This window comes from Platichthys flesus, chromosome 24 (assembly GCF_949316205.1).
Source record: "Platichthys flesus chromosome 24, fPlaFle2.1, whole genome shotgun sequence".
Lineage (NCBI taxonomy): Eukaryota > Metazoa > Chordata > Actinopteri > Pleuronectiformes > Pleuronectidae > Platichthys > Platichthys flesus.
Window position 1 is genome coordinate 5,003,270 of NC_084968.1, and position 115,586 is coordinate 5,118,855.

General features: G+C 40.3%; 4 protein-coding genes, 2 long non-coding RNA genes and 2 pseudogenes across 10 annotated transcripts; 2 read left to right on the forward strand and 6 right to left on the reverse strand.

The window, feature by feature from the left end:
* Positions 1-1,681: 1,681 nt before the first annotated feature.
* On the reverse strand, positions 1,682-12,504 carry LOC133950275 (up-regulator of cell proliferation-like). Its single transcript, XM_062384527.1, has 3 exons — positions 12,481-12,504; positions 12,242-12,371; positions 1,682-6,576 (listed from the first exon to the last, which is right to left on the reverse strand). The coding sequence occupies exons 1-3, from the start codon at positions 12,502-12,504 to the stop codon at positions 1,892-1,894; spliced, it is 4,839 nt and encodes a 1,612-aa protein (XP_062240511.1). The 3' UTR covers positions 1,682-1,891.
* A 4,574-nt stretch (positions 12,505-17,078) lies between these two features.
* LOC133950276 (up-regulator of cell proliferation-like) lies at positions 17,079-32,907 on the reverse strand (annotated as a pseudogene).
* Positions 32,908-41,961: 9,054 nt separating this feature from the next.
* On the forward strand, positions 41,962-43,247 carry LOC133950132 (uncharacterized). Of its 2 annotated transcripts, none has more exons than XR_009920230.1 (3): positions 41,962-42,063; positions 42,885-43,004; positions 43,160-43,247. It is a non-coding gene; the product is annotated as an uncharacterized LOC133950132 (long non-coding RNA). The 2 variants fall into 2 exon arrangements; XR_009920229.1 differs by having other exon boundaries at positions 43,171-43,247.
* Positions 43,248-55,456: 12,209 nt separating this feature from the next.
* LOC133950277 (up-regulator of cell proliferation-like) lies at positions 55,457-64,000 on the reverse strand. Its single transcript, XM_062384528.1, has 4 exons — positions 63,977-64,000; positions 63,795-63,867; positions 63,615-63,704; positions 55,457-60,774 (listed from the first exon to the last, which is right to left on the reverse strand). Exons 1-4 carry the CDS (start codon positions 63,998-64,000, stop codon positions 56,090-56,092), a joined length of 4,872 nt encoding a protein of 1,623 aa, XP_062240512.1. The 3' UTR covers positions 55,457-56,089.
* Positions 64,001-70,614: 6,614 nt separating this feature from the next.
* On the reverse strand, positions 70,615-80,576 carry LOC133949770 (up-regulator of cell proliferation-like). 2 transcript variants are annotated; one of them, XM_062383751.1, is made up of 4 exons: positions 80,466-80,576; positions 78,659-78,734; positions 78,404-78,574; positions 70,615-76,973 (listed from the first exon to the last, which is right to left on the reverse strand). In XM_062383751.1, exons 3-4 carry the CDS (start codon positions 78,480-78,482, stop codon positions 72,274-72,276), a joined length of 4,779 nt encoding a protein of 1,592 aa, XP_062239735.1. In that variant the 5' UTR covers positions 78,483-78,574; positions 78,659-78,734; positions 80,466-80,576; the 3' UTR covers positions 70,615-72,273. The 2 variants fall into 2 exon arrangements, with proteins under 2 accessions (XP_062239735.1, XP_062239734.1); XM_062383750.1 differs by lacking the exon at positions 80,466-80,576 and having other exon boundaries at positions 78,659-78,804.
* A 4,800-nt stretch (positions 80,577-85,376) lies between these two features.
* Positions 85,377-96,191, reverse strand: LOC133949771 (interferon-induced very large GTPase 1-like). The gene is made up of 5 exons (XM_062383752.1): positions 96,089-96,191; positions 94,227-94,307; positions 94,043-94,115; positions 93,788-93,958; positions 85,377-91,708 (listed from the first exon to the last, which is right to left on the reverse strand). The coding sequence occupies exons 2-5, from the start codon at positions 94,248-94,250 to the stop codon at positions 87,006-87,008; spliced, it is 4,971 nt and encodes a 1,656-aa protein (XP_062239736.1). The 5' UTR covers positions 94,251-94,307; positions 96,089-96,191; the 3' UTR covers positions 85,377-87,005.
* Positions 96,192-96,858: 667 nt separating this feature from the next.
* LOC133949778 (uncharacterized) lies at positions 96,859-102,153 on the forward strand. Of its 3 annotated transcripts, XR_009920186.1 has the most exons (5): positions 96,859-97,090; positions 98,192-98,409; positions 100,172-100,289; positions 100,563-100,654; positions 101,792-102,153. It is a non-coding gene; the product is annotated as an uncharacterized LOC133949778 (long non-coding RNA). The 3 variants fall into 3 exon arrangements; XR_009920184.1 differs by having other exon boundaries at positions 98,192-100,289; XR_009920185.1 differs by lacking the exon at positions 96,859-97,090 and adding an exon at positions 97,112-97,939 and having other exon boundaries at positions 98,192-100,289.
* Positions 102,154-103,731: 1,578 nt separating this feature from the next.
* On the reverse strand, positions 103,732-113,712 carry LOC133950180 (up-regulator of cell proliferation-like; annotated as a pseudogene).
* Between the last annotated feature and the right edge of the window lie 1,874 nt (positions 113,713-115,586).

Consider the following 115,586-nt stretch of genomic DNA (forward strand, 5'->3'; position numbering starts at 1 on the left):
CATTGTATTTCAGGTTCAAAGTAATGAAACTAATCTAACAAACAACAGATTGAATTCATGTTGATGTGGTATATTACTTGTTCAACAGATAACTTTTTGTCGCTCAGTAGTTTTCAATCGTGGAGACAACATGTTTGTCCTCATTTCTGTCTTATTTCCTGTCTCACCACGCCTCACTTTAACTTTCACCTCTGAGATGAAGCCTGGGCCGCTCCTTTTGTTTTTCGGTGGTACATTTATTGTTTATTATTTATTATTATCTAAGTATTTTCCGTTATGGTTTTTATTTTAGGCTCACTACAGAGTTAACATAACTTAGATATGAGGATTATATCCCATTTTGTGCAAAGAGAGCATTATAAATCCTAAGATATCTTACACATTGCTACTATAAATTGATCTCGTCATAACCTGCAGAAATCCTGAAGTAGATAAAAGATTATGTTGCTCAGCTCATTTACCGGGGAAAACCAGCTGCTTTTTTTCATACAAAAGTACATAGATGTTATCACTGCACAATACAATAAGATTACCAGATTCAATAACTATTTAATGGAGTGTTCATAGGAAAATGCATTTGAACTATGCAGACTCTAATATTGAGTTGTGAAATTATTTGGCTTGATGGTTTTCTGATTTAATGTAACTCATTAAATGTTCATCTTTTGTAACTGGACTTTTCCTACCAAGCTTATGACACACCTTGCTGTTGGCTGGGTGAGAAACAATAACCTCCTTTAAAGCACACTGTCAACATAAAGCAAATGAAAATCACAAAGAGCTGTAACAGTCATTAAAGTCAGTGTTGAGGGTGTGTGGTGTTAGAATAGGATGGTTAAGGGTAGAAATTAGAGAAAGAAAAGGGGCTTGAGAGAGAGAGGGAGAGAAGGGCTCTCATTTCTCAGATATTTCTTCATGTATTACACAATCTCAAATAATTCTGCTTCATGTGATGATATTTTAAAAAGAGCCACCCTGTAGATCGCCAGCAAAATCAGAACTGATTTGCTGAAAAACTACTGACTCTATCAGACTTGTTAGTAAATTTAGAAAGTTTACCTGATGTCACCTTTCCATTACTGTGAATAAAAACCCATGAGAATAAATGTCGATTTAGCACAGTAGCAAACCCCCACAAAGCCTATGACTGTAGATATGAAAAAGTAATTAAAAAAAAGAAAAGTTAAAGGTGATAGTATTCCTGTTGTGGTCTGAATGCTGTGATTGTGCTTTGGGGAACATTGAAGAATACATGCTGAGCACTGCCATTGTTTCTTTATGGAATCTGTTTAATTGAGTAATTCATCCGTACATGTTGACAAAACCACAAATGGAGTGAATGATCTTTTAATTCCTCTCAAAGTGTAAATAGTTACCACAAGATAAAACTCAAAACAAAGAAGCCCTTCATTCTGAGGGAGAAAATTAAAAGGCTGCGCTTAATTTAAAGAGAAAAAAAACATTGACATATACACTTAATATTTTTCTACATTAGAAATGTAAATATTTCACATTAGATACGTCACACGAACAGGAACAGATTTTATATTTATTTTTTTATTCTGTTTGATAAGGATGATACCACATACAGACATGGTCATGTTTTAACAAAAAAATAGAATTTTAAATTACATTTGATGAAAGAAAATTATGTTATGTAAAAAAAATCCTATAGTTTGGTATGTTTCTTAACATGTGCTCCTAGAATGTACACAGACTATCAGACTGTATTTCAGTGAACTCATCAACACAGAGTAAAAGCAGATTAATTTGTTAAAAACATAAAAACAGATAAAGGTGAAAACAAATGGATCAAATTACCCATGACAGGATAATGACTCAGTGTAATGAGGAGGATGTGCACTTCTCTCATCAGACAGCTTGTTGTCTCTCAGCTGATGTTAAATGACCCTTTGAGACTCTGTTCTGCCTGCAGACGTGTGATATTCCTCCAGGCTGTAGGAATATCAGCAGGCTTTGCACCATGTTCTTTTGCAAACTCCTCATTGAACTTTGCCATTACATATTTCCAGTAGTCTGATGCCTGATAGCTTCCATCTGGAGGAATTTTCCAATCTGGGTAGATGTCTGTGTACTTTTTGTAAGAGATCCGTTTACCTTTAGTAGCACCACAGCGAAATAGGTTGTAACTCACCACAGATGACGAGCATATGTCGGTGACTAGTTTTTTAGTTTTTTCCCCGCGGTATCCATTCAGACCTTGTGGCCTATGCAAAGGCGCCGTATGCTCAGCATGTTTACCACCTCCGGACACACAGGCCACTCCACAGAAGGGACACTGTTTACCACATCCAATCACTTGTGTGAAAAGCTCATTCTGCGGCTTGACATCAAGATGTTTAAGTATACTTTCGATGTCTCCTTTTTTAAACTCTTGCTTTAGAGCTTCTTCCATTTTATTCACAAACTCTGTGAACCAGTGAGCAAACTGTTCCTGGTCTGCTTTGTTCAGGATCATGAAAGCACCAAGTTTATCCTGGGAAATGACCAGTGTATCACCAAGTTCCTGACAGAAGTTGTTAATGAATGTTTTCAAGTCAGCACTTGTTTTCTTTGTGGTCTTGAGGATTGCAGCCTTTATGCTGCTGATACTTGAGTCAAGATGCTGATCCACTAGCTCAGACATCTTAGAATCTTTTGATAAGTGTTTCACTGTTTGGTCGAGTATCCACTTCTTTACATAAACCTCATATGAGCCAATGTACCTTACGTACTCACTAACGCTGTGCTTTGAGAGCAAATCCAGTAAAATCTCATACTGGGAGTAGACTCTTGCATTGAACTGTGATTGTTTCCTCATTTCATGAATGATATCAGGACCCAGTTTACTGTAGACAAAGTTTTCCACTGCAGGCTTCAAACATTGTTTGGTGAATTCTTCTGCCTTCTTCTGGCTCTGGTCTCGTTGATTGAACACATCTTTGAAACTATCACAAAACATTCCTTTGTTTTTGTTCAGACATAAGTGAGGGTCATTCTCCTTTAGGAAATCTTCGTGCATTTTCTGGAAGTGTCTGGCTGCAATGCCACAGATGTGTTGTTTTAGAGAAACTTCAAACTCAATGTCTACAGTTACATCCTCATGCTTTTGCAGCCTCTCATCAACTATGCGAAGGATCTCCTGGATGTAAGCATCAGAGTAGTTTTTTGTTTTTTTTGCATCTGCTTCAGGTTCTCCTGCTTTAACTTTTTCCTTCACATACTGATCGCATTCGTCTATGATGTTGTCAGCTATCTTCTGTAGCCTGATTGTGGGATCTTGAATGGGTAGCCAATCGCTCACCTCCTCTTGAAATTTTTTGGAAAAGCCTTTGGCTTTGTATCTGAAAGGCGTTATTCCACAATTTTGCAGTTCTGTTTTACTCAGCAATTCACATGCATGACTCCCTTTGGGTGAGAGATTTGTTCTTAAGTAGTGGGAGACACTGGTAAAGACATTTGTTGGCACTTGTTTGGGAAAAGACAGTTTCTTTACTGTTTCTTTCCACATCTTAACAAATTCTTGGTTCAGTTCTTCATCTCCCATCTGCATGTTTTTCTTTCGACATTCATCGATCAGTGCACACACTGCTCTTTCAATTTCTTTTGTGTGATTTTCTTTGATTTTTTGAACTTCTGTCTGTCCCTGTTTCATTTCAGCCGCTGCTGTGAGTTGACGATACACAGAGTTCTGCATCTCTCGTCGAAGAATCTTTGCACTGTTTGCAAATTCCTCTTTGTATCTTTCTACGAGATGGACAAGGCCGTCTTTTTGCTCGAAATAGTTTTTAAGTTTTTTAAGAAGTTCTTCCTCCAATTTCGTCAGCTTTGTGGAGACTTCATTTTTCAAACTCAATATGAGTTCAGTCATGTCAACTATTTCAGATTTGGAAGCAGGTGTTCCAAGATTTGAGATGGTTGTTTCGGCATATGTTATCCACTTGTATATGGATTCTTTGAAGTCCCATTCCCACTTGTTGAATTCTGTGCATAGCTTCATGCATGCTTCAGCCACTAGACTGTTTCTGAAGCTGAAGATGAAGTTTTCATGCTTCACTGCTCTCCACAGGCTTGACATCCACTCTTTAAACTTCAAGATGTCATTAGCAGAGGACTCACAGTTTCCTAGAATCTGTGTGATGTTTTTCTTGAACTGATATACTGCTTCACTGTACCCTGCATTGACTGGTGCCATTGGCGGGTTTCCATTCCAGAGTCCAGGAATGTACCAGCTTCCAGTTTCTGGATTGTACTCCATGACATCAGTGAAGCACTTGTTCTTTTCTTTCTTCTCCATTTTGGCTGCCGCCTGTGTCATCTCGTTTAACTGATCCAAGAGAAGTTTCCTCTCTCTTTGGATGTTCTCATTGGCTGAAACATCTGACACATTCTGGTGAACAAACTGACATTTAGGCTTTTTGCCCACCTCTTTCATCCTGAGAAACGCATGCACAACTATTTGTAGGATGTCCTTCATTTGTGTGGAATTCTCCATTGCAATATTGATAATGGTGATGTCACTCAGCCCCACAACAAGTGTTGCAAGCTCATTGTCGTGCTCATAGCTATCATCCAGTTGTGCAAGCTCTGCTGACCTTAAGCCCTCAGTGTCAATGATGACCATGAAGTCACAGTCAAGGTCTTTTTTGACATCTTCATTGATTCTGATGAGTAACATGAAAGCACCTCGAGTGCATCGGCCAGTGCTGACTGCAAACTGCACTCCAAACATGGTGTTAAGAAGAGTGGACTTTCCTGTGCTCTGAACTCCAAGAACCGTGACGACCAGTATCTTGTTGTTTGGAGACACCAGTTCATTGAGCTGGGAGAGAACATCACCCACCCATGTGAGAGGTATGTTGGATGCATCTCCATCTACAAGCTCCAGGGGAAATCCATCAAGCAACAATCGTGCACAGATTTTTGGCAGATTCTGTCGTTTTTTACATGACAGATCTTGTTCTGGAAGGGAAACTGAAGCTTCATAAATCTGACCCATTTCACGGAAGAAGTGTTCAATTCCCAGTGAGCTGTTGGAAAGCTCTTTATCAATGTCCTTGATGGCCTCTTTGTTGTCAGCATCTTTGCATTTTTCTTTGTACTGCTTCCTGAGGACAGACAGTTTTTCTCGAGACAGGTTATCAAGGTTAATTCGCATCCATTTCAGGAAATAACGTCTCTGTATGCCTGGGCTTGATATTGCAGTGATGAAGCACATCATTGCATATGATATGTTTTTAGAGCTCCGTTTCTTCCAGAGATTTTCTTTCTCTTTCTGAAGCTCTGCTTTGTACATTTCTATGTCTTCAGATCCAAGACTTTTCAGTCGAAGTTCTTCCTTCTCTAAAATTGTCAATTCCTTCCATATTTCTCCATGCAAGGGAAGCTGAGTGGCTTTGTAGTCAAGGATGGTTTTAATTTTTGATGTTATGGCATCTGCATTTTCCTTGGCAGTCTGACACTCTGAACAGTCTTCATCAACCAAGATTCCCAATTCATGGGCAATGTCAGCCATCTTCTCAATGCACATCTTGTTCTTTGTGTTCTCAATAATATTGTTAACTTTCTTCCTCAAACCTTGGACAAAGTCTGCATAATTGTTCTGCTTGGTCTTTGTAATGATGTTTGCTGTTAATCCCAACTTTGTTGCTACTGTTTTGAGAGCATCCATACTAAAGCACTTGCTTTGTTGGTTACCGACCAAAAACATCTGTGCCTTTTGGTGGAGGTTGGTTAGCAGCTTGCACTCAGGGTCCAAATTGTCAAAGAACACAAACATTGCTGCAGATGTCTGACACAAGAAAGAAAACTGAGTTTCAAATGAGGCAATGTCCCCACGAAGGTTAGCTACAGCTAATGGCTCACTGAAAATATCAATGTTTTTTTTGCCAGAGGGAAGGTACCAAGTTATTTCAGTCAGTCCATTGGATATATTTCTTTGGGAGTCACCACAGTTCATATCATGATGAATAAAAAAATCATTGCTCAAAAGCTCATTGAGAATCTTTGACTTGGACATGGAACATTCCCCCAGTCTCACAAAAGATATCATTGGAATTTCAGAGAGAACAATTCTTTCTTCAGTAAAACCCTTGGATTGAACAAGTGACTGAGGTCTGTAGGTTTTAACAATGTCTCTCATGGCCCAAAGCATGAGTTTGCACTGATCTGTGTCACAATCTGGAAGCAGGAGAGGCAAAGAAAACTGACACATGGACATTTTGAGGGCCATTTCCTGTTGCACAAACCCATCAGAACACAGGAAGAGAGCAGTGATTACGTCAAGGGGGTTTACCTTGTCACCTGAGTCTCTAATGTCGCTTAGATTACTGAAGTCAAATTCAGTCGTTTCGGTTGCTCCGTCTTTGGATGATTCACATTCTGATTGTAAATTTCTCGCTGTCACATTAACCATCATCAGTTTCTTTAAGAAATACCATGGAAGATCTGGGTGGCACTTGGCAGGTTCATCAGTGATGGCCTTCAGGTCGATCTGGAGTATTTCGCTCAGTTCTAGCTTCTTTGTGTAGTGCTTCTTCAAGCCCAGATCCTCCAACAAGGTCTGCAGTTGTGTCTCTGTGGGCATGAACACAATGATTATTAATCAGGTATATTACATCTGCCAAGATTAAAGGTCTAGCTTAGCATGTTAAAGAATGGTAAATGGTTTTGTATTTATATAAAGTCATCAAGACTTTTCTAGTCCGCTTTAGGATACTCTAGTCTTGATGACCACTCAAATCGATTTACAGTACAGCTCTTACATTCACACACACATTCATACAGTGCATCTATTCGCAGCACTTTGTTATTCTATGGGGTGCAATTCAGGGTTCAGCATCTTGCCAAAGGACACTTCGGCATGCAGATGGGTCAGACTGGGGATCAAACTGCCGACCTTTAGGTTGGAGGACGACCACTCTACCCCTCAGCCACAGCCTCCCAAAGAGAGAGTCAAAACCTCCCCCTGATGCCGTATACCTGCAATTTAATGGGTTCCTCCCTGATCCCTGTCCAATTCTTCCACGAAGTCTCCTGGTTAAATATCCACTAGTGTTTGTCAATTGGTGCTAAGTAACAGACAAACAAACTAGATGTCTTTCAAAATAGAGCTCAAACTCCCACTAAGGCCCAATGATTCCCTTAAATTTCAAGCTAAAATTAATTTCACACACTTAAAGACATCAGTTCTCTTATTCTGTCGGATCTTTTCTATCAAGATACGTTTATTATTTCCTGGGAAAACAGCATCCTTCCAATAGTTTCAGTTTTGTCGTAATTTATGCAGTATTTTTGTGTAATCCAGCAAACTAATAAAGAAACAAACAACGAAGATGATGAAAACACACCATTCATGGCGAAGATAAATAGGTTAAACCATATAATATAAACATACAAACATATATTTAGGCCATATGCCTAGATGCTGTTTGATCATAATCATATTAGTGTCCCCTGTAGCCAGGTCTCTTTTTTTTCACTGTGCGTTTATGTGAATAAGATTCTAAAATGCTCAAATCTGCAATCGCTGGTGACATTCATTATTAAATCTGACCTCTAATTTCACACTCTCTAACTTGACTACTCATAAATAGCAGCTGAATTATGCAGTTGGTCTTTTTTTGAGAAGGTAACGACTTTGACATTGTAGCAGTGGACAGTAAAATTAATTTCTCCAACCGCAGACTAGAGTAATTCAGTCATATTTGACTCTCTAATAAAACTGTCTGAATAATTCTCATCTCATCTCATTTTCGTCCGCTTATCCATGGTCGGGTCGCGGGGGGAGCAGCTCAAGCAGGGGGCCCCAGACTTCCCTTTCCCGGGCCACATTGACCAACTCTGACGGGGGGATCCCGAGGCGTTCCCAGGCCAGTGTTGAGATATAATCTCTCCACCTAGTGCTGGGTCTTCCCCGAGGTCTCCTCCCCACTGGACGTGCCTGAAACACCTCCCAAGGAAGGCGCCCAATAGGCATCCTTACCAGATGCCCGAACCACCTCAGCTGACTCCTTTCTAAGTAAAGGAGCAGCGGCTCTAATCCGAGTTCCTCACGGATGGCTGAGCTTCTCACCCTATCCCTAAGGGAGACGCCAGCCACCCTTCATCTCGGCCGCTTGTACCCGCAATCTCGTCCTTTCGGTCACATCCAGCCCTCATGACCATAGGTGAGGATAGGAACGAAGATCGACCGGTAGATCGAGAGCTTTGCCTTGCGGCTCAGCTCTCTTTTCGTTACAACGGTGTGGTAAAGCGAACGCAATACCGCCCCCGCTGCTCCGATTCTCCGGCCAATCTCACGCTCCATAGTACCCTCACTCGCGAACAAGACCCCAAGGTACTTGAACTCCTTCACTTGGGCTAAGGACTCATTTCCTACCCGGAGTAAGCAATCCATCGGTTTCCTGCTAAGAGTCATGGCCTCAGATTTAGCGGTGCTGATCCTCATCCCAGCCGCTTCACACTCGGCCGCCAGCCGATCCAGTGAGTGCTGAAGGTCACAGGCCGATGATCCAATGAGGACCACGTCATCTGCAAAAAGCAGTGACGAGATCCTCAGACCACCGAACTGCAACCCCTCCCCACCACGACTACGCCTCGATATCCTGTCCATGTATATCACAAACAGGATTGGTGACAAGGCGCAGCCCTGGCGGAGACCAGCATCCACTGAGAACGAAACTGACTGGCTGCCGAGGACGCGAACACAGCTCTCGCTTTGGGAGTACAGGGATTGGATGGCCCTGAGGATAGACCCCCTTACCCCATACTCCCGCAGCACCTCCCACAGTTTCTCCCGGGGGACCCGGTTATACGCCTTCTCCAGATCCAAAAAACACATGTAGACCGGATGGGCATACTCCCAGGCCCCCTCCAGGATCCTTGCGAGAGTGAAGAGCTGGTCCGTAGTTCCACGTCCGGGGCGAAAATCGCATTGTTCCTCTTCAATCTGAGGTTCGACGATCGATCGGCCGAACCCTCCTTTCCAGCACCTTGGAGTAGACTTTACCAGGGAGGCTGAGAAGTGTGATGCCCCGGTAATTGGCACATGCTCTCTGGTCCCCCTTTTTGAACAGGGGAACCACCACCCCGGTTTGCCACTCCTTTGGCACTGTACCCGACTCCCACGCGATGTTGAATAGGCGTGTCAACCATGACAGCCCCTCAACACCCAGAGCCTTTAGCATTTCTGGCTGGATCTCATCAATCCCTGGGGTCTTGCCACTGCGGAGATGTTTGACCACCTCAGTGACCTCCACCAGGGAAATTGACAATGAAACACCATCAACCTCGAGCTCTTCCTCCAACATAGAGGGCGTGTTATTCGGATTCAGGAGTTCCTCAAAGTGTTCCTTCCAACGTCCGACAACCTCCTCAGTTGAGGTCAACAGAGTCCCATCCTTACTGTACACAGCTTGGATGGTTCCCCGTTTCCCCCTCCTGAGATGCCGGATAGTCTTCCAGAAACACTTTGGTGCCGACCGAAAGTCCTTCTCCATGGCCTCTCCGAACTTCTCCCACACCCGCTGCTTAGCCTCCGACACGGCAGCAGCTGCAGCCCTTCGGGCCTGTCGGTACCCTGCAACGAGTCAGGAGTCCTCCAGGATATCATATCCCGGAAGGCCTCCTTCTTCAATCGGATGGCTTCCCTGACCACCGGTGTCCACCACGGTGTCCGAGGGTTACCGCCCCTTGAGGAGCCTAAGACCCTGAGGCCACAGCTAGCCGCCGCAGCTTCAGCAATGGAGGCTTTGAACACCGCCCACTCCGGCTCAATGCCCCCAACCTCCACAGGAATGCCAGAAAAACTCCGCCGGAGGTGTGAGTTGAAGATACCTAGGACGGGGGCCTCCTCCAGACGTTCCAAGTTCACCCGCACTACTCGTTTGGGCTTACCAGGTCTATCCGGAAATTTCCCCCATTCCCTGATCCAACTCACAACCAAATAGTGGTCGGTTGACAGTTCCGCCCCTCTCTTTACCCGAGTGTCCAAAACATGCGGCCTCAGATCAGATGACACGATCACAAAATAGATCATTGATCTTCGGCCTAGGGTACTCTGGTACCAGGTACACTTATGAGCACCCTTATGTTCGAACACGGTGTTTGTTATGGATAATCCATGACTAGCACAGAAGTCCAATAACAAACGACCGCTCGGGTTCAGATCAGGGAGGCCGTTCCTCCCCACCACGCCTCTCCAGGTGTCTCCATCGTTGTGGGCATTGAAGTCACCCAGCAGAACTACGGAGTCCCCTACTAGAGCCCCATACAGGACTCCATTCAGGGTCTCCAAGAAGGCCGAGTACTCTGAGCTGCTGTTTGGTGCATACGCACAAACAACAGTCAGAGTTTTCCCCCCTACAACCCTTAGGCGCAGGGAGGCGACCCTCTCGTCCAGCGGGGTAAACTCCAACACTGCGGCGCTCAGCCGGGGATTTATGAGTATCCCCACACCCGCCCGCAACTCACGCCCTTGGCAACTCCGGAGAAGAATAGAGTCCAACCCTTATCCAGGAGTACGGTACCACAGCTGAGACTGTGCGTGGAGGTAAGCCCCACCAGATCTAACTGATAGCGCTCCCCCTCCCTCACAAGCTCCGCTTCCTTTCCCCACAGCGAGGTGACGTTCCACGTCCCCAGAGCCAGCTTCTGCCGCCTGGGTCTGGTCCGTCGAGACCCCTGACCTTTGCTGCCACCCATGTGGCTGCGCACCCGACCCCAACGGGTCTTCCCACAGGTGGTGGGCCCATGAGATGAAGAGAGGGGGGGTGCCACGTAGTTTGTTCGTGCTATGCCCGACCGGGCTCTGTGGCAAACCCGGCAACCAGGCGCTCGCCTTCGAGCCCTCCGTCTGGGCCTAGCTCCAGACGGGGGCCCCGGGCTTCCTCCGGGCCGGGTCACATCTCCTCTTTTTCCGATAGTCATTGAGGCTTTTTGAACCATTCTTAGTCTGGCCCCTCACCTGAGACCACTCTGCCATGAGAGACCCTACCAGGAGCACAAGGCTCCAGACAACACAACCCTCAGGTTCACAGGGACACGCAAACCTCTCCACCACGGTAAGGTGACGGTTCCAGGAGAGTCTGAATAATTAACATTTCAAAACTAGAATGTCACTTCGTAGAGTGCATTTGCTTGAAAAGGCCCAACAGTCTCCTTGAAACACTGAAGCCAATTGAAATCCTCCTCGCATAAAGGAGCAGATACTGGTCCTGCTGCTGGGTTGATGCCGTTGTACAGCCCTGTCCAACTCTCCTCGAGCAATATACTCATAAATGGAATACAAAAATATCTCCTGATGAAAAGGCCTTGCCTTACACGTATAAAAGACACCAACAAGGTGTTAAGAGAGCTTTCAGTGATAAGAGCCAACGCAGGTGTTGATGTGATGTAAAGAAAAACTATAGATCTCCACAGCAGAATTTATGTTGCATCCTGCCTCTGCCTGCTGCACCACCCTTCAGCTGAAGGCTCCGGAGATTTCTGTGATGTTGTTAACGTGTCAAAGCAGAGGATCTCCTGCTACCTTGTTCACGCATTAAAGGCAAACTCCGGAGGAAGTGTGGACCCAAGTCTTCAGAAGTCCTCAATAGTTCATGTCTATTTTTACTTATCTGGCAGGGCATCGTATTACTAACTCGGCGATCAGAAACATGCGAAAATACCAATGACCTGAGTTGTTGATGGACTCTCTGGCCACTGGATGGCGATAATATGCAACTAATGATTGCAAAAAGTGTTTTTGTGAGAAGTTGACTTTCATTGACCTTTGGTGCATTCATGTTAACATAAAGTTTCAGTGTGTAAGCTTTAGTGACATCTAGTGGTGAAGTTCCATGCTGTAGCTGAAAACCCCTCACCTCACTTTCCAAACATAAAAGAGAACCTGTGGTAGCTTCCGTTGTTTTAAAAACTCTAAAACAGTGTTTAGTTTGTCCAGTCTGGGGTACTGTAAAAACATGGTAGCCTCCGTAGAGAGGAGCCGCTCCTGATGTAAATATAAAGGATTTAAATATAAATGGCCAATTGGTGAAGCATCTCATTGAATGAATTCCTTGTTTTGAGATTAAATTCTTCACAATTGGTATTGCAACTACTATTTCCTTTCACTTACGTCTATTGGCAGATGTTCCAAGTGTGTCACTGCAGGGATCTGAAACAGTCCTTGTGCCTGAACAGAGAGGTGCTTCTTCTTCTGGTGGAGAAACATCTGTCATAAGAGAAGAGAAAGAAATACCTCTCAGTACCTCCAGATCACACCATGTTCTTCTGTTCACTGGACTGTCACACTTACAGTTAGACTGTGTTGTTGAGGGATCCTTCTCCTCACTGTGAGGCTCAGTGAACGTATCGTTGGCGTCAATGTACTTGATAATTGAAAAAAACAAAAAGCAGTTGAAAGTGTAATTAATCGACCAATAATCCTGTTCACCTTTGCTAAAGGGGAAATTGTAACTATAAAAAGAAACTCTTTACCTCTTCCTCCCCTGAGCTATCCATTCTGGGTCCAGTGTCAGTCGTGTCTCACTCGGTCCAGATTATTAAATCTGCTTCTCTCTTAAAGTAATCAGAAACAAGTTGCATGTTTAGTTAAAGGCCAAGTAAAGTCAAAGAGCAAAACTCTGAGCAGAGTGCTTTATGGGTAGAAGCCCTGAAACATGATGGATAAATTAATCCAGTTTATCACAATACAACAAATTATCAAACTATTATCACAGTAAATGTATTTTACATTGTATTTAAATTATTGAATTGATTGAAGTAGTGATGTATAACAGACCTGATTCTGCTATAGTTGGTTGGAGGTGAAGTTAATTTCATTGAAAAGGTTAATCCTTAAAATCTATTACAATCATCATATTTTGGAAGCCAATCATGGTTTGAATGTCAAATCTACAACAGTAAAATAATAGCGTCAGCTGTCCTGCACATGAAGTTGAGTAAAGAGTCCAGCTTTTACTGTCAAATATGAGGAACTTAACGGAAGTCATTATTCTTTGGTTCTTTTTTCTACCTTGAATGTACTTATTTCTCTGTTTATTTATTATTATTATCTAACCATCAGGATACAAAATAAAACAAATATATCACAACAACAGCAAAACAAAACACCAACAACAGCTACACATTAAAAACATGCAGAAACAGGAAGACGACAAAAACATTTATCAAAATAATACCATATCACAAAGCTTTGAATCTCCAAGGGAAATCTGGGACTTAAGTTTGAGGGCAGTTTGTTGCTGTCAACTCCATTTCAAGTGGAACCAGTTCTGCCAACATGGGTGTATACATAAGGGACATGCAGTTAATCCAGTTCCACAAGTTAATAGATCACATAATGTAGACAACAGATTTATACTGAGAGAAAAAGATGTGAGTTAGTTTGGAAGCTTCAACATTAGAGCTTCAGATATGAATAACATGATACATCTATCTGGGACAAGTACGATATTTGTTGTCCATGCACAGGAGTTGGTGCTTGAGTTTTGAGAGTGAAGCATGGGAATTCAGAATGTCTCCATAGTCAAAGGCTTAATAAAGGTTGACTGTACTGAAGTTTGACCGTTCGTAAGAGACACACTTTAATCGGTGGTGTAATATTGTAGGACGATAATAATATCCACTTAACCTGTTTAACAGATACACATTTCCTGCTTGAAGACTCACTTTACAACATGCCAAGTTTGTATCGGCAGTATCAGGACACAATACTTGTCACTTGTTCAAATAATAAAGGTTGTTCTCTGACAAAATACCTGATAAAACATTATAGGAATTCACCTTTGTCGAGATCTGCCACAGTTTTTCATTCAGGATTCGTAGTTGTCCTGTTGATGTAGATATAACATCACACCTCGCTGCATATGCCAATACAGACCTGTGCTAGCACACCCTCCTTTTATTTGTTGATCAAAACACTTTCACTTTAGGTTTTATCATGTGATTTCCCTGAATAAGACAAAGAGAAGTTTCCAGGAAATTAAAAATTTGGCTTAGACTGTTCCCTGTGTTGCAGAATTAATTTGTGAGGAAATCAATGTAGACGAAGCAGGAATCAAACAATGTTATACACAAATATTCACTATGAAATGTAAAAAATACTCGTTACAATACTACACTAAAACTGAGTTTACAGCTCAACACTTGAAGTCATGACGTCTATAAATATATTTGAAAAGGCTAACTCCCAAAGTCATAAGAACTTTTTCACTGACGCACACATTTGTCCAAGATGTAAGATAAAAAAGGATTCAATTTACTTGAACTCAAACTGCAGGATTTCCACAGCATCTTAAAAAGTCTAAAATCTTTAGAATTTTAGGCCTAATGAGTCTTAAATATGTCTAGAATACATTTAGGAGGGTCTAAATTATAATAATGCTCATTTAACACTACTTCCATTGAACTTTAAATTATTTTTTTGAAGAAATGTTTTAGCGGCCTGCTTATTTTGTAAAAAGGAATCTGTAATTTATCTACAAAACAATGCCAGAGTGGAGCTGATAACTACTGTGATGGAAATCTGAAAAAACAGAGGCTGGACACCAAATTTGTCTTTGTGTATTTTAATAAGGGTTTTCTGCAGAAAGGATCAACACAGAGAGTTACAGGGATCTCAGAGTGTTGATGGAGAACAGTCAAATGCAAGGATCTTATATAGGAGAACTAAGGCTGATTGTCTGACCCAGTTCAGACTGGTTCTGTAGGGGCAGTTTGAGACACGAATTAAGACACAGGAATAAATGATTTGCATACGTGTCCTTTGAAGATAAAGCATTCTATTTCCCACTGTGATTTCGACCTCTTCAGGCAGTGTAATAGTTAGAGCAGCAACAACATTCACACCTGTTGAGTGCCATTATAACAGGTGAGGCTCATGCATTATTGTTTATGTACAGTGGAAACTTTCCTTCATTCAAACTCATGCTGTCCCATATTATTAGATCAGTGGTTTTCAGAAATGTTCCGCCCCAGGCACACATAAGGTCAAACCAGAATAGCGAGGCACACCTGTAATCTGAGTCATGCGAAACCCATGTTATATCCTAACATGAACTTCATGTGAAGGAACTATAGTGACACGGCACTAAGTCTGATACAGTATGAAGAAAATGTAGGGCAGTCGCTTGCTGTCACTCCCTCTGCCATCTCTCTCTCTATCTTATCCACTGTCTTTGTAGCTGTAGTCGCCATGTTGACGGCTTCCTCTTGCTCTACTTCCGTATTTACATAGGCTTGTCTCTCTCCCTCTCTCTCTCTCTCTTTCTCATTCTTTCTCTCTTTCTCATTCTTTCTCTCTCTCTCGCTCTCTCTTTCTCTCTCTCTCTCTTTCTCTCTCTCTCTCTCTCTGTCTCCCTGTCTCTCTGTCTCGGCTGACAGAGACAGAATAAACAAGGAAGTGATAAAGGTGCTCAAGAAGAGTTGAGGCTTTTTGTGCAGTTTGGTTCACAAAAGGTTTCTATCAGAGTCACAAAGGCCTTTTCATAGCTGCCTAAATATGTATATATATATATATATATAAATAAATGCAATGTCCTCTTTGGCTTATGTGGTTTATCATTAATGACACAAAGACCAGAGAGGATTGTTTCTAGCGTAGTTTTGTAAAAGTTATTGTGTTTTTTCGCTTTTAGATTGAGAGTTTATTTTAGATTTTCACCAAACGACGGAAATGGTAAAAGGCAATCATTTAGGTGATTGCAAAATTGCAAATGAAAACCTGTTTGAATCGTTGAAATGAATGAAAACAAAGATAAGATACTTGTTCCAGCTTCAGGTACTATATGAGGTCAAACTGATGGTGCTGTGGTTATGACTGGTTGTACTGGTTCTACGATACCGCCATCCACTGGACAAACTAACTTCTACTCTCTCACTGTGTCAAATGCATTGATCATAGATTTTATTTTCTTTGTTGTTGTTATAACCAAAGATATTTTTGTGGTGTTGCCTGAAGCCAAAATATATGAGAGGTGTCTTCCCTCCAAGGAAGAAACATATTTAGTCTAGAGTTTTATTTAAACGTGGGATTTTTTTAAACCTGATTTATTTACTAGCAAACACCGGGTTAAATGTATGGTAAAAAAAGGTATTGTCCTCCAAATTTGGCATAAAATCCAATCATTTCAATATCCTCTTTTGTTACCTGACACAGCAGGGATAACAGTAGAAACCAGTTTAATACCTTACCCAATTTATTAATTTGATTCGTAATATAACTTAAAGGACAAGTGATTAACCAAACCACACAAAATCCCATTAATGTGTCCTTTAAAAGCCCAACCCCAGTACAGTTAATTTGCATTATATATTTTTTTCAGTTTTTATTTTGAGCCATTTACAACGTTACAAAAGTTTCACCCTCAACTGTGGCTTTGTGACAATGAAGATGACAACAATGTTTTTGTTTTATTGAGAAGTTGCTCTGATGCAATGAGCCCAGTGAAGCTAGATAGAGCTGATCTTCTCGGCTCTGCTCAGGTCTGATGACGTCTGAAATCTATCTGTTGGAATATAAATCAAAATTCCACACCTTTCATTTAAAAAAAATTGAATGTTAAAAGAATAATCTGTCAGCATAATCTAACAATTGTTTCATATCAACTGACAGAAAGGGATTCTTGTTTGTGTCTTAATGAAATGCTGTAGTATCAATCAATCGATCAAATTGTATTTGTATAGCCCATACTCACAAATGCCAATTCGTCTCATAGGGCTTTAACATGGTCTGACATCCTCTGTCCCTAACCCCCAGCAAGAGTAGGGAAAAACTACTAAAAACCTTTAACAGGGTAAAAATACATAGACACCTCAGAGAGAGCCACAAGTGAGGGATCCCTCTCCCAGGACGGACAGAAGTGCAATAGATGTCAAGTGTAGGAAAACATCATCAAGATAAAGGTTTTAGTAGCATTGAAGAGGGTAAACGTTTTGAAGGATAACTTCAATACTATATGTCAAGCAGTCCTGCTGCAATCATAGTCTATGGTCAGCGGCCAGCAAGATCATAATCCATCGGATGCCATTATGGTCCACAGTCATTGTCCACTGCCGCTAGTTAGGATCCATCATCAGCTGCCACCTTGGTCGTGGTGCACCTCCATTATCTGATTATTACGATCAGCCCACGCGATATAGAATCCGCCATACTGGATCCACCATTGGGACCTCTGATACGCGATCCACAAATCACATCCTATGATGATGTGGCCACAGTTGCGGCCCTGGATTTGCAGGAGATAAGGCAAAGGGACTCCGGGGGAAGGGGTCAAAGTACTGACCTTTATTATTTAGAGCTCAATTCATTCATGTGCTTTCTATGTGAGCCAAATCAATCAAATCAGGATCAGAAATTCAAACTTAACTTTAAACTTGATTCTGTGCTGCCTATAATTCGAATTGGTTCACCTGCAGTTGATTTAATTCCACATTTGAGCCCACAGGAAACCAATGACAGCTTCCACCCAGTATGAGAGAAGTTAGTCACCAGTGTTATTTTGTGTTTGTTTGTTTTTTATGATATTACTGCCTAACAGGGTGGTGTGGGAGAGATGTATACAGTGCCCGGCTGCTCTTGTCAAGAGCTTTTGTAAAATGGAAAAATGTGCACAATGTTCAACACAAGACAACTGCCTCATGTGTGTGACAGTCAGTTCTCTGGAACAGACGACGGGACAGCGGCGCAACGAGACATTGGGAGGAGATTGGATACAGACTCTCAGCCTTAAATATATCAGTTAATCAATATCGGAAGAAGGAAAGGAGAGGAGGAAGGAAGCAAGCAAGTGAGGAAGTTCAAAGGCATGGTCATCTTTCTACCCGCAAAGTTTGCCACATCGCTACTCAGTCTGATGGAGGATCTGTGGGATCAGATCCACGTGAACCCTTTTGTACTCGCCCCGGGGCGTTGTGAAGAAAACCTCTCCACAGCACGGCTACAACAACACGGCTGGAGGTGAAAAACCAGGTGTTCAGTTTGGTCCGATTCAATTCCTTTTTCTATTTGCTAAAGCAACACTCGAGGGCGCTATTTCGGCAGATTCACCACAGGGCTGCCCAACAGGAAACGGGAAGGAAAAAAGAAACCAAACCGGATGGCAGGACAGAGACACACAACATCTGATGGAGGATCCAAACTGTATGTTTTTAAGTGTATGAATCAAACAGACAAAGTATTTGTAAATATTAAGTTTCTTGTTTGTTTTTCTTTTTTCTTTTTGAGTGAATGAATGAAATGCTTATTTTGTGACGACAAAAGACAACAGGTGCAGTTTGCAAAAAAAAAAGAAAAGTTGGTGAGTAGAATTTGCTCACCACCAATCACTGTTCATTTAGTCACATTTTCTTTACGCTATCTTGTTCTCCCATTGCCCATCATGACGTGGGCATTCTGTAGCATCATCAGACACTGTAGCAGATTTCCCCCCCTCCCCACCCACCACATGACAGAGGGCCTGATGCTGTAGTTAGCATTAGCTGTTTTCCAATTAATATTACTATTACTAAATTTGAAACATGTTACTAAATTATGTGGTTTGCGATCATCGAAGCCTCAACTCGTCTTCCCCCCCCCCCCCCCCTCATAATTTTGCATCATTTTGTTTCTCAATGACCCACCCACTCCTGATGAATCTGTGCTGCGTGACTGCTGTGACATCCAGAGGCTAAATACTGAGGAAAGCCAGCTTTGCCTTTTGCCAGCTCTCTAATGTAATGGCGAGTGTCACGGTCAGGACTTTTAAAGAAGCGGCCAGTTAAATGTCAGCTCAGTTCACATGTAGCAATGTTTACATGTTGCCACTCAATCACTTGTGGGACAGACATGAGGGCTTTGATACCATTAGATGCCTCATATCCTCATCGAGCGACGCCATCACACCTGCCGCCCAGCGTCTCCCTTCCAAACACTGTGTTGCGATGTGTTTGTGGAGGTTGTGTTGCTCTTACACTGACACGATGTAGCAGAAAAGAGTCCCGTGTTCCAATTGGTTGAGGGACAGACGGTGATATAGTGGGTCTGCTTGTATGTATGTGGACACACGCTGGGCCTAAGTAGCTCACTGTGAGCCTGAGGCTCGCCCATTGCCGGAGCTTGTGATTCACGAAAGCACATGGTAAACAACTCACAATGACAAACACAAACACGTAAATCCTCAGCTTGCCAAGTTGCACCTGTTGTCTTGTTTTTAAATTCTTTGTTGAGTTCAGAAACCCAAGACTTGAGATGAAGAAAATGTTAAATAATGGAGTTTAAGAAAAAAAGATGATTATTAAAAAAAGTACAGTAAAACTATATAAATAAATGAGGTGATGATATTTCTGTTTACTTTAGAAGTTATTATACACTGTATGCTGTGATTCTGATCTGGGAAACATTAAAGACATTCATAGCCAGACTGCTGATTTGGTTTCTTTATTCAGTTATTGGTTATTATTTATTTTTTCACATTCATTTTAAAAATATGTATAAAATGCAACAGAATTCACACCAAAACATTATTTTTAACATTTCTGTAAGTGCAACACATAGACTCAGTTTCAAAAAGTGTTGTTCAGTTCAACACATCAACAAAATAAACATCCATTGTTTGGATTATTATTACAAATTATTTTTACATTACATTACATTTCATTTAGCTGACGCTTTTATCCAAAGCGACTTACAATAAGTGCATTCAAACCCGAGGGTACATACCAAGGACGACAAGAATCAAGAAAATACAATTTCTTCAAATAAAGCAAAACTACAAAGTGCTATAAGTAAGTGCCATTTAAGTGCTAGTAAAGTGTTAGTTTCAAAAAGTTGTTAGTGTTTTTTTTTTCTTTTTTTTTTTTTTTTTTTTTCATTCAAGGTAAAGTCAGAAGAGGTATGTTTTTAGTTTTCGGCGGAAGATGTGTAGACTTTCTGATGTCCGGATGTCAATGGGGAGCTCATTCCACCATTTAGGAGCCAGGACGGAAAACAGTCGTGTTTTTGATGATTGTTTAGCTCGCAGTGAGGGAGCAACGAGCTGATTGGCCGAAGCAGAGCGGAGTGAACGGGGTGGGGTGTAACGTTTGACCATGTCCTGGATGTAGACTGGACCGGATCCGTTCACAGCATGGTACGCAAGTACTAGTGTTTTGAACCGGATGCGAGCAGCCACTGGTAACCAGTGAAGGGAGCGGAGGAGAGGAGTAGTTAAGTATTTAAAGTTGTAAGAATTGTAGTTTTCTTTTTCCTAGAATGGGCCCTTTATATTTAATTACTTTATATTAATATCAGGAGCAGGTCCCCTTTACGGAGGCTGCCATTTTTATTATTTTACTGACGACATCAGGACCCAGAGTACAGTTTTTTTTCAGACATGTGAAAGTGTCATTCTCCTGAAGGAAATCTTACAGCATTTTCTGTCTGGTTACAACGCCCCGGATGTGCTGTTCTAGAGAAATTTCAAACACTTATGTCCTTACATCCTCATTGTTTCTCATCACTTTATGAGGGATGTCCTGGATCTAGGTAAGTTATTCTATTCTCCCTCTGTTTCCAACATCTCATTCTGTTCAGTACAACCATATGAATAACAACATACTGCAGTCACAGTGCTATTAAAGCAAGTCCCAAAAGTCTCATGACAACATTTGACATTTTGATATGTTATAAAATTTAAATTTAAATTTTAGCAGTATCAATGAATTATCACTCTTTAACTGCAACACATCCGTTTACAATGGTTTTTGAATCGCCATTTTGATGTATTCGATGTTCATATCATCACTACTAAACTAAAGTCAGTACAGTTACACAGTAGTGCTTCAAACAACATATTAGAGTTAATTAACTTGACTAAAACTAAATGGTGAATATATCAACAGACGCACCTTTACTAGTTAAACACACTCTCAGCTGGTCCTTGAACGCCTCAAAACAAAAAGAGTTTCATATAAAGTAAATAAGTGTGGAAATGGTGCATTTATCACACGTTAATCGAAACAATGCACTGCTAACCAAGCAAGCAACAACCTTTGCCATTAGCATTAACATTGATACATTGATATAAAGCTCTGAAGCACATTGGGAACAATAGACACCATTCTCATAAACTCAGCCTGTTGGTGTTTTTATTACGAGAGAAAACAGGCTAACATGCTACACTCACCACAAGCCCCCCGTCATACTCAGTCGAGACACCAACGAAAAGCAGGAAATCCCAAGCGGAAGTTGCGTCACAACGACACGTGCCTACATAGTGGATTAGTCAGGTGGACTTCTCCAATCAGAGTGCATGTTGTCTCTCAGTTCATGTTAAATAACTCTTTGAGACTCTGTTCTGCCTGCAGATGTGTGATATCTTTCCAGGTTGTAGGAATATCAGCAGGCTTTCTACCATATTCTTCTGCAAACTCCTCATTGGACGTTGCCATTACATATTTCCAGTAGTCTGATGCCTGATAGCTTCCATCTGGAGGTATTATCCAATCTGGGTAGATGTCTCTGTATTTTTTGCAAGAAATCCATTCATCTTTAATAGCATCACAGCAAAATAGGTTGTCACTCACCACTAATGACGAGCATATGTCAGTGACTAATTTATCAGTTTTATGCCAATAGCCTCCTTTCAGACCATTTGGCCTATGCAGTGGAGCCGTATGCTCAGCATGTTTACCACCTCCGGACACACAGGCCACTCCACAGAAGGGACACTGTTTACCACATCCAATCACTTGTGTGAAAAGCTCATTCTGGGGATTGACATCAAGATGTTTAAGTATACTCTGGATGTCTCTTCTTTTAAACTGTTTATTTAGAGTTTTTTCCATTTCATTCACAAACTGTGTGAACCAGTGAGCAAACTGTTCCTGGTTTGCTTTGTTCAGGATCATTAAAGCACCAAGTGTATCCTGGGAAATGACCAGTGTATCACCAAGTTCATGACAGAAATTGTTAATGAATGTTTTCAAGTCAGCACTTTTCTTTGTGGCCTTGTGGATTGCAGCCTTTATGCTGTTTATACTTGAGTCAAGATGCTGATCCACTAGCTCAAACATCTTAGAATCTTTTGATAAGTGTTTCACTGTTTGGTCGAGTATCCACTTCTTTACATATCTCTCATATGAGCCAATGTACCTTACGTACTAACTAAAGCTATGCTTTGAGAGCAAATCCAGTAAAATGTGATACTCGGAGTAGACTCTTGCATTGAACTGCGATTGTTTCCTCATTTCATGAATGATATCAGGACCCAGTCTACTGTAGACAAAGTTTTCAACTGCAGGCTTCAAACATTGTTTGGTGAATTCTTCTGCCTTCTTCTGGCTCTGGTCTTGTTGCTTGAACACATCTTTAAAGCTATCAAAAAATATTTCTTTGTTTTTGTTCAGACATAAGTAAGGGTCATTCTCCTTTAGGAAATCTTCATGCATTTTCTGAAAGTGTCTGGCTGCAATGCCACAGATGTGCTGTTTTAGAGAAACTTCAAACTCAATTTCCACGGTTACATCCTCATGCTTTTGTAGCCTCTGATCAATTATGCGAAGGATCTCCTGGATGTAAGCATCAGAGTAGTTTTTTGTTTTTTTTGCATCTGCTTCAGGTGCATCTGCTTCATGTGCCACTGCTTCAGTTGCATCTGCTTCATGTGCATCTGCTTCAGGTGCATCTGCTTCATGTTCATATGCTTCAGGTGCATCTGCTTCATGTGCATCTGCTTCATGTGCATCTGCTTCATGTTCATCTGCTTCAGGTGCATCTGCTTCATGTGCATCTGCTTCAGGTGCATCTGCTTCAGGTGCATCTGCTTCATGTTCATCTGCTTCAGGTGCATCTGCTTCAGGTGCATCTGCTTCAAGTTCATCTGCTTCATGTGCATCTGCTTCATGTGCATGTGCTTCAGGTGCATCTGCTTCAAGTTCATCTGCTTCAGGTGCATATGCTTCATGTGCATGTGCTTCAGGTGCATCTGCTTCATGTGCATTTGCTTCATGTTCATCTGCTTCAGGTGCATCTGCTTCTTGTTTATCTGCTTCAGGTGCATCTGCTTCAGGTGCATCTGCTTCATGTGCATTTGCTTCAGGTGCATCTGCTTCATGTTCATCTGCTTCAGGTGCATCTGCTTCATGTGCATCTGCTTCAGGTGCATCTGCTTCATGTGCATTTGCTTCATGTTCATCTGCTTCAGGTGCATCTGCTTCTTGTTTATCTGCTTCAGGTGCATCTGCTTCATGTGCATTTGCTTCATGTTCATCTGCTTCAGGTGCATCTGCTTCTTGTTTATCTGCTTCAGGTGCATCTGCTTCATGTGCATTTGCTTCAGGTGCATCTGCTTCATGTTCATCTGCTTCAGGTGCATCTGCTTCATGTGCATCTGCTTCATGTTCATCTGCTTCAGGTGCATCTGCTTCATGTGCATCTGCTTCATGTGCATGTGCTTCAGGTGCATCTGCTTCAAGTTCATCTGCTTCATGTGCATCTGCTTCATGTGCATGTGCTTCAGGTGCATCTGCTTCAAGTTCATCTGATTCAGGTGCATCTGATTCAGGTGCATCTACTTCATGTGCATCTGCTTCAGATGCATCTGCTTCTTGTTTATATGCTTCAGGTGCATCTGCTTCTTGTGCATCTGCTTCAGGTGCATCTGCTTCAGGTGCTTCCACTTCAGGTGTGTCTGCTTCATGTGCATCTGCTTCAGGTGCATCTGCTTCAGGTGCATCTGCTTCATGTGCATCTGCTTCAGGTGCTTCCACTTCAGGTGTGTCTGCTTCTTGTTTATCTGCTTCAGGTGCATCTGCTTCATGTTCATCTGCTTCAGGTGCATCTGCTTCTTGTGCATCTGCATCAGGTTCATCAGCTTCAGGTGCATCTGCTTCATGTGCATCTGCTTCAGGTGCATCTGCTTCAGGTGCTTCCACTTCAGGTGTGTCTGCCTCATGTGCATCTGCTTCAGGTGCATCTGCTTCATATGCCTGTGCTTCAGGTGCATCTGCTTCATGTTTATCTGCTTCAGGTGCATCTGCTTCATGTTCATGTGCTTCAGGTGCATCTGCTTCAGGTGCTTCTGCTTCAGATGCTTCTACTTCATCTGTGACCTTTTCCCTCACATACTGAAGGCATTCATCTATGATGTTGTAAGATATATTTTGTACCCTGACTGTGGGATCTTGAATGGGTAGCCATCTGCTCATTATCTTTTTAGCTCTTTTAAACATTCCTTTGGCTTTATATTTGAAAGGCGTTTCGCCACAATCTTGCAGGCGTTTTTTACTCAGCAACTCATGTGCATGTGCTTCAGGTGCATCTGCTTCATGTGCATTTGCTTCATGTTCATCTGCTTCAGGTGCATCTGCTTCTTGTTTATCTGCTTCAGGTGCATCTGCTTCAGGTGCATCTGCTTCATGTGCATTTGCTTCAGGTGCATCTGCTTCATGTTCATCTGCTTCAGGTGCATCTGCTTCATGTGCATCTGCTTCAGGTGCATCTGCTTCATGTGCATTTGCTTCATGTTCATCTGCTTCAGGTGCATCTGCTTCTTGTTTATATGCTTCAGGTGCATCTGCTTCATGTGCATTTGCTTCATGTTCATCTGCTTCAGGTGCATCTGCTTCTTGTTTATCTGCTTCAGGTGCATCTGCTTCATGTGCATTTGCTTCAGGTGCATCTGCTTCATGTTCATCTGCTTCAGGTGCATCTGCTTCATGTGCATCTGCTTCATGTTCATCTGCTTCAGGTGCATCTGCTTCATGTGCATCTGCTTCATGTGCATGTGCTTCAGGTGCATCTGCTTCAAGTTCATCTGCTTCATGTGCATCTGCTTCATGTGCATGTGCTTCAGGTGCATCTGCTTCAAGTTCATCTGATTCAGGTGCATCTGATTCAGGTGCATCTACTTCATGTGCATCTGCTTCAGATGCATCTGCTTCTTGTTTATATGCTTCAGGTGCATCTGCTTCTTGTGCATCTGCTTCAGGTGCATCTGCTTCAGGTGCTTCCACTTCAGGTGTGTCTGCTTCATGTGCATCTGCTTCAGGTGCATCTGCTTCAGGTGCATCTGCTTCATGTGCATCTGCTTCAGGTGCTTCCACTTCAGGTGTGTCTGCTTCTTGTTTATCTGCTTCAGGTGCATCTGCTTCATGTTCATCTGCTTCAGGTGCATCTGCTTCTTGTGCATCTGCATCAGGTTCATCAGCTTCAGGTGCATCTGCTTCATGTGCATCTGCTTCAGGTGCATCTGCTTCAGGTGCTTCCACTTCAGGTGTGTCTGCCTCATGTGCATCTGCTTCAGGTGCATCTGCTTCATATGCCTGTGCTTCAGGTGCATCTGCTTCATGTTTATCTGCTTCAGGTGCATCTGCTTCATGTTCATGTGCTTCAGGTGCATCTGCTTCAGGTGCTTCTGCTTCAGATGCTTCTACTTCATCTGTGACCTTTTCCCTCACATACTGAAGGCATTCATCTATGATGTTGTAAGATATATTTTGTACCCTGACTGTGGGATCTTGAATGGGTAGCCATCTGCTCATTATCTTTTTAGCTCTTTTAAACATTCCTTTGGCTTTATATTTGAAAGGCGTTTCGCCACAATCTTGCAGGCGTTTTTTACTCAGCAATTCACATGCATGACTCCCTTTGGGTGAGAGATTTATTCTTAAGTAGTGGGAGACACTGGTGAAGACATTTGTTGGCACTTGTTTGGAAAAAGACAGTTTCTTAATTGTTTCTTTCCACATCTCATAAAATTCTTGGTTCAGTTCCTCATCTCCCATCTGGACGTTTTTCTTTCGACATTCAACAATCAGTGCACCCACTGCTCTTTCAATTTCTTTTGTGTGATTTTCTTTGATTTTTTGAACTTCTGTCTGTCCCTGTTTGATTTCAGCCGCTGCTGTGAGTTGACTATACACAGAGTTCTGCATGTCTCGTCGAAGACTCCTTGCACTGTTTGCAAAGTCCTCTTTGTATCTTTCTACGAGATGGACATGTCCGTCTTTTTGCTCGAAATAGGTCTTCAGTTTTTCAAGATGTGCTTTCTCCAATTCCATCAGCTTTGTGGAGACGTCACTTTTCAAACTCAAGATGAGTTCTTTCAAGTCAACTATTTTAGATTTGGAAGCAGGTGTTCCTAAATTTGAGATTGTTGTTTCGGCATATGTTATCCACTTGTATATGGTTTCTTTGAAGTCCCATTCCCACTTGTTGAATTCTGTGCATAGCTTCATGTATGCTTCAGCCACTAAACTGTTTCTGAAGCTGAAGATGAAGTTTTCATGCTTCACTGCTCTCCACAGGCTTGACATCCACTCTTTAAACTTCAAGATGTCATTAGCAGAGGACTCACAGTTTCCTAGTATCTGTGTGATGTTTTTCTTGAACTGATATACAGCTTCACTGTACCCTTCATTGACTGGTGCCATTGGTGGGTTTCCATTCCAGAGTCCAGGAACGTACCAGTTCCCAGTTTCTGGATTGTACTCCATGACATCAGTGAAGCACTTGTTCTTTTCTTTCTTCTCCATTTTAGCTGCTGCCTGTGTCATCTCGTTTAACTGATCCAAGAGCAGATTCCTCTCTCTTAGGGTGTTCTCATTGGCTGAAACATCTGACACATTCTGGTGAACAAACTGACATTTAGGCTTTTTGCCCACCTCATTCATTCTGAGAAACGCATGCACAACTATTTGTAGGATGTCCTTCATTTGTGTGGAATTCTCCATTGCAATATTGATAATGGTGATGTCACTCACCCCCAAAGTGTTGCAAGCGCATTGTCGTGCTCATGGCTATCATCCAGTTGTGCAAGCTCTGCTGACTTTAAGCCCTCAGTGTCAATGATGACCATGAAGTCACAGTCAAGGTCTTTTTTGACATCTTCATTGATTCTGATGAGCAACATGAAAGCACCTCGAGTGCATCGGCCACTGCTGACTGCAAACTGCACTCCGAACATGGTGTTAAGAAGAGTGGTCTTTCCTGTGCTCTGAACTCCAAGAACTGTGATGACCAGTATCTTGTTGTTGGGACACACCAGTTCATTGAGCTGGGAGAGAACATCACTCACCCATGTAAGAGGTATGTTGGATGCATCTCCATCTACGAGCTCCAGGGGAAATCCATCAAGCAACAATCCTGCACAGATCTTGGGCAGATGCTGCAGGTGTTTACGTGACAGATCTTGTTCCGGAAGGGAAACTGAAGCTTCATAAATCTGACCCATTTCACGGAAGAAGTGTTCAGTTCCCAGTGAGCTGTTGGAAAGCTCTTTATCAATGTCCTTGATGGCCTCTTTGTTGTCAGCATCTTTGCATTTTTCTTTGTACTGCTTCCTGAGGCCAGACAGTTTTTCTCGAGACAGGTTATCAAGGTTCATTCGCATCCACTTCAGGAAATTACGTCTCTCTATGCCTTGACTTGATATTGCACTGATGAAGCACGTCATGGCATCTGACATGTCTTTAGAGCTCTGTTTCTTCCGAAGTTTTTCTTTCTTTTTCTGAAGCCCTGCTTTGTACATTTCTATTTCTTCAGATCCAAGATTTTTAAGTCGAAACGCTTCCTTTTCTAAAATTGTCAACTCCTTCCATATTTCGCCATGTAAGGGAAGCTGAGTGGCATTGTAGTCAAGGGTGTTTTGAATTTTTGACGTTATGGCATCTGTGTTCCTTGGCAGTCTGACACTGTGGACAGTCTTCATCAACCAAGATTCCCAATTCATGGGTAATGTCCGCCATCTTTTTAATGCACATCTTCTTCTTTGTGTTCTCAATGACATCGTTGACTTTTTTCCGCAAACCTTGGACAAAGTCTGCAAAAAATTTTTTGCTTGGTCTTTATAATGATCTTGTCTTTACTCAAGCCCACTTTTGTTGCTACTGTTTTGAGAGCATCCATACTAAAGCTTTTGCTTCGTTGGCTACCGACCAAAAACATCTGTGTCTTGTGGTGGAGGTTGGTTAGCAGCTTGCACTCAGGGTCCAAATTGTCAAAGAACACAAACACTGCTGCAGATGTGTGACACAAGAAAGAAAACTGAGTTTCAAATGAAGTAATGTCCCCACGTAGGTTAGCTACAGCTACTGGCTCACTGAAAATATCAATGTTCTTTTTGCCACATGGAAGGCACCAAGTTATTTCAGTCAGTCCATTGGATATTCTTCTTGGGGAGTCACCACACTTCATATCATGGTGAACAAAAAAGTAATTGCTCAAAAGCTCATTGAGAATCTTTGACTTGGACATGGAACATTCCCCCAGTCTAACAAAAGATATCATTGGAATTTCAGAGAGAACAATTCTTTCTTCAGTAAAACCCTTGGATTGTACAAGTGACTGAGGTCAGTAGGTTTTAACAATGTCTCTCATGGCCCAAAGCATGAGTTTGCACTGATCTGTGTCACAACCTGGAAGCAGGAGAGGCACAGAAAACTGACACATGGACATTTTGAGGGCCATTTCCTGTTGCACAAACCCATCAGAACACAGGAAGAGAGCAGTGATTACGTCAAGGGGGTTTACCTTGTCACCTGAGTCTGTAATGTCGCACAGATTATCAAAGTCAGATTCAGTTGCTTCTGTTGCGCCGTCTTTGGATGATTCACATTCTGATTGTAAATTTCTTGCTGTCACATTAACCATCATCAGTTTCTTTAAGAAATACCATGGAAGATCTGAGTGGCACTTGACAGGTTCATCAGTGATGGCCTTCAGGTCAATCTTGAGTATTTCGCTCAGTGTTAGCTTCTTTGTGTAGTGCTGCTTCAAGCCCAGATCCTCCAACAAGGTCTGCAGTTGTGTCTCTGTGGGCATGAAAACAACGATTATTAATCAGGCATACATCTGCCAAGATCAAAGGTCTTTCTCAGCATGTCAAAGAATGGTGATTAATCGATTTATATTCCTGCGATCCAACTGAATCGACCTCTTCTCAGCAAATCGGCATTCTGGACGACAAATATCGATTAAAAATCGATTGAAATTGTGCATAATTGATTTGTATCGATACTTGGAAACTGCACATTGGATTTAAGCACAAACTGTATAGATGTGTGTTTGTTTGTTTGTTTTTTAGCACTTTAGACAGGTTAAACATTACCCGATTCGGTCTGCCTGTCTGTGACGTCATCGGTAAGAAACCGGCAGCCGCGCGAAACTCAGAACAACAACAAAACACAGCATGGCGGATGGCGGAGGAGACAGCGAGCAAGAAATTAACAAGCCAACTTATCGATCCAGTGTGTGGAAACATTTTGGCTTTTGCAAACACGGAGGTGTTCTAAATAAGTCGGACGCTGTTTGTAGAATATGTAGAAGCCAAATAAAAAACCACGGAAACACGACAAATCTTTCCAGCCATCTACTAAGGCGCCATGGGATTAAACAAGACACCATATTGCAGTTCAAATGAGTCGCCTCAATGTAAGAAGAAGGCCTAAAGCCTGAAACATGCTTCTGTGACTGCGTCTGCGTCTTTTCACGCCGCTGTGGCGCAAGACTCGTTTTCATTCATGCTTCCCCAACCGTTGCGCGTCTTACAAAGCAATTCCGCGCCAGAACACTAGGCGGAGTAATGCTTTTTGTCGAAGACGACCTGAGGGACGCCTTCTTTGTGGGTGTGGCAATCGTTGTTATCTGTTTATTTACCTTCTACCAGTCGTGTTCTCCATTTCAAACACACGGTGAACCATGACAATTGATTGAGATGGAGCTGCTGGACATTGAAGAGCAACTTCTTATAATTAGTCATCAGGAAAAGCGACTGGAGAGGAGACAGAGGCGTAGGTGGTCTGTACGGCCATTAAATCAACCGAGGCCGAGGTCCTTGTACTCGGACATCGACGGGTTATAAAGGACTCATATTTTCGGACCTCTTCCGACAGGAGTTCTTCGCGGTTGTCCATTCTTCTTTTTAAAATCTTCCGTTGTTTCTGCCTGTATTATGGTGCATGAAACCGGAAATGCAGCTCCAGAAGGGATGTAGAGCAGATCAATCACAGCCTTGCGGGCTGAGTGAGCTTTCGGAGCATTTGCCGTAAATTTTAGAAAAGTTGGGCGACGCCCGTCAGCACGTAAGAAGGGATACATAAGCACGTAAGGGACCCGGAAGGGCTCTTGCATTAACGGGCCCGTGAAAATGCAGAAGCATGTCTCAGGCTTTAGATGCACTGTTTGGCGATTCCTTCACCCAAGGAGAAAGAAAATCCACAAGTGAGACAGCCAGAGCAAAGGTTATAAGGTACCGAGCAAAAGATGCATTACTTTTGACTGACAATGCCATGAAGTGGTGGAGATCACAGGAGAAAGAGCTACCACTACTTTCAACACTTGCTAAACGGTACCTCTGTATCCCAGGCACCAGTGTGCCAGCAGAGCGAGTTTTTAGTAATGCTGGAGATATAGTAAACTCACAGAGAAGTGTTCTGCGACCAGATCATGTGGATCAGCTGATATTTTTGAAAAAATAATCTGTAGAGTCATTGAAGAGTAGTTGGTTACACCTGATCTTTTGTTAAATATTAGTGTACTGCTGTTTGTTTATTAAAATCAGAGTAGTAGCAGGCTCAACCACTGCTCATTTAACCTGAAAAGAAGTTGGTTGCACTTTATTATTGTACTCTTTTTTATGTTGAAAACCTCTTACCAGTAGCAGGTAAATCCACTGTTAGTTGTTGAAAACAACAGCAGAAGTAGCAGGTGGTTGCACTTTATTGTGTAATGTTTACATTGAAAATGGTTGCACTTGATTCAAATAAAAGGTTAATACATTTGCCATTAATTTTTGTTTGCTTGTTTATAATATCCATAATTAATTTAAACCTGATTTCCTTACAAGAAACAACAGGGATCTCGGAAACTTTGCCTGCACTGTCCAGTAAAGTTAATGAATCGATTTCAAGTCACTGAATCGAATCTAATCGTCCTAAATTAACCAAAATTGGTCCTTGAATCAAATCGGCAACCATGAATCGAATCGTTGTGAAAATGAATCGTTACACCCCTGCTCAAATCGCTTTACAGTCTGGGTCAGACTGGGGATCGAACTGCCGACCTTCAGGTTGGAGGACAACCACTCTACCCCTCAGCCACAGCCTCCCAGAGAGAGAGTCAAAACCTCCCCCTGATGCCGTATACCTGCAATTTAATGGGTTCCTCCCTGATCCCTGTCCCATTCTTCCACTAAGTCTCCTAAGTAACAGACAAACAAACTAGATGTCTTTCAGTATAGAGCTCAAACTCCCACTAAGGCCCAATGATCCCCTTAAATTTCAAGCTAACATGAATTTCACACACTTAAAGATATCAGTTCTCTTATTCTGTCGGATCTTTTCAATCAAGATACGTTGATTATTTCCTGGGAAAACAGCATCCTTACAGTTTTGTGGTAATTAATGCAGTATTTTTTGTGTAATACTGTAAACTAATAAAGAAACCAACAAAGAAACACAGATGAAAACACACTATTCTTTGTGAAGATAAATAGGTTAAACCATATAATATAAACATACAAACATATATTTAGGCCATATGCCTTAGATGCTGTTTGATCATATCATATTAGTGTCCCCTGTAGCCAGGTCTCTTTTTTTTCACTGTGCGTTTATGTGTGAATAAGATTCTAAAATGCTCAAATCTACAATCGCTGGTCATATTCATTATTAAATCTGACCTCTAATTTTACACTCTCTAACTTGACTATTCATAAATAGCAGCTGAATTATGCAGTTGGTCTTTTTTTGAGAATGTAACGACTTTGTCATTGTAGTAGTGGACTGTAAAATGAATTTCTCCAACCGCAGACTAGAGTAATAAAGTCATATTTGACTCTTTAATAAAACTGAAGAATTAACGTTTGAAAACTAGAATGTCACTCCGTAGAGTGCATTTGCCTGACAAGGCCCAACAGTCTCCTTGAAACCATGAAGCCAATTGGAATCCTCCTCGCATAAAGGAGCGGATACTGGTCCTGCTGCTAGGTTGATGCCCTTCCTGTCCAACTCTCCTCAAGCAACAGATTCATAAATGTAATACAAAAATAATTCCTGATGCCAACAAGGTGTTAAGAGAGCTTTCAGTGATAAGAGCCGACGCAGGTGTTGATGTGTTGTAAAGAAAAACTATAGATCTACACAGCAGAATTTATGTTGCATCCTGCCTCTGCCTGCTGCACCACCCTTCAACTGAACGCTCCGGATATTTTTTTGATGTTGTGAACGTGTCAAAGCAGAGGATCTCCTGCTACCTTGTTCATGCGTTAAAGGCAAACTCCGGAGGAAGTGTGGACCCAAGTCTTCAGAAGTCCTCAATAGTTCATGTCTATTTTTACTTATCTGGCAGGTCATCGTATTACTAACCCGCGATCAGAAACATACAAAATACCAATGACCTGATTTGTTGACCTTCTGGCCACAGGATGGCGATAATATGCAACTAATGAATGCAGAAAGTGTTTTTGTGAGAAGTTGACTTTCATTGACCTTTGGTGCATTCATGTTAACTTGAAGTTTCAGTGTAAGCTTTAGTGACATCTAGTGGTGAAGTTCCATGCTTTAGCTGAAGACCCCTCACCCTCACTTTCCAAATATAAAAAAGAACCTGTGGTAGATTCAGTTGTTATAAAAACTCTAAAACAGTGTTTAGTTTGTCCGGTCTGGGCTACTGTAAAAACATGGTGGCCTCCGTAGAGAGGAGCTGCTCCTGATGTAAATATGAGCATACTATAATATGAATTATTTAAATATAAGTGGGCCATTAGTAAAGCATCTCATTGAATGAATTTCTTGTTTTGTGATTAAAGTCTTCACAATTTTCATTGCAACTATTATCTGTCACTTACGTGTATTGGCAGATGTTCCAATTGGCGGGCTTCTCGTTCCACTCCTGCCCTGAACATCTACAGTGCTGGAGTCCTCCATCATCCCACTGCCTCTGAGTGGGTCACTGCAGGGATCTGAAACAGTCCTTGTGCCTGAACAGAGAGGTGTTTCTTCTTCTGGTGGAGAAACATCTGTCAGAAGAGAAGAGAAAGAAATACCTCTCATTACCTCCAGATCACACCCTGTTCTTCTGTTCACTGGACTGGCACACTTACTGTTAGACTGTGTTGTTGAGGGATCCTTCTCCTCACTGTCAGGCTCAGGGAAAGTATCGTTGGCGTCGAAGAACTTGATAATTGAGAAAAACACAAAAAGCAGTTTAAAGTGTAATTAATCGACTCATAATCCCGTTCACTATTGCTAACTGTAAAATTGTAACTATAAAAACAAGCTGTTTACCTCGTCCTCCCCTGAGCTATCCATTCTGGGTGCAGTGTCAGTCGTGTCTCACTCGGTCCAGATTATTAAATCTACTTCTCTCTAAAAGTAATCACAAACAAGTTGCATGTTTAGTTAAAGGCCTTCAGTAAAGTCAAAGAACGAAACTCTGAGCAGAGTGCCTTATGGGTAGAAGCCCTGAAACATGATGTATAAATTAATCCAGTTTTTCACAATACAACAAGTTATCAATCTATCATCAGAATAAAAGTATTTTACATATTATTTAAATTGTTGAATTGATTGAAGTAGTTATGTATAAGAGACATTACATTACATTACATTACATTTCATTTAGCTGACGCTTTTATCCAAAGCGACTTACAATAAGTGCATTCAAACCCGAGGGTACATACCAAGGACGACAAAGATCAAGAAAGTACAATTTCTTCAAAATAAAGCAAAACTACAAAGTGCTATAAGTAAGTGCCATTTAAGTGCTACTAAAGTGTTAGTTTCAAAAAGTTGTTAGTAGTTTTTTTTTTTTCGTTTTTTTTGTTTTGTTTTTATTCAAGGTAAAGTCGGAAGAGGTATGTTTTTAGTATGAAGTTGAGTAAAGTCATGATACTGCTTTGGTTGGTTTGAGATAGAGATAATTTAATTGAAAAGTTTTGTCCTTGAAAAAATTACAATGCATCATACTTTATAAGCAAATCATGGTTTGAGAGTCAAATCTACAACAGTAAAATAATAGCATCAGCTGTCATGCAAATGAAGTTGAGTAAAGAGTCCAGCTTTTACTACCAAATATAAGGAACTTAACGGAAGTCATTATTCTTTGTTTCTTCTTTCTACCTTAAATGTATTTATTTATCTCTTTTATTTAATGATCTTACCATCTGGAAGTTTAGTTGATATGAAATAACAAGAATATATCACAAGAACAGCAAAACAATTAAAACAAAAAAACAGCTTCACATTAAAACAGGGAGAAGACAAAAGCATTTTTCAAAATAAAACCCTATCACAAAGCTTTGAATCTCCAAGTGAAATGTTGGACTCAAGTTCGAGGGCAATTTGCTGTCAACTCCATTTCAGGTGGCACCTGTTCCGTGGAAGCAGTTCTGCCAACATTAGTGCATACACTAGGGACATGCAGTTATTCCAGTTCCAGTAGATAATAGATCACATAATGTAGACCAGTGGTTCTCAACCTTTTTTCAGTGATGCTTGATAAAAAAAATATTTCAGCCGACTACCCCCTAACCAGCGGAAAGCATTTTTAGTTGAAAGAAAGATGTAATACACAGTGCTGTGCCATTAGTGTCTGATTTATTAAACTTTGTAGCTAGACACTTTCAAATTTAAAACTCCATCAATGTCCAGAACATTGCTCATTTGTAGTTGTCTCTCTTGAACTATTTGGAAATAAAAAGATATAAAAATAACTAAAGACTTATTAAAAAAGAAATAACCATCTTAATTATAAATAAAGTTTTGTGCACATACAAATAATTATCAACTTAAAGTGACCTCTTTTGGGATAATGATAAACATATTTTCTCAAACTGAACTCATGAACTTAATTATAGATAAACACTTCTCACAAAAAATTAATAATTAACTTAATTTTAAATAAAAGATTACCTCAAATTAAAAAATGTAATTATTTATCATCTTAAAATATCTTCTTTAAAGATCGAAAAGAGTACTGATCTTAACTGTCTACACGGAATATTACATTGTTGCATTGAACTGAGTGAGTGCTTTTGCGTTTACATTTTAGTGAGAAACTTGTGCTTGTGCTATACTGAGGATCTTTGTCAGTCTCTGTGGCAGGGAAGCAACTGCTGTGATCAAGCTCTTCTCCAGGCACAGTCTGTTTCTCTGCTTTGTTTTGATCACAGTCATTGCAGAGAAGGAGTCCTCACATAAATATGTGGAGGCAAAGGGTAGTAGCTGCCCCAAAGCTTTCTGTTCCAGGTGAGGGTGCTCCTGCTTCATGAACACCCAAAACTGTGTGAGTGTGGATGTGGCAAACTTCATCTGGAGGCCACGGTCAGATGACACGTCCAGGAGTTTTTCCTGATAAGTGACAGGTAGCTTGTTTCGGTTTGCTTTGGGTAGGCTTTTCGCATCGTGTCTTGAGATGACCTGAGTTCAGAAACTTCCTCTTAAAAAACTCAGGGGCTTACCAACCCTAACCCTAACCCTAACCCATGTTTTGTCTGGAGATACAGCTGAATAGGTGCTGGCTTCATGCCACTGTTGGCTAATCTCTCCCCACAGAAAAAACAAACAAACTGTAAATAACCCAATCTATGTTATTGTTAATATTTGCTCGCTTTAAAATCAGACAATTTCATTTTCCGTTCATTTTTTCTATTAAATGCTATTATTTTGAAAGTTTTCCGGTAGAGACGCAGACTTCCTGTCATGAATTTGTAACTTCACAACTGAAAAGTATATATATAGCTTCAACCCCGACTCCATTGTTCGAGTTTTCAAGGCGGCAGTGATGACAGGTTGGGTCAATCCATCCTGGTATGGGGGAGACTCAGGATTTTTAGGATAATGAAATTGAATAGCCTACTGAATATAAAATTAAGTTTATGAATTTACACTTTATGAATATATTTTTATTTTATTGAATATTTATTAAATAACTATTTGTTTAAGGATTTTTGAATGGATGATCATTTTAAATATATAAAAAAAAAAATCTCAAGTACCCCCTGGAGTTCCTTCACGTACCCCCATTTGAGAATCACGGATGTAGGCAACTGATTTAAAATGAGAGAAAACAAGATGTGACTTAGTTTGGAAGCTTCAACATCAGAGCTTCAGAAATGATTAACATGATACATCTATCTGGAACGAGTACGATATTCGTTGTCCATGAAAAGGAGTTAGGTGCTTGAGTTTTGAGAGTGAAGCATGGGAATTCAGAATATCTCCATAGTCAAGTGCTTAATAAAGGTTGACTGCACGGAAGTTTGACAGTTGGAAATAAACACCCTTTAATAGGTGGTGTAATATTGTAGTACGATAATAACATCCACTTAACAAGCCAAGCAGATACACTAAGCTTCCTTGAAGACGCACGTTGCCACGTGGCAAGTTTGTATCGGCAGTATCAGGACACAATGCTTGTCACTTGTTCAAATAATAAAGGTTGTTCTCTGACAAAATAACAGATAAAACATTCTAGGAACTCACCTTTGTAGAGATCTGCCACAGTCTTTCATCCAGGATTCGATGGTGTCCTGTTGCTGTAGATACAACATCACACTTTGCTGCATATTCCAATACAGACCTGTGCTAGCAGACACCCTCCTTTTATTCTGTTGGTCAAAACACTTTCACTTTTGGTTTGATCATGTGATTTCCCAGAATAAGATGAAGAGAAGTTTCCAGGAAATGAAAAATATGGAAGTTGATAAATCCGCTGCTGTCTTAGGGTGTTTCTGTTCCCTGTGTTGCAGAATTAATTTGTGAGGAAATCAATGTAGACAAAGCAGGAATCACACAATGTTATACACAAATATTCACTATGAAATGAAATTCTCTCCATCGATTTTGTGAAAGTGTAAGTAATTCTGGATTCCAGCAGAGCCCCACTCACACATTGACAGGATGCAAGCTGTGTAAACAACAACAATATAATACTAAAGCATTTAAAACTTTTTTTAAATAGATATAGTGAAATGGCAGTCAGAAAGGAGAGACAATAACAAAGAATGGAACAAAGAAACTTTTGTTGATAATAAAACACATTACAGAATAAACATTGCAATATTAATTCCAGTGGAAACTCCAATGCTAAACAAAGCTGGATCAATAAAATATTAAATAAATACAATTAAACAAGCAAATCCAATGATGTCAAACCAGTTGTAACCTGAACTTTAATATCTTTAGTTTTCCTCAGGTGTAATACCCTTTATCAGCAACCAGTTGGTGTATAGAGGCCAAAATGGCAAAAGTATTCATTCAAATGTCTTATTTTTTGTATTTTGATAATTTCAGGCAGCACAGAATTAAGTTGAAAGTTTAGGTTGAATTTCTCATCCTCATTTGACTGATTTGGTTCATCGCAAGCACATGAATGACTTCAGCTCTAAAAAATAAAAATAAAGAGGCAGAATTAGAGCATTTCAACAAGACTCAAACATGAATCCCTCTTTAATTGTCAGGCGTGTTGGTTTATCCTAAATATGAGAAGATGAGCCGTACTCGGTTTGTTCAATCAAGTATTTATTCAGAAAGCAATGAAAGGTATCAATCAGCAAAGCAATGGGCATCCAACAAGTCGCATCAGAACACGAGACCCATCAGAACGCATCAAACAGCCGGCGCCTGTCTATTTTATAACAGTAGGTCTTGGTTCCTCCTCGAAAGTGCGCAGGCGTAGGCCATCCTCTTGGTATTGGAATAAGGAAGTGACAAGGAGCCACTGCCAAGACCTTGACACAGCTGATGGCATGTGGGCCAATGGTGTTGACAATTGAAGAAAAGATTATTGTGTTCTTGCTATATCAAAACAATATTCTGTTTGTACAGACATTCAAAACAATTTAACCAAAACAACGAAACAGAACTGTAACGCAGACACATTCTCATTTTCAAGATTACACACTAGGAAGGAAAAGGTTATTATTAATCATTTGCGTGAAGGCCTTATCTGGCTCAAACTGCTTCTATTTTTATTCATTTAGAGTTGAGTCAGACAGAGAATATAGGTAAAATATTGAAATCCTAACAATCCCTCTTTTCACACCATTTAATGGTGTGAACCACTTACTGGGGATTTCCATGTACCCCCAACCTTCATCCCATCCAGTGCAAAGCCGTCCTCATCCTCATCATCATCATCGACAGCGTCACCTTCATCCTCAGCATCAGCATCACCAGCATCAGATCAGCTGGGTGGATGAGGCATGTTTTCCTCCATCAGAGCCATGGTGATGAGTCTATTTAGCAATTTCAAAGTCTGCAGCCATGTCTTGTCATGGTGCGTAGGGTGGAGAGGGCTCCAGCCACTCAGCCACCAGGGGCGGTTTGGTTTGGAAAAAAATGAATTTCAAGAACTTCCTATCATAGTGCACACATCGGTTCTGTGTGACAATAATGGATGTATGGGGAAAGCTGTTCAGATATCAGCTCCTGTCAGATCTGCTCCAAAAACAAAATTATCATGACGTCAGTGCGATTTCTGTTTTAGTCCATTTGTTCTAGTGGGGTTTAAGAGTCAATGATCTGGATCTTAGCCTTGTGAAGTTCCTTTTGTGGAATTGATACTCGCCGTTTGTCAGGTTGGAAGAGGTGCAGTTGTCACTGAATGGGAGTGGGTTGTGGAGACATGGAGCCCAGATCCCAGAGTTTGAAAGGAAACAAACAGAAAAGTGATTAATATACTGAGTTGCGTAACTGAGTTTAAAGTTGATTATATAAACTTATATTTGCAAAGGAAAATAAACAATTAATCAAAACAAGACATACAGGTAGACCCTTCTTTTGTGGTCAACAATTTCTTTAAAATTTTGAGGAGTAGTAGCCAAATAAGTGGACAATAAAAATAAAAGATTCAAAAAGTGGCAGAAGAGTGACAGAAATCTTTGGCATTTCATAAAATATTTAATGATGAACAAGCTGAATTTCAATAAGCAGCAGATGGTCAGTGTTTGAGTATTTGTGTTCAAACCATTTTCCAAAAGTCATCGACTGCTTCATTACATGATATCACATACAAAGGACAAATGTGTGAGACAGCTGAAAAAAACAAAACAAAGTTAATAAAAGTCATTCTGCCACACTCTCCTTCATGATAAAATAAAAACAAAAAACATAAGTAGAGCTTAACATCTTTCAAATTAAGAGTATTGGATGTTAAGATAATTGGTGAAACAAAACATCAAAAGTTAAACATATAAACGAACAAACAAACAAACCAACACCCAAGCCTCCTTATGATCTCAACACCAGTGTCAAGCTGTAAGGATTCTGGCCTTCCCCAGACGGCTTTCCGACTTCCAAACACTCTTATCTCCCTCCTTTCATCCTGTTGTGCACGTACAAAATCTTTCTATCCCACATCTCTTCCCCTACTTTCTTTACCACTCAAGTTTCACATTCTATTATCCTATTAGAGCAAGATATTACTGAATTGAAACCTCTCGCTCTTACAGATCTTTCTCCTTCCTAACCCTAACTTTATCTTTCTAGTCTTACTTCATCTCTCAAACCTTCAGTCAACATTCTTTCACTTTCTTTGGTAAGTCCTTTACACATATACCCTCACATCCATACATATAACATACATTCAAATGGCAGGCATATATCGCCTCTAGTCTAGTTTTTGTATTATTTCTGTCTCTCTCAGTCAGACATTTCCCTCTCTGTCTCAGTCAGCAAACTGACCTTGACTCTTCTTCATCTCCTCCTCCCTAGTTTTCACAGACACACTATTTTATTCATACTAGTTCGTTCAGAAAGAACTCCCTATATTATATAATCAATATTAATTTATAGTTATTATATTATTATATAGTTGTTTCCTCTTCCAAATTCTTTATTCGTAACAGCCTTCCGTTATTTGTGCCCAATTGAAAATATGTTGTGTCTGACTATTAAAGCTCCTCTCTCGTAAGACCAGGCCAACCCCTACCTCCAGAATCACAATCATATTTGTATGATCTCGGCGTCTTAAATTTAGGACCGATTTAAGCAACGGTGGTTCTGGCTAGTCAAGCACCTCACTTTTGTGTAGGCTGCTCAACTTCCTCCAGAATCCCACACTAACTAACTTAGTTTGCAGAGATGCAACATTTGCTAGAGTCGTCTTTCTTCTTTTAGTCCCGATCACCGGTGTGTCTCTTCTCCAATCTGAATTAGTTTTAAGGATTCGTGCGTCACAGACTTATCTGTTGCGCCAAGACTCTGCACTGTTTAGACTTATTGCTGTTACAAACAACCTTTGTTCAATCCCTTGATTAACATTGCTTTGCCGTAGCCTTTCATTGCCTCCCAAAAACATTACACATATTATTTTACCGGCTTCTCCTCTCCGCACACTCAGAATCCATAACTAAACAGAATTTGTTTTCTGCTTACCTTTTGGTTTGAGTATGTGGAGAATCGATAGGAGCAGCCTCGGACCTTGGGGGTCTCCGGTCTTTCTGGTCAAAAGATTCCTCCTCAGGATCACGTCGGTAAAAACTTCTCTTAGGATCACGTCGGGGTCACCAAATTGTCAGGCGTGTTGGTTTATCCTAAATAAGAGAAGAGCCGGACTGGTCCAATATAAGTATTTATTGAGATGCAATGAAAGTTGAACAACATAGCTATGGACAATTATCACAGCCTAGGCTAATTAAGTTAGCAATAGGTAGTTAATAATGGCCCCGAACAAAAGGGGTTTGATATAGTTATAACAGTAGATATAATATGATTGGTTATGAAAGATTGAAGGGGAGTCACCGCAAATCAATTTGGTTCTCCCTTGTTGGTGCACAGGCATGTCCACGCCTCTTGGCACAGAAATCCAGGAAGTGACAAGAAGCTGCTCTTCGTGACGCTCCTACTACTCTGATAGTTGCTACGCAACATGTTCTCCTCATGAAAGGCCTTGACCCAGCTGATGTCATGTGGGCCATACGAGAAAGGAATATGATGTTCCTGCTATTCCAAACAATGTCCACTTGGTATAAACATTAGGATCCTCGAACCCAAAACAACAAGACAAAACAATGTCAACAAAGTCACTGTGTCCGACCTCCAGAACTTTATCAGACAGCTGCTTGAAACATATTTGTGAATGACTCTATGGGAATAATAGTTTAATACCAAAAGTTAGAATTCAGAACAATTATAAGATTCATTATTAACAATATGCAGCAAGGGTTATTTATAAATCATTTGAATAAAGACCTTATATCCGGTTCAAACTGATCATGCTCCCCCCCCCCCCTTTAGTTGCAAATAGTTTCAGTCAGACCCAAATACCAGCTAGAATTTGAAATCCTAACAGGAGCCGGAGTGGCGATGTAAATAAACAGTCGACGAAGAAGAAGACGTCTCTTCTTTGTGTGTTTTGTCTTTGAAAAAAACCGTTACTCCGCCTATGGTTCTGGCGGTGAATTGCGTTGCAACACGTGCACCACGTTAGAGAAGTATAAACCAAAACGAGTCCGTCGATGCAGCTGCATGGCCTTCCGCGGTTGCAGTCGCAGGACTATAATTAAGGCCTAATTATAGTATTTTGTATTATAGTATTTTGAAGCCCTAACTTCGAGTACTCCGTTGCCTTCCCCTTTCTGGGCGGTTTGGACCAAGGGGCAACATCCTGGGCTGAGCGATGAGGCCGATACGGAAGTGTAAAAAGCTGCAGTTCACTGGGTGGCCACTAGAGGCTGGCTCCAAGAAACAGAAAGTCCCATTGACTCCAATGTTAAAATGCCCAACTTTAGAGCAGAATTAAACCTGTTTACAGCATGGTTCAACCTTTGGTTTTAGTCTCAATCGCGAGGTTCTTTATTCATGACAACTCTGAGGGGGGTGCATTTTTTTCTAACTCCTCCGTTTAAGAGATATTGAGGTTTAAATTACGCATAATTAGGGGCGTGGTCTATTGATTGACACCTGGGCACAGGCTCCGATGCGGGCACAGCTTGTCACTAGCCGCTCGTTAGCTCCCCTCAAGCCACCTGCAAGCTGCTCGGTCCACTCGTAGCTTCATGTCGGCGGAACCCCGTGGATTCACTCGACACAAACCATGGCTGGCTGTGCAGTTCATTGAACTAACAGACCGTCTCACAGCTCTGTTGTCAAGTTCTTCCGGTGAGTGAAAATCGATTTTTATTTAATTCATATATTAGAAGCGTAGCATTGATTAGCAGGTAGTGTTGCTCACGATGCATGGCTTGTTAGCTTATTTCGAGATTAAGCTAATGTTGTTTAAGCTTGTGTTCACCGCATAGCCTGTAGGTTCCTCTCTGAGCAACACAGCCCGATGCGGTCCTCATGCTACATTATGGAGCGTGAATGCTAGTAACAGTAAACCGGTGCGCACTTTAGACATAGTGGAGAAGTGTTTCAATGTAGACATGGGGATAATTAGTTACAGCGATCAATGTTGGTGCGTCATATAAAACTAGTGCGCACATATGTAAGCCTGGTCACAGGAATGAAAGCTTAAATTATGTTATATTATCTCTTTAGCATGAGTTTTATTATTGAGACTAACCCTATTTGTTAATGTTAAGGCTATATACATCTGGCAAGGGTAGTTGATAATAATATAATTATTATATAATTTGTTTGACTAGATGATGTCATCTGTGGTTACAGTGAATACTAAGTTTGTGTTCCATAATTTTTCACTTTCAAACTCTATTAAACTTATCTGACTTGTGTGTTAGAAACGTGTGAATATGGCATGAAATAGTAACTATATGAATATGAAATAACTTAAATTATAAGTGTAACAAATAGGCCCATAATAACACAAAGAGGCAATGCAACAGATTGATTATGTGAACTGGGATATCTAAAAAGTTTATATGCAAACAATAAAAAGTAATTTTATTGTTTGCATATACATAAGTATGAAGATGGTAACCTGACAGATATTGTTTTTTACGTATTTTTTATTCGTTTAGTTTTCCTCTAGGTGATCCTGAGAGGCTAGACCTGTGGGTGATCAACATGAAGAGACAGAACTGGATTCCGAGCCTCTGCAGTCAACACTTGAGAGACAACACTTGAGCAATGACAAAAGGGTACACAGAAATGTTTTAATAACTTCTGAGAAATCAAGCAACTTGATTGTTACATAGCAACTACAATTTTAGCATGAACTGTGTACTGTACATTTCTACTCTATTTACAATGAATTTTGTAAAATCAGCGTATCACATATTGGTGTGTTTTCAAGTTTTCCTCCAGGTGACTCAGACAGCCTGCACCAGTGGATGTCCAACATGAGGAGACAGAACAGGACTCCAACAAGACTGAACACTAAGTGTCATCACCTATGCACTGACTCCAGGTACAGACCTGTTTTCATACCTTACAAACAATCAAAGCAAAGATAATGTCGAAGAACTCCATAATGCATTGTCTTGGTAGTGCACTGTTTAATTCAAATACAGAGTTGAATATCCACAGAATTTTTGGGACAGAAACTTTGTTCATAAGTAAAACTTCCTATACAATAATGCCATTCTTTTATGTCTCCTGTCATTTTATTAGGGACGGACGAGCCTGAAGGACTCAGCTGTGCTGACGGTGTTCTGTCTCTTATGGGGAATTAGACAAATAAAGCACTGGGTTTTTATCTAAAGTGTATCAAATCAGATTGTAAAAGATAATACTTTTTTTAACCAACCATAATGAATATAGAAATTAAATCTATTATCCATGATACATAGCAATGATTGCCAACTCTAAACAGTTGCAAGCCATCTTTAGTTGAGGGAGAAAACGTGTTGGGCCGATGAAGCTTGTGCAGGTCGTCCACGTGTTGACCAGCCTGAAGCTGCCGATCTCCACCATGTTGCTGCTGAGGACGGATCAGGTGCTGCAGTGCTTCATCTAATGAAAAGAAGAAACTCACTATAAAATGTCTTATGTTGTGTATGTTCCAGCAAAGACTGATTCTTACAGTTTATTCTGTGTTCAGCACCACAGATTTCAGACAAAATCGATTTACTGGGCTCTGGGTTTGTACCCTCATGGTTGAAAGCACATATTGTAAGTAAGTTTGGATCAAAGTGTCAGCCAAATGAAATGTAATGTACTGAAAGAAATAAAACATTGTACAAATAGATAACATGTCTTTCTACCTCATCTGTAATATTCAAGGTGATAATCTCCCACAGAGCTGTTGATAACAGTCCACACCCGGTCTCTCCACTTCCCTCAGTGTGAAAACATAATTATATAATTAATATGAGAACTGTTTACAACACTGGTGTGTGGAGATTATAATTGTCTAATTCACTCTTAAATTCCATAAAAGGCTAAAGAAACGAGGTGGCAATAGTAATGAAGGATATACCAGCCTGTAGTAGAACATTTGTGAAACATAGTTACTATCACATGTAGCTTACACATGTAGTGTATTGATATTAACTAATTAAATTAAAATCAAGTCACAACTCTGTAGTTAACTTGCTTCAATCTGTTCATTAGACGTGTTAAAAAAACGGTAATTATAACAATTACATATTAAAAACCACTTGAGGCATGTTAGCATATGATTATGATGATAGATAAAGCAATAGGTTTTGTTGTGTAGTTTTAAGGTTACTTACCTCTAGTGAGTTCGTAAAGATCGCTACCAGCCGGAGCAACTACAGCACAGCGCTAACCTGTTAGCAACGTCGGGTAGCATGTAGCCTAGCTCCTTAGCCCTGAGCTAACCTGGAAACGCTGAGCTCCGCGAGCACCGCTCGGCTGTCAGTCTTCACTCGCGCTCCTCCTCCTTGCCCATTGATTCGTTAGCGTCATTCTCACTCTGCAGAAACCAATGGGTGACGTCACGGACCCTCCGTCCATTTATATATACAGTCTATGGTTTGGACGCGTTTACCGTAAGTGTCGGTATATGCGCGCAGTAGAATTTCTGTGTCGGCTGATTTGACCACAGAGACGTGAGTGTCGGCTGGCTTGACCTCAGTGTAGGAGGAGGAGGAGGAGGAACCACTGGGACCTGACTGAAGCTACACAGGTTTTTGTTTTTACAAAGTGTTTTATACCACAGCTCTGTGTTGACATATCACTGAGTAACGTTAATGTAATATTAGCTGTCTCAGACACAACTGAATAATATTTACATGAATTCTTTGTTACGGAAATAATTTGTCATTGTTTCACATATTATGCTGGATAAAAAACATTACAGCCCACCACAACCCCTAATAACTGACATTATCATATAACCGACATATTATAGATCTAATATTAAAGCCTCCTCTGAGTTTCTCCTTTGTTGGTTTTCAGACACTTACTGAAGAGATGTGTGGAGCAGCACAGGGGCTGACCGCTGCAGACATGGTGACCCACCTTCTGCTGGAGTACCATGGTGTTCCTATGAACTGTAGGGACACACCTTTCAGACAGCCAGAGGAAATGCTGTGGTCAAGATCCTGAAAACTGTGTGAGTCTACCACTGTACTTCTCCCAGTACTGCCTACAAGTGTTTTACATATCCACAGGCAGTACCAGGGGGATGTTAGGGTTTGAGACCACTCTGGAAGCTTCATATAGTACCACAGGTATTCACACAACTGCATATAGAAGGATATCATTTGGGTTATTCTTATGACTTATGTTGTATCTTTTTTATTTATTTGTTTTTCTAATACATTTTTCAACCATTTGCTTTGAAATTATTACTAGTTATTTTCCACTATAAATATTTGTTCAATTGGGATTACACTGTAATGAAAAGTGCAATAATAAAGGGACATTAAACAGATTTGCTGTATTTATTTTGTATTTATATTATATACATTAACAGATTATTTACACGACGAATAGTGGTCCTGTTACAATACTTATTAATATCATATTTTACATTTATGTCCAGTTTGGCAAAAGTAATGCTGATATGAGAATTACTTACAGTGTTTGAATTCCACAAGAGTTAGAAAAATACTATATTATATAAAAATGCATATTTTAATAAAAAAAAAAATATTTGTGAAATCTACTGAAGCTGAAATTCAGGTTTTCAACTATTCAACATCTGATATACATGTTAACAACTTTGAACATGGACTGTGGATTTGAGTGATTTATTTCAAATGCAAGCTGTGGAAACAACAAATAAAAATACTAAAGCATTAAAAACTTTTTTTCAAATAGATATGGTGAAATGGCAGTCAGAAAGGAGAGAAAATAAAAAATAATGGAAGAAAAAAGCTTTGTTGATTATAAAACATCAGAGAATAAACATTGCTCTATTAATTCCAGCGGTAACTCCATTGCTAAATAAAGCTGGATCTGAACAAGTTTTCTCTTGCATTGGAGTTGATGGTTCAGGGTCAGAAATCTTTAAAAGAACCGTAGAAAAAAAGTGATACATGACACAGTTGTGTCTTCTCCTGTAATGTGTAATTTCACATCCTGAGGTGGTGGAAAGTTCACTTACATTGTATTTCTGGTGCATAGTAATAAAAGTAATCTATCAAACAAAGGATTGAATTCATGTTGATGTGGTAAATTACCTCTTTAACAGAAAACTGGAGACTTCAGCATCTGAAAGTCTTTGTCTCTCAGTAGTTTTCCATCGTGGAGACAACATGTTTGTCCTCATTTCTGTCTCATTTCTGTCTCACCACGCCTCCCGTCCCTTTCACTTTCACTTCTGAGATGAAGCCTGGGCTGTTTCTTTGGTTTTTCGGTGGTACATTTATTGTTTATTAATTATTATTATTAAAGTATTTTCTGTTACAGTTAATATAACTTAGATATTAGGATTATATCCCGTTTTATGCAAAGAGAGCATTAGAAATCCTTAGACATCTTACACACTGCTTCTTTAAATTGATCTTGTCATAACCTGCAGAAATCGTGAAGTAGATAAAAGATTATGTTGTTCAGCTCATTTACCGGTGAAAACCAGCTGCTTGTTTTCATACAAAAGTACATGGATGTTATCACTACACAATACAATAAGATTTACAGATTCAATAACTGTATTTAATGTAGTGTTTATAGGTTATTGCATTTGAAATATGCAGACTAATATATAGTTGTAAAAATGATTTGGCTTGATGGTTTTCTGATTTAGTGTCAACTCATTCAATGTTCATCTTTTGTAACTGGCCTTTTCCTGCCAAGCTAATGACACACTTGGCTGATGGATGGGTGAGAAACAATAACTTCCTTTAAAGCACTGTCAACATGAAGCAAATGAAAAACACAAAGAGCTGTAACAGTGATTAAAGTCAGTGTTGAGGGTGTGTGATGTTAGAAAAGGATGTTGAAGGGTAGAAATCAAAGATAGAAAACGGGCGAGAGAGAGAGAGCGAGAGAGAGAGAGAGAGAGAGAGAGAAGGGCTCATTTCTCAGATATTTCTTCATGTATTACACAATCTCAAATAATTCTGCTTCATGTGATGATATTTTCAAAAGAGCCACCCTGTAGATCGCCAGCAAAATCAGAACTGATTTGCTGAAAAACTACTGACTATATCTGTAAAGACAGAGATCGCATTTAGATTAAAAAACCTCTAGTGGCGTGGAGGGGAGATGCGCAAATCACACGTGTTCGATTTGCGCACACACCGGGCGGCACTTGCCTGATTACGGCACGTGAGGTGAGTGAGCACGGGTGAGGAAATAAAGGTCCGCGATTTCCGGCCGGGCTATGAAGGGTTTGTGCATTGGAGGACACGAGAGCATGCATTGGTATGTTATTTATATTTTGAACTAAGGTGTAGTTTGCACAATGCGTATGTTTCTGGCACTTTTTCCCGTTTGTCATGTCTTCTATGTGACAGCGCATGGGTCGGCGCAGACGTCCTTAGTGACGTCTTGGGCACGTTTGGTGGAGGCGCACATGGTGAAAATGTTTGTATGGAAGACCATTGTTGTTTTACATCATAGTGATATTGTAATTATATAGATTTGTTTATGATATCTAACAGATATTTGGATTTGATTTAAATGTTTGATTAGGCATTTTGATTTATTTGAACTAACTTGATTTAATTTGTCTTTATCAATAGGTTTTCAACCTAATCCTGATCCTAATCCTAAATCCGAATAAGACTACGGAATGTTTGTTGGTCATGTTCAGAAAGAATTCATGTTCAATAAAATCAAGGAGAAGGATTTGAGCTGTCCTGCGTCCTCTGTGTAACAGTGCCATTTCAAGTTGGGCAAGCACAGTTTAAAACATCACCCAGATAACTTGACAGTTGAAAACCAGCGGAGCAGCTTGGAGAAGTGGATAAAAGGCCTTGGAAGTCCAGGAAAAGCTGTTGACGCAGGAGAAGAGAGCTGTGCTGGTCCGTGAGGTCAAGATGGCGGAAGACGTCGTTGAGAAGACTGTGAAGCAGCTCAAGAAGGAGAGAACCGCTGCGAAAAGCACCTTCACCAGACAGGCCAACTTCCTCAGCAAAGGGGCAGACAGCATGGTGGAAGCAGAGCTGAGGGAGGAGTTCGCCGAGCTCTCATACTGCCGGAAAATCGTTCTTGAAGCGAATGATGTTTATAGAACAGGGCTTTTGGCTGAGTCTCAAGAGCCAGAAGAGGAAGACGTGGTTCTTGAAGAGAGGGAGGAGCTAGACGTTGAGAGAGCCGCTAACGAAGCAGAAGCAAGGTTTGGAGAGGTGAGAAGAATTGTCCAAACAAACCTGTGGTCCAGATATGGCCAATACGCTATCACAACTGCAATCACTGAAGGAGAGAAGGCCTGCAGTCGGGCGGAGAAGTTACCTGTGGAGAGTACTCACCTGGATGCATATGAGATGCACCTGACTCTACTGGAGAAAAGGATCAATGAGGCTGCCAGAGTTATGTCAAACTGGGAGCGGTGGATCCCCAAGGCTGAAAGAAAGGAGCTAGATGGCAGGGTCAAGGACCTGAAAGCTTTGAACGGCAACCTTGAACAGAGGAAGGCTGAGTTTGTCACTGCACGGAGGATGTCGAAGGATGCGCCTGCTGCAGGAGCCTCAGGACTTGAAGCAGTGAGAGCACATCCCCCGCCAGCAAAACCAATTGTCAGGATAAAACCAACCACACTGCCCATCATTTCAGGCTGCAAAAGAGAATACCACAGATGGAAGAAAGACTGGGAGAGCCTTCAAAGACAGGGAGAGCCGTCTGGCTCAGCCGAGGTCAAGAAAATTCAACTCCTGGACAGCGTGGATGACAAGATTGGGAAGGATATCCGGCTGTCAACCTACAACACTGCAGAGGATATGTTCAGAGTCATGGACAACCGGTATGGAAATAAATCGACCATTGCCATAGAAATCCTGGAGGAGTTGGAGCAAATACCCCCTGCAAGGGGAAGCCAGCCAAGGAGAGTCATCGACCTGATCCAAGCAGTGGAAAAATCCCTAGCAGACCTCACAGAGCTGGGAATCTCTGGCGCAATCAAGAACCCTCTCGTCATTAAATCCATTGAGAGCAAGTTACCCGACTTTGTAAAGAGAGACTGGCTAGCCTTTATGGTAAATTCTAGCAATAATGTCACCACAGACAACCACTTTGACATGCTCCTGAAGTTCCTAAAGAATCAAGAAGAGATCCTAGAGAGACTTGACCAGCTAAGGTTTGTGGAGAAGATGGAGAAACCAGAACGTGGGAAGAAATATGAAAGAAAGTATGCTTCTACAAGAACCACAAAGAAAGGAGGGCTGGAAGATGTGTGTGTTGTCTGCGGTGATGGAAGGCACAGTGACAAGATTTTCTTCTGTAGAAAGTTCAAAGGGCTGAAGCTACAAGAGAAGAATGCTATTGTAAAGAAGCTGGGAGCATGCAGAAAATGTCTTGGATGTCATGAAGATGATGGATACTGCAGAGACACTTTCCTATGCAGGAACAAAGACTGTAAGAAGGGAGACTCCTCAGATCACCATTACTTTATTTGCCCCAATGGAGAAAACAAGAGTGGAAACGAGAAGAGAAGTGGGAAAGATGGCAGAAGAAAGAGCAAACTAACAGCCGAACAGGAAGGATTCTTGGCTGAGCTGTCCTCAGTGCAAGCAGAAAGGTGCAGAATGGCATTCCCGAACAAAGCTACAGAGGGTGGCATGAAGAACCACCAGTCCCAGCTATTGAAAAAAAGTGGCCTGTGCGAGCTTCCTGTCATTATGATGCTGATGGAGGTAACTGCTAATGCTGGGCAGAAGATTGGAGCTCTTGTTGATCTTGCCTCAGACACAAACTATATCACCCATAAGGCTGCACACAGACTGAGGCTGCGGAGTGAAGAAATAACCCTGGTTGTGCATGGTGTAGGCGGAATGACCATCAAGGTGAACATGGAAAGATATCTTCTTCGAGTCAGAGTGAAAACCCCCAAAGGAGCGGAGAAGGCTCATGAACTGATCTGTTACGGCCTGGATGAGATTGCCAAGGTGCACAAAGTTGTCAAGCCGGAAAAGTTGCAGAAGTTCTTCCCAGAAGTGAAGCTTGAGGAATTAAGGAGGCCGGAAAAGATTGATCTGCTCATCAGCCATCGCGAGGGAAGACTTGCTCCACAAAGGGTTAAAGTTGTTGGGGACCTCGTCTTGTGGGAGAGTCCATTGGGAATGACAGTGGGCGGAGCACACCCCGACCTGTTCGAGGAGATAGAGGTGGCAGCACATGAGTCCAGAACACACTTTGCTCGCTCCATGAGAACTGCTGCAGTCAAGTATGAGGAGATAGTTGAGAGCCCAAGTACTGAAGCAGCCCGTATGCAGCGAAAGGACAGTGCAAAGGAAACGGTTACAGCTGCTGCAAACCGTGAGTTCCTGGAGTGGTGGAGATGGGACAGCATCGGAGCAGCCTGTGAGCCAAAGTGTGGAGGATGTCGCTGTGGAAACTGCCAACCAGGAGGAAAGGAAATGACACTGGCTGAAGAAAGGGAGCTTGAAATAATAAAAGAAGGACTCACCTATGTCCAAGGAGACTCTCACACAACATCGCAGCATTGGGATGCAAAGTATCCATGGACAGAAGATCCTGCCTCGCTCCCCAACAACAAAGGTGCAGTTGAAGCTACATTCTTGAGAACAGAAAGACAACTAAGGAGGGAGCCAGAGTGGAAATCAGCATACAGAGCCCAGGTCCACGAGATGGTTGAGAGGGGCGCAGCCGTAAAACTCACTAATGAGGTCATCAGCAAGTGGACAGGACCAGTGTGGTATGTAAGCCATTTGGTGGCGCCAAACCCTCACTCAGTGACGACTCCAGTCCGGCTTGTGTGGAACAGCAGCCAGAAGTGCAGGGGAGTGAGCATGAATGATATTCTGCTAAAGGGGCCAGATGTTTTAAACCCGATCAGAGCTGTGCTGCTGAGATTCAGAAGAGGTGTGTATGCTGCACTTGGAGACATCAGGAAGATGTATAATTCAGTGTGGCTAGAAGAGCGAGAGATGCATCTCCACCGATTCCTTTGGAGGGACAATCCAGATGAGGAGATGGGTCAATATGCCATCACAAGGGTGAACATTGGAGACAGACCAGCCGGTTGCATTGCACAGGTAGCTATGCGGGAGACAGCAAGATTGGCCATCTTTGCTCACATGGAAGAGGAGCGCAGAGTCCTGGAAAAGGACAGTTATGTGGATGACATTCTAACTTCCCATAACAGCCTGGAGGAACTAGACAAGATGACTGAAGGCGTTGAAGAAATTCTGAGAGCCGGAGGCTTCTTTCTGAAACCGTGGGTCCGGTCAGGCCAAAGTGGGAGGCCGGAGGCTGCAGCAAAGGTCCTGACATCAAGAGTGGAAGGGATGGAGAAGAAAACCTTCATCCTCCCAAACCAAATGAGGGATGAAGATAACAAAGCCCTGGGCATTGGATACAAGGTGGAGGAGGACAAGCTCTACATGATGACCTCGATCAACTTTTCCAAAAGGAAAAAGAAGATGAGAGTAGGCAAGGATTTTCTCAGAATGGAGGTGAAACCTGGAACGCCTAACCCGCTGACAAGAAGGGACCTGTTAAGCCAAGTAGCTGGACTCTACGACCCCATCGGTTTGGTATCACCTCTGAAACAGAAGGGCGCTATCCTTGTTAGGAGAGCATTCCAGGAGGCAGGAGGAGGGAAGTTGACCCGTGAGACCTGGGATAAACCACTGTCAGAGAGCCTCAGAGAAGAAGCCATTCAGCTGTTTGAGGAGTATGCGCAGCTTGGACAAGTTCAGTTTCAAAGAAGCCTGACACCAGCTCACTGGAAAGGGAAACCATGGGGAATCACATTCTCAGACGGGAGTGACAAATCATATGGAGCTGTGATGTACCTGAGGTGGAACAATAGTAAAGGAGTCGATATCCGGTTTGTAGAGTCGAAAGCCAAGCTGACTCCACTGGATCAGAAAGGGGAGGCCGTGAAGGCTGAGATCTGCGGCGCTGTCTTTGCAGCCAGGCTCAGGAAGTACGTCGAGAAGCATGGAGGCCTGGAGATAGAGCGATGGCTCCACCTGGTGGACAGTCAAACAGTCCTAGGAGCCATTCAAAGAGAGAGTTATGGGTACCAAACTTTCTTTGCGAACAGAGTGGGTGAAATCCAGAAGGCTGGCTCAGTTGAAGACTGGTGGTGGATCCCTGGAGAGCATAACATTGCTGACATCATTACAAGAGGAGGCACTCATGAAGATCTAAAGGAGGATTCCACATGGCAGGATGGGCCAGAGTTCCTAAAGTGGCCAGTGGAGGAGTGGCCTAAAAAGTCAGCAGGAGAGGTTGCAGTGCACGCTAGAGAGAGTGTCAACAGACTCCAGAGAAAGGCATTCTCAGCAGGAATGACAAGGGCTCAAGCTAAGATAAGCCAAGCAAGTGCCCCACAAAAAGACCTGAAGGATGAAAGTGGAGAGAAAAGTATGGCCGCTGATCCAGCTCTTCTGGCAGGAAGGGCACCCAGGAGATGGGAAATATTGAACCTACTGGAAGTGAGGAATTACAGCTCCTTGTCCAAGCTGGTCAGGATCATCGCCTGGATATGGCGAGCTGCCAAGAAGTGGATAGAGATGAAAAGCCAGTCAAGAACTCAAGAAGCTAAGCATAAAGTGTCATCACTAAAGGAAAAGGCCAAGCAAACTGTGCTTACAGTGAGAGAGCGTGAAGATGGCCTCAGGGATCTCTTTAGTGAAGCTCAGGAAGGTGTAGCTTTTCCTGACACTACCCTAAGCAGACTGGCAGTATACAGAGATGCGGACTCTGAGCTCTTGGTTTGTGGAGGCAGGATTCAGATGTTTGATGAAGACAAAACTGCAGTGCCCGTCTTACCATACGAGGCATGGTTGTCTACATTGCTGGCACAGGAAGCCCACAAGGCAAACCATGAGGGAATAGCAGGAACCTTGCTCAGGATGAGGAAAAAAGCCTGGGTAATCAAAGGTCGAAGAATTGCAAAACAAGTAGTAGACAGTTGTGTGGTATGCAGGAAAAACAGGGCAAAACAGTGCCAGCAGATCATGAGTGACTTGCCACCAGAGCGAACAGGCCCAGCATTGCCATTTGAGTTTACAACCATGGACCTGTTCGGACCTTATGAGGTAAAAGATGAAGTAAGGAAAAGGGTCAAACTCAAAGTCTGGGGGGTTGTATTCTGCTGCATGGCTTCAAGAGCCATACACACTGATGTTGTGAGTGACCAGTCTTCTGAGGGATTTCTGCTGGCCTACCAAAGATTCTCTGCACTGAGGGGACACCCTAGGAAATTGTGGACAGATCCTGGCACAAACTTTGTAGGGGCCAGACCTGCTCTGGAGGAGCTTCACAGATTTCTGAGCAGACTGAACAGGTCTCAGATTGAAGAGGAAGCTGTCAATCATGGAACAGAGTGGTCATGGAGGATTCACCCTGCAGACTCTCCCCACAGAAATGGAGCAGCAGAGGCAGCTGTCAAGATAGTGAAGCGAGCCCTGAACAACCTTGGTGGTGATGGAGTTCTCACATGGGGGGAATTCCAAACATTCCTCTTCATGGCAGCCAACCTGGCAAATGAAAGACCGATAGATGCCAGGATTCAAAGCCGAGAGGACTGTGTGGAATACATCAGTCCCAATTCCCTCATACTGGGACGAGCCAGCCCAAGAGGAGACCCGGGAGATTTCAAGTTTGAAGGTTACCCATACAAGAGACTCCAAACCATACAAGCAGAGGTCAGCAAATTCTGGAAGAAGTGGTACCAGCTAGCTGGTCCTAACCTGTTCATAAGGAGCAAGTGGCACACAAGAGAGAGGACATTGCAGTGGGAGATGTGGTCTGGCTGGCTGACCAAAATGCCTTGAGGAGTCAATATAAATTGGCCAGGGTAGTCAGTGTTAATGCTGACCGAAGAGGAATCGTCAGAGATGTAAATGTGAGGACCTTTCCAAGCTACCCTGTTCCAGTCATGAAGCCAAGCACAGGGGACACAAGCAGACAAGGAGCCAGGAAACTCTTGAAGAGAATCCCTGTGTCCATTCTCTGCAGGGATGTGAGACGACTGGTCATCCTGTTGAAGAGCAACGATAGAATGAATAGATAGAGTGTGACCTCCTTGGGTTGAGCAACCAGGAGGTCAAGTGGGAGGTGTAAAGACAGAGATCGCATTTAGATTAAAAAACCTCTAGTGGCGTGGAGGGGAGATGCGCAAATCACACATGTTCGATTTGCGCACACACCGGGCGGCACTTGCCTGATTACGGCACGTGAGGTGAGTGAACACGGGTGAGGAAATAAAGGTCCGCGATTTCCGGCCGGGCTATGAAGGGTTTGTGCATTGGAGGACACGAGAGCACGCATTGGTATGTTATTTATATTTTGAACTAAGGTGTAGTTTGCACAATGCGTATGTTTCTGGCACTTTTTCCCGTTTGTCATGTCTTCTATGTGACAGCGCATGGGTCGGCGCAGACGTCCTTAGTGACGTCTTGGGCACGTTTGGTGGAGGCGCACATGGTGAAAATGTTTATATGGAAGACCATTGTTGTTTTACATCATAGTGATATTGTAATTATATAGATTTGTTTATGATATCTAACAGATATTTGGATTTGATTTAAATGTTTGATTAGGCATTTTGATTTATTTGAACTAACTTGATTTAATTTGTCTTTATCAATAGGTTTTCAACCTAATCCTGATCCTAATCCTAAATCCGAATAAGACTACGGAATGTTTGTTGGTCCTGTTCAGAAAGATTCATGTTCAATAAAATCAAGGAGAAGGATTTGAGCTGTCCTGCGTCCTCTGTGTAACAGTGCCATTTCAAGTTGGGCAAGCACAGTTTAAAACATCACCCAGATAACTTGACAATATCAGACTGGTTAGTAAACTTAGAAAGTTTACCTGATGTCACGTTTCCATTACTGTGAATAAAAACCCATGAGATAAATGTCGATTTAGCACAGTAGCAAACCCCCACAAAACCTATGACTGTAGATATTAAAAAGTAATTCAAAAAAAGAAAAGTTAAAGGTGACAGTATTCCTGTTGTGGTCTGTATGCTGTGATCGTGCTTTGGGGAACATTGAAGAATACATGCTGAGCACTGCCATTGTTTCTTTATGGAATCTGTTTAATTGAGTAATTCATCCGTACATGTTGACAACACCACAAATGGAGTGAATGATCTTTTAATTCCTCTCAAAGTGTAAATAGTTACCACAAGATAAAACTCAAAACAAAGAAGCCCTTCATTCTGAGGGAGAAAATTAAAAGGTTGCGCTAAATTTAAAGAGAAAAAAAACTCAACAACATATTGACATATAAACTTAATATTTTTGTACATTAGAAATGTAAATATTTCACATTAGATACGTCACACGAACAGGAACAGATTTTAAAATTCTTTTTTTTTTTACTCTGTTTGATAAGGATGATACCACATACAGACATGGTCATGTTTTAACAAAAAAATTGAATTTTAAATTACATTTGATGAAAGAAAATGATGTTATGTCAAAAAAAAACAACCTATAATTTGGTATGTTTCTTAACATGTGCTCCTAGAATGTACACGGACTATCAGACTGTATTTCAGTGAGCTCATCAACACAGAGTTAAAGCAGATTAATTTGTTAAAAACATAAAAACATTCTCAGATAAAGGTGAAAACAAATGGATCAAATTACCCATGACAGGATAATGAGTTAATCAGTTTAATGAGAAGGATGTGCACTTCTCTCATCAGACAGCTTGTTGTCTCTCAGCTGATGTTAAATGACCCTTTGAGACTCTGTTCTGCCTGCAGACGTGTGATATTCCTCCAGGTTGGAGGAATATCAGCAGGCTTTGCACCATGTTCTTTTGCAAACTCCTCATTGAACTTTGCCATCACATATTTCCAGTAGTCTGATGCCTGATAGCTTCCATCTGGAGGAATTTTCCAATCTGGGTAGATGTCTGTGTATTTTTTGTAAGAGATCCGTTTACCTTTAGTAGCACCACAGCTAAAACGCATGTCACTCACCACAGATGATGAGCATATGTCGGTGACTAGTTTTTTAGTTTTTTCCCCGCGGTATCCATTCAGACCTTGTGGCTTATGCAAAGGAGCCGTATGCTCGGCATGTTTACCACCTCCGGACACACAGGCCACTCCACAGAAGGGACACTGTTTACCACATCCAATCACTTGTGTGAAAAGCTCATTCTGCGGCTTGACATCAAGATGTTTAAGTATACTCTGGATGTCTCCTTTTTTAAACTCTTGCTTTAGAGCTTCTTCCATTTTATTCACAAACTCTGTGAACCAGTGAGCAAACTGTTCCTGGTCTGCTTTGTTCAGGATCATGAAAGCACCAAGTTTATCCTGGGAAATGACCAGTGTATCACCAAGTTCCTGACAGAAGTTGTTAATGAATGTTTTCAAGTCAGCACTTGTTTTCTTTGTGGTCTTGAGGATTGCAGCCTTTATGCTGCTGATACTTGAGTCAAGATGCTGATCCACTAGCTCAGACATCTTAGAATCTTTTGATAAGTGTTTCACTGTTTGGTCGAGTATCCACTTCTTTACATAAACCTCATATGAGCCAATGTACCTTACGTACTCACTAACGCTGTGCTTTGAGAGCAAATCCAGTAAAATCTCATACTGGGAGTAGACTCTTGCATTGAACTGTGATTGTTTCCTCATTTCATGAATGATATCAGGACCCAGTTTACTGTAGACAAAGTTTTCCACTGCAGGCTTTAAACATTGTTTGGTGAATTCTTCTGCCTTCTTCTGGTTCTGGTCTCGTTGATTGAACACATCTTTGAAACTATCACAAAACATTCCTTTGTTTTTGTTCAGACATAAGTGAGGGTCATTCTCCTTTAGGAAATCTTCGTGCATTTTCTGGAAGTGTCTGGCTGCAATGCCACAGATGTGTTGTTTTAGAGAAACTTCAAACTCAATGTCTACAGTTACATCCTCATGCTTTTGCAGCCTCTCATCAACTATGCGAAGGATCTCCTGGATGTAAGCATCAGAGTAGTTTTTTGTTTTTTTTGCATCTGCTTCAGGTTCTCCTGCTTTAACTTTTTCCTTCACATACTGATCGCATTCGTCTATGATGTTGTCAGCTATCTTCTGTAGCCTGATTGTGGGATCTTGAATGGGTAGCCAATCGCTCACCTCCTTTTGAAATTTTTTGGAAAAGCCTTTGGCTTTGTATCTGAAAGGCGTTATTCCACAATTTTGCAGTTCTGTTTTACTCAGCAATTCACATGCATGACTCCCTTTGGGTGAGAGATTTGTTCTTAAGTAGTGGGAGACACTGGTAAAGACATTTGTTGGCACTTGTTTGGGAAAAGACAGTTTCTTTACTGTTTCTTTCCACATCTTAACAAATTCTTGGTTCAGTTCTTCATCTCCCATCTGCATGTTTTTCTTTCGACATTCATCGATCAGTGCACACACTGCTCTTTCAATTTCTTTTGTGTGATTTTCTTTGATTTTTTGAACTTCTGTCTGTCCCTGTTTCATTTCAGCCGCTGCTGTGAGTTGACGATACACAGAGTTCTGCATCTCTCGTCGAAGAATCTTTGCACTGTTTGCAAATTCCTCTTTGTATCTTTCTACGAGATGGACAAGGCCGTCTTTTTGCTCGAAATAGTTTTTAAGTTTTTTAAGAAGTTCTTCCTCCAATTTCGTCAGCTTTGTGGAGACTTCATTTTTCAAACTCAATATGAGTTCAGTCATGTCAACTATTTCAGATTTGGAAGCAGGTGTTCCTAAATTTGAGATGGTTGTTTCAGCATTTGTTATCCACTTGTATATGGATTCTTTGAAGTCCCATTCCCAATTGTTGAATTCTGTGCATAGCTTCATGCATGCTTCAGCCACTATACTGTTTCTGAAGCTGAAGATGAAGTTTTCATGCTTCACTGCCTTCCACAGGCTTGACATCCACTCTTTAAACTTCAAGATATCATTAGCAGAGGACTCACAGTTTCCTAGTATATGTGTGATGTTTTTCTTGAACTGATATACTGCTTCACTGTACCCTGCATTGACTGGTGCCATTGGCGGGTTTCCATTCCAGAGTCCAGGAATGTACCAGCTCCCAGTTTCTGGATTGTACTCCATGACATCAGTGAAGCACTTGTTCTTTTCTTTCTTCTCCATTTTGGCTGCCGCCTGTGTCATCTCGTTTAACTGATCCAAGAGCAGTTTCCTCTCTCTTTGGGTGTTCTCATTGGCTGAAACATCTGACACATTCTGGTGAACAAACTGACATTTAGGCTTTTTGCCCACCTCTTTCATCCTGAGAAACGCATGCACAACTATTTGTAGGATGTCCTTCATTTGTGTGGAATTCTCCATTGCAATATTGATAATGGTGATGTCACTCAGCCCCACAACAAGTGTTGCAAGCTCATTGTCGTGCTCATAGCTATCATCCAGTTGTGCAAGCTCTGCTGACCTTAAGCCCTCAGTGTCAATGATGACCATGAAGTCACAGTCAAGGTCTTTTTTGACATCTTCATTGATTCTGATGAGCAACATAAAAGCACCTCGAGTGCATCGGCCACTGCTGACTGCAAACTGCACTCCAAACATGGTGTTAAGAAGAGTGGACTTTCCTGTGCTCTGAACTCCAAGAACTGTGACGACCAGTATCTTGTTCTTTGGAGACACCAGTTCATTGAGCTGGGAGAGAACATCACTCACCCATGTGAGAGGTATGTTGGATGCATCTCCATCTACAAGCTCCAGGGGAAATCCATCAAGCAACAATCCTGCACAGATTTCGGGAAGATTCTGTAGTTGTTTACATGACAGATCTTGTTCTGGAAGGGAAACTGAAGATTCATAAATCTGACCCATTTCACGGAAAAAGTGTTCAATTCCCAGTGAGCTGTTGGAAAGCTCTTTATCAATGTCCTTGATGGCCTCTGTGTTCTCAGCATCTTTGCATTTTTCTTTGTACTGCTTCCTGAGGCCAGACAGTTTTTCTCGAGACAGGTTATCAAGGGTCATTCGCATCCATTTCAGGAAATAACATCTCTCTATGCCTGGAATTGATATTGCACTGATGAAGCACGTCATGGCATCTGATATGTTTTTAGAGCTCCGTTTCTTCCAAAGATTTTCTTTCTCTTTCTGAAGCTCTGCTTTGTACATTTCTATGTCTTCAGATCCAAGACTTTTCAGTCGAAATTCTTCCTTCTCTAAAATTGTCAATTCCTTCCATATTTCGCCATGCAAGGGAAGCTGAGTGGCTTTGTAGTCAAGGATTTTTTTAATTTTTGATGTTATGGCGTCTGCGTTTTCCCTGGCAGTCTGACACTCTGAACATTCTTCATCAACCAAGATTCCCAATTCATGGGCAATGTCAGCCATCTTCTCAATGCACATCTTGTTCTTTGTGTTCTCAATAACATTGTTGACTTTCTTCCGCAAATCTTGGACAAAGTATGCATAATTGTTCCGCTTGGTCTTTGTAATGATGTTTGCTGTTAATCCCAACTCTGTTGCTACTGTTTTGAGAGCATCCATACTAAAGCACTTGCTTTGTTGGTTACCGACCAAAAACATCTGTGCCTTGTGGTGGAGGTTGGTTAGCAGCTTGCACTCAGGGTCCAAATTGTCAAAGAACACAAACACTGCTGCAGATGTCTGACACAAGAAAGAAAACTGAGTTTCAAATGAGGCAATGTCCCCACGAAGGTTAGCTACAGCTAATGGCTCACTGAAAATATCAATGTTTTTTTTGCCAGAGGGAAGGTACCAAGTTATTTCAGTCAGTCCATTGGATATATTTCTTGGGGAGTCACCACACTTCATATCATGATGAATAAAAAAATCATTGCTCAAAAGCTCATTGAGAATCTTTGACTTGGACATGGAACATTCCCCCAATCTCACAAAAGATATCATTGGAATTTCAGAGAGAACAATTCTTTCTTCAGTAAAACCCTTGGATTGTACAAGTGACTGAGGTCTGTAGGTTTTAACAATGTCTCTCATGGCCCAAAGCATGAGTTTGCACTGATCTGTGTCACAATCTGGAAGCAGGAGAGGCACAGAAAACTGACACATGGACATTTTGAGGGCCATTTCCTGTTGCACAAACCCATCAGAACACAGGAAGAGAGCAGTGATTACGTCAAGGGGGTTTACCTTGTCACCTGAGTCTTTAATGTCGCTTAGATTACTGAAGTCAAATTCAGTCGTTTCGGTTGCTCCGTCTTTGGATGATTCACATTCTGATTGTAAATTTCTCGCTGTCACATTAACCATCATCAGTTTCTTTAAGAAATACCATGGAAGATCTGAGTGGCACTTGGCAGGTTCATCAGTGATGGCCTTCAGGTCAATCTGAAGTATTTCGCTCAGTGTTAGCTTCTTTGTGTAGTGCTGCTTCAAGCCCAGATCCTCCAACAAGGTCTGCAGTTGTGTCTCTGTGGGCATGAAAACAATGATTATTAATAAGGCATACATCTGCCAAGATTAAAGGTCTGGCTCAGCATGTTAAAGAATGGTAAATGGTTTTGTATTTATATAAAGCTTTTGTAGTCTTGATGACCACTCAAATCGATTTACAGTACAGCTTTTACATTCACACACACATTCATACAGTGCATCTATTCGCAGCACTTTGTTATTCTATGGGGTGCAATTCAGGGTTCAGCATATTGCCCAAGGACACTTCGGCATGCAGATGAGTCAGACTGGGAATCGAACTGCCGACCTTCTGGTTGGAGGACAACCACTCTACCCCTCAGCCACAGCCTCCCAAAGAGAGAGTCAAAACCTCCCCCTGATGCCGTATACCTGCAATTTAATGGGTTCCTCCCTGATCCCTGTCCCATTCTTCCACTAAGTCTCCTGGCATGATGACCAGTAGTGTTTGTGAATTGGTGCTAAGTAACAGACAAACAAACTAGATGTCTTTCAGAATGGAGCTCAAACTCCCACTAAGGCCCAATGATTCCCCTTAAATTTCAAGCTAAAATGAATTTCACACACTTAAAGACATCGGTTCTCTTATTCTGTCGGATCTTTTCTATCAAGATACGTTGATTATATCCTGGGAAAACAGCATCCTCCCAGTAGTTTCAGTTTTGTGGTAATTTATGCAGTATTTTTTGTGTAATCCTGCAAACTAATAAAGAAACAAACAAAGAAACACAGATGAAAACATACCATTCATGGCGAAGATAAATAGGTTACACCAGGGGTCTTCAACGTTTTTCAGGCCAAGGACCACCAAACTGGGCAAGAGATGGAGCAGGGACCCCCTACTATATATATATATATATGTACAGTATAAAATTGTGTTTTATATTAAACTGGGCCTAGTGCCTTGTAAAAACTTAGCTATCCTGTTATTGTGCAATCAATACTAAGCTTATCAAATATTAAAAGGGTTAATTTATTCATATTTTTAATTTAAACATGTGCAAGGTACAGGGTGGCCATGCCACTGCCATTTATAAACAAACATCTTGCATACAACACGGAGCTATTAAAGTAATTCACAGATTCATGTTTTTATTTTAAACATGCATGTAGAAGAGACAGTGTATCCTCAAGCCATCTGTGGATGGCACACGCCCACATTAGTGAGATGTCCGACCCTGATGAGTAGCACACGACTTATCTAATCTTGGACGGATGGAGGTTGTCAGGCAGAGGGTCATATCAGCCTCATAATATGTTGGATGCATGTAAATGTGTATTTAAAGACATTTAAATTTGTGGGGAAAAAATTGGTTAGAAAATAAATTTAAAAAAAAATAAAAAAAAATTATACAAAATTGAAAAAATTGTCTAATCAACCAAAGATTTTGCGACCCCCCCCTGCAGTACCTCCGCGGACCCCCTCGGGGTCGTGGATTCCCCTGTTGAAGACCTCTGGGTTAAACCATATAATATAAACAAACAAACATATATTTAGGCCATATGGCTAGATGCTGTTTGATCATAATCATATAAGTGTCCCCTGTAGCCAGGTCTCTTTTTTTTCACTGTGCGTTTATGTGTGAATAAGATTCTAAAATGCTCAAATCTGCAATTGCTGGTCACATTCATTATTAAATCTGACCTCTAATTTCACACTCTCTAACTTGACTACTCATAAATAGCAGCTGAATTATGCAGTTGGTCTTTTTTTGAGAAGGTAACGACTTTGTCATTGTAGCAGTGGACTGTAAAATGAATTACTCCAATCGCAGACTAGAGTAATTACGTCATATTTGACTCTCTAATAAAACTGTCTGAATAATAAACATTTCAAAACTAGAATGTCACTTCGTAGAGTGCATTTGCTTGAAAAGGCCCAACAGTCTCCTTGAAACCCTGAAGCCAATTGGAATCCTCCTCGCATAAAGGAGCAGATACTGGTCCTGCTGCTGGGTTGATGCCGTTGTACAGCCCTGTCAAACTCTCCTCGAGCAATATACTCATAAATGTAATACAAAAATATCTCCTGATGACAAGGCCTTGCCTCACGTATAGAAGACACCAACAAGGTGTTAAGAGAGCTTTCAGTGATAAGAGCCGACGCAGGTGTTGATGTGATGCAAAGAAAAACTATAGATCTCCACAGCAGAGTTTATGTTGCATCCTGCCTCTGCCTGCTGCACCACCCTTCAGCTGAACGCTCCAGAGATTTCTGTGATGTTGTAAACGTGTCAAAGCAGAGGATCTCCTGCTACCTTGTTCATGCGTTAAAGGCAAACTCCGGAGGAAGTGTGGACCCAACTCTTCAGAAGTCCTCAATAGTTCATGTCTATTTTTACTTATCTGGCAGGGCATCGTATTACTAAGATCAGAAACATGCAAAATACCAATGACCTGATTTGGTGATGGGCTCTCTTGCCACTGGATGGCGATAATATGCAACTAATGAATGCAAAAAGTGTTTTTGTGAGAAGTTGACTTTCATTGACCTTTGGTGCATTCATGTAAACCTAAAGTTTCAGTGTGTAAGCTTTAATGACATCTAGTGGTGAAGTTCCATGCTGTAGCTGAATACCCCTCACCTCACTTTCCAAACATAAAAGAGAACCTGTGGTAGCTTCCGTTGTTTTAAAAACTCTAAAACAGTGTTTAGTTTGTCCAGTCTGGGGTACTGTAAAAACATGGTAGCCTCCGTAGAGAGGAGCCGCTCCTCATGTAAATATAAAGTATTTAAATATAAATGGCCAATTGGTGAAGCATCTCATTGAATGAATTTCTTGTTTTGAGATGAAGTTCTTCACAATTGGTATTGCAACTACTATTTTCTTTCACTTACGTGTATTGGCAGATGTTCCAAGTGTGTCACTGCAGGGATCTGAAACAGTCCTCGTGCCTGAACAGAGAGGTGTTTCTTCTTCTGGTGGAGAAACATCTGTCATAAGAGAAGAGAAAGAAATACCTCTCAGTACCTCCAGATCACACCCTGTTCTTCTGTTCACTGGACTGGCACACTTACAGTTAGACTGTGTTGTTGAGGGATCTTTCTCCTCACTGTGAGGCTCAGTGAACGTATCGTTGGCGTCAATGTACTTGATAATTAAAAAAAACAAAAAGCAGTTGAAAGTGTAATTAATCGACTAATAATCCCGTTCACCTTTGCTAAAGGGGAAATTGTAACTATAAAAAGAAACTCTTTACCTCTTCCTCCCCTGAGCTATCCATTCTGGGTCCAGTGTCAGTCGTGTCTCACTCAGTCCAGATTATTAAATCTGCTTCTCTCTTAAAGTAATCAGAAACAAGTTGCATGTTTAGTTAAAGGCAAAGTAAAGTCAAAGAGCAAAACTCTGAGCAGAGTGCTTTATGGGTAGAAGCCCTGAAACATGATGGATAAATTAATCCAGTTTATCACAATACAACAAATTATCAAACTATTATCAGAGTAAATGTATTTTACATTGTATTTAAATTGTTGAATTGATTGAAGTAGTGATGTATAGCAGACCTGATACTGCTATAGTTGGTTGGAGGTGAAGTTAATTTCATTGAAAAGGTTAATCCTTAAAATCTATTACAATCATAATATTTTATAAGCCAATCATGGTTTGAATGTCAAATCTACAACAGGAAAATAATAGCGTCAGATGTCCTGCACATGAAGTTGAGTAAAGAGTCCAGCTTTTACTGCCAAATATAAGGAACTTAATGGAAGTCATTATTCTTTGGTTCTTTTTTCTACCTTGAATGTACTTATTTATCTGTTTATTTATTATTATTATCTAACCATCAGGATACAAAATAAAACAAATATATCACAACAACAGCAAAACAAAACCCCAACAACAGCTACACATTAAAAACATGCAGAAACAGGAAGAAGACTAAAACATTTATCAAAATAATACCATATCACATAGCTTTGAATCTCCAAGGGAAATCTGGGACTTAGGTTTGAGGGCAGTTTGTTGCTGTCAACTCAATTTCAAGTGGAACCAGTTCTGCCAACATGGGTGTATACATGAGGGACATGCAGTTACTCCAGTTCCACAAGTTAATAGATCACATAATGTAGACAACAGATTTATAATGAGAGAAAAAGAGATGTGAGTTGTTAGTGATGTACACAAAGAGATGTTAGTTTGGAAGCTTCAACATTAGAGCTTCAGAAACGAATAACACAATACATCTATCTGGAACGAGTACGATATTTGTTGTCCATGCACAGGAGTTAGGTGCTTGAGTTTTGAGAGCGAAGCAAGGGAATTCAGAATGTCTCCATAGTTAAGGGATTAATAAAGGTTGACTGCACTGAAGTTTGACCGTTCGTAAGAGACACCCTTTAATCGGTGCTGTAATATTGTAGGACGATAATAACATCCACTTAACTTGTTAAACAGATACACATTTCCTGCTTGAAGACTCACATTGCCACATGCCAAGTTTGTATCGGCAGTATCAGGACACAATGCTTGTCTCTTGTTCAAATAATAATGGTTGTTCTCTGACAAAATAACTAATAAAACATTCTAGGAACTCACCTTTGTAGAGATCAGTCTTTCATCCAGGATTCGTAGTTGTCCTGTTGCTGTAGATACAACATCACACCTCGCTGCATATGCCAATACAGACCTGTGCTAGCACACCCTCCTTTTATTTGTTGATCAAAACACTTTCACTTTAGGTTTGATCATGTGATTTCCCAGAATAAGACAAAGAGAAGTTTCCAGGAAATAACAAATTTGTTAGTTGATAAATCCTTCTCTGGCTTAGACTGTTCCCTGTGTTGCAGAATTAATTTGTGAGGAAATCAATGTAGACGAAGCAGGAATCACACATTGTTATACAAAAATATTCACTATGAAATGACAAAAATACTCGTTACAATACTACACTAAAACTGAGTTTACAGCTCAACACTTGAAGTCATGACGTCTATAAATATATTTGAAAAGGTTAACTCCCAAAGTCATAAGAACTTTTTAACTGACACACACATTTGTTAAAGATGTAAGATAAAAAAGGATTCAATTTACTTGAACTCATACTGCAGGATTTCCACAGCATCTTAAAAAGTCTAAAATCTTTTGAATTTTAGGCCTTAATGAGTCTTAAATATGTCTTGAATACATTTAGGAAGGTCTAAATTATAATAATGCTCATTTAACACTACTTCCCTTGAACTTTAAATTATCTTTTTGAAGAAATGTTTTTTTAGCGGCCTGGTTATTTTGTAAAAAGGAATCTGTAATTTATCTACAAAACAATGCCAGAGTGGAGCTGATAACTACTGTGATGGAAATCTGAAAAAACAGAGGCTGGACACCAAATTGTTCTTTGTGTATTTTAATAAGGGTTTTCTGCAGAAAGGATCAACACAGAGAGTTACAGGGATCTCAGAGTGTTGATGGAAAAACAGTCAAATGCAAGGATCTTATACAGGAGAACTAAGGCTGATTGTCTGACCCAGTTCAGACTGGTTCTGTAGGGGCAGTTGGAGACAGGAATTAAGACACAGCAATAAATGATTTGCATACGTGTCCTTTGAAGATAAAGCATTCTATTTTCCGCTGTGATTTCGACCTGTGAAACTTTCCTTCATTCAAACTCATGCTGTCCCATATTATTAGATCTGTGGTTTTCAGAAATGTTCCGCCCCCAGGCACACATAAGGTCAAACCAGAATAGCGAGGCACACCTGTAATCTGAGTCATGCGAAACCCATGTTATTTCCTAACATGAACTTTATGTGAAGGAACTATAGTGACACGGCACTAAGTCTGATACAGTATGAAGAAAATGCTTGCTGTCACTCCCTCTGCCATCTCTCTCTCTATCTTATCCACTGTCTTTGTGGCTGCAGTCGCCACGGTGACGGCTGCCTCTTGCTCTTCTTCCTTATTTACAGAGGCTTGTCTCTCTCCCTCCCTCTCTCTCTCTCTCTCTCTCTCTCTCTCTCTCTCTCTCTCTCCCTCTCTCTCTCCCTCTCTGTCTCCCTGTCTCTCTGTCTCGGCTGACAGAGACAGAATAAACAAGGAAGTGATAAACGTGCTGAAGAAGAGTTGAGGCTTTTTGTGCAGTTTGGTTGACAAAAGGTTTCTATCAGAGTCACAAAGGCCTTTTCATAGCTGCCTAAATATATATGTATATATATATATCTATAAATGCAATGTCCTCTTTGGCTTATGTGGTTTATCATTAATGACACAAACACCAGAGAGGATTGTTTCTAGCGTAGTTTTGTAAAAGTTATTGTTTTTTTCCGCTTTTAGATTGAGAGTTTATTTTAGATTTTCACCAAACAACGGAAATGGTAAAAGGCAATCATTTAAGTGATTGCAACATTGCAAATGAAAACCTGTTTGAATCGTTGAAATGAATGAAAACAAAGATAAGATACTTGTTCCAGCTTCAGGTACTATATGAGGTCAAACTGATGGTGCTGTGGTTATGACTGGTTGTACTGATTGTACGATACCGCCATCCACTGGACAAACTAACTACTACTCTCTCTTCTCTGTGTCAAATGCATCGATCATAGATTTTATTTTCTTTGTTGTTGTTATAACCAAAGATATTTTTGTGGTGTTGCCTGAAGCCAAAATATATGAGAGGTGTCTTCCCTCCAAGGAAGAAACATATTTAGTCTAGAGTTTTATTTAAAGGTGGGTTTTTTTAAAACCTGATTTATTTACTATCAAACACTGGGTTAAATGTATGGTAAAAAAAGGTATTGTCCTCCAAATTTGGCATAAAATCCAATCATTTCAATATCCTCTTTTGTTACCTGACACAGCAGGGATTACAGTAGACACCAGTTTAATACCTTACCCAATTTATTAATTTGATTCGTAATATAACTTAAAGGACAAGTGATTAACCAAACCACACAAAATCCCATTAATGTGTCCTTTAAAAGCCCAACCCCAGTACAGTTAATGTGCATTATATATTTATTTCAGTTTTTATTTTGAGCCATTTACAACGTTAAATTAGTTTCACCCTCAACTGTGGCTTTGTGACAATGAAGATGACAACAATGTTTTTGTTTTATTGAGAAGTTGCTCTGATGCAATGAGCCCAGTGAAGCTAGATAGAGCTGATCTTCTCGGCTCTGCTCAGGTCTGATGAGGTCTGAAATCTATCTGTTGGAATATAAATCTAAATTCCACACCTTTTATTTAAAAAAAATGAATGTTAAAAGAATAATCTGTTAGCATAATCTAACAATTGTTTCATATCAACTGACAGAAAGGGATTCTTGTTTGTGTCTTAATGAAATGCTGAAGTATCAATCAATCGATCAAATTGTATTTGTAGCCCATACTCACAAATCCCAATTCGTCTCATAGGGCTTTAACATGGTCTGACATCCTCTGTCCTTAACCCCCAGCAAGAGTAAGGAAAAACTACTAAAAAAAACCTTTAACAGGGTAAAAATGCATAGAAACCTCAGAGAGAGCCACAAGTGAGGGATCCCTCTCCCAGGACGGACAGAAGTGCAATAGATGTCAAGTGTAGGAAAACATCATCAAGATAAAGGTTTTAGTAGCATTGAAGAGGGTAAACGTTTTGAAGGATAACTTCAATACTATATGTCAAGCAGTCCTGCTGCAATCATAGTCTATGGTCAGCGGCCAGCAAGATCATAATCCATCGGATGCCATTATGGTCCACAGTCATTGTCCACTGCCGCTAGTTAGGATCCATCATCAGCTGCCACCTTGGTCGTGGTGCACCTCCATTATCTGATTATTACGATCAGCCCGCGCGATATAGAATTCGCCATACTGGATCCACCATTGGGACCTCTGATACGCGATCCACAAATCACATCCTATGATGATGTGGCCACAGTTGCGGCCCTGGATTTGCAGGAGATAAGGCAAAGGGACTCAGGGGGAAGGGGTCAAAGTACTGACCATTATTATTTAGAGCTCAATTCATTCATGTGCTTTCTATGTGAGCCAAATCAATCATATCAGGATGAGAAATTCAAACTTAACTTTAAACTTGATTCTGTGCTGCCTATAATTCGAATTGGTTCACCTGCAGTTGATTTTATTCCACATTTGAGCCCACAGGATTCCAATGACAGCTTCCACCCAGTATGAGAGAAGTTAGTCACCAGTGTTATTTTGTGTTTGTTTGTTTTCTATGATATTACTGCCTAACAGGGTGGTGTGGGAGAGATGTATACAGTGCCCGGCTGCTCTTGTTAAGAGCTTTTGTAAAATGGAAAAATGTGCACAATGTTCAACACAAGACAACTGCCTCGGGTGTGTGACAGTCAGTTCTCTGGAACAGACGACGGGACAGCGGCGCAACGCAAGGTGCACGCCGTGGGGACGAGACATTGGGAGGAGATTGGATACAGACTCTCAACCTTAAATATATCAGTTAATCAATACGGCTGGAGGTGAAAAAACAGTTGTTCAGTTTGGTCCGTTTCAATTCCTTTGTCTATTTTCTAAAGCAACACTCGAGGGCGCTGTTTCGGCAGATTCACCACAGGGCTGCCCAACAGGAAACGGAAAGAAAAAAAGAAACCAAACCGGATGGCAGGACAGAGACACACAACATCTGGTGGAGGATCCAAACAAAATATTTGTAAATATTAAGTTTCTTGTTTGTTTTTCGTTTTTCTTTTTGAGTGAATGAATGAAATGCTTATTTTGTGACGACAAAAGACAACAGGTGCAGTTTGCAAAAAACAAAAAAGAAAAGTTGGTGAGTAGAAGTTGCTTACCACCAATCACTGTTCATTTAGTCATATTTTCTTTACGCTATCTTTATCTCCCATTGCCCATCATGACGTGGGCATTCTGTAGCATCATCAGACACTGTAGCAGATTCCCCCCCCCTCCCCACCCACCCCATGACAGAGGCCCTGATGCTGTAGTTAGCATTAGCTGTTTTCCAATTAATATTAATGAATTTGAAACATGTTACTAAATTATGTGGTTTGCGATCATCGAAGCCTCAACTCATCTTCCCCCCCCCCCCCCCCCCCCCCCCTCATAATTTTGCATCGTTTTGTTTCCCAACGATCCACCCACTCCTGATGAATTCGTGCTGCGTGACTGCTGTGACATCCAGAGGCTAAAATACTGAGGAAAGCCAGCTTTGCCTTTTGCCAGCTCACTAATGTAATGGCGAGTGTCACGGTCAGGACTTTTAAAGAAGCGGTCGGTTAAATGTCAGCTCACTTCACATGTAGCAATGTTTACATGTTGCCACTCAATCACTTGTGGGACAGACATGAGGGCTTTGATACCATTAGATGCCTCATATCCTCATCGAGCGACGCCATCACACCTGCCGCCCAGCGTCTCCCTTCCACACACTGTGTTGCGATGTGTTTGTGGAGGTTGTCCACAAACACTGACTGACGCGATGTAGCAGAAAAGAGTCCCGTGTTCCAATTGGTTGAGGGACGGACGATGATATTTTATAGTGGATCTGGTCGTATGTATGTGGACACACGCTGGGCCTAAGTAGCTCACTGCGGCCCTGAGGCTCGCCCATCGCCAGAGCTTGTGATGCACGAAAGCACATGGTAAACAACTCAGAATGACAAACACAAACACGTAAATCCTCAGCTTGCCAAGTTGCACCTGTTGTCTTGTTTTTAAATTCTTTGTTGAATTCAGAAACCCAAGACTTGAGATGAAGAAAATGTTAAATAATGGAGTTTAAGAAAAAAAGATGATTATTAAAAAAAGTACAGTAAAACTATATAAATAAATGAGGTGATGATATTTCTGTTTACTTTAGAAGTTATTATACACTGTATGCTGTGATTCTGATCTGGGAAACATTAAAGACATTCATAGCCAGACTGCTGAGTTTGTTTCTTTATTCACAGTTATTGGTTATTGAAAAAAACTCGACAGATCCATTACATTTCCTTAATTATTATTATACGATGCTATTTAACAAGTTATCATGAAACTGATTAATAACACACCAAAAGAAAAAAAAAATTCACGTTCAATTGAAAAATATGTATCAAATGCAACAGAATTCATACAAAAACTTGATTTCATTTCTGCAAGTGCAACACAAAGACTCAGTTTCAAAATGTGATGTTCAGTGCAACACATCAACAAAACAAACATCCATTGTTTCGATTATTATTAAAAATTATTCAAAGTTGTAAGAATTTTAGTTTTGTTTACCCTAGAATGGGCCATTTATATTTAAATACTTTAAATTTATATCAGGAGCAGGTCCCCTCTACAGAGGCCGCCATGTTATTATTTTACTGACGACATCAGGACCCAGTGTACAGGTTTTTTTCATACATGTGAAAGTGTCATTCTCCTGAAGGAAATCTTAGAGCATTTTCTGTCTGGTTGCAACTCCACGGATGTGCTGTCCTAGAGATACTTTAAATTCTATGTCCTTACATCCTCATTGTTTCTCATTGCTTTTATGAAGGATGACCTAGATATAGGTAAGTTATACTATTCTCCTACATTTTCCAAGATGACACCTCACTGACTTCTTTTGACATTAACGAAATATTATAAAAAATAAAATTTACATTTTAGCAGTATCAAAGGAATTATCACTTTAACTGTAACACATCCGTTTACAATCGCTTTTAAATCGCCATTTTGATCTATTTGATGTTCATATTGAAGGAATACGATTTTATAAAGTCAGTACAGTTACACAGAAGTGCTTCAAACAGCATATTAGAGTGAATTAACTTGACTCAAACTGAATGGCGTGAATATCAACAGACGCACCTTTACTACTTAAACAAACTCTCAGCTGGTCCTTGAACCAGTCTAGCAACAGGTGTTGCAAAAAAAAAAAACAGATGATGTTTTTTTAAATAGTCGCAGTCTAAATAAATAGGTGCATATAGTAAGTAAATAAGTGTGGAAATGGTGCATTAATCACACATTGAACAAAACAATGCACTGCGAATCAAGCAAGCAACTACCTTAGCCATTAGCATCAGCATTAACATCGATACATTGATATAAAACTCTGAAGCACATTGGGAACAATAGACACCATTCTCATAAGCTTAGCCTGTTAGTTGGTGTTTTATTCTATCTATATAGCATGTTTTATCTAACATACTACACTCATAACAAGCCCCCCGTCCTTCTCAGTCGAGATACTAACAAAAAGTAGCTGATTCGTGTTGACACATGGGAACTCGGGCTGTCCTGAGCTGTTACGTACCAAGGAAAGTCCGTTTGCAGGTGTTTTACATTACATTACATTACATTTCATTTAGCTGACGCTTTTATCCAAAGCGACTTACAATAAGTGCATTCAAACCTGAGGGTACATACCAAGGACGACAAGAATCAAGAAAGTACAATTTCTTCAAAATAAAGCAAAAGGAAGGAGCAACGAGCCGATTAGCCGAAGCAGAGCTTGGGATGAAACCCCAAGCGGAGGTTGCGTCACAACTACACGTTCCAACAAAGGGAATTAATCCGGTGCACTTCTCTAATCAGACAGCATGTTGTCTCTCAGTTCATGTTAAATGACACTTTGAGACTTTGTTCTGCCTGCAGACGTGTGATATCTTTCCAGTTTGCAGGAATATCAGCAGGCTTTGAACCATGTTCTTCTGCAAACTCCTCATTGAACTTTGCCATAACATATTTCCAGTAGTCTGATGCCTCGTAGCTTCCATCTGGAGGAATGTTCCAGTCTGGGAAAATATCTCTGTAATTTTTGTTTAAGTGATATTCACCTTTAGTAGCATCGCAGCAAAATAGGTTGTCACTCGATACAGAGGACGAGCATATGTCAGTGACCAGATTTTCTGTTTGTAGCCCCATCCATCCATTCAGACCCTTTGGCCTATGCAGTGAAGCCTCATGCACAGTATGGTCACCACCTCCGCGCACACAGGCCACTGCACAGAAGGGACACTGTTTACCACATCCAATCACTTGTGTGAAAAGCTCATTCTGGGGTTTGACATCAAGCTGTTTAAGTATACTCTGGATGCCTCTTTTTTTAAATTTTTGCTTTAGAATTTTTTCCATTTTATTCACAAACTCTGTGAACCAGTGAGCAAATTGTTCCTGGTTTGCTTTGTTCAGGATCATGAAAGCACCAAGTGCATCCTGGGAAATAACCAGTGTATCACCAAGTTCCTGACAGAAGTTGTTAATGAATGTTTTCAAGTCAGCACTTGTTGTCTTTGTGGCCTTGTGGATTGCAACCTTTATGCAGCTGATACTTGAGTCAAGATGCTGATCCACTAGCTCAAACATCTTAGAATCTTTTGATAAGTGTTTCACTGTTTGGTCAAGTATCCACTTCTTTACATATCCCTCATATGAGCGAATGTACCTTGCGTACTCCCTAAAGCTGTGCTTTGAGAGCAAATCCAGTAAAATCTCATACTGGGAGTAGACTCTTGCATTGAACTGTGATTGTTTCCTCATTTCACAAATGATATCAGGACCCAGTTTACTGTAGACAAAGTTTTCAACTGCAGGCTTCAAACATTGTTTGGTGAATTCTTCTGCCTTCTTCTGGCTCTGGTCTTGTTGCTTGAACACATCTTTAAAACTATCAAAAAACATTCCTTTGTTTTTGTTCAGACATAAGTACGGGTCATTCTCCTTTAGGAAATCTTCATGCATTTTCTGAAAGTGTCTGGCTGCAATGCCACAGATGTGCTGTTTTAGAGAAACTTCAAACTCAATGCCTACGGTTACATCCTGATTCTTTTGCAGCCTCTCATCAACTATGCGAAGGATCTCTTGGATGTAAGCATCAGAGTAGTCTTTTTTTTTTTTTGCATCTGCTTCAGGAGCCTCTGCTTCATGCTCTTCTGTTTCGTCTTTTTCCTTCATATACTGAATGCATTCATCTATGATGTTGTCAGCTATATTGTGTAGCCTGATTTTGGGATCTTGAAAGGGTGTCATTTTTCTTATCATCTTTTTTAAATTTTCAACCGGTCCTTTGGCTGTATATTTGAAATGCGTTTTGCCACAATCTTGCAAGTTTCTTTTGCTCAGCAATTCACATGCATGACTTCCTTTAGGCGAGAGATTTATTCTTAAGTAGTGGGAGACACTGGTAAAGACATTTTTTGTCTTTTGTTGGGAAAAAGACAGTTTCTTTACTGTTTCTTTCCACATCTTGCCAAATTCTTGGTTCAGTTCTTCATCTCCCATCTGCATGTTTTTCTTTCGACATTCATCGATCAGTAAACACACTGCTTTTTCAATTTCTTTTGTGTGATTGTCTTTGATTTTTTGAACTTCTGTCTGTCCCTGTTTGATTTCAGCCGCTGCTGTGAGTTGACTATACACAGAGTTCTGCATGTCTCTTCGAAGACTCCTTGCACTGTTTGCAAATTCCTCTTTGTATCTTTCTACGAAATGGAGATGGCCGTCTTTTTGCTCGAAATAGTTTTTCAGTTTTTCAAGAAGCTCTTCCTCCAATTTCGTCAGCTTTGTCGAGACTTCACTTTTCAAACTCAATATGAGTTCTTTCATGTCAACTATTTCAGATTTGGAAGCAGGTGTTCTTAAATTTGAGATGATTGTTTCGGCATTAGTTATCCACTTGTATATGGATTCTTTGAAGTCCCATTCCCACTTGTTGGATTCTGTGCATAGCTTCATGTATGCTTCAGCCACTAGACTGTTTCTGAAGCTGAAGATGAAGTTTTCATGCTTCACTGCCTTCCACAGGCTTGACATCCACTCTTTAAACTTCAAGATGTCATTAGCAGAGGACTCACAGTTTCCTAGTATCTGTGTGATGTTTTTCTTGAACTGATATACAGCTTCACTGTACCCTTCATTGACTGGTGCCATTGGTGGGTTTCCATTCCAGAGTCCAGGAATGTACCAGCTCCCAGTTTCTGGGTTGTACTCCATGACATCAGTGAAGCACTTGTTCTTTTCTTTCTTCTCCATTTTGGCTGCTGCCTGTGTCATCTCGTTTAACTGATCCAAGAGCAGATGCCTCTCTCTTAGGGTGTTCTCATTGGCTGAAACATCTGACACATTCTGGTGAACAAACTGACATTTAGGCTTTTTGCCCACCTCTTTCATCCTGAGAAACGCATGCACAACTATTTGTAGGATGTCCTTCATTTGTGTGGAATTCTCCATTGCAATATTGATAATGGTGATGTCACTCAGCCCCACAACAAGTGTTGCAAGCTCATTGTCGTGCTCATAGCTATCATCCAGTTGTGCAAGCTCTGCTGACTTTAAGCCCTCAGTGTCAATGATGACCATGAAGTCACAGTTGAGGACTTTTTTGACATCTTCATTGATTCTGATGAGCAACATAAAAGCACCTCGAGTGCATCGGCCAGTGCTGACTGCAAACTGCACTCCAAACATGGTGTTAAGAAGAGTGGACTTTCCTGTGCTCTGAACTCCAAGAACCGTGACGACCAGTATCTTGTTCTTTGGAGACACCAGTTCATTGAGCTGGGAGAGAACATCACTCACCCATGTGAGAGGTATGTTGGATGCATCTCCATCTACAAGCTCCAGGGGAAATCCATCAAGCAACAATCCTGCACAGATCTGGGGCAGATGCTGTAGTTGTTTACGTGACAGATCGTGTTCTGGAAGGGAAACTGAAGCTTCATAAATCTGACCCATTTCACGTAAGAAGTGTTCAGTTCCCAGTGAGCTGTTGGAAAGCTCTTTATCAATGACTTTGATGGCCTCTTTGTTCTCAGCATCTTTGCATTTTTCTCTGTACCGCTTTCTGAGGCCAGACAGTTTTTCTCGAGACAGGTTATCAAGGTTCATTCGCATCCATTTCAGAAAATAACGTCTCTCTAAGCCTTGGCTTGATATTGCAGTGATGAAGCACGTCATGGCATCTGACATGTTTTTAGAGCTCTGTTTCTTCCGAAGTTTTTCTTTCTTTTTCTGAAGCCCTGCTTTGTACATTTCTATGTCTTCAGATCCAAGACTTTTCAGTCGAAATTCCTCCTTCTCTAAAATTGTCAATTCCTTCCATATTTCACCATGCAAGGGAAGCTGAGTGGCTTTGTATTCAGGGATGTTTTGAATTTTTGATGTTATGGTGTCTGCATTTAGTTTGGCAGTCTGACACTCTGTACAGTCTTCATCAACCAAGATTCCCAATTCATGGGCAATGTCAGCCATCTTCTCAATGCACACCTTCTTCTTTGTGTTCTCAATAACATTGTTGACTTTCTTCCGCAAACCTTGGACAAAGTCAGCATAATTTTTCTGCTTGGTCTTTGTAATGATGTTTGATGTTAATCCCAACTTTGTTGCTACTGTTTTGAGAGCATCCATATTAAAGCATTTGCTTTGTTGGTTACCGACCAAAAACATCTGTGCCTTGTGGTAGAGGTTGGTTAGCAGCTTGCACTCAGGGTCCAAATTGTCAAAGAACACAAACACTGCTGCAGATGTCTGACACAAGAAAGAAAACTGAGTTTCAAATGAAGCAATGTCCCCACGCAGGTTAGCTACAGCTACTGGCTCACTGAAAATATCAATGTTTTTTTTGCCAGAGGGAAGGTACCAAGTTATTTCAGTCAGTCCATTGGATATATTTCTTGGGGAGTTACCACACTTCATATCATGATGAATAAAAAAGTCAGTGCTCAAAAGCTCATTGAGAATCTTTGACTTGGACATGGAACTTTTCCCCAGTCTCACAAAAGATATCATTGGAATTTCAGAGAGAACAATTCTTTCTTCAGTAAAACCCTTGGATTGTAAAAGTGACTGAGGTCTGTACGTTTTAACAATGTCTCTCATGGCCCAAAGCATGAGTTTGCACTGATCTGTGTCACAATCTGGAAGCAGGAGAGGCACAGAAAACTGACACATGGACATTTTGAGGGCCATTTCCTGTTGCACAAACCCATCAGAACACAGGAAGAGAGCAGTGATTACGTCAAGGGGGTTTACCATGTCACCTGAATCTGTAATGTCGCTAAGATTACTGAAGTCAAATTCAATCGTTTCTGTTGCTCCCTCTTTGGATGATTCACATTCTGATAGTAAATTTCTCGCTGTCACATTAACCATCATGAGTTTCTTTAAGAAATACCATGGAAGATCTGAGTGGCACTTGGCAGGTTCATCAGTGATGGCCTTCAGGTCAATCTGAAGTATTTCGCTCAGTGTTAGCTTCTTTGTGTAGTGCTGCTTCAAGCCCAGATCCTCCAACAAGGTCTGCAGTTGTGTCTCTGTGGGCATGAAAACATGATTATTAAACCCATAATTACAATGGCCAGTGGTATTCAGATCATTCCCCTTAGCATTAGGGAGGTTTGGATGATATGTGTTAAATAAGTTAGTATGTATACATCTTGGTCTGAATTTGTTTTTACAACCCTTTAAATACTGAGTAGATTATAAGTCAATAATCAAATATCTATAAATTATATATTATATAACATTAAAAATAGAGATTATTATATTAATGTATAATGCTACAGAGGCGTTATGTTTTGAATCTGTCAGTCCATCGATCCGTACCATTTTGTTTACGTAATATATCAATGTGTAACTTTGTGAATGAGATATATAAGTATGGGTAATATGTAGAGAATGTCATTACATCTGGCACAATTCTCTTGTACTTATGGTGAACACTGTGAAGTGCATTATTTACAACCACAAAAAGCATGAGACTGCCAGAGCATTGCACAATGACAATTAAATAAATTTACTTTGGCCCAAGTGCATCATCAAAGTAACATGAGATCTGTAGCTTACTGTGGTAATTGCAAGGTAAACAGACAAATGGGTTAGGGTTTTTGCTGGAAATAGTTTTTCAGTTTTACAAGAAGCTCTTCCTCCAATTCCATCAGCTTTGTGAAAACTTCAATTTTCAAAGTCAAGATGGGTTCTTTCATGTCAACTATTTCAGATTTGGAAGCAGGTGTTCCTAAATTTGAGATGGTTGTTTCAGCATTTGTTATCCACTTGTATATGGATTCTTTGAAGTCCCATTCCCAATTGTTGAACTCTGTGCATAGCTTCATGTATGCATCAGCCACTAAACTGTTTCTGAAGCTGAAAATGAAGTTTTCATGCTTCACTGCTCTCCACAGGCTTGACATCCACTCTTTAAACTTCAAGATGTCATTAGCAGAGGACTCACAGTTTCCTAGTATCTGTTTGATGTTTTTCTTGAAATCGTGCTTTGCAGTAAACCACTATAGCAACACTTAGGTGTGCAAGCACAGACATTCGTTAATAATAGGACAAAGATCAAAACAATTTACAACTGCCCCGGCATATCATAACTTTCAAATAGAATTTGTTTTACCTGAATCTTACACACTGGACCTTTTAAGAGAGGATGCTTGTGTTTCCTGTACTGTTTGTTTTTTTACATTTGACTTGCTTTGGTGTCAAAAATATAGATACATCACACATATAATTAGATTTATAAATATATTATGGTGGGTCATACAGTTGAAATTTACACTGGCATGCTGTAAAGTTATAATAATTTCATGTAGTAGCATGATTAAAAAATAAATGTTACACATATTGAGTATTTAAGACTGCATCATGCATTGGTGAAGCATCTCATCTAATGAATTTCTTGTTTTGAGATTAAATTCTTCACAATTTTCATTGCAACTACTTTTTTCTTTTCACTTACGTGTATCGGCAGATGCTCCAATTGGCGGGCTTCTTGTTCCATTTCTGCCCTGAATATCTACAGTGCTGGAGACCTCCATGGTCCCACTGCCTCTGAGTGCGTCACTGCAGGGATCTGAAACAGTCCTCGTGCCTGAACAGAGAGGTGTTACTTCTACTGGTGGAGAAACATCTGTCATAAGAGAAGAGAAAGAAATACCTCTCAGTACCTCCAGATCACACCTTGTTCTTTTGTTCACTGGACTGGCACACTTACAGTTAGACTGTGTTATTGAGGGATCCTTCTCCTCACTGTCAGGCTCAGGGAACGTATCGTTGGTGTCAAAGAACTCCTTGATATTTGAGAAAAAAAACAAAAAGCAGTTCATAGTGTAATTAATCGACTCATAATCCCGTTCACAATCGCTAATGAGAAAAGTTTAACTGTAAAAACAAGCTGTTTACTTCCTCCTCCCCTGAGCTGTCCGTTGGGGGTCCAGTGTCAGTCGTGTCTCACTCGGTCCAGATTATTAAATCTGCTTCTCTCTTAAAGTAATCAGTAACAAGTTGCATGTTTAGTTAAAGGCCAAGTAAAGTCAAAGAGCAAAACTCTGAGCAGAGTGCCTGATGGGTAGAGGCCCAGAAACATGATAGATAAATTAATCCAGTTTTTCATAATACAACAAAGCAAAATACTACGTTGCAAGTTCAAGTCCTTAATTCAGTGGCCTGTTGCTTCATGAATTTACACTATTATCAGAGTAGAAATATTATACATACTATTTAAATTATTGAATTTATTTGAAGTAGTGATGTATAAGAGACTTGGTACTGCTATAGTTGGTTGGAGCTGGAATTAATTTCATTGAAAAGGTTAATCCTTAAAATCTATTACAAAACATTATATTTTGTAAGCCAATCATCGTTAGAATGTCAAATCTACAACAGTAAAATAATAGCGTCAGCTGTCCTGCACATGAAGTTGAGTAAAGAGTCCAGCTTTGACTGTAAAATATAAGGAACTTAACGGAAGTCATTATTCTTTGGTTCTTTTTTCTACCTTGAATGTATTTATTTATCTGTTTATTTAATTGTCTAACCATAAGGAAGTTTAGTTGACACGAAATAACACAAATATATCACAAGAACAGTAAAACAAAACAAAAAAATGAAGAAACAGGGAGTAGACAAAAACATCTATCAAAATAATACCATATCACAAAGCTTTGAATCATCAAGGGAAATGTGGGAATCAAGTTCGAGGGCAGTTTGCTTTTAACTCCATTTCAAGTGGAACCAGTTCTGCCAACATTGGTGAATACATGAGGGACATCTAAGGTTAACACTTCAAACACTGGGGGGCGCTGCTAACCAAAAACTGCCAATGGGTGCAATTCACCGCTGTGAGAGTGCATTGACTTCCATAGTAAAAGGTTCATTTATTCATCATTAGGCAACATAGAGTTGTATAACAAAGTGCTAGGTGTGGTCGCTTTAATTCCTTAACCAATTGATAATAAAGTAATATAATTAACTTTATTATATTTAACTGGGTAAAAATGTGAAGGACAAAATACATTGTAAATAAATTGGAATAAATGTTAAATGTCCTTTATTATGCGGTTATTCCAGTTCCAGTAGTTAATAGATCACATAATGTAGACAACAGATTTAAAATGAGAGAAAAAGAGACGTGAGTTAGTTTGGAAGCTTCAACATTAGAGCTTCAGACATGAATAACATGATACATCTGGGACGAGTATGATATTTGTTGTCCATGCACAGGAGTTAGGTGCTTGAGTTTTGAGAGCTTAGCATGGGAATTCAGAATATCTCCATAGTCAAGGGCTTAATAAAGGTTGGCTGCACTGAAGTTTGACACCCTTTAATCGGTGGTGTAATATTGTCGGACGATAATAACATCCACTTAACCTGTGAAGCAGATATACATTTCCTGCTTGAAGACTCACATTGCCACATGCCAAGTTTGTATCGGCAGTATCAGGACACAATGCTTGTCACTTGTCCTAATAATAATGGTTGTTCTCTGACAAAATTACTGATTAAACATTATAGGAACTCACCTTTGTAGAGATCTGCCGCAGTCTTTCATCCAGGATTCGATGGTGTCCTGCAGCTATAGATACAACATAACACTTCGCTGCATATGCCAATACAGACCTGTGCTAGCAGACACCCTCCTTTTATTCTGTTGGTCAAAACACTTACACTTTTGGTTTGATCATGTGATTTCCCAGAATAAGACAAAGGGAAGTTTCCAGGAAATGAAAAATATGGTAGTTGATAAAACCTCAGCTGTGTTAGCGTGTTTCTGTTCCCTTTGTTTCAGAATTCATTTGTGAGGAAATCAATGTAGACAAAGCAGGAATCAAACAATGTTATACAAAAATATTCACGAAGAAAGAAAATTCTCTACTTCATCGATCTCACACGTTGACAAGATTAGATTTAGATTAGATTTCTTTATTTATCCACACAATGGGGAAATTCACTTGTTACAGCAGTAATAGAAAAACAGAATTAAAGTAACAGTGTCGAAGCACTGTAAAAAAAAAGTACACTTCTAAAACTACACATAATAGGAGTATGAAAACAAACAACCTGCAAAAACAGACACTGTACAAAAAGCAGGTGCTGGGGATAAAGTGGAATGATGTTCAGTGTTATTGTAATGAAAATAGAAAAATATGAAACAGTAGTGACCATGATACAGAAAATAATTAAAAATAATAAGAAATAATAAGATTTGCAACATCTCAACACTCAGCTGTTTGAATCAGTGTTTTTTTTCAGACTAACATCTGTTTACTGCTCTGTAAAGGTGGAAAGAATCAGGTTGACGGCTTGTTTCACTCCTAATGTCTGATTTATTGAATAAAAAGGCACAAAGGGAACATGTCAACATGATAAATAAAACAATCACACTGACAAAGGTCTTAAGGGGTTCAATGTGTGAAGGGGGGGATCTATGTGTGACACCTTCTCACTCCCCCCTCCCTTCCTGAGCGTCAACAGAGCGACTGTGGCCGCCTTGCGTCAAAATGCCAGTCGACCTCACTGAGCGGTCTTCTCTACAGTGATGAGGAGTCTATAGAACGATGTCACCTGTGTGTTTCGGATGTAAACAGTAGTTGATAGTTTACATGTAGCACATGTGTTATCCCGCTGTGGTAGTGCTTCATTACTGACATTAGGTAGCTGAGTTAGCTGAACGCTAATAGCAGAAGACACGTGATTTCTCCGTTTACACACAAACAGCTGAGAGCTGCACTGAGGTGAGGAGGAAGAGGAACCATAGGGACCGGACTGAAGCTACACAGGTTTTTGTTTTTATTATTTTACTATGTGGTCTCGATGTCAACAAGAACAATACAACAAAGTGTTTTTATGCCACAGCTCTGTGTTGACATCTCACTGAGTAATGTTAATGTAACATTAGCGTTCTCAGAAACCACTGAATAATTATTATATGATATATGCTTTGTTACAGGAATAATTTGTCATGTTTTGCATATTAAGCTCAATAAGCTGGATAAAAAACGTTACACTCTACGACCCCTACTGACAGCATCCTATAACCAACATAACATAGATCTAATATTAAAGCCTCCTCTGAGTTTCTCCTTTCTTTGTTTTCAGACACTTACTGAAGAGATGAGTGTGGAGCAGCACAGGGGCTGACCGCTGCAGACATGGTGACCCACCTTCTGCTGGAGTACCATGGTGTTCCTATGAACTGTAGGGACACACCTTTCAGACAGCCAGAGGAAATGCTGTGTTCAGGATCCTGAAAACTGTGTGAGTCTACCACTGTACTTCTCCCAGTACTGCCTACAAGTGTTTTACATATTCACAGGCAGTACCAGGAGGATGTTAGGGTATTCACACAACTGCATATAAGTGCAAAAGGACAACATTTGGGTGATTATTATTACTTCTGTTGTATCTTTTTTATTTATTTGTTTTTCTAATACTATTTCACACATTTGCTTTAAAATTGTTAATTGATTTATGAATATATTCATATGTTGGGGTTGACACTGGTATGATAAGTACAATAATAAAATGGACATTAAACAGATTTTCTGTATTTATATTATATACATAAACAGATTTTTTACACAGGTTGGTGTGCGTGAATGGCAGCATGATTCAGCTTTGCTTTTCAAGGACAAATAGTGGTCCTGTTGAAAACAGTTACAATACTATTGAATATAATATTTGACATTCATATCCAGTTTGTCAAAAGTAATGCTTATATGAGAATGACTTACAGGGTTTGTATTCCACAAGAGTTACAAAAAGACTATATTATATAAAAATGCATATTTTAATTAAAAAATATTTTTTTGTAATCTTCTGAAGCTGAAATTCAGGCTTTTCAACTATTCAATATTTGATATACATGTTAACAACTTTGAACATGGAGTGTGGATGTGAGTGATTTATTTAAAATGTAAACAACAAAATAATACTAAAGCATTAAAAACTTTTTTTAAATAGATATAGTTAAATGGCCGTCAGAAAGGAGATCAAATAACAAATAACTTCAGCGTCAGAAACTCTTTGTCACTCAGTAGTTTTCCATCGTGGAGACAACACAGTGTTTATCCTCATTTCCTGTGTCATGGGAATTTCAATAATCAAGCACAAGTCATTACTATGTCTTTCTGGAAGTTTATTCTACATCTGCAGAGGGGCTATCAATGTACAAGACCATGGGATAGATTTTATACACTGAGCAATAACATACAGGAGAAGCAGCACTTTATACATCTTCAAGCTCCTCCTAGAGTAGAACAAAGTTATTAATCCGCCTCTTTGATGTTTAGAAATAGGTGACCAATATCCTGTCCTCTACTCTGTCTCAGACCCCTGGAGTGTAAGATCTGTTTTCAAGATCCCTTTATCAATGTTTACAACCCACACAAATCCCCTGTGTTGTGAAGTCTTTGTTAGATGACCCTGTGTGTGACGAAGTCATATAGCATCAGTTACTTGAGCGACACCCTGACTTTTCAGGGAAACATTTGCTCATCTTTCTAAACATCAAAGTAGTTACTTCTATCAATCATTGCCCAAATAGTAAAATTACTATCACACCTGTTTCAGGACGCCTCACTTTAACTTTCACTTCTAACATGACGCCTGGGCCGTTCCTTTGGATTTCGGTGGTAAATTTATCATTTATTATTCATACTATATTTTCCGTCTTTTAAGTTCGCAAACTTCCTACAAACCTTTCATAACAACCTCCTGATCACAGTGTGGAGTGGGAGAGATGTATACAGTGCCCGGCTACTCTTGTCAAGAGTTTTTGTGAAAGGGAAAAATGTGCAAAATGTTCAACACAGGACAACTGCCTCGGGTGTGTGACAGGCAGTTCTCTGGAACAGATGAAGGGACAGCGGCGCAAGGCAAGGTGCACGCCGTGGGGACGAGACATTGGGAGGAGATTGGATACAGACGCTCAGCCTTAAATATATCAGTTAATCAATATCAGAAGAATGAAAGGAGAGGAGGAAGGAAGCAAGTGAGGAAGTTCAAAGGCATGGTCATCTTTCTACCCGCAAAGTTTGTCACATCGCTACTCAGTCTGACGGAGGATCTGTGGGATCAGATCCACGTGAACCCTTTTGTACTCGCCCCGGGGCGTTGTGAAGAAAACCCCGCCACAGCATCTGGTGGAGGATCCAAACTGTACATTTTTATGTGTAAGAATCAAACAGACAAAATATTTGTAAATATTAAGTTTCTTGTTTTTTTTTTTTTTTTTCTTTTTGAGTGAATGAATGAAATGCTTATTTTGTGACGACAAAAGACAACAGGTGCAGTTTGCAAAAAAAAGAAGAAAAGTTGGTGAGTAGAAGTTGCTCACCACCAATCACTGTTCATTTAGTCACATTTTCTTTACGCTATCTTGTTCTCCCATTGCCCATCATGACGTGGGCATTCTGTAGCATCATCAGACACTGTAGCAGATTTCCCCCCCTCCCCACCCACCACATGACAGAGGGCCTGATGCTGTAGTTAGCATTAGCTGTTTTCCAATTAATATTAATATTAATGAATTTGAAACATGTAACTAAATTATGTGGTTTGCGATCATCGAAGCCTCAACTCATCTTCTCCCCCCCCCCCCCCCCCTTCATAATTTTGCATCGTTTTGTTTCCCAACGATCCACCCACTCCTGATGAATTCGTGCTGCGTGACTGCTGTGACATCCAGAGGCTAAAATACTGAGGAAAGCCAGCTTTGCCTTTTGCCAGCTCACTAATGTAATGGCCAGTGTCACGGTCAGGACTTTTAAAGAAGCGGTCAGTTAAATGTCAGCTCACTTCACATGTAGCAATGTTTACATGTTGCCACTCAATCACTTGTGGGACAGACATGAGGGCTTTGATACCATTAGATGCCTCATATCCTCATCGAGCGACGCCATCACACCTTCCGCCCAGCGTCTCCCATCCACACACTGTGTTGCGATGTGTTTGTGGAGGTTGTGTTGCTCTTACACTGACACGATGTAGCAGAAAAGAGTCCCGTGTTCCAATTGGTTGAGGGACAGACGGTGATATTTCATAGTGGGTCTGCTTGTATGTATGTGGACACACGCTGGGCCTAAGTAGCTCACTGCGGCCCTGAGGCTCGCCCATCGCCAGAGCTTGTGATGCACGAAAGCGCATGGTAAACAACTCACAATGACAATCACAAACCAGAAAATCCTCAGCTTGCCAAGTTGCACCTGTTGTCTTGTTTTTAAATTCTTTGTTGAATTCAGAAACCCAAGACTTGAGATGAAGAAAATGTTAAATAATGGAGTTTAAGAAAAAAAGATGATTATTAAAAAAAGTACAGTAAAACTATATAAATAAATGAGGTGATGATATTTCTGTTTACTTTAGAAGTTATTATACACTGTATGCTGTGATTCTGATCTGGGAAACATTAAAGACATTCATAGCCAGACTGCTGATTTTGTTTCTTTATTCAGACAGTTATTGGTTATTGAAAAAAACTCCACATATCCATTACATTTCCTTTATTATAAGTATACTATGCTATGTAACAAGTTATCATGAATCTGATTATTAGTACAACAAATATTATTTTTTTCACATTCATTTTAAAATAGGTATCAAATGCAACAGAATTCACACCAAAACATTATTGTTAAAATTTCTGCAATTGCAACACATAGACTCAAGTTCAAAACATGTTGTCCAGTGCAACACATCAACACAACAAACATCCATTGTTTTGATTATTATTACAAATTATTCAAAGTTGTAAGAATTGTAATTTTCTTTACCCTAGAAGGGGCCCTTTATATAGAAATAGTTTATATTTATATCAGGAGCAGGTCCTCTCTATGGAGGCCACCATGTTTTTTTACTGTAGTCCACACTGGACAAACTAAAAACCTTTTGAGTTTTTACTTCCACAGGTTCTCTTTCCTGTTTGGAAGGGGACGGTGATGTGAGGGTGTTCAGCTACAACATTTAACTTCACCACTAGATGTCACTAACTTCTACACACTGAACCCTGACTCGTTTTTTTTATTATTATTATTATTTAACGACATCAGGACCCAGTGTACAGTTGTTTTTTTTTCAGACATGTGAAAGTGTTATTCTCGTGAAGAAAATCTTAAATCTGTCTGGCTGTCACTCAACGGATTTGCGGTTATAGAGAAATTTCTAACTGTATGTCCTTACATCCTCATTGTTTCTCATCGTTTCTCATCACTTGTATGAGGGATGTGCTGGATCTCGGTAAGTTATTCTATTCTCCCTCTGTTTTCAACATATCGCAGTCACAGTAATATTAAAGCAAGTCCCAAAAGTCTCATGACAACATTTTACATTAACCAATTAATCGTGATATATTACAAAAAATTGAATTGAAATTTTAGCAGTATAATGAAGAATCACTCTTTAACTGTAACAGATCCATTTACAATCGTTTTTAAATCGCCATTTTGATGTATTGGATGTTCAAAATCGACGGAATACGATTTTATACATCACTACAGAACTAAAAGTCAGTACAGTAACACGGAAGTGTTTCAAATAACATATTAGAGTGAATTAACTAAAACTGAATGGTGTGAATATCAACAGAAGCAGCTTTTCTACTTAAACACACATTCAGCTGATCCTTGAACCAGTCTAGCAACTGGTGTTACATCAAAAAATATCCATAACCAAGCGAGCAACTAGCGTATCCAGTAGCATTAGCATTATAATTAACATTGATACATTGATATGACGCTTTGAAGCACATTGGGAACAATACACACCATTCTCAAAAGCTCTGCCTGTTGGTGTTTTATTACGAGAGACAACAGGCTAACATGCTACACTCAACACAAGCCCCCCCCCGTCGTTCTCAGTCGAGATACTAACGAAAAGCAGCTGATTCGTGTTGACACATGGGAACTGTTAATGTCCTCGGGCTGTCCTGAGCTGTTACGTACCAAGGAAAATCCATTTGCAGGTATTTCAGGAGGAAATCCCTAGCGGAAGTTGTGTCTCAATGATAGTGCCAACAAAGTGGATTTAATCAGGTTCACTTCTCTAATCAGATAGCATGTTGTCTCTCAGCTGATGTTAAATGACCCTTTGAGACTCTGTTGTGCCTGCAGATGTGTAATCTTTTTCCAGGTTGTAGGAATATCAGCAGGCTTTGCACCATATTCTTCTGCAAACTGCTTATTGAACTTTGCCATTACATATTTCCAGTAGTCTGATGCCTCGTAGCTTCCATCTGGAGGAATGTTCCAGTCTGGGAAAATAACTCTGTAATTTTTGTAAAAGTGATATTCACCTTTAGGAGCATCACAGATGAATCGGATGTCGCTCACCACTAATGACGAGCATATGTCAGTGGCTAGTTTTTCTGTTTTCTCCCACCTGTATCCATTCAGACCATTTGGCCTATGCAGTGGAGCCGTATGCACAGTATGGTTACCACCTCCAGACACACAGGCCACTGCACAGAAGGGACACTGTTTACCACATCCAATCACTTGTGTGAAAAGCTCATTCTGGGGCTTGACATCAAGATGTTTAAGTATCATCTGGATGTCTCTTATTTTAAACTCTTGCTTCAGAGCTTTTTCCATTTTATCCACAAACTCTGTGAACCAGTGAGCAAACTGCTCCTGGTTTGCTTTGTTCAGGATCATGAAAGCCCCAAGCGCATCTTGGGAAATGACCAGTGTATCACCAAGTTCCTGACAGAAGTTGTTAATGAATGTTTTCAAGTCAGCACTTGTTGTCTTTGTGGCCTTGTGGATTGCATCCTTTATGCTGCTGATACTTGAGTCAAGATGCTGATCCACTAGCTCAAACATCTTAGAATCTTTTGATAAGTGTTTCACGGTTTGGTCGAGTATCCACTCCTTTACATATCCCTCATATGACTGAATGTACCTTACGTACTCACTAAAGCTGTGCTTTGAGAGCAAATCCAGTAAAATGTCATTCTGGGAGTAGACTCTTGCAATGAACTGTGATTGTTTCCTCATTTCATGAATGATATCAGGACCCAGTTTACTGTAGACAAAGTTTTCAACTGCAGGCTTCAAACATTGTTTGGTGAATTCTTCTGCCTTCTTCTGGCTCTGGTCTCTTTGATGGAACACATCTTTAAAACTATCACAAAACTGTTTTTTGTTTTTGTTCAGACATAAGTGAGGGTCATTCTCCTTTAAGAAATCTTCGTGCATTTTCTGAAAGTGTCTGGCTGCAATGCCACAGATGTGCTGTTTCAGAGAAACTTCAAACTCAATGTTTACGTTTACATCCCGATTCTTTTGCAGCCTCTCATCAATTATGCGAAGGATCTCCTGGATGTAAGCATCAGAGTAGTTTTTAGTTTCTTTTGCATCTGCTTCAGGTGCATCTGTTTTCACTTTTTCTTGCACATACTGATTGCATTCATCTATGATGTTGTCAGCTATCTTTTGTACCCTGATTGTGGGATCTTGAATGGGTATCACATTGCTCACTATCTTTTTAGCCCCTTCCAACCATCCTTTGGCTTTATATTTGAAAGGTGTTTTGCCGCAATCTTGCAGGTTTCTTTGACTCAGCAATGCACATGCATGACTCCCTTTGTCTTTGAGATTTATTCTTAAGTAGTGGGCGACACTGGTGAAGACATTTGTTGGCTTTTGTTTGGGAAAAGACAGTTTCTTTACTGTTTCTTTCCACATAACATCAAATTCTTGGTTCAGTTCTTCATCTCCCATCTGCATGTTTTTCTTTCGACATTCATCGATCAGTGCACACACTGCTTCTTCAATTTCTTTTGTGTGATTTTCCTTGATTTTTTGAACTTCTGTCTGTCCCTGTTTGATTTCAGCCGCTGCTGTGAGTTGACTATACACAGAGTTCTGCATGTCTAGTCGAAGACTCCTTGCACTGTTTGCAAAGTCCTTTTTGTATCTTTCTACGAGATGGACATGGCCGTCTTTTTGCTCGAAATAGTTTTTCAGTTTTTCAAGAAGCTCTTCCTCCAATTCCGTCAGCTTTGTGAAAACTTCAATTTTCAAAGTCAAGATGAGTTCTTTCATGTCAACTATTTCAGATTTGGAAGCAGGTGTTCCTAAATTTGAGATAATTGTTTCAGCATTTGTTATCCACTTGTATATGGATTCTTTGAAGTCCCATTCCCAATTGTTGAATTCTGTGCATAGCCTCATGTATGCTTCAGCCACTAGACTGTTTCTGAAGCTGAAGATGAAGTTTTCATGCTTCACTGCTCTCCACAGGCTTGACATCCACTCTTTAAACTTCAAGATGTCATTAGCAGAGGACTCACAGTTTCCTAGTATCTGTGTGATGTTTTTCTTGAACTGATATACAGCTTCGCTGTACCCTGCATTGACTGGTGCCATTGGTGGGTTTCCATTCCAGAGTCCAGGAATGTACCAGTTCCCGGTTTCTGGATTGTAGTCCATGACATCAGTGAAGCAGGTGTTCTTTTCTTTCTTCTCCATTTTGGCTGCTGCCTGTGTCATCTCGTTTAACTGATCCAAGAGCAGTTTCCTCTCTCTTAGGGTGTTCTCATTGGCTGAAACATCTGACACATTCTGGTGAACAAACTGACATTTAGGCTTTTTGCCCACCTCTTTCATCCTGAGAAACGCATGCACAACTATCTGTAGGATGTCCTTCATTTGTGTGGAATTCTCCATTGCAATATTGACAATGGTGATGTCACTCAGCCCCACAACAAGTGTTGCAAGCTCATTGTCGTGCTCATGGCTATCATCCAGTTGTGCAAGCTCTGCTGACTTTAAGCCCTCAGTGTCAATGATGACCATGAAGTCACAGTTGAGGTCTTTTTTGACATCTTCATCGATTCTGATGAGCAACATAAAAGCACCTCGAGTGCATCGGCCAGTGCTGACTGCAAACTGCACTCCAAACATGGTGTTAAGAAGAGTGGACTTTCCTGTGCTCTGAACTCCAAGAACCGTGACAACCAGTATCTTGTTCTTTGGAGACACCAGTTCATTGAGCTGGGAGAGAACATCACTCACCCATGTGAGAGGTATGTTGGATGCATCTCCATCTACAAGCTCCAGGGGAAATCCATCAAGCAACAATCCTGCACAGATTTGGGGCAGATGCTGTAGTTGTTTACGTGACAGATCTTGTTCTGGAAGGGAAACTGAAGCTTCATAAATCTGACCCATTTCACGGAAGAAGTGTTCAGTTCCCAGTGAGCTGCTGGAAAGCTCTTTATCAATGTCTTTGATGGCCTCTTTGTTGACTGCATCTTTGCATTTTTCTTTGTACTGCTTCCTGAGGCCAGACAGTTTTTCTCGAGACAGGTTATCAAGGTTCATTCGCATCCATTTCAGGAAATAACGTCTCTCTATGCCTGGGCTTGATATTGCACTGATGAAAAACATCATGGCATCTGACATGTTTACAGAGCTCTGCTTCTTCCGAAGTTTTCTTTTCTCTTTCTGAAGCCCTGCTTTGTACATTTCTATGTCTTCAGATCCAAGATTTTTTAGTCGAAACTCTTCCTTCTCTAAAATTGTCAACTCCTTCCATATTTCGCCATGCAAGGGTAGCTGAGTGTCTTTGTAGTCAAGGGTGTTTTGAATTTCTGATGTTATGGCATCTGCATTTTCCTTGGCAGTCTGACATTCTGGACAGTCTTCATCAACCAAGATTCCCAATTCAGGGGCAATGTCAGCCATCTTCTCAATGCACATCTTCTTCTTTGATTTCTGAATAACATCGTTGACTTTTTTCCGCAATCCTTGGACAAAGTCTGCATAATTTTTCTGCTTGGTCTTTATAATGATGTTGTCTTTACTCAAGCCCAGCTTTGTTGCTACTGTTTTGAGAGCATCCATACTAAAGCATTTGCTTTGTTGGTTACCGACCAAAAACATTTGTGTCTTGTGGTGGAGGTTGGTTAGCAGCTTGCACTCAGGGTCCAAATTGTCAAAGAACACAAACACTGCTGCAGATGTCTGACACAAGAATGAAAACTGAGTTTCAAATGAGGCAATGTCCCCACGAAGGTTAGCTACAGCTAATGGCTCACTGAAAAAATCTATGTTTTTTTTGCCGGAAGGAAGGTACCAAGTTATTTCAGTCAGTCCATTGGATATGCTTCTGGGGGTGTCACCACACTTCATATCATGGTGAACAAAATAGTCATGGTACTCTTCAGAATTGCTTAAAAGCTTATTGAGAATCTCTGACTTGGACATGGAACATTCCCCCAGTCTCACAAAAGATATCATTGGAATTTCAGAGAGAACAATTCTTTCTTCAGTAAAACCCTTGGATTGTAAAAGTGACTGAGGTCTGTAGGTTTTAACAATGTCTCTCATGGCCCAAAGCATGAGTTTGCACTGATCTGTGTCACAATCTGGAAGCAGGAGAGGCACAGAAAACTGACACATGGACATTTTGAGGGCCATTTCCTGTTGCACAAACCCATCAGAACACAGAAAGAGAGCAGTGATTACGTCAAGGGGGTTTACCTTGTCACCTGAGTCTGTAATGTCGCACAGATTATCAAAGTCAGATTCAGTTGTTTCTGTTGCGCCGTCATTGGATGATTCACATTCTGATTGTAAATTTCTCGCTGTCACATTAACCATCATTAGTTTCTTTAAGAAATACCATGGAAGATCTGAGGGACACCTGGCAGGTTCATCAGTGATGGCCTTCAGGTCAATCTGGAGTATTTTGCTCAGTGTTAGCTTCTTTGTGTAGTGCTGCTTCAAGCCCAGATCCTCCAACAAGGTCTGCAGTTGTGTCTCTGTGGGCATGAAAACAATGATTATTAATCAGGCATACATCTGCCAAGATCAAAGGTCTATCTCAGCATGTTAAAGAGAGAGTGAAAACCTCCCCCTGATGCCGTATACCTGCACCTAAATTTAATGGGTTCCTCCCTGATCCATACCCCATTCTTCCATGAAGCTAAATTGAATTTCACTCGCTTACATATATCAATTCTCTAATTCTGTCAGATCTTTTCCATCAAGATCTATGAATTATTTCCTGATTTTTGTTATAATTCATGCAGTGTTTTTTTTTGTAATCCTGCAAACTAACAAGAAACAAACATAGAAACACAGATGAAAACACCCTGTCCTTGGTAAAGATAAATAGGTTAAATCATTCTACATAGATACAAACATATATTGAGGCCATATGCCTTAGGGGCTGTTTGATCATATCATATTAGTGTCCCTGTGGTCAGGTAGGACCAGTAACGTTGATAGTATTTCCTGTGAAGTGCCAGTGCCAGACCCAATTTGTCGTTTTTTGTCTCTTTTTTTTCACTGTTTTTTGTTCACATTCATTAAATACATATTACCTCTAATTTTACGCTCTCTAACTTGACCATTCATAAATAGCAGCTGAACTATTTATTTCTGTTATGGTTTTTGTTTGTGCTTGTTAATGTTTTGACGCAGTTGGTCTTTTTTGGGAGAAGGTAGCGACTTTGTCATTGTAGTAGTGGACTGTAAATTAATTTCTCCAAATATTTTTCTTCACAGACTACAGTAATAAAGTCATATTTGACTCTTTAATAAAAATGTTTGAATAATTAACATTTCAAAACTAAAATGTCACTCTGTAGAGTTAATTTGCCCAACAAGGCCCAACAGTTTCCTTGAAACCCTGAAGCCAAATGGAATCCTCCTCGAACAAAGGAGCAGATACTGGTCCTGCTGCTGGGTTTATGCTCTTCCTGTCCAGCTCTCCCCAAGCAACAGACTCATAAATGGAATAAGAAAATATCTCCTGATGAAAAGGCCTTGCCTTACACGTATAAAAGACACCAACAAAGGTGTCAAGAGAGCTTTCGGAGATAAGAGTCGACGCAGGTGTTGATGTAATGTAAAGAAAAACTAAAGATCTCCACAGCAGAGTTTATGTTGCATCTTGACTCTGCCTGCTTTGCCGCCATGCAGCTTCACGCTCCGGAGATTTCTGTGATGTTGTGAACGGGTCAAAGCAGAGGATCTCCTGCAACCTGATTTGTTGATTGGCTCTCTGGCCACTGGATGGAGTTAATATGTAACTAACATCTTTGTTAGAAGTTGACCTTTGGTGCATTCATGTTAACTTAAAGTTTCAGCATGTAAGCTTTAGTGATATCTAGTGGTGCAGTTCCATGCTGTAGCTGAACACCCCTCACCTCACCCTCACTCTCCAAACATAAAAGAGAACCTGTGGTAGATTCAACTCTAAAACAGTGTTTAGTTTGTCTGGTCTTTGCTACTGTCAAAACATGGTGGCCTCCGTAGAGAGGAGCCGCTCCTGATGTAAATATAAAGTATTTAAATATAAATGGCCCATTCTATGTTAAAGAAAACAATAATTTGAACACAGTATTGACAACATAAAGGATGATTCATTTCTGCCAATATATCCCTTACACCTGAATCTTAAACACTGGACCTTTTAATAGAGGAGGCTTGTGTTTCCTGTACTGTTTGTTTGTCATTTGACTTGCTTTGGTGTCAAATTGGTCATCTAAAAAAATGATTCATGAAATATCATAGATCTGTATTTATCATTGCGATCAGTCAAAAGTTACATCCTAAAATATGCCCTACTATAGTTTTGATATTAATAGATACATCACATATATAACAAGAATTATAAATATATTATGGTGGGTCTTACAGTTTAAATTTACACTGGCATGCTGTAAAGTTATTATAATTTCATGAACTAGTAGCATGATTAAAAAAGAATGTTGCACATATTGATTATTTAAGACTGCATCATGCATTGGTGAAGCATCTCATTGAATTCATTTCTTGTTTTGGGATTTATTTCTTCACAGTTTTTATTGCAACTACTATTTTCTTTCACTTACGTGTATTGGCAGATGTTCCGATTGGCGTATTTCTGGTTCCAGTACTGCCCTGAACATCTACAGTGCTGGAGTCCTCCATGGTCCCACTGCCTCTGAGTGGGTCACTGCAGGGATCTGAAACAGTCCTTGTGCCTGAACTGAGAGGTGTTTCTTCTTCTGGTGGAGAAACATCTGTCATAAGAGAAGAGAAAGGAATACCTCTCAGTACCTCCAGATCACACCATGTTCTTCTGTTCACTGGACTGGCACACTTACAGTTAGACTGTGTTGTTGAGGGATCCTTCTCCTCACTGTCAGGCTCAGGGAACGTATCGTTGGCGTCAGTGAACTTAATAATTGAGAAAAATACAAAAAGCAGTTTAAGGTGTAATTAATCGACTCATAATCCCGTTCACAATCGCTAACTGTAAAATTGTAACTATAAAAACATGCTGTTTACCTCTTCCTCCTCTGAGCTATCCATTCTTGGTCCAGTGTCAGTCGTGTCTCACTCAGTCCAGATTATTAAATCTACTTCTCTCTTAAAGTAATCAGAAACAAGTTGCATGTTTAGTTATAGGCCAAGTAAAGTCAAAGAACAAAACTCTGAGCAGAGTGCCTGATGGGTAGAGGCCATGAAACATGATGGATAAATTAATCAATTTTTTCACAATACAACAAGTTATCAATCTATCATCAGAATAAAAGTATTTGACATATTATTTAAGATTAAGATACATTTATTTATCCCAAACACGCACAGGCACACTCATGCAAGGAGGGAAATTTAACCTCTGCTTTTAACCCATCTGGTGCAGGACACACAGAGCAGTGAGCAGCCATGTACAGCGCCCGGGGAGCAGATGTTGGGGGAGTAAGGTGCCTTGCTAAGGGGCACTAGACAGTGTAGGGAGAATCCTCATGGATTTTTGGACAAATCAATCCAGGTTCGTCTTTTTGTTTTTTCTCCATGGAGTCGAGCCAGAGATGAACCAGAGACCTTTCTGCCCAAGTTTCTGCCACTAGTCCACCGCCTCTCCTATTTAAATTATTGAATTGATTGAAGTAGTGATGTATAAGTGATGTGATACTGCTATAGTTGGTTTGAGGTGGAGTTAATTTCATTGAAAAGTTTTATCCTTAAAAAAATTACAATGCATCATATTTTATAAGCCAATCATGGTTTGAATGTCAAATCTACAACAGTAAAATAATAGCGTCAGCTGTCCTGCAAATGAAGTTGAGAAGAGAGTACAGCTTTTACTGTCAAATATAAGGAACTTAACGGAAGTCATTTCTCACTTGAACTATTTGGAAATAAAAAAAGAATCATCTTAAAGTGACCTCTTTTGGCACAATGATAAACATACTTTCTCAAACTGAACTCATGAACTTAATTATAGATAAACACTTCTTCACAACAAATAAATCATTAACTTAATTTCAAATAAAAGATCAACAGAAAAATTAAAATATTTATCAATTTCATTTTCCATTTTTGCATTACATGCTTTTATTTTGAAAGTGTTCCGGTAGAGACGCGGACTTCCATTCATGAATCTGTAACTTCACAACTGAAAAGTATATATATAGCTCAACCCCGACTCCTTTGTTTGAGTTTTCCAGGCGGCAGTGATGACAGGTCGGGTCAAACTGTCCTGGTATAGGGGAGACTCAGGATTTTTGGGATAATGAAATGTAATAGCCTACTGAATATAAAATTGAGTTCATGAACTTACACTAATATTTTATTGAATATTTACTAAATAACTATTTTTTAAAGGATTTTTGAATGGATGCTCATTTTAAATATATAAAAAAAAAATCTCAAGTACCCCCTGGAATGCCTTCACGTACCCCCATTTGAAAACCACTGCTGTAGACAAGCGATTTAAAATTAGAGAAAAAAAGTTGTGATATAGTTTGAAAGCTTCAACATTAGAGCTTCAGAAATGAATAACACGATACATCCATCTGGGACGAGTACGATATTTGTTGTCCATGCACAGGAGTTAGGTGCTTGAGTTTTGAGAGCTTAGCATGGGAATTCAGAATAGCTTGTTAGTCAAGGGCTTAAAAAAGGTTGACTGCACTGAAGTTTGACACTTCGAAATAAACACCCTTTAATGGCTGGTGTAATATTGTAGTACAATAACAACATCCACTTAACCTGTCAAGCAGATACACATTTCCTGCTTGAAGACTCACATTGCCACATGCCAAGTTTGTATCGGCAGTATCAGGACACAATGCTTGTCACTTGTTCAAATAATAATGGTTGTTCTCTGACAAAATAAAAGATGAAACATTCTAGGAACTCACCTTTGTAGAGATCTGCCACAGTTTTTCATCCAGGATTCGTAGTTGTCCTGTTGCTTTAGATACAACATCACACTTCGCTGCATATGCCAATACAGACCTGTGCTAGCAGACACCCTCCTTTTATTCTGTTGGTCAAAACACTTTCACTTTTGGTTTGATCATGTGATTTCCCAGAATAAAACAAAGAGAAGTTTCCAGGAAAGGAAAAATATGGTAGTTGAAAAATCCTCAGCTGTCTTAGGGTGTTTCTGTTCCCTGTGTTTCAGAATTCATTTGTGAGGAAATCAATGTAGACCAAGCAGGAATCACACAATGTTATACACAAATATTCACTAAGAAAGATTTTGTGTAAATTAAAGTTAGTCTGGATTCCAGCTGCTGAGCCCCACTCACAATTTGACAGGATTGAGTTCTTTAGTTTGCAAAATCTCAAAACTCAACTTTTTGAATGAGTTCTTTGTTCTTTTCTTTCAGAATAACATCTGTTTACTGCTCTGTAAAGGTGGAAATAATCAGGTTGACGGCTTGTTTCACTCCTAATGTCTGATTTATTGAATAAAAAGGCACAAAGGGAACATGTCAACATTATAAATTAAACAATCACACTTAAAAAGGTCTTGAGGGGTTCGATGTGTGAAAGGGGGGGGTATCTATGTATGACACCATCAAACTGAGTGCTCCTCACGCCTCCCTCCCTTCCTGAGCGTCAACAGAGCGACGGTGGCCCCTTTGTGTCAAAATGCCAGTCGACCTCACTGAGCGGTCTTCTGTAAACAGTAGTTGATAGTTTACATGCAGGAAATGTGTTACCACGCTGTGGTAGTGCTTCATTAATGACACGAGGTAGCTGAGTTAGCTGAATGCTAATGCGGGCTAACGTTAGCAAATAGACTCGTTCAGAAGACACGTGATTTCTCGTTTTACACACAAACAGCTGAGAGCTGCACTGAGGTGTGGAGGAGGAAGAGGAGGAGGAGGAGGAGGAGCACTGACACTACACAGGTTTTTGTTTTTATTACGTTACTACATGGTCTCGTCGGTGTCAACAAGAAAAATGCAACAAAGTGTTTTTATACCACAGCTCTGTGTTGACATCTCACCGAGTAATGTTAATGTAGCATTAGCTGTCTCAGACACCCCTGAATAATTATTATATGATATATATGCTTTGTTACAATAATAATTTGTCACGTTTTACATAGTGAGCTGGATAAAAAACATTACAGCGTACGACCCCTAATAACTGAGATTATCATATAACCAACATAACATAATCTAATATTAAAGCCTCCTCTGAGTTTTGTGAGAATTCAATATTTTAGCTGTTCTGGGGTCTAACTGTATTCTTTGCAATAAAGACAGGAGGGGGGGCCTTGAGCAGGTTGGGCCAGTTATAAGGCCTTTATACAAATGATTTATAAATAACCCTTGCTGCATAGTGTTAATAATGAATCTTATAATTGTTCTGAATTCTAACTTTTGGTATTAAACCATTATTCCCTTAGACTCATCACATCACATATATCTCAAGCAGCTGTCTGATAAGTTCTGGAGGTCGAACAGAGTGACTTTGTTGACATTGTTTTGTTTCGTTGTTTTGGTTTCGAGGATCCTAATGTTTACATCAACAGGACTTTGTTTGGATATAGCAGGAACATCATATTCCTTTCTCCAATGGCCTACATGGCATCAGCTGTGTCAAGGCCTTTCATGAAGAGAACATTTTGATTAGCAACTATCAGAGTAGTAGTAGCGTCACGGAGAGCAGCTTCTTGTCACTTCCTGGATTCCTTGACAAGAGGCGGGGGACTACAGCTGCGGACCAATAAGGGAGAACCAAATTGATTTGCGGTGACTCCCCTTCAATCTTTCATAACCAATCATATTAAATCTACTGTTATAATTATATCAAACCCCCTTTGTTCGGGGCCATTATTAACTACCTATTGCTAACTGATTTAGCCTAGGCTGTGATAATTGTCCATAGCTATGTTGTTCAACTTTCATTGCATCTCAATAAATACTTAAAATGGACCAGTCCGGCTCATCTCTTATTTAGGATAAACCAACACGCATTACAGTTTCTCTTTTGTTTGTTTTCAGACACTTACTGAAGAGATGCGTGTGGAGCAGCAAAGGGGCTGACCGCTGCAGACATGGTGACCCACCTTCTGCTGGAGTACCATGGTGTTCCTATGAACTGTAGGGACACACCTTTCAGACAGCCAGAGGAAATGCTCTGGTCAGGATCCTGAAAACTGTCTGAGTCTACCACTGTACTTCTCCCAGTACCAGGACACAGTCATTTTTGCAAGTCCCAAGTAAGTCTCAAGTCTTTGCCCTCAAGTCCAGAGTCAAGTCCCAAGTCAAGACAGGCAAGTCCCGAGTCAAGTCCAAAGTCAAGACTGACAAGTCTCAAGTCAAGTCCAAGTCCTGCAGTTTGAGTTTTGAGTCTTTTCGAGTCCTTTTGATCACTGAGTAATAATATATTTACACGGATCATGTATGCTTTTAAAATCCGTATTTATTTATTTATTAAAACAAGTGCAATTGAAATTACAGAAAAAAATTGTGCCAACATCGCACTTCCCTATTGCACTATTAACCAGTCATTTTTTAACATTTAACTCATATTTTGCAAGAATATTCTTCATTTTAAACCACTCCTACAGAATGAACACATTTGAAAAAACAGGTGCAACTGTTATTATTTGTACAAAAGTGCTAACATTGTATTTTGCATTTTAACTAGTTCCACAGCAGTTTCTGTCCTGTCCTGTGTTTATCTCATCTCATTTATCTCACCTCATATTGTCTGTGTGTGTGTGTACATGTGAGAAACATAACAAATACATGAACATGAACATTTCTGTCCTGTCCTGTGTTTATCTCATCTCATTTATCTCACCTCATATTGTCTGTGTGTGTGTGTACATGTGAGAAACATAACAAATACATGAACATGAACATTTCTGTCCTGTCCTGTGTTTATCTCATCTCATTTATCTTACCTCATATTGTCTGTGTGTGTGTGTACATGTGAGAAACATAACAAATACTTGAACATAACAATGAACAGGGTTGTGCTTTTAATATGTCAGGGCCCTATGCTGAATTGCATTTGCAAAAGACCAAATTGGCCAAAAGTCTGTCAGTCATTTGTGCACGATGTGGACGTAGTATGATTCCACCTAGTGCCGCTGCGAGCCATTTTGGTGCCCTAAGCATAACTCCTCTATAATTACATTAAATAATCATCAATAAGTACAAACAAGAATAGTCAATCTTCTTTAACTTTTTTTGAGCAATTTAATATATCTCTTGTTCTGCCTTTTTTGTGATATACATGGCTAAAAGGTACCTAATATTTCTATACTGAAATAATATCGGCATTATAATTGTAAGCTAATTTATTTAATGACGTTATTGTTGAGGGTTGATTTGTATTTCCGGTTTTAAGAGGGTTGTTGGTAGTGACTCTTATTTTGAAAGGGGGTTTTAAAGGAAGTGGGTGCTGTGATGAGTGAAGTTGTAAAATGAACGGAGAATAGACGGGTGTGCTGTCCCGAGCGCATGACCTGCTCTCGTGTCCTTTGTCGGCTGAAGCCGGACTTATGATACAACCAAACGCTCGGCTACATAATTATAATAACTATGATCATTTTTCAGTTGCTTTTTTTTGGTGCCCCCTCAGGACTTGGTGCCCGACGCACAGCGCGTAGTGCGCGTTTTGGGAGCGGCGGCGCTGCACACACACACACAGACGCACACAAACACGATGACAGATACAGAGCGCTCCTTAATAACATACTTTTGAATCTTTGTGTTTTGGGGAAAAGAGCAAGTCTTATCAAGTCAAACGGCTCAAGTCCAAGTGAAGTCACGACTCATTGATGTTGAAGTCCAAGTCGAGTTGCAAGTCTCTTTACAGTTTGTCAAGTCGAGTCTAAAGTCATCAAATTCATGACTCGAGTCTGACTCGAGTCCAAGTCATGTGACTCGAGTCCACACCTCTGTCTTTCAGTGTTTCAAACCTGTTGGTATCATCATGTCTAAATGAGATGTGTCTCTCCATCATTCCAGATGTCTTGTAGACAGTGTGTTACCAGGGTCTTCATCTAAATTCCTCCAGCGAGAGCAAGAAAGCCGGTTGTGCTTCAGTGTGCAAGCCTTCCACTTCAAGCAGGATTCTGGGGAACAGGTAACAACACCTCATTGGGTAGTTGTCCCGTTATTATTTTCCAAAAGACAATTGACACTGGAGTAACCATATTTGCACAAAGATACTATTTGTGGAATTCATCGCTGTTATTTTTAATCTCATCCTACAGCAGTCTATTGTCAGCCAAGCACTTTTCAGTTGCGTTATGATTAATCACCCACAAGTGTATTTATCACATTCCTGAAATCAATAATAGATCACATGTTCTGAATGTAATGAATAACTTTTATTCATTTGGCTTTGTTCTTCAAGATGTTCATCAGCTGCCACCTGAGGGCCACTCTGAAACAAAACTCCCAGAGCCGCCTGAACAAAGCCTGCTTCTTCCACAGGCCCACATTCAGGTTAGGCTGCATCTAGTGACGTTCAGTTTTGAATCAGTTCGTCATGCTTTGGTCTGAACTAGTGCTGCACAATTAATCTAATATTCATCAATAGCCCAGGCAGTTATATTAGATTAGAATTCCTATCTATGCAATGGAGAGATATCGGATGGTTCTGTTTAAATATTGTTGTAAAGTGGGAGTTACTTTTAAGTATTTGATGTGACACAATCACTGTGAAAGGGATCTATTGACAAAAACTGAATATAAAATAATCCTAGTGATGTTTTCACTAGTGTGTTCCATCTCAATTGTAAAAAATGTTTTCTTTACCCTGGAATTTACCCTTTTATGTTTAAATACTTTATATTTACATCAGGAGCAGGTCCCCTCTACGGAGGCCGCCATGTTTTTTACAGTAGTCCAAACTGGACAAACCTCTTTGAATTTTTATGACAACTGAAGCTACCACAGGTTCTCTTTCATGGAAGGGGAGGGTGAGCTCAGGGGTATTCAGCTGCAACATGAAAATTCACCACTAGATATCAATATAATTCTACACAGAGAACCTTTAAGACATTAAGCATGCTTTTCCCTAACCTCCATTGTGTTAGTGTGGTTAATGTTTTTACTGTGCTGTTGCATCAAATGTGGTTATGGATTCCACTGGAGCGTGTGATGCATGGCCCATCAGATAATGATTTATTTGTGGTATGATGACTTCCTTAGTTGGCTCTTTTCAACATAGACAGAGAGATGAATTAAAACCAAAGCCTGCTTAGATAATTGAGGTTCTTTCTTTTAAATATTGAGGAGGAGAAGGAGAAGGAGGAGGAGGAACCACTGGGACCTGACTGAAGCTACACAGGTTTATGACTTGTTGATGTCAACAAGACCAATACAACAAAGTGTTTTTATACCACAGCTCTGTGTTGACATCTCACTGAGTAATGTTAATGTAACATTAACTGTCTCAGAAACCACTGAATAAATATTATATGAATACTGTATGTTACAGAAATATTTTGTCATTGTGTTACATATGTGGGATAAAAAACATTACAGATTGTATCCCTAATAACTGACTTTATCATATAACCAACATAACATAGATCTCATATTAAGCCTCCTCTGAGTTTCTCCTTTGTTTGTTTTCAGACACTTACTGAAGAGATGAGTGTGGAGCAGCACAGGGGCTGACCGCTGCAGACATGGTGACCCACCTTCTGCTGGAGTACCATGGTGTTCCTATGAACTGTAGGGACACACCTTTCAGACAGCCAGAGGAAATGCTGTGGTCAGGATCCTGAAAAGTGTGTGAGTCCACAACTGTACTTCTCTGCCTACAAGTGTTTTACATATTCACACAGGCAGTACCAGGAGGATGTTAGGGTATCAGACCGCTCTGGAAGCTTCATATAGTACCACAGGTATTCACACAACTGCATAAAAGTGCAGAAGGATATCAAATTCCCTGTTTGTGCAAACTTACTTGGCCAATAAACCTGATTCTGATCTGATTTGGGTTATTATTATTACTTCTGTTATATCTTTTTGATTCATTTGTTTTTCTATTACTATTTTCACACATTTGCTTTGAAATTGTGAATTGTTTCATGAATATATTCATATGAGAATATCTTACAGCGTTTGAATTCCACAAGAGGTACAAAAAAAAAGTTAGTTATTTAAAATGCATATTTAAAAAAAAATATATATTTGTGTAGTCTTGTGAAGCGGAAATTCAGGTTTTCAACTATTCAATATCTGATATACATGTTAACTTTGAACATGGACTGTGGATGTGAGTGATTTATTTCAAATGCAAGTTGTGGAAACAACGACATTACTGAAGCGTTTAAAACTATAGATATGGTGAAATGGCAGTCAGAAAGGAGAGACAACAACAAAGAATAGAAGAAATAAACTTTTGTTGATAATAAAACAGAAGCGAATAAACATTGCAATATTCATTCCAATGGAAACTCCATTGCTAAACAAAGCTGGATATGAAAAAGGTTTTTTTTCATTGGAGTTGATGTATCAGGGTCAGAAATCTGTAAAAGAACCATAAGAAAAAAAGTGATACATGACACAGTTGTCTTCTCCTGTAATATGTAATTTCACATCCTTAGGTGGTGGGAAGTTCACTAACATTGTATTTCTAGTGCATAGTAATAAAACTAATCTATCAAACAACAGATTGAATTCATGTTGATGTGGTAAATTACCTGTTCAACAGAAAACTGGAGACTTCAGCGTCTGAAAGTCTTTGTCTCTCAGTAGTTTTCCATCATGGAGTCAACATGTTGTTTGTATTCATTTCTGTCTCATTTCCTGTTTCAGCACGCCTCACTTTAACTTTCACTTTCACTTCTGAGATGAAGCCTGGGCCGTTCCTTTGGTTTTTCGGTGGTACATTTATGGTTTATTACTTATTATTTTATAAGTGCTTTCCGTTACGTTTTTATTTTATTTTAATCTCACTACAGAGTTAATATAACTTAGATATGAGGATTATATCCCATTTTGTGCAAAGAAAGCATTATAAATCCTAAGACATCTTACACACTGCTACTTTAAATTGATCTTGTCATAACCTGCAGAAATCCGGAAGTAGATAAAGATTATGTTGTTCAGCTCATTTACCGGTGAAAACTAGCTTCTTGTTTTCATACAAAAGTACATAGATGTTATCACTACAGTTGTGAAATTATTTGGCTTGATGGTTTTCTGACTTAATGTAACTCATTAAATGTTCATTTTTTGTAACTGGTCATTTCCTGCCAAGCTTGAAACTTGAAAATTGTAACTAAAGCTTACTTTCTACTCCTCTGAGAGAAAAACAACTGAATGTATCAGACTGGTTAGTAAATTTAAAAGGTTCACCTGATGTCACGTTTCCATTACTGTGAATAAAAACCCATGAGAGTAAATGCCGATTTAGCACAGTAGAAAACCTACACAAAACCTATGACTGTAGATATGAAAAAGTAATTTAAAAAAAGAAAAGTTAAAGGTGATAGTATTCCTGTTGTGGTCTGTATGCTGTGATTGTGCTTTGGGGAACATTGAAGAATACATGCTGAGCACTGCCATTGTTCTTTAGGGAATCTGTTTAATTGAGTAATTCATCCGTACATGTTGACAACACCACAAATGGCGTGAATGATCTTTTAATTCCTTCAAAGTGTAAATAGTTACCACAAGATCAAACTCAAAACAAAGAAGCCCTTCATTCTGAGGAAGAAAATAAAAAGATTGCGCTAAATTTAAAGAGAAAAAAAACTCAACAACATATTGACAAAAACACTTAATATTTTCCTACATTGGAAATGTCAATATTTCACATTAGATACGTCACAGGAACAGATTTTTATATTCAGATTTTTTAAATCCTGTTTGACAAGGATGATACCTCATACAGATATGGTCATGTTTTAATAAGAGGCAATAAATGTAAATATTTGACATCAGGATTGTCATAAAAGCACAAAAATGGCATTTCACATTAAATTTGATAAAAGAAAAAGCAACAATTTTTTTCTTGATTCTTTGCTTGATTCTTTTTAAGAGGCAAGATAATGACAAAATCCTAAAATGTTTCTTAACCTGTGCTCCTAGAATGTACACAGAGTTAAAGCGGATTACTTTTTTAAAAACAAATAAGCATTCTCAGATAAAGGTGAACACAAATGGAAGTGAAATGAGGAGGATGTGCACTTCTCTAACCAGACAGCTTGTTGTCTCTCAGTACAAGTTAAATAACTCTTTGAGACTCCGTTCTGCCTGCAGACTTGTGATATTCTTCCAGGCTGTAGGAATATCAGCAGGCCTTAAACCATATTCTTTTGCAAACTCCTCATTGAACGTTGCCATTACATATTTCCAGTAGTCTGATGCCTCGTAGCTTCCATCTGGCGGAATTTTCCAATCTGGGTAGATGTCTCTGTAGTTTTTGTAAGAGATCCATTCATCTTTAATAGCATCATTGCGAAATCGGTTGTCACTTACCACTAATGACGAGCCTATGTCAGTCTGTAGTTTATCAGTGTTGTGCCAATAGCCTCCTTTCAGACCCTATGGCCTATGCAGTGAAGCCTCATGCACAGAATGGTTACCACCTCCACACACACAGGCCACTCCACAGAAGGGACACTGTTTACCACATCCAATCACTTGTGTGAAAAGCTCATTCTGGGGCTTGACATCAAGATGTTTAAGTATACTCTGGATGTCTCTTTTTTTAAACTCTTGCCTCAGAGCTTTTTCCATTTTATTCACAAACTCTGTGAACCAGTGAGCAAACTGTTCCTGGTTTGCTTTGTTCAGCATCATGACATCACCAAGTGCATCCTGGGAAATGACCAGTGTATCACCAAGTTCCTGACAGAAGTTGTTAATGAATGTTTTCAAGTCAGCACTTGTTGTCTTTGTGGCCTTGTGGATTGCAGCCTGTATGCTGCTGATACTTGAGTCAAGAAGCTGATCCACTAGCTCAAACATCTTAGAATCTTTTGATAAGTGTTTCACTGTTTGGTCGGGTATCCACTCCTTTACATATCCCTCATATGACTGAATGTACCTTCTGTACTCTCTAAAGCTGTGCTTTGAGAGCAAATCCAGTAAAATCTCATACTGGGAGTAGACTCTTGCATTGAACTGTGATTGTTTCCTCATTTCATGAATGATATCAGGACCCAGTCTACTGTAGACAAAGTTTTCAACTGCAGGCTTCAAACATTGTTTGGTGAATTCTTCTGCCTTCTTCTGGCTCTGGTCTCGTTCATTGAACACATCTTTGAAAGTATCACAAAACATTCCTTTGTTTTTGTTCAGACAAAAGTAAGGGTCATTCTCCTTTAGGAAATCTTCATGCATTTTCTGAAAGTGTCTGGCTGCAATGCCACAGATGTGCTGTTTCAGAGAAACTTCAAACTCAATGTCTACGGTTACATCCTCATGCTTTTGCAGCCTCTCATCAATAATGTGAAGGATCTCCTGGATGTAAGCATCCCTTTTTCCTTCACATACTGAATGCATTCATCTATGATGTTGTCAGCTATCTTCTGTAGCCTGATTGTGGGATCTTGAATGGGCATCACATTGCTTATCATCTTTTGAAATCTTTCAAGCTTTCCTTTGGCTATATATATGAAAGGCGTTTTCCCACAATCTTGCAGATTTCTTTGACTCAGCAATTCACATGCATGACTCCCTTTGTCTTTGAGATTTGTTCTTAAGTAGAAGCAGACACTGGTGAAGACATCAGTTGGCTTTTGTTTGGAAAAAGACAGTTTCTTTACTGTTTCTTTCCACATCTTATCAAATTCTTTGTTCAGTTCTTTATCTCTCATCTGGACGTTTTTCTTTCGACATTCATCAATCAGTGCACACACTGCTTCTTCAATTTCTTTTGTGTGATTTTCCTTGATTTTTTTAACTTCTGTCTGTCCCTGTTTGATTTCAGCCGCTGCTGTGAGTTGACTATCCACAGAGTTCTCTATGTCTCGTCGAAGACTCTTTGCACTATTTGTAAAATCCTCTTTGTATCTTTCTACGAGATGGACATGGCCGTCTTTTTGCTCAAAATATTTTTTCAGCTTTTCAAGAAGCTCTTTCTCCAATTCCATCAGCTTTGTGGAGACTTCACTTTTCAAACTCAAGATGAGTTCTTTCAGGTCATCTATTTTAGATTGGGAAGCAGGTGTTCCTAAATTCAAGATGGTTGTTTCTGCATTTGTTATCCACTTGTATATGGATTCTTTGAAGTCCCATTCCCACTTGTTGAATTCTGTGCATAGCTTCATGTATGCTTCAGCCACTAGACTGTTTCTGAAGCTGAAGATGAAGTTTTCATGCTTCACTGCTCTCCACAGGCTTGACATCCACTCTTTAAACTTCAAGATGTCATTAGCAGAGGACTCACAGTTTCCTAGTATGTGTGTGATGTTTTTCTTGAACTGATATACAGCTTCGCTGTACCCTGCATTGACTGGTGCCATTGGTGGGTTTCCATTCCAGAGTCCAGGAATGTACCAGCTCCCAGTTTCTGGGTTGTACTCCATGACATCAGTGAAGCACTTGTTCTTTTCTTTCTTCTCCATTTTGGCTGCTGCCTGTGTCATCTTGTTTAACTGATCCAAGAGCAGTTTCCTCTCTCTTTGGGTGTTCTCATTGGCTGAAACATCTGACACATTCTGGTGAACAAACTGACATTTAGGCTTTTTGCCCACCTCTTTCATCCTGAGAAACGCATGCACAACTATTTGTAGGATGTCCTTCATTTGTGTGGAATTCTCCATTGCAATATTGATAATGGTGATGTCACTCAGCCCCACAACAAGTGTTGCAAGCTCATTGTCGTGCTCATAGCTATCATCCAGTTGTGCAAGCTCTGCTGACTTTAAGCCCTCAGTGTCAATGATGACCATGAAGTCACAGTTGAGGACTTTTTTGACATCTTCATTGATTCTGATGAGCAACATAAAAGCACCTCGAGTGCATCGGCCACTGCTGACTGCAAACTGCACTCCAAACATGGTGTTAAGAAGAGTGGACTTTCCTGTGCTCTGAACTCCAAGAACCGTGACGACCAGTATCTTGTTGTTTGGAGACACCAGTTCATTGAGCTGGGAGAGAACATCACTCACCCATGTGAGAGGTATGTTGGATGCATCTCCATCTACAAGCTCCAGGGGAAATCCATCAAGCAGCAATCCTGCACAGATTTTGGGCAGATGCTGTAGTTGTTTACGTGACCGATCTTGTTCTGGAAGGGAAACTGAAGCTTCATAAATCTGACCCATTTCACGGAAGAAGTGTTCAGTTCCCAGTGAGCTGTTGGAAAGCTCTTTATCAATATCTTTGATGGCCTCTGTGTTCTCTGCATCTTTGCATTTTTCTTTGTACTGCTTCCTGAGGCCAGACAGTTTTTCTCGAGACAGGTTATCAAGGTTAATTCGCATCCATTTCAGGAAATAATGTCTCTCTAAGCCTGGGCTTGATATTGCACTGATGAAGCACGTTATGGCATCTGATATGTTTTCAGAGCTCTGTTTCTTCCGAAGTTCTCCTTTTTTTTCCTGAAGCCCTGCTTTGTACATTTCTATGTCTTCAGATCCAAGATTTTTCAGTCGAAATTCTTCCTTCTCTAAAATTGTCAACTCCTTCCATATTTCGCCATGCAAGGGAAGCTGAGCGGCTTTGTAGTCAGGGATGTTTTGAATTTTTGATGTAATGGCATCTGCATGTTCCTTGGCAGTCTGACACTCTGGACAGTCTTCATCAACCAAGATTCCCAATTCATGGGCAATGTCAGCCATCTTCTCGATGCACATCTTCTCCTTTGTGTTCTCAATTACATCGTTGACTTTTTTCCGCAAACCTTTGACAAATTCAGCATAATTTTTGTGCTTGGTCTTTATAATGATGTTGTCTTTACTCAAGCCCAGCTTTGTTGCTACTGTTTTGAGTGCATCCATACTGAAGCATTTGCTTTGTTGGTTACCCACCAAAAACATCTGTGCCTTGTGGTGGAGGTTGGTTAGCAGCTTGCACTCAGGGTCCAAATTGTCAAAGAACACAAACACTGCTGCAGATGTCTGACACAAGAAAGAAACTGAGTTTCAAATGAAGCAATGTCCCCACGAAGGTTAGCTACAGCTAATGGCTCACTGAAAATATCAATGTTATTTTTGCCGGAAGGAAGGTACCATGTTATTTCAGTCAGTCCATTGGATATTCTTCTTGGGGAATCACCACACTCCATATCATGGTGCACAAAAAAGTCATGGTACTCTTCAGAATTGCTCAAAAGCTTATTGAGAATCTCTGACTTGGACATGGAACATTCCCCCAGTCTCACAAAAGATATCATTGGAATTTCAGAGAGAACAATTCTTTCTTCAGTAAAACCCTTCGATTGTAAAAGTGACCGAGGTCTGTAGGTTTTAACAATGTCTCTCATGGCCCAAAGCATGAGTTTGCACTGATCTGTGTCACAATCTGGAAGCAGGAGAGGCACAGAAAACTGTCACATGGACATTTTGAGGGCCATTTCCTGTTGCACAAACCCATCAGAACACAGGAAGAGAGCAGTGATTACGTCAAGGGGGTTTACCTTGTCACCTGAGTCTGTAATGTCGCACAGATTATCAAAGTCAGATTCAGTTGCTTCTGTTGCTTCGTCATTGGATGATTCACATTCTGATTGTAAATTTCTCGCTGTCACATTAACCATCATCAGTTTCTTTAAGAAATACCATGGAAGATCTGAGTTGCACTTGGCAGGTTCATCAGTGATGGCCTTCAGGTCAATCTGAAGTATTTTGCTCAGTGTTAGCTTCTCTGTGTAGTGCTGCTTCAAGCCCAGATCCTCCAACAAGGTCTGCAGTTGTGTCCCTGTGGGCATGAAAACAATGATTATTAATCAGGCATACATCTGCCAAGATCCAAGTTCTATCTCAGCATGTTAAAGAAAGAGTGAAAACCTCCCCCTGATGCTGTATACCTGCACCTAAATTTAATGGGTTCCTCCCTGATCCATACCCCATTTTTCCACTAAGTCTCCTGGTAATCTGACAAGTAGTGTTTGTGAAGTGGTGCGAACCAACAGACAAACAAACCAGATGTCTTTTAGTATAAAGCTCATACTCTAAGACACAATGATCTCCTTAAATTTGAAGCTAAATTGAATTTCACTCACTTACATATATCAATTCTCTAATTCTGATGGAACTTTTCCATCAAGATCTATGAATTATTTCTTGGGTTTTGTTGTAATTCATGCAGTGTTTTTTTTTGTGATCCTGCAAACTAACAAGACACAAACATAGAAACACAGATGAAAACACACCATCCTTGGTAAAGGTAAATAGGTTAAAGCATTCTACATACATACAAACATATATTGAGGCCATATGCCTTAGGGGCTGTTTGATCATATCATATTAGTGTCCCTGTAGTCAGGTAGGACCAGTAGTTAGACTACAAATCAGTAACGCTGATAGTATTGCCTGTGAAGTGCCAGTGCCAGACACAATTTGTCGTTTTTTGAAGTGGAAAAACCATGTCTCTTTTTTTTCACTGTGTGTTTTTGGTCACATTCATTAAATACATATTACCTCTAATTTTACGCTCTCTTACTTGACCATTCATAATTATCAGCTGAATTATTTATTTCTGTTATGGTTTTTGTTTGTGCTTGTTAATGTTTTGAAGCAGTTGGTCTTTTTTATGAGAAGGTAGCGACTTTGTCATTGTAGTAGTGGACTGTAAATTTAATTTCTCCAAATATTTTTCTTCACAGACTAGTTATAAAGTCATATTTGACTCTCTAATAAAAATTTCTGAATAATTAACAACAATAATTAACCCTGAAGCCAATTGGAATCCTCCCTGCACAAAGGAGCAGATACTGGTCCTGCTGCTGGGTTTATGCTCTTCCTGTCCAACTCTCCTCGAGCAACAGACTCATAAATGGAATAAAAAATATCTCCTGATGGTAAGGCCTTGCCTTACATGTATAGAAGACACCAACAAAGGTGTCAAGAGAGCTTTTGGTGATAAGAGTCTACGCAGGTGCTGATGTAATGTAAAGAAAAAAAAAAGATCTCCACAGCAGAATTTATGTTGCATCCTGCCTCTGCCTGCTGCACCACCCTTCAGCTGAAAGCTCCGGAGATTTCTGTGATGTTGTGAACTTGTCAAAGCAGAGGATCTCCTGCAACCTGATTTGTTGATGGGCTCTCTGGCCACTGAATGGAGTTAATATGTAACTAATGTCTTTGTGAGAAGTTGACCTTTGGTGCATTCATGTTAACTTAAAGTTTCAGCGTGTAAGCTTTAGTGATATCTAATGGTGCAGTTCCATGCTGTAGCTGAACACCCCTCACCTCACTATCCAAACATAGAAGAGAACCTGTGGTAGATTCAGTTGTTATAAAAAACTCTAAAACAGTGTTTAGTTTGTCCGGTCTGGGCTACTGTAAAAACATGGTGGCGTCCGTAGAGAGGAGCCGCTCCTGATGGCCCATTCTATTGTAAATAATACATTAATTTGTACACAGTATTGAAAACATAACATAATAATTCAGTAACTTCAATCTTTTTTCACAGACTCAACACTGCTTTCATGCATCAACATGAAATAAAAGTCCAACTACTGAGAAGTATTTTCAAAAAGACTCAAATTATGTAGCTTTAGCTGAGAATACTCACTCACTGAATCTATGACAACCAACAAAACTGTTGCGACCCACCAGTTGAGATTCACTGAGCTTAATGGTATGTAATGTTATGTAATGGACACTAGCAACACACTCGACTGGAAATGGAGGGATCTATATCAAGTTGTACAAGCTAATGTGGCAGGTTTGCATGATCGTGCATTGATAGTTGATTTTAACAACTTTGCAAATGCACATTAAACTGATAAAAATTATGTCTGAGAAGAAATCTGGGGTTTTATGGCTGTGGATATAACAATGATGATGTGGCTAAGATAGCCAGCAGAAGGATTTGTGGTAGATGCGCCTCTTAAAACCACTGAAAAGCATGACTATCAGTCAGTGCAATATTGAGCCATCTAATGATGAGTATATATTTTGCACTGGATGTCTTGGCTCAGTCAAATGCACTTCAGAAAACTGAGGCCAAAGCTGTAAATAGATTGAACAAACATCCTTGTTTGAAGATTTATTCAGTGTCGCCTAATTTTTTTCAGCACAGGACTTGGCCCAATCAGTAGCACTCACATCAGAGCTAGAGACCTGTGCATCTAGGCTAATATTTGGAGTGGACTGCATTAAAGGACCAAGTGCAGTCATCCCACCACCTGCTTCAATATAGTGATCTTCTATAATGTCCTCATTAGAAGACCTGAGCAAGCACTGCTGCATCAGCATTTAGCCCTGAACACAGATTCTTCCTAGAGAAGGACTGTGGACTGAGGTCCAACTTTATTGAGTAACTGATGGGAACGTAACTTTGGAGATAGTCTGGTTTGGCATTTAGTGTAAATGCTAATGAGGAGCATGTTCCCTGTTTGTCCACTTATTGTTAGACTACCACAGTGGTTCCCAATCTTTTTCTGTCTTGCCCCACTTTGGAGTTAGAATATTTTTCATGCCCCACCCGCTCCCCTGCCCCTACACAATATGACAAAATGGGCCAAGTTTAACATGTGTATTTATATAACATACACATGAACATTAAATTCACATTACTTTCTGGAATTTCTGAAGTGCAAATAAAAAACCTTTTTCAAACAACCTTTTGTGACATTTGCTATTTTTTTCAAAGAATAGTGCAATAACTTTGCTTAAATTCAACTTAATTGAAGTACTTTTGGTCTTCTGGTCTCTCCTCATGTCGTCCTTCATTCACTGTGAACCCAAAAGCAAGACAGGCTTCATCGTACTTTCTTTTCAACTTAGTTTTTGAACACTGTGTCTTGTTTGTCACTGACCGGCTGCTCATGGGAACGAGCTCTGATCTCACTGTGTGTCTCTCTGAGCCAATGAGTGGGGGCAGTCGCCCGGGGCCTGTGTGTATATGTGCGCTGTCTGGTGGCACACACACACACACACACACACACACGCTGCAAAAAATATGCACGACATGCACAACACTGTATAGAGAGCCGCTGCAGAGCCGGTGTACTGTTCCACCATGAGAGATGCGGACGTCAACACATTAGTTCCGCCTCACATTTCCCCCTCCTGGTCGCGCGCCCCACCTGTTATGCCTCTGCACGCCACCAGCCACCCATAACTATAAACCCTGTAGTTTTAGTAGTAGTCATATAGTTTCAAGAATTTCATGGCTTCCTGTCATCTTCACAGTAGTGCTCGGCTCTGTTAAAAAGCCAACAGTTTTGACGATGGAAATATTAATAACTGCTTTAATCTACTTTCAAACTGCACAGTAAATGGTGCCTGTTAATCTGAACAATAGAGCATGAGACTGACCTTTGTTTATATTGCCCCCAAGGTTATGATGAACAGGTAGATGTCCATCGCCCGTTCCCTTGATAAATGAAAGTAACACATTTGCAAACGTGATGAATCAACTTATTATCCCATACACATTAGCTTATAGTGAAGTGTTTCCATAGAATTTGTTTTTATCAACACAAAATAACTGGATAAGCTGTTTACCTCCATTGTGGCTGTACTCTCAATCCTCTCACTTGTTCTTCTCACTGTAAAATAGAAGACAATTTTGTGAGGCTTCATTCCTGAGACGGTTACACCATCAGCTCAGTGTTAGTATAGTTTTGTTACATTTCATTTCAGTAAAAACATTACACATAGTTCTAATTTTCTGAGTTGGGTGCACACAGGTTGGTAAATATTCTGTCTTTCTCTAAAATTATTCTTTGTTTCTCTTTAATTTGCAATGACACTTGTTTGCAGTGAGTTCCCGGGCAAAATGCCTGAAGCCTGCAGGAAGTGGCTTTTAAGCCCAGCCCACAGGAAGTGGGGGAGGCTAAAGCACATCAAGAATTTACATCAACCAGTCTTGAAAATGTGTTTAACTTTATCTTATTAGTGATACTGTCATAATATGATGTGGCATAACTGCACAGTACCTCAATATTAACACAATAGTTAATAGAGTTGTCATTTTAGGGAATACGTTTGTATGTCTTTCTTGCCAAGAGTTGAAGAAGTAGATCAATACCAAACACATATCCCCCCCCCCCCCCCCGTATCTGCGGAAAACAGTAGGCTGCTGATCACATCAATAATTTACATTAACTATTCTTTAAAATGTGTTTGTACCCCTCTCACATCACATCAATAATTCTCTCAAAAAGAAATAAAACATGAATAATTTCCATTAATTCCTAACAAATTCATGTCATTGGTGTAGTTACGCGGGTCCTCCCATCAGGCACATATTAGAAAAATCACTGACTAAACAATAAAATGACCAAACTGTGTCATATCAAACCAACCTTTGAAGGAAATTCACCCATGGCACAACTGAATTCTTTTGTCCAGGATTTTCATTCACGGTTACTCAGGATTTGCAGGTGAAGTATTTCTGCTGATGCCGTAGACATAACACTTCTCTCCACCACACGAGCCAATGCAATAAGGTGCTGCAGAAGACTCCTTTAATGGTCCTCAGCAAGTTACTTTCACTTTCAGTTTGACACGGTCACATGGTTTCCCAGAAATGGACGGTTTGCAGTAAATTGAAATAATGCCACACACAGGAAGCTGAGTGAATTGCCTATTCTAGAGATCAATGGTGAAGCCCATGGAAACAATATTCTCAATATTTATTACATGTTTCCCACACAATCACAATGAACTGTGAAGTTGTCATGAATAGACTGAGACTGGGACAAACATGAAGATGTGCTGGAATTGAAGAAAACATCAAGTTACGAAACTTCTTTTCATGAAATTCAACTGTTACAATGAAGAAAGGCTACATGTTGCAGTATCATGCATCTTTACCATCAATACATTTAAGATGTACTGGATTCATTGATAAGTTGAATATCAGCTTTGCTTATGTATGGACATGCAATGGAAAGGGTAAAAAGTGCAACTCTTGGGAGAGCACTTTGATCAAAGACATTGATTGTGAGAGCATGTGAAAGATCATGAATGTAAAGCACTCCCTCTCAGGTAGGACATGGGGCCTTGTCTCTGATATACAATGATTCATTTACAGATGATGTATGATAAGGTCAAATAATAGAATATAGTAGCTGTTTCTGCCATGAAACAACAGCCAGCTCAGCTCACAAGGGAGGGAGGGATGAATAAATTAATGAATAGATGGATGGATATCTGAATGAATGGATGAATCGAGGGAGGGAGGGAGGGATGAATGAATGGATAGATGGATGGATGGAGGGATGTGTGGATGAATGAATGGAGGGAGGGAGGAATGAATGGTTGAATTTAGGGATTAATGAATGGATGCAGAGATGAATAAATGGATGAAATGAGGGAGGGATTGATGGATGAATGCATTGGTGGATGGAGGGAGGGAGGGACGGATTAATGAATGGATGCACAGTTTAATGAATAAATGGAGGGAGGAATGAAAAGAGGGATGGAGGGATGGATGGATGAATGGAGGGAGGGATGAATGAATGAATGAATGGATGGATGAATGAATGGATGGATGGATGGATGGAGTGAGGGAGGGAGGGATGGATAGAGGGATGGAGGAATAAATTAATGGATAGATGGATGAATGGATGGAGGGATGTAGGGATGAATGAATGGGACTGAAGTTCTTCTGACGGTGTTTCCCACAGTTCTCTGCACAACTGATTGGGACAATGCGACTCCAGCCGTCGGTTGCTAACCACACTGCCTGTGTGAACATGGCCGTCCTGCTCCAGTTCACCGGGCTCCACCTCCACTTTCTGGCGGTCGCGCTGTCGGTGAGCGCCTCTTCTTTCGCCACGGGAACCCGGGACAGCGGCAGACTCGAGATCCGCTGCGGAGAGGCGGAGGTGAGGGTCACCGTGCCGCGGCGGCTCCTCGAGGAGAGACGGGTCCCGTTCAGACGCGAGCACCTTCGACTCGGGGCGAAGCCGACGCGGGGCCCGGAGGCGGCGTGCGGACCGCGGGGCCTAATGACCGGCGAGGCAGCGGTCATCTCCGCGGGGCTGCGGGACTGTGGGGCCGAGTCCAGAGTAAGAGGGAGAGCCGCGAAGGCAAAGTCTGAGCACTCGGGTAGAAACTCGAGGAAATGAAGTTATAAAGCCCGTTTCCTTCACCGACATCAGGGCGCTGCGCAGGCACATGGAAAAACAATTCAGACCAAATATACATTTCAAATCTGAAAGCACAGTTTGCCATAATTTTCAAACAAAATAAAAGATAAGTATAAAAGAGATAAAAAATTTTTTTTTTAAATTAAAGAGGTCAACGAAATAAAAGGATAAATTATTACAAACATTTTCAATTATTTT

Bases quoted from the DNA above. Each gene is read 5' to 3' on its own strand.
- LOC133950275 (XM_062384527.1), bottom strand. From the start codon at position 12,504: ATGGATAGCTCAGGGGAGGAAGAG. The intron at 12,372-12,480 runs GTAAAGAGTTTC...TCAATTATCAAG, and splicing joins ATAGCTCAGGGGAGGAAGAG to TACATTGACGCCAACGATAC. The intron at 6,577-12,241 runs GTATTTCTTTCT...TCATGCCCACAG, and splicing joins TGATCTGGAGGTACTGAGAG to AGACACAACTGCAGACCTTG.
- LOC133950277 (XM_062384528.1), bottom strand. From the start codon at position 64,000: ATGGATAGCTCAGGGGAGGAAGAG. The intron at 63,705-63,794 runs GTAAGTGTGCCA...TGACAGATGTTT, and splicing joins CTCAACAACACAGTCTAACT to CTCCACCAGAAGAAGAAACA. The intron at 60,775-63,614 runs GTAAGTGAAAGA...TCATGCCCACAG, and splicing joins TGGAACATCTGCCAATACAC to AGACACAACTGCAGACCTTG.
- LOC133949770 (XM_062383750.1), bottom strand. From the start codon at position 78,770: ATGAACTGCTTTTTGTTTTTTTTCTCAAATATCAAGGAGTTCTTTGAC. The intron at 78,575-78,658 runs GTAAGTGTGCCA...CTCTTATGACAG, and splicing joins CTCAATAACACAGTCTAACT to ATGTTTCTCCACCAGTAGAA. The intron at 76,974-78,403 runs GTAAGTGAAAAG...TCATGCCCACAG, and splicing joins TGGAGCATCTGCCGATACAC to AGACACAACTGCAGACCTTG.
- LOC133949771 (XM_062383752.1), bottom strand. From the start codon at position 94,250: ATGGATAGCTCAGAGGAGGAAGAG. The intron at 94,116-94,226 runs GTAAACAGCATG...TCAATTATTAAG, and splicing joins ATAGCTCAGAGGAGGAAGAG to TTCACTGACGCCAACGATAC. The intron at 93,959-94,042 runs GTAAGTGTGCCA...CTCTTATGACAG, and splicing joins CTCAACAACACAGTCTAACT to ATGTTTCTCCACCAGAAGAA.